Raw genomic sequence first — 143453 nt, 5'->3', positions numbered from 1 at the left:
TTTCTCATTTTTCTGCGTTCAATATTAAATCAAAAAACGACTGAACGTACTCAGTTACTATCGTAACCTCGGTTCCCTGAGAGTTAGGGAACGAGTATTGCGTAGCTATACGCAGTGGGGAAACTCCTTTTCCTCACATGCTGAAGCCTAAAATGTAAAACGCATTTGCAACTGCACATCCAATGGCGAGGGTGCCTCAGAGCCCGCCAAGGGGGCGTGGCCTTAGCCTATATTAGACCCCGAATCTGCCATTATAGCAGGTTACATCGACTGAAGCGACATACTGCTATGTTACTATAGTGCGGCCGGCTACACAATACTCGTTCCCTAACTCTCAGGGAACCGAGGTTACGATAGTAACCGAATGCGTTCCCTTTCGAGAACGGTCACTTCGTATTGCGTAGCTATACGCTGTGGGGACGCCATGTAAAACGCAGCACTAAGTAACTGGTTGCTACTGCGGCTCGAGACCTCTGAGCCCACAGAAACAAGCCAGAACCCAATATATATTGAAAATATAATGTGTGTATATGCCCATACATCCATATTCAACCTAATATACCAATAAGACCGGACACCGTCGGGTCTTTTATGTATAAGGGATATCATAACCGGCCAGAGGCGGGTTTTATAATGAAATGAATGTGTGCTTATGACATTGACATAACATCTAGATAAGACCAGACACCTGTCGGGTCTATCTCGTACAGAAAGGACCTTTGCCAGCAGGGAAGGTACCTCCATATTATAGAATTTCATTAATGTAGAAGGCGAGGACCAACCGGCCGCCGCACAAATATCCTGAATAGGAAACCCAGAAGACCAAGCCCAAGACGAAGCCATGCCTCTAGTCGAATGGGCTCTAGTACCAATATGGCAAACCTGACCCACTGAGGTAAATGCCAGAGAAATGTCATCCACTATCCGATCACGATAATCTTTGCTTCGTGACAGGGGATCCTTTGGCTCGACCACCAAAGCAGACAAAGAGCTGTTCTGAATGTCTAAAAGATGCAGAACGCTCAAGATATATTCTCAGTGCTCTGACAGGACAGAGTAGATTAGCCTCCCCATCCTCCGTGGAAGGGGGAAGAGGTTATAATGTGATAACCTGTGCTCTAAACGGTGTCGAGAGCACCTTAGGCATGTAACCATGAGGATAACCTTCGAGTCACAAACCCCAAACTCCAAACAGGAGGGGCTCACAGAGAGCACCTGCAGATCTCCCACTCGCTTAATAGATGCCAGTGCCAGCAGGAGAGCAGTCTTCGGCGAGAGTAGTTTGAGATCAACCGACTGGAGCGGTTCAAATGGTGGTCCCTTCAGGGCCCGAAGGACCGTGGAGAGGTCCCATGACAGCACAGACGGAGGTCTGGAGGGGTTAATCCTCCTGGTTCCTTTCAGAAACCGTACCACCAAGTCATTTCTTCCTAACGATTGGCCAGCCACCGGAGCATGATAAGCTGCAATGGCTGCCACATATACTTTGAGCGTGGACGGGGTCCTGCCCGCGTCCAGCAGCTCCTGTAGGAAGGAGAGTACCACTTGTACCTTGCATTACGTGGATCCAAAGTGTTTGTCCAAGCACCAGCTGGAAAACACTGACCACTTCAAAGCATACAGGCGCCTAGTAGAAGGGGCACTGGCCTCAGTAATCGTGTTTAGGACCTTTTCAGGAAGGTCCCCGGGTACCCGTTGAGGGGCCACACATGGAGGGCCCATAAGTCGGGTCGCGGATGCCATATTGTCCCGTTCGCCTGCGTGAGGAGATCTTTCCTCAGCGGGACAGGCCAGGGGACAGGCCAGGAATCATTGAAATGGGGGGAAATGCATAAAGGGGGAGGCTGGGCCAGTGATGGGCTGGCATATCCCTGCCCTTCGAGAAAAACACTGCACAGTGAGTGTTGTCCTTCGAGGCGAAAAGGTCAACTTCGGCCTCGCCAAATATGCTCCATATTCGGCGCACCGTCTGACGGTTCAGGGACCACTCGCCTAGGGGAGTGTTGCCCCGTGACAGCATGTCCGCACCCGTGTTCCGAATGCCAGGGATATGTGCTGCTCTCAGAGAGCTCAGATTGACTTGCGCCCAAATAAGGAGGTCTCTCGCTAGGGCGTACAGGCTACCCGACCTGACACCGCCCTGACGATTTATGTATGACACCACAGATTTGTTGTCCATACGGACTAACACCTGGTGCCCCCTGACGTTTGGCAGAAACGCTTTGAGGGCCAAACACACCGCTTTCATTTCCAGGCAGTTGATATGTAAGCTCTGCTCCGTGCTCGACCAGAGGCCGGAGACAGGCATGCTCTCGTGCAATGCTCCCCAACCTCGGTTAGAGGCGTCTGTGAAAACCACTTTCCATGTGGATATCACCCCCATGGTCACGCCCTCAAGGTACCAGTCTTGAGCCTGCCAGGGAATCAGGGTCCGCAGACAACCGTGATTCACCATGACTTGCAGGCTGCCTGACCGCCATGCATGGGCTGGCACACGGTGCTTGAGCCAGTGCTGCAGTGAGCGAATACGAAGTAATCCCATACGGAGTACTGACGATGCGGCTGCCATGAGACCGAGAAGTTTCTGAAACTTTTTCAGGCGTGAGCACTCGCTTGCCCTGATGGAGGCTGCCAGCTGTTGAATAGAGAGTTGTATAGGCAAGGCAAGGCAAGGCAAGTTTATTTATATAACACATTTCATACACAATGGCAATTCAAAGTGCTTTACATAGAAGAAATTAAAATAAGAAAAAGAAATAAGAATAATTAAAACAGTTTAGAAAAATTAAATAAAATACAGAACTTTTAAAAATAAAAAAGAATATTATTATAGATCTTTCCTTCAAAGGATTCCCTTAAGACTTAAATCTTTCCTTCTTTTAACCTTCAATCTTCTTACGACTTCCATCTATCAACTTTCCTTTAACTTTCTTTTCTCCCTCATTTACTCACATGTTCTTTTCACTTTCTTTAGCACTGCGTTCACATTCTTTCTCAGACGAAAACTTTAATATCGTCATTTAAATACTGTTCTACTTTCAAACCCACATTAATACACGTCACTTTCACATTATCACTTTCTTTTACCTTCTGAGTGGGCATTTACAGTTACGGGCTAAATGCCCTGCTGACATAGGAGAAATTAAAATAATTAAAAGAAATAAGAATAATTAAAACAGTTTAGAAAAATAAAATAAAATACAGTACAGTACAAACAGTCGGACGAACAGCGGCACAGTGCTCATTCAGTAAATGCATAGCTAAACAGAAGTGTTTTGAGTCTGGATTTGAATGTGACTACTGTAGGAGCACATCTGATCTCTTCTGGAAGCTGGTTCCAGCTGCGGCTGGCATAATAGCTAAAAGCAGACTCACCATGCTTAGAGTGAACCCTTGGTATTTCTAGCTGATATGATCCTAATGATCTGAGTGATCTGTTGGGTTTATATTCAGTGAGCATATCTGCAATGTATTGAGGTCCTAGGCCATTGAATGATTTATATACCAGTAATAATACTTTAAAATCAATCCTAAATCTAACTGGGAGCCAGTGTAAAGACCTGAGGACTGGTGTGATATGTTCATATTTTCTGGTTCTGCTCAGAATCCTGGCGGCAGCGTTCTGTATGAGCTGCAACTGTCTTATGGTCTTTTTGGGAAGGCCAGTGAGGAGTCCATTACAATAATCCACCCTGCTGGTGATGAAAGCATGCACAAGTTTCTCTAAGTCTTGTCTGGAAACAAAGCATCTAATTCTTGCAATATTTTTGAGATGATAGTATGCTGATTTAGTTATTGCTTTGACATGACTACTGAAACTAAGGTCTGACTCTAGTGTCACACCAAGATTCCTGACTTGATGTTTAGTTGTTTGACCCCTAGAGTGAAGGTATAGAGAGTTGTATATACCTTTCACAGTTGTAGAGTCGATAACTGTGCCCAGAAAGATCACACTCTGGGTGGGACTCAGTTTGCTCTTGGATACATTGATTTGGAGACCCAGACATTGCAGATGGCTGAGAATCAAAGCTCTGTGTTGTAATAGTTTGGTTCTCAATTGGGCTAGAATCAACCAATCGTCGAGATAGTTCAGCACGCGCACTCCCTGATGCCTCAGGGGAGAAAGCGCCGTGTCCATGCACTTCGTAAACGTACGGGGTGCTAGAGACAGACCGAACGGTAGAACTGTGTACTGATAAGCCTGCCCCTCGAAGGTGAATCTCAAGAATGGCCTTTGACGAGGGGCTATATGAATGTGAAAGCAAGCGTCTTTCAGATCCACAGTAAAAAAACAATCCCCCGGGCGAACTTGCACGAGGATATATTTGGTAGTCATCATTTTGAATGGCCGTCTCATGAGAGCCCTGTTCAAATGTCTCAGATCTAAGATGGGTCTGATACCGGCGTCTTTTTTCAGAACTAGAAAATAGCGTCTGTAAAACCCCATGTTCTGTAGCGGGGGGGGGGGGGGGGGGTTATATCTGTTATATAACAGATTCTGTATTTTGGAACGAAGCACGTGACAACCGCTACTTCTCACCGAAGTCTCTACAACTGCCTGAAACTTTGGGGGTCTGCGAGCGAATTGGAGCGAGTAGCCTCGCTTTATTGTGTTTATAACCCAACTCGACAAAACGGGAATGGCTTGCCAGGCCAGGGCTCGTGTGGCTAGGGTTTGACACATATTCTGGGGACGTAGCGTTTAGCCGGTCGTGACCATGCTCCGCCCGATAGCTTGCGCTGTAGCCTTGGTAGCACGCAAAGATAAGTCCGTGGCACTTCGCAGGTCGCAGAAGGACTCGGGTTCCGGGCCAGCCTCGTCCATGGATTGGAGGAGTTTGGCCTGGTAGACCTGCAAAACTGTCATTGTGTGCAGCTTGACCGGAGGCGGCGAAGGCACGTCCAGCGAGAGCTGAGGTGTTACGGCACGGCTTAACCGGGTGCGCCGCTCTAGTTCTCCAACTAGCAGCGGTGTTCGGGCAGAGGTGAGCAGCCACAGCCTCTTCGAGGGGCGGCAAAGACTCATAGCCCTTTTCTAACCCTAACTCCGCGCCGTCCATGGAGGAGAGCATTGCGGAAACTGAAGAGCTTGGCATGCGGTGTAGGGAGTGCGCCATGTTTTAGACAGTTCTTCATATACCTCGGGGAAGAACGGTGCGGGCCTGTGACGAGGTGGGCGCTGGTCTCCCTCAAACAGGACCGGAGATGGTGTCTGGGTAGGAGAAAGCGATGCACGCGGGGATGTGGCCGGCGTGGGTTCGCTAACATCCATTCCCTCGGGCTGCCGTTGGCTGCGGCGCTTCTTTTTCCTTGGCATAAGTAGAGCGGGAAAAGGAAGGGCGGGAGAAGCGGCGTCGCCATCTTGCGAGAGAGCTAGCCGCGTCCGCATCGCAGAGACAGGCATGCTTTCGCAGACCGAGCAGCCCCCGGCAGAAAGTGCAGCTTGAGCATGTGCGGGTCCCAGGCATGAGATGCACTTAGCATGCCCGTCGGCCTCGTGCAGAAGGGATCCACAAGTGGCACAGGAAGAGCGAGGCATTTGAAGCAACACTCGCGCTCCTAAAGCGAATAAAAGCAAGGCAAAAGGATATGCGTTGGTTGCCGGATAGCGACAGCAGAGCGACGACAGTGGAAAGACGACTTCTGGTGTCGAAGGCGTAGTGCGCTGTAGAGCTGCACACTCTAACTGTAAAAGGCTGGTTTCTACGGCAATGGCTTGCAGAGGACTCAGAGACGTGAAGTATATCGCTGAAGGAGATGAATCTGCTATAATGGCGGATTCGGGGTCTATTATAGGCTAAGGCCACGCCCCTTGGCGGGCTCTCACACGTCAGAGCCCGCCAAGGGGGCGTGGCCTTAGCCTATATTAGACCTCAAATCCGCCATTATAGCAGAATGGCGCCCGTGCCATTGGATGTGCAGTTGCCGCAGCACAGCCAATGAGTGAGCCAGACTCTCACTGTGCTAGCTGTGCAGCTGCAAATGCATTTTTCATTTTAGGCATCAGAATTTTCGAGGAAAAGGAGTTTCCCCATTGCGTATAGCTACGCAATACGAAGTGACCATTCTTGAAAGGGAACGAATGATACACGGATTGAGGTGGAGGACCCTGTGTAATCTCGCTGTAGAGAAACAAACTGCTGATCTACAGTGGAGGATTATTCACAGAGCCATAGCTACGGGCCGACATGTGGCACACCTGGACCCGTCAGTAGTTGGGGAATGTCGATTTTGTGGGAAGCAGAAGATTTAGAACATTTGTTTTTAAGGCTAACAGAATACGAGACCTTTGTAATTTGCTTAAGTTTGTTTAGAAGATTTGATGAGGAATTTTCTGATAAAGTTTCCCACACATGACCACAAACGACCCTACAAATTACGGCCCATCTTCAGTGCACTGAATGAGTGCACACACATCTCCCTGAAACTGACCTAGGACAGGGGCCAAGTGTGTGGTCTAGCCCATAGAGGTCTAGCCGAATAAGTGGAAGTTCCTCCAGGGTGTAACTTTGTACATGACAACCTTTTCACCTCACTAAGCCTCCTTTATGAAATGACAAAACGAGGTTATGGATGTCTTGGAATGTGTTGTGTAAATAGGTCTAATTGAAGAATTTGTATGTATTCTGACTATGGTGTCTCCCACCGGTCACTATTGTGACCGAGTATAAAAAATTGCACGAAAAAATTTGGGATTAAACGAGTTAAGTATCTTTTATAAGTATCTTTCATGCCTTAGAAAAAAACATTACTTGTGTGCATCATTAGACAAAACAATGGCACTGACATATTTTTAAGATATATCAGTACTAGTTGCTTTTAGTTAAAACAGCTCAAACATGCATTTTAGTCTGGAACTAGCTTAAGCCTTTTCTTTAAAACTAGAGGTAGACCTTTCTAATGATTTATAGGAAAATTAAGCTATATTTTCAACCGCTCAACCAAAACGGATGGATGTTGTTAGCCTGGACAAGCTGAATCTACTTAAAAAATGTGAGCAAACTGGTTGCCCTAAAAAAATTAAGTAATGGTAACTTGAAAAATTTGAGTTAATTTAACTTAAAATGTTTTGTAATATAAATGACTATATTATTATTACACATAGTATATAAGTTCAATCTACTAAGTAAGTTAAAGTTATGTCAATTGATTTATTTTTTATTTGTTAAAGGGATACTTCACCTCTGGAAAGTTGAATGTGTATTTAAAATAGGTCATTTATGTAGAAGAAATGTGAAATTATTTTTGAATTTGCAGCTTTCTAGACTCAGAAAAGCCAGAAAATGTATTTTTGGCTTATGTGGGATGAAAGACAACAACTCCCAGAATGCACTTGCTTCACCGCCCTAGAGGGCCCACTCCCAAGCCACGCCTACCGGTTAGAGAGCGCAGTTGAAAACAAGGCTAGGCTACTAGTGAGTCTCCGTGACGAGTTTGCCCGGGATTTCACCCAAAATGTCCAGGATTCGGCTTTTGCGTTCTACAGTCGCCATTCATTATGTTTACTGTGGCGAGCAGGACGAGGCTGAGGGGCACGGGAGAACGGCGAGCAGGACGAGGCTGAGGGGCGCGGGAGAACGGCGAGCAGGACGAGGCTGAGGGGCGCGGGAGAACGGCGAGCAGGACGAGGCTGACGGCCGCGGGAGAACAGCGAGCAGGACGAGGCTGAGGGGCGCGGGAGAACGGCGAGCAGGACGAGGCTGAGGGGCGCGGGAGAACGGCGAGCAGGACGAGGCTGAGGGGCGCGGGAGAACAGCGAGCAGGACGAGGCTGAGGGGCGCGGGAGAACGGCGAGCAGGACGAGGCTGACGGCCGCGGGAGAACGGCGAGCAGGACGAGGCTGAGGGGCGCGGGAGAACGGCGAGCAGGACGATGCTGAGGGGCGCGGGAGAACAGCGAGCAGGACGAGGCTGACGGCCGCGGGAGAACGGCGAGCAGAACGAGGCTGAGGGGCGCGGGAGAACGGCGAGCAGGACGAGGCTGAGGGGCGCGGGAGAACGGCGAGCAGGACGAGGCTGAGGGGCGCGGGAGAACGGCGAGCAGGACGAGGCTGAGGGGCGCGGGAGAACGGCGAGCAGGACGAGGCTGAGGGGCGCGGGAGAACGGCGAGCAGGACGAGGCTGAGGGGCGCGGGAGAACGGCGCGAGGCCGGTGGCGTGATTACTGATGAGCCGGTCTCGTATCTCTCACGGAGGAGCCGGAATTTTCTTAGCAATGTTAAAACGCACATCAACCGATCACTTGTTTAGCGTTCATGTAAACACTACATTCAGATTCACCAATCGGAATGAATTCAGTTAGACTGAAACAAAAGGTGTGCATGTAAACAATGAATGGCGACTGCAGAAAGCAAAAGCCGAATCCCGGACCTTTTGGACGATCTCGACGGCCGGACATGTCCGGGAAAAAGAGGATGGTAACCCCTACTACTCAGCTTTCTCCTACTACTCAGTTTTCTCCACAGAACAAGAGCCTGCTAGCTTAGCTTCCAAAGAAAGATGGCTGAAACTATGTGTACATTCTGTGAGTGAGATCCCACCCTCTATGGGCGGGTTGAACACATGCGGGACAGCTCCTCCTACTGGCTGTAGTCTTTAGCCTCTGGCCCAAAAATCCTCCGATGACGCAAAATGACGATTTTTGCGTCATCTGAGGATTTTTTCCAGACAAAAAATACATAAATCTCTCATCTCAGGGGGATATGAGGGTGGAAAGCACGGTAATTCGAAAATACTACAGGTTTTCTACTAATACAAAGCTTAATGCTAAATCCTGAAGTATCCCTTTAAACTAGAAAATTAAGAAAAAAAGCAAATAAATGTACAAAATGGCGTTACAGTACCTGACCTGACTCACAGCATCAAACCACTGTGTGGCAGGCGTGGTCAGGAGAAAAACTTCATAATATTGTCTGTTTGATTTATTTATTTATTTATTTTAATTAAATAAAGCCCATTAAACTCTCTGCATTTTGAGTCCTCACTCGCCCTCTGCATCCGCACCGGACACATCTGCTACTTCCTGTTATGAAATGTAATTTCCTGTAATGAAACTAGACTTTTTGACAGTAGGCTGAGACAGTAAGGGCAGATCATCGGCGAGCGTTTAACGAGATACATGAGATATTTTGATTGATTGATCAACATTTACAGTGAAGCTTATACACAACATTTACAGCTAAAAAATCTCCAGAAAAATTCAAAAATGAACGATAGGGGTGAGTAATTTATTGACAATATTTTTTATTATTTTATGTAACATGAATATGCAATAATAATAATTAAAAACTTTAAACAACATGCTTTTTTGTGTTTTGATCTTTTCCACAGAGGCATTACTGTCAAATGACAATTCCAGATATTACTCAGATTATGCATCCAGTGAGTACTTTAACTTTTCCCCCACATTTTGTTTCTGATAGTGATATTAGCTTCTAACATGTTTCAATTTTGTCAGACTTTCATTAGACAATATTATGTACAACAAGGTATAGATTTCTTTAAGGTGGTATTCTATTCTAAAGTCTGGTTATCAGTCAAAAGTTCAATGACAGTTCAATACTGTATATGCAGAAGAGTTAATATTCTTCTGAAATTTATTTTTATGATTTTTTTTATGATTTTGATAGTATTTGATTAATTATTGGTTTTGATTATTCTTTTTCATTCTGCAGGATTATTACAAAATTACTTTTCTTGTTTGCAAGAAAGCGTCTCAGGTTACGACTGTAACCTATGTTCCCTGAGAAACAGGGAACGAGACACTGTGTCGAATGACACTTTGGGGAACGCCTCTGGCGTGACAGGTGTCTGAAATCACTATCAAATCACGGCAATCACATTGACTGGCAACAGCCCGTGAATCATTAACATGAATGATTAACGTGCGACCTGCAAGTATAAAGGGCGCCTTGCAAACATGACAATCATCTTATCGTCTGAAGGGACTGTTTGGTAGGCAGGCCCCGAGGCATGGCAAGGAGACGCAGTGTCTCATTCCCTGTTTCTCAGGGAACATAGGTTACAGTCGTAACCTGAGATGTTCCCTTTCGAAAGGGAACTCACACTGTGTCGAATGACACTTTGAGGAACGATATAGTCAAGTCAAGTCATCTTCATTTATATAGCGCTTTTAACAATGTAGATTGTTTCAAAGCAGCTTTACAGAGATAAAGGTATAATTTATGGTAACAGAGATTGTTTTGGCTTTATAGCGGTTCTTTAATAAAGTTATTTTCCAGCTAAAGTAATTTTTTTGATTCGCTTCCGTTGCAACGATCATTTGTTATTAAATTAGGGGCCGCTAAGACGACACCATTCTCGCTACACAGACTTTAAACGCAAAAATGTGAGAAACGCTGTTGGCGTTCACATGAGCATTAAGAATTGGTTCTATAGTTATGTGCATTTGAATATATGTGCGCAGGTTTGTAATTCCCTACAAACCAAGCCTAAACAAAGTACTGGTACCTTATAAAATTTTTATACAGAATTTTATTTTATTTTATTTTGTTACTTGGGGGTAGGTACGCGAAACGAATTTCCCGAAAACACTTTATCTGTAGATTGGTAAAGGGATCCTCCATAGGGAGAGACTAGTTGGCACTTCAGCACTGCGTTGTCATCGGGTCCAGGCGAAGGTCCCTCGTCAGATCTGGATACGGCCTGGATCCGGCAGGCTGTGGGAAAACCTCGGGATAAACAAAGACACTAAAATTAGCGTAGACGCCATTCTTCTTATGATGTAACGAGTACATCAGGATTTATGAGAAGTGTTCCCGGTTCTGGCTGATCTAATCTATGCAGCCTAACATTGAATTAAAGAAGTCTATAATGTATTATGTGTATGCAAGGTCAAAGAGATGTGTCTTTAATCTAGCTTTGAGCTGACAGAGTGTGTCTGCTTCCCGGACAATGGTAGGAAGACTGTTCCAGAGTTTTGGTGCTAAATAGGAGAAGGATCTACCGCCAGCAGTCGATTTTTATATTCTGGGAATTATTAACTGGCCAGAATTTTAAGATCGCAATAGACGTGAAGGACTATAATGCGTTAAGAGCTCGCTCAAGTACTGCGGGGGTAAACCATTTAGTGCTATGTAAGTAATCAGCAATATTAAAACATTTATGCAATGTTTAATAGGGAGCCAATGCAGTGTTGACAGAACCGGGCTAATATAGTCATACTTCCTGGTTCTGGTAAGAACTCGAGCTGCTGCGTTTTGAACCAGCTGTAGTTTGTTTATTAAGCGTGCAGGGCAACCACCCAGTAGAGCATTACAATAATCTAGCCTTGATGTCATGAACGCATGGACTAATTGTTCCGCATTTGTCAATGAGAGCATATGGCGTAATTTAGATATATTTTTAAGATGGAAAAATGCGGTTTTACAGATACTAGACACGTGACTTTCAAATGAAAGATTGGTATCAAAGAGCACACCCAGGTTCCTAACTGACAACGAAGACTTATCAGAGCAGCCATCAAGTGTTAGACAGTATTCTAGGTTATTATGTGAGGAAATTTTTTGTCCAATAATTAGAATCTCTGTTTTTTCAGAGTTAAGTAGTAGGAAATTAGTAGTCATCCAATTTTTTATATCAGCTTTCTGTTAATTTAGTGAATTGGTAAGTTTCATCTGGGCGTGAAGAAATATAGAGCTGAGTATCGTCAGCATAACAATGAAAACTAATGCCATATCCAGCTTCCTAATGATATCTCCTAAGAGTAGCATGTACAGAGTGAACAGCAACGGTCCTAGTACTGAGCCTTGTAGTACGCCATACTGAACTTGTGATCGATAAGACATCTCTTCATTTACTGCTACAAACTGATAACGGTCAGATAAGTATGATTTAAACCATGCTAGTGCAATTCCACTAATGCCAACATCATTTTCGAGTCTATTTAAAAGAATGTTATGGTCGATAGTGTCAAATGCAGCACTAAGATCAAGTAACACTAATAGCGAGATACAACCACGATCGGATGATAAGAGCAAATCATTTGTAACTCTAACGAGTTGTCTCGGTACTATGGTACGGTCTAAATCCTGACTGGAAATCCTCACAGATATCATTTCTTTCTAAAAAGGAACATAGTTGTGAGGATACTGCCTTTTCTAGTATCTTTGACAGAAAAGGTAGATTCGAGATCGGCCTATAATTGACTAATTCTGAAGGATCAAGTTGCGTTTTTTTAACAAGCGGTTTAATCATAGCCAGCTTAAAAGTTTTTGGTACGTATCCTAGTGACAAAGATGAATTAATGATAGTAAGAAGAGGATCTATGACCTCTGGAAGCATCTCTTTCAATAGCTTAGTCGGTATAGGGTCTAACATACATGTTGTCGATTTAGACGATTTAACAAGTTTAGTAAATTCTTCCTCTCCTATAGCAACGAATGAATCAAATTTTTCTTCAAGGACACTACAATGCACTGCCTGATGCGATACTGTAGTAGACGGTTGCATAGTTATAATTTTCTCCCTGATATTATCAATCTTGTTAGTAAAGAAGTTCATAAAGTCATTACTGCTGTGTTGCTTGGAAACTTCTGGGGTTGAAGATTTATTTTTTGTTAGTTAAGCCACCGTTTCAAATAAATACATAGGGTTTTGTTTATTTTCTTCTAATAGGTTTGAAAAATAAGCAGATCTAGCAGCTTTTAAGGGCTTTCTGAATGCAATCGAACTCTTTCCATGAAATGCGAAATTTTTCTGGCTGCTCTCTTAACTGAGTGTACCACGGCGTTGGACTATTTTCTTTAATCTTAAGCGCAAAGGAGCAACTGTGTCTAAAGTGCTGGAAAAGAGAGAGTTAAAAGTTTCTGTCGCAATATCGAGTTCTTCTAAGCTATCTGGGATGCTGAGATGATGAAACTGATCAGGAAGATTATTAATAAAGCAATCTTTAGTGGCAGAAGTGATAGGTCTAACATATTTGTAACACGGAGTCGGCTTTGCAGCCTTGACTAAATTAAGTTTACACGAGCAGTGGCGGAACTAGAGTTTTATACATGGGGTGGCCAGGGGGTGGCCACTGCTACTTTCGGGGGTACACAGTACACACACACACACACAGTGGAAAAGCTTGTGGAAGGAATTGGGTCACTCTGTTTGTGTCTATAAGTGTTGAACATCCAAAATATTTGCAGAAAACAAAGCAGAAGCACCAAGGAGATAAGATACCGCATGTGTCTGTTATGAACTGCTGCGTTTATTTACAAAAAAACTTTTTTAGCAGACATGTCCTTGAAAATTTTAAACAATTTTATTGCCCATCAATATAAAATCTTATCCTAGGAAGATTTAATACAACATAATTCTTTCTTTATAATAATTTATAATAATTCTTTCTAAATATAATTATTTAATTTATAATTATTTTTTTGTTTTCATTTTTGGGTGAACTATCCTTTTAATCTGGCAAAATCATCTCAACTTAAATTCCTGAATTGGGTATGTGATTGACTGCCTGTGTCTGGTAGATGCTCTGACCTGTTGCTGGTCCTGAAGTCTGACCACACTGACTCTGACTAGCCAGGGGTGATGTAAGGGCTGGGGTCTGTTTGCACCTGATCTGCCTGTTAGTCCAGTCATTTTAAGCCAAAATGGGGGTCAACCTTGAACAAATTGCAACAGAAGCAAAGTCAACTGATTTTGTATCCTCAATATGTCCTGAGTAAGAAAAAAAAAAAAAGTCCCGAAGAATCCCATTAGGGGAAAGTTTCGAAAAAGACTCACATATAGTCTATTCATACGCCTATTAATTCTTTCTCTAACGTGAATGGGGTAAAAAATGTAACCTTTAGATATCACCATGAAAATTACTGAGTTGATTACTTACATCAAGACAAACAAAAAATGTATTCCAAGTTTTTTTTAATTGTTTGTTAAGATGGACAAATGGTGCATAATCTAATTATGTATGTGCTAATTTGCATAAATACCACAACAGATCTAAACATTGGGTACAGCCAGGTGAACATGTCTTGTTGAAGCTTGTTGACACATAACAGTAAAATACTTAATGTTAAGGTCTGAATGGAACCCATTTAGGCTACCCATGAGCATTAATACATAGAGGCAGGAAGAAGTATTTTAGAAACCAGTCTTTATTAATGTTTAAGAGATGGGGTCTGGGTCCGTGGGACTGTTTCTGGGGGACGAGTCTGAGGGAAGAACAGGAGACAATGGTAAGGAGAATGCAGAAGACTAAAGGCAGGTAAAATAAAAAGTGAATCCCCAGAAACCGTTTTCGAAACTTTCCCCTAATGGGATTCCCCTAATTCTGGACTTTTTTTTCCTTACTCAGGACATAATGAGGATACAAAATTATTTGAGTTTGCTTCTGTTGCAATTTGTTCAACCTTTTTTCATAAAATGACTGGACTATGTTTGTGCTTATTTAAAAAGAACTCTGATATCTCTCCCTTTCTTTTCATGTTTAATTGACCCTGTTCAAAAATATGACAAATTTAAAATATGATTCCAATATTCATATTCTAATCATCCAATTTCAACATTTTTATCTTAACTCTTTCTCGCCAGTCAAAAAAAAAAAAAAGAGGTGTTTTTGGTAATTGTCACAATTTCATGGCACCCCAGAATATTTTGTTGTATGAATATCTGAACATACCAAAAGAAAGAACAGACCCTGTGCTTTTAAACCCAAAAAATAAAATAACGTTTTATTCTAGCTTCGTGCGTCTTTTTTTATCAACACTTGAATGTTGGCAAGTTTCATAAAAAGCAACATGAGCAAAAAGCTGAGAAAATCACATTTTTATCAAAGACTACATCTAGATCAGATTCATAATGATGATCAAAACACAGTAGATCGAGTCCATCAACACCCTACACCCATAAAGCTTCATAGTCCTATAGTGATCGCATTATGATATCGCTTGTTTCTGCTCTTCTTTGCCTGCGTTTTGATCTCCTATCCTCACATTAGCTAGAACATTTGTAGGCTATACTGTAACGTACACACGGCAACTCGGCAAGGTACTGTATATATGCGTGTATTAGGCCTAATGTAGGCTATTCGGAGCAAACCACCCTGATGCTAAACCTTAAAAATTTACTTCAAATATGATATTTTCTTATTCGGTGAAGGTCGGTATCTTGCAACCATCTCTCGTCCTCTGCTCGTCCGTTTGAAAACTTTTTTTTTTTAAATCAGCATCAGCAACTGCCAGTAGCAAATAAAATTTTGGGGTGGCACCCGGGGTGGCCAATCGCATGTCAGGGGTGTCCAGTGCCACCCCGGACCCCCCTCTGGCTCCGCCACTGCAAACCAGCATCAGCGGCTGAAAGAAAAAAGGGGGCTATGTCTCGCCGCAGCCAGACCGCTCGAGTGCTTCTCACAGCTCCATCTTCAGTTCAGGCAGTATTAACTGCAGAACACGGGCCCGTCTCTCTTCACACACCCCGCAATCAAACGCTGTTTTAACAGCGACCCACATAAAGCACAAAATGCAGAAATTTCTCCAAAACACCTGGGAGGTCGGGTCCCCGAGTATTGGCGGCCCGCCCCCAGACTTCATTCAACCCCTAGCCACTCAGGCCGAGGCCTGGCAAGCTCTCCCTGGATTGTCAGCTGGGGTAATGAATACTACAAAGCAAGGCTACTCGCTTCAGTTCGCTCGCAGACCCCCGCGCTTTCACGCAATAGTCAACACATCGGAAAGGAGCAGCGTGGCTCACATCGTCTGATCCGAGGTGACAAGTCTGCTGACAAAGGGAGCTGTCGAAAAGGTTCCTCAGTCACAAAGCGAGCCGGGCTTCTACAGCCGTTATTTTCTCGTTCCGAAGAAAGACGGCGGCCTCAGGCCTTTAGATCTCAGACACCTGAACAAGGCCATTATGATGAGGCCATTCAGGATGCTAACAACCAAACACATCCTTGAACAGATTCGCCTAAGGGACTGATTCTTCTCAGTAGATCTGAAAGATGATTACTTCCAAATAACCCCCCACCACAGGCTATTCTTGAGATTCGCCTTCGGGGGGCAGACACACAGTTCGGACTGTCCCTAGCAACTCGTACATTTACGAAATGCATGGATTCTCTCCCCCCTGAGACAGCGGGGAATGCGCATTCTGAACTACCTTGACGACTGGTTCATATTGGCCCAGTCGGAGGTAGAGTCACTAACTTACAGGATCTGGCTCCTCGGCCATCTAGAACGCCTTGGGCTCAGAGTGAACTTTTACAAGAGTATTCTGTCCCCCAGCCAATGTATAACGTTCCTGGGAACAGTTCTCAACTCTGTTCAGATGAGAGCTAGGCCCACGCCGGCCGAGCTCTTTCGATTCAGCAACTGGCTGCTCTCTCACGCCCGTCAGAACGTTTCAAAGGGCTTTGGGCCTCATGACCTCCGCATCATTAGTACACCAACTAGGCTTACTGCGTATGCGTCCCCTTCAGCTATGGCTAAAACCTCAGGTTCCGGCTCATGCGTGGCGCTCTGGCCACCTACGTATCAGGGTAAACCAGGGCTGTATCAGAGCCCTGGCCCCTTGGAAAGACACCAACTGGTACCAGTATAATTTGACATGACATGATATTTTGGGGCATGATTTTCATTATTATTATCGGATACCTTGGAGTGGAAACGTGGTGGCTTTTTTAAACTCTTTTCCCAAAGACAGAATTTTCACTGTTATACAGTAGGGGCCGCTATTACATATCTTCTGAAAGAGTACAGAATCTCCTGATCTAAACGCATGCAAAAAAGGAGAACAGGCGATAAAAACCTTGCTTATGCATGTTGTAGTCTTTGAAAAAAAATGTTTTTTGTTCAAAATGTAGTTTTTTATGAAACTTGCCCACATTGAAGTGTCGATAAAAAATAAAACATGAAGCTATAATTACATTTTTCATAAAATAAAATGTGCTCTGTTCTTTGTTTTTATATGTTGCATGTTCAGTAATGCATGTTCATGTAATGTTCAGATATTCATACAACAAAATATTCTGGGGGCCTTGAAAGTTTTGTGAAAATTATCCAAAATGCTGATGGTGGCTTGTGGCTTAAAAATGTAGTAGCCAAATTGGCTGGTGAGTGAAAAAAGTTAATTTCAAACCCTGATAATCATACTTTGCCTTATATTACCCTGGCTGGCACTAAGGGACAAAAAAGTCACACTGCTACGATAGAGGCAGTGTTTCCCACTGAAATATAAAGCCAGTGAAAAACCTTTTAAGAAAAATTGTAATGTAAAGTTCCACTGAAGGCGAGTCCGAGATGAACCCTAATGCAGTTTTATATTACAAAAACATAAACAGAATACAAAATAAACAGAACTAAACCATAACATCACCATGAACACTATTTGGGACAAATTTCAAAATAAGAGTCCAAAAACAAAAACAAGACAGACGTATGACCTATAACACAATATTTTGATAATCTTGTCTTATCTTTTAGTATTAGTCTTGTGTTAAATGTCATTATTAGTTTTTATCATATCTAGTTATTTGTATTGTATAATCATACCCTAGTGAAAAAAGATATACTTTATTGTATTTGAAATATATTCCCTTTTTCAAAAGTACATTGCAAATATACTAACAAAAATGTTATTAGTATAAAAGTATATTGCATCATGCTTTTACCTATTTTCACAATACAACTTTTAAAACACTTTAAAATAATTGTACTTTTAGTATATTTTCTAAAAGTATATTTTAGAAAAATAAACTTGAAGTCAAAATTCAGTTTTTTTTTTTAAAGTGTATTTATTTGCACTTTATAAAAAATATATTTTAGGTACAGTATATTTTAACTGTGTGCTGGAAATTATCATTGTAACAATGCATTAAAATTATACTTTCAAATTACATTATAGTACACAATAGTATTTTGTACAAAGTATAGGTAAGTTTTATTTGTCTAATAATGTACATTTGTTATTGAAGACAAAGTATGCAATTTGTTGTATTTGGAATAAGCCAAAGGTATTAATGAGCCTATAATGTTTACTCAAATATGTCACACGACAGCCTTGTGGGCAAGTGCACCGACATGCGCTTCAGGAGACCCGAGTTCGAGTCCCGGCTCGTGGACATTTCCTGATTCTGTCCCCTCGCTCTCTATCCCCATCACTTATGATCTATGACACATCTATGTCCTATCCTAATAAAAGGTGAAAACGGCAAAAATATTTTTATTTTTATTTATTTTTTATAAAAATAAAAAATCTATTTAAATTCACTTTATATTGCTTGTATGTTTCAAAGACACTCATAATAATTATGTAATGTACTTGTAACACGAATAAAGTACACTTTAATATCCCTAATCAAGCATGTAATTAGTCCCTACACAGGCATATACCTAAAGTATACTAAGTATACTTGAAGTTGGTCCAATTTAGTACACAAAAGTACACTTAATACACTTAAAATTATGCTTTACTACAATTTAATTACAACTAAAATATACTTTGTACAAAATTAGTTGTTTCAAAATAGCTCACTTCAAGTTAACTAATCATTTACACACTTGAAGTATACTGATAATTAGTCTGGCTGCAAGTATGCTTAGCATTTTTTTTTTTTCACCAGGATATGAATTTGAAAAAAAGCTGAAAATTGTTGGAAAATCCCAACATCCCTGTTTTAAGAACTGTTATGACCTAGTCATTAAAAGAGTAATTTGAATGCATAAAAACCTTGACACAAACAATTATATGAATAAAATTTTATTTTATTTGAGTTTTCTTTTTTTAAAGCACTTTGAGACAATAATAAAAATGTTTATTTTTTGGCCATTCAAAAGAATATTGAGCAAACAACAACAGGATGAGGTTTGGATAATTGATCGCTGGGGTGTTGAAGCTGAGGGCTGGAGCACGAGGTGATATCTTGGACCTATAGTAATGTGAAGAATGAAACTCCAGCAGTGTGTGTTGAATGCAGTGTGTGTGCTCTCTAGCTCCCCCTGTAGGTGCTGTATGAGTATCTGCTCACCAGCAGCGGCACATGAACGCTCTGATCAGCAGCGCTTACAGTGAACACAATCTAAATGAAGAAGAAGAAAGACATTAGCATTCAGACTGTGTAAATACAATCAGTTCACCATTAGTCTTTCCTACAGACCTCAACATATGGGTAAAAGCTGGACTGGCCCAAACTCTCCCAGTACTGGCCCGTCTCGAAGCGGATCTTGTACATTCCTGGAGTGAAGGCGTCGCTGGTTATCAGTCCTGGACAGCGTCCGTCCTCATTCGTGTTTCTGGAATAATCAGTGACACCGTATTTAACATAATGACATATTTATTTTCCAGGGTTTGGATTTTAAACCTCTCAGAGTTTGACCCAAACAACTTTGGACAGTTTCGATGGCAACAGTTTTCAGAACACTGTTACAATAATTTACACATTTCTTTAGACAAAGCGAAGACTTGACACAAGTGATGTCAACAGAGCTGAGTGTTAGCATTATTCAAGTGTAATTTTTAGTAAAACCTAGTTGGCATGCAAGCCTGTACACGACTCTAATAAACATGAAAATTTACTAAATATTGGGTACAATAGTCCATTTTAATGAGACTGAATAATAAATACTGATACTTTTTAATACTTGATAGATTTCAAGTATATTTATTGCCATTTTGGATGATTTTTTTCACTGAGCTTGTTGCTACACATTCTGAAATTGCTTTCTGTGTAGGATACAGGCAATGCTTTATTATTATTATTAATATTATTAATGGTTTATTCTTATAATTTGGCCCAAAGTATTAGACATTTGCAGCAGTTTTGAAATCGGGAGCCACAACAAAGTTGTATTAATTGTATGAATGCTCAATGGCTGTTTTAAAGGTGAAGTATAATTTCATCAAAAAACAGAATTGCTAAAAATAATGACTATTTTCAAACAGGTTTCCCAACCACCCCCTTCTGCCATTGGTTGACCAAACAGATAGCCCCGCCCCAAACTCACATGATTGGTTGAGCCAGTGTTACTGCGTCAGGCCGCTCGAACTAGGGGGGCACTGTTTCATAAAACACTGAAGCTTCCCCGGGCGCTGCCATTGATTAGCGGACCATCACCTGCTGTTAGCATTCCATTGACTCCCATTCATTTTGGCGTCACTTTGACAGCGAATAACTTTACATCTGAGGCGTTTAAAGACTCCATTTGTCCATTATTTATTTCTAAAGAAACACGAAAATGTATAAAAGGCTCCATTACCTTGTATCTTACGTTATGGCCCCATAGAAGCAGTTTTTGTAAAAATAGGCTAACGATTGTGTCATAACCACACGACTCTCTGTCGCACAGTAGAGAGATTACCGTATGGACAGGAGGAGAAGCTCGCAGGCAATCGGGGAGACGTGGAGGCAAAATGACAAAGTAATTAATCAGAATACTTAGCAAAATTTGCTCCTGCTCCTAGCTCATGGACACCTCCTACTCACACTCTCCGTCTCTGCAAGGTTTGGAAGGGAATGATTCAGATTTCTCTTGGCACAGCTACTAGAAGACAGACGGGTTGCTCACGTCACATCTACGTCGTCAAGCTCAGTTTGAGCCTGCGCAGTCGCTCAGCCATCAGGAAGTGAGAGCTTCTAATTGACTTCACTTGTCTCCATTGAATCCAATGGGGTCGCTGTGTCCAGTTTATATACTGTCTATGGCTCGAACACTCACAGACAGCCAGAGACGACATGCGTGGACTCACCCGATGGTCACGAGGCTCCAGACGGTCATGTGGGGGTCCAGGCGGTGTAGACTGAGGGCCATCCGCGCCGCTGGGACCCCGTCCCCGGTGTTCAGCACATGTGTAGTGAGGGGACCTTTCACCGAACCCATCGCTCTCAACCCTACAACACAGGAGATCACCCCGTCACATGCATTTATTATAAGACCGTTTAAAACTGAGACCATGTACAGGCAACTTCCACATATTTACCTGGAGATGTTAAACATGAAGCACATTTAAAATGACTGGACTCACTGCTTTCTACATCAGCCCTCTCTAACAGAATTACTGAAGATATTAAGATCTTACCTGTTATGAAGTCAGTGTCATCTGGCTGTGTGTCTCCGTTTATATGAGGATGATCTGGACAATGTTTGATTAGTTTCAATGAGTTAATCAACAAAACAAACCAGCGCAAGCACACATGCAGGGTTAATATTTAAGCAAACCGGTCTTAAAAAGTTCCAGTATCACAAACCTTTAGAATATAAAGTACTTCAAAACAAAGACAAGATATCTGAATCTACAGTCCTACCCTGAAGTCATTTACATACACAAGAAAGATGGAAGAAGCGAGCTGAAATCCTGTTAGAGGGCAGATGGACTTTGACCTCCAGTAACTTGTTTGATTTGGTTCTTTAGATGAGTGGAAAAACATGAAGGTTAACGCTAGTCACAGTGACAAAACAGCTGGAATTTAGATCAGTGGTTTCAGTCTTCAGAGAGCCAGAGCTACATTTTATCCCATTAATAGAATAGAATAGAATAGAATTCAACTTTATTGTCATTGCACATCACAAGTACAAGCAACGAAATGCAGTTTGCATCCATCCAGAAGTGCTTTAGCAAGAATATAGATATATTACAAAATATAGATATATTTTAGATATGTTACAATGTACACGGTATGAAGGAATGTTATGAGTGCTATAACTATAAGTATATACAGGCTATAACTGTAGTAAGTGTACAAGCTATGTACAGGCTATGAACAGGTTATACGTATGGATATAAATAAAAGACTATAACAGACTATAAATATACAATATGCAAGTATTAATAACAGCTGTAGAACTATAATTATTGTATTGTATTGTACAGCATGGTTGTCTATACAGTATTTACAGTAAGATATATATGAATAATTTATACAGTAGTAATATTAAAGTGCATGTGGCTGTAAGTGGTGGTCCAGCCACTGTGTATGAGTGTGTATGAGGATACTGGGGTTTTTTGTCCATTGTGTGTATGTTCAGTTATGGGTTGTTGTCAGTGGTTGTGAGAGTGCGTGTATGTTCAGTCTATGAGTTTTAATGTGGGTGAGATGTCAGGAGGCAGAATTCCGGAGTCTGACAGCTGTAGGATAGAAGCTGTTCCGGTACCTGGTGGTCTTAGTCCGGAGGCTCCTGTAACGCCTCCCAGAGGGCAGGAGGGTGAAGAGTCTGTGTGCTGGGTGACTGGGGTCTTTGATGATTTTCCCGGCCCTTCTCAGACACCGCTTCCTGTAGATGTCCTCTATGGAAGGAAGTGGTGCTCCAGCGATGCGCTGGGCGGCTTTCACCACCCTCTGCAACGCCTTCCGGTCCGAGGCAGAGCAGCTCCCGTACCAGACTGTTATACAGTTGGTCAGGATGCTCTCGATGGTGCAGCGGTGGAAGTTCACCAGGATGTCTGAGGACAGGTTGTTCTTCCTCAGAGTCCTCAAGAAGAAGAGGCGCTGGTGAGCCTTCTTGACCAGCTTGGAGCAGCTGGTCGTCCAGGTGAGATCCTCTGAGATGTGGACTCCCAGGAACTTGAAGCTGTTCACACGCTCCACAGCCGTCCCCTTGATGTGGATGGGTGGATGTGGGTCAGCATTCCTCCTGAAGTCCACGATGAGCTCTTTGGTCTTCTCGGTGTTGAGCAGCAGGTTGTTGGTGTCGCACCACTCAGCCAGACGATCCACCTCCTCCCTGTAGGCGGCCTCATTGCTGTCTTTAATGAGGCCGATCACCGTGGTGTCATCTGCAAACTTAATGATGGTGTTGGAACCATCGACAGGTCTGCAGTCATGGGTGAGGAGGGAGTAGAGGAAGGGACTCATCACACAGCCTTGTGGTACACCGGTGTTCATTGTGATGATGGATGAACAGTGGTTATCCAGCCGGACATGTTGGGGCCGGCAGGTCAGGAAGTCCAGTAACCAGTTGCACATGAGGGAACTGATGCCTAGGTCTGTGAGTTTCCTGATGAGTTGTGAGGGGATGATTGTGTTGAACGCTGAACTGAAGTCTATAAACAGCATTCTGGCGTAGGTGTTTTTATTGTCCAGGTGTGAGAGGACAGTGTGCAGCGCTATGGAGACTGCATCCTCTGTGCTCCTGTTCTGACGGAATGCAAATTGGTGGGGGTCCAGGGTGGGGGGGAGACAGGATTTGAGGTGTGCTAGGACCAGCCGCTCTAAGCACTTTGTGATGATTGGGGTGAGGGCTACCGGGCGGTAGTCGTTGAGGCTTGATGGGTTGGAGTTTTTGGGTATCGGAACGATGGAGGTGGATTTGAAGCAGGCCGGTACCACAGCATGGGCCAAGGACAGATTGAATATGTCCGTCTGCACTCCTGCCAGCTCCACTGAACACGCTCTGAGAACACGGCCAGGGATGCCATCAGGACCTGCACCCTTGTGGACATTAATCCTGCTCAGCACCGCTCCTACATCAGTGGGGGAGAGAGTCAGTGGTTGGTGGTCTGGAGTCACCTCTGCCTTAGTTGCAGTTGTTGTGTTCCCCCGCTCAAAACGAGCATAGAAGTTGTTGAGCTCGTTGAGGAAGGGGACATCAGAGGATGCGGGGGAGGGTTTGATGGTCCTGTAGTCTGTGATGATCTGGAGACCTTGCCACATACGTCGGGGGTTGGAGTTGGAGAAGTGTTCTTCTACCTTCCCTTTGTAGTGGTGTTTAGCATTTTTGATGCCCCTCTTCAGTTTGGCCCTGGCTGCACTGTAAGCCTGTGCATCCCCTGACCTGAAGGCGGTATTGCGGGCCTTCAGGAGGAGACGAACATCTCGGTTCATCCAAGGCTTCTGGTTGGGGTACATGGTGATCTGTTTCTGGGTGGTGACACTATGTGTAGTCAAGGAGATGTGGTCCAGTACAGATGTGGCGTACTGGTCCAAGTCTGTGTGGATGAACATGTTCCAGTCTGTGTTTTTGAACCGGTCCTGGAGCACAGCATCTGTCCCCTCTGGCCACACTTTTACTGTCCTCACAGTGGGTTTCACACGTTGGATGAGTGGTGAGTACCGAGGTGTGAGGAACAGGGAGAGATGGTCTGATTGTCCAATGTGGGGGAGGGGTGTTGCTTTGTAGGCTCCAGACATGTTGGAATAAACATGGTCCAAAGTTTTGTCTCCTCTGGTGTGACAGGAGACATGTTGGTGGAATCTGGGAAGGACTGTCTTTAAATTGGAGTGGTTGAAGTCACCAGCAACAATAAAAGCAGCCTCAGGGTGTTTAGTTTGGTGTTTGCTAATGGCTGTGTAAAGTTCTTTCATAGCCAACTTAGCATTAGCATCCGGGGGGTATACACTGCAGTGAGTATGATGGAAGTGAGCTCTCTGGGGAGATAATAAGGTCTGCATTTGACCATTAAAAACTCCACATTGGGTGAGCAGTGACTCTCGGTAGTGGCAGAGTTTATGCACCAAGCATTGTTGATATAAATGCACAAACCTCCACCTCTGGTCTTGCCGGAGTCGTCTGCTATCCTGTCGGCTCGGTGTGTGTGGCGTCCTGTTAACTCAATAGCATTGTCCGGGCAGCTGTTGTTTAGCCATGTTTCGGTGAAAATCATGACATTTGAGTCCATAATCCGTCTGTTGTTAGTGATGGAGAGCCGTATTTCGTCCATTTTGTTTGCCAGAGAACGGACATTGGCGAGGAAAATGCTGGGTAAAGGGAGCCGGTGTGGTGTTAGCTTTAGCTTAGCTCGTAGCCCTCCGCGCCTACCCCGCCTTTGTTTACGTTCTCGGCGCCGTCTGCGTGCACTTCCGCCCGGCCGGGAAGAGTGAGCAGCCTCCGATGTTCTGGAGATCTCTGGGATGAGGCGGAGATCGGCGATAAAACTATTGGAGTTTTGAGTCCAAATGTTCATAAGCTCCTGTCTGTTGTAGATCAGCAACGAACAGCAATTCGGGATGAATAATCCAGTCAAAAGTAGATAAAAAAACGCTAAAAAGCTAATTCTAGAGAGACGCTGAGCCTCGCGTTGTTCACGCGCCGCCATCTTGGATCTAATTAACTAACATTAACTAACATTATTACACTATATTGTGCTCAACAGATCATTAGTTATAAAGTTAACAAGTAGTTAAAATGTCATGAAGATTGAACTTCTATTCTCTCCTAGACTGCCTTCGGGTTCAAAACCATGATTGTACAGATAATGGCTTTTGAAACGTATTAAAACTCTGTCATCATATTCAGGCAGCATACAGTAATGTACATGAATGTATTTTTATTTCTGTTGGTGAATACATTCAGAATTGTGTGATACAAACAAATAGCATTTGCATTATATTTTACATAATCACAGATATATATTCCGAAAGATACACAAGCATGCAGCGGGAAACCGCTTTACCATGTTATGCCTTATTTCAATGAACAGTTTTGATAAGTGCTACATTTTTACATGAAAAAAAATGACATATGCTGATCATAAATCTAGTCATAAAACTAAATTGGCCAGACTGATTGATGAGCAGATAGTAAATGACATTCGGGTTCAAATAAGTGTTTTAAATACATCTCATTTTAAATCTTAAGTCTCACGTACGTTTAATAAATAAGTAATTGAATTAATTTTTATATATCAGGGTCATGTATGGGGTTATCAGCTGATAAAGATTTATTTAGATATCGTTATTGGCATCAGCCGTTTAATAACCCATATCAGTAACCCATAACTATTGCGTACATATCGTAAAATTATGTATGTAGGATATTTGCAATAACATGGTGTGTCTGTGTTTCCATCTCCTTCAATATTATCGTATCTGTACTTTACTGATCGAAATCATGGAAAAACACCATTTGGTTAAAATAAGTCTGACAACAAAATACAGTAGTTGAGTTTGTTTCAGTCTGTTTAGACAGCTGTTCCTGAACTGGATTCAAACCAGATTCAAACACTTCAAGCTGAAATCAGTGATCCTGAATGAGTGTTTCAGCATCAGTCCATCACTGAACCACTGAACTCATGAAGATACGAGCTGATGTCACTCAGCTCTGCGCTCATGATTAGTTTACAAGATGACAGCTTCAGCGGATCAGTGGGAATTATCCAAACATCTTTCCTCGGTTTTAATGGTCCTTTTCTTTACACCATCACTGATTAATCCTGTGGCTTTTCCCAAGGAACTTGGCGTGTCTGTGAGAAAGAGCAACAGCGCACTTAGAAAAAAAGTTTCATATTTTATTTAAAACAAATAGTTACAGGTTTTAACTTACCTGAAGTCTTTACATGTAGAACAAATCTGGTTCATAGTCATTAACCTAGCAAACACACGCATGGATACATGTTACACAAAAACTCTTAAATTGCTATAGTATTATATCATTTTTGTATATCCTGAAATATTGTAGGAAGATGTTTTAGTCCAAAAAATAAGTTTGCTCAATCACAATAACAGAAATTTACCAAGGTAACCATAGTTTACATTAAAACGCCATTATTACTACAGATATTGTTACTAGGCGAGTCTCAGGAAACCTGGGCACGTTCTTGACAGGTTTTGACTCAACTACTGTAAAATCATAATAAATTAATACAAAATCTCCTTCAGTAATTATAAGAAGCTTCACAATCTTACAAATTTAACTACTTTAACAGCAGCCACAATATCTGTAATGAAATATTGACTGTACATTTATAAAACATCTTGGGTTACAAATGTAACCTAGGGTCCCTGAGAAGGGGACAGGACTCCTCAGCGTGACCGGTGTCTGAAGCACGTGTTCAAACACGACAATTGTATTGGCCGGCAATAGCCTATGTCGTCACTACATGTGCGACCGCGAGTATAAGAGAGCGCCTGAGGAACACATCATCCTCTTGTTGTCTAAAGGAGATGTGGCAGGCACCCCGAAAGCATTAGTATTTATTACTTTATTAGTATTAGTGACATGTTCATACATGTTCAAATCCAGCTAAACATTTCATTCTATTTCAGATAATTTACTTTCTGAAGGAAACTCTCAAAAGGCTACATTAATAAGTTACAGTAATAACTTTGACTGTATCATTAAACATACTTTATACTATGGTATACCGTTGTATCAAGTTCAAAGTAACTTTCAGCCTACTAGCTAATTTTAGCCAAACTCAGTAAATTTCAGTTGACAATGTGGGCATTATTTCTTTCATTCATTCATGTCAAACAAGTAAAACTCAAGCATGTTAATCTAATAATACAAAATGTACTTACCCAACAGTAGATTTTTAATAATATCGATACAACTCCCTCCTCAATTCCTCCTCTCCTCGTGGTTGTTCAGTGTTCCAGAGTCTATGGGGAGAACGGGTTAACATCTCGCGAGATAATCTATCCTATCGCGGGAATTTGTAATATCGCGAGATCTTTTGTTACTACATCTTGGCAGCACAGTTTTGGCAATTACATCCAACTCAGACATAAAGGGTGACCGGATATATTTCTGTTTTACATATGCATACATTCCATAAAAAAATAACAACGAATACATCAGGTACAACAGGTTGAAATAATGACTAAAATGCAGTGGCTTTGCAATCACTTAACCACACTGGGCACTTTGTGATTATAATTTATTTAAACAAGATAAAGTAAATATATTTACTTTGTATACAAATCGTGTATTTCATAAAGATAATTCCTGGGGGGGGGGGTTCTGTCTTGCTTGACTAGACGTGTAAAAGACGTCAGTGGACGTCTATTCACAGCCTCGACTAGACGTGTAAAGGACGACCTCTTAAAAACTACTTGGGCAATTAAATTAATTATTGCAGTATTAACCATGCAAGGATTAAGCACAGCTTTTGCATATTTCACAAGGATTTCATAGAGGGTCATGATGGACTATAAATGAACATGTAAAAGACGTCGCCAGGTGACGTCCTCTCACCTGATACACTATATATTGAACTACACGTAACTAAAAGTCAAAATAACAATTATACATGCAACCCCAGAGAACTGTAGACATGTACAAATGTATCTGAATGCATTTTTAGGAAATGTTCTGTGTTACATATTTTTACCGATTTATGCCGTCCTACCGCGACTATTTTTGGCCAGGGACACGACGTTGCCGTCGGACCAATGTTTGCTGGGAAGTGTTACTCGAGTGGCTAGGATTGTTTTACATGTGAAAGGTCATCCAAGGTCACCGCTCTGACACGGGCTCTTCTGTGCACAGGTCGAGAGTTTAGAGGTGGTGAACAAACCCGCGGTCGACGCCTCTGAAGCTGTGAGTTATGATGTTCCCAGTACAGTTGTGTGTTAGTGTTTGCCTGCAGCGCTACGTGTGGTTCAACATCGGCAGTGTGGACACGTTCGAGAGGAACCTGGAAGCTGCGCACTATGAGCTGGGTCTGGAGCCGTCACAAAGAGCAGCGGTTATATACACATCTGAGAGCGACGGGTCAGTATGTGTGTGTGTGTGTGTCAGTCTGGAGCCATCACACAGAGCAGCGGTTATATACACATCTGAGAGCGACGGGTCAGTGTGTGTGTGTGTGTGTGTGTCAGTCTGGAGCCGTCACACAGAGCAGCGGTTATATACACATCTGAGAGCGATGGGTCAGTGTGTGTGTGTGTGTGTGTGTGTCAGTCTGGAGCCATCACACAGAGCAGCGGTTACATCTGAGAACGACAGGTCAGTGTGTGTGTGTTTGTAATGTATAATGCATTTGTAGCTGCACAGCTAGCACAGTGAGTGTCTGGCTCTCTCATTAGCTGTGCTGCGGCAACTGCACATCCAATGGCGTGGGCATTTCTGACGCAATGGGCTAGCAGCACGTCATCACGCATCACAGAGCCTATATCAGGGCCCGAAACTGCCATTATAGCATATTATATCGACAGAAGCAACATACTACCATGTTACTATAGTGCGGCCGGCTACACAATACTCGTTCCCTAACTCTCAGGGAACTGTGGTTACGATAGTAATAGAGTAGTCAAGTCAAGTCAAGTCATCTTAATTTATATAGCGCTTTTAACAATGTAGATTGTTTCAAAGCAGCTTTACAGAGATAAACGTATAATTTAAGGTAACAGAGATTGTTTTGGCTTTATAGCGGTTCTTTAATAAAGTTATTTTCCAGCTAAAGTTAGTTTTGATTGATTCACTTCCGTCGCAACGATCATTTGTTATTAAATTAGGGGCCGCCAAGACGACATCGTTCTCTCTACACAGACTTTAAACGCGAACCTGTGATAAATGCTGATGCCGTTCACATGAGCATTAAGAATTGGTTCTATAGTTATGTGCGTTTGAATATATGTGTGCAGGTTTGTTCCCTTTCGAGAACGTCACTCGAGAACGGACGCTATATAACAGGCCGCACTAGTAACTGGTTGCCTACTGCAGCTCAAGACTTGAGACCTGCATCCAAAAGCTCCTGGAGGAATAAGAGTACCACTGATACCTCACATGACTCTGGTATGAAGTGCTTGTCTGAGCACCAGCTCGAAAACACTGATCACTTCAGGGCATAGAGGTAGACGGGGCGATAGACTCAGTTATTTGGTTTCAGGACCTTCTCAGGGTGGTCCCTGGGGTACCCGTTGAGGGGCCACACATGGAGGGCCCATAAATCAGGTCGGTGGTGCCATATCGTCCCGTTCGCCTGCCTGAGGAGATCTTTCCTCAACAGAATAGGCCAGGGGACCTGGTCCGTCATCTGAACCAGCTCTGGGAACCAGGGTCTGGACTTCCAGAGGGGGTCTACCAGAAGGACCGGGCACTCGCTCTCCCTGACCCGTTCGTTGACTTGAGGGATCATTGAGATGGGGGGAAACGCATAAAGGGGGCGGCTGGGCCAGGGATTCTTCGAAAAGAACACTGTGCAATGAGTTGTCTTTGGAGGCGAAAAGGTCGACCTCGGCCTCACCAAACACACTCCAAATCAGACCCACCGTCTGAGGGTTCAGGGACCACTCGCCTGGGGAAGTGTTGCCCCGTGATAGCATTGGGTTAGGTTTCCGTCAAACAGGACGGGTGATGGCGCTTGAGCAGGAGAAAGCGAGGCACGCGGGGACATGGCCGGCGTGGGCCGCTAATCTCCATGCTCTCAGGCTGCTGTTGGCTGCGACGCTTGTTTTTCCTTTGCGTGAGTAGAGCGGGGAAAGGAAGCTCGGGTGGAGCAGGGTCGCCATCTTGAGTGAGAGCTAGCCGCGACTGCAACACGGACACAGGCATGCTCTCGCAGACCGAGCAGCCGCCAGAGGAAAATGCAGCTTGTGCATGGGAAGGCCCTAGGCACGCAATGCACCTCATGTGTCTGTCCGCCTCGTGCAGACGGGATCCACACGTGGCACAGGAAAAATGAGGCATTAAACATCGCTCGTGCTTCAAACAACAATTGCAATGAAATGGATATGCGTGGTTTTCCGGATAGCAAACAGCTGAACGGCGACAGAGGAAGACGACTTCTGATACAAAGGCGAATCCGCTGTAAACTGCTCGATCTAGCTTTGAAGGCTTTTTTTTTACATTAAAAGTGTCCTTACTGTCATTTTTAATTAGTTGAATGCTTCCTTGCTGAATAAAAGTATTGATTTCTTCAAACAACAACAAACAACTCTGACCCAAAACTTTTGAATAGCAGTATATAGTATACATTTATAAATGTATAAAATAAAAATTTGCCTTTTCTTTATTTTCTTAGTTATAATAATAAAACAAAAACTAACCAACACATTCTCACCTGTAATATATACCATTTCTTCTGCAGTCTTACCTTTTACATCTGTTGGCTACACAGTTGTGGCGTTTTGGAAATGTCATTCGCTACTGTGAATAATGAGCCGTTGACCATTCCAAGATGGTTCAGCAGAAATAATCAACATTAAACTTAGCTAATATAATTATATTAATGGTAATATTAATATTCCTCTTCCTGCAGGTCTTTTCTGATGAGCTTCATTCCCACGCTGCTGCTGATTGGCGTCCTGCTGTTCACTCTGCGGCGTGGGCCAATGGGAGGAGGGATGGGCGGGGAAGGGGCGGGCCCTTCAGCATGAGCTAGTCCACCGCCAAGATGATGAAGGACAGCATAGACATCCAGTTCAAGGACGTGGCCGGGTGTGAAGAGGCCAAGCTGGAGATCATGGAGTTCGTCAACTTCCTCAAGAACCCTCAGCAGTATCAGGACCTGGGGGCCAAGATCCCCAAGGTATGATGCTCCTCTGATCAATGATCCTCCTCTGATCAATGATCCTCCTCTGATCAATGATGAACCTCTGATCAATGATCCTCCTCTGATCAATGATCCTGCTCTGATTATTGATCCTCCTCTTATCAATGATCTTGCTCTGATTATTGATCCTCCTGTGTGATTATTGATCCTCCTGTGTGTTTGTTCAGGGTGCTGTGCTGTCCGGTCCTCCAGGAACAGGTAAAACGCTGCTGGCTAAAGCCACCGCCGGAGAAGCTAACGTTCCCTTCATTCCGGTCAACGGCTCAGAGTTTCTCGAGATGTTCGTCGGCGTCGGTCCAGCCAGGGTAAGTCTGAACTATCGGTTTCAAATAGAGATGCACCGATGTATCGGCTGATTAAAGCTATTATTTGCCTATTATTCAGCTATTATTTTACTATTATTCACTCTTTTGTGTTGAATTTAGTTAATACAACAATAACGCATTAACACTAACAGTTAAACAATAGAGACATTAATGAAGGCTTTATTTGACCCTCTGAATCACTCATAGTTCAAGCCAGGGTTGCCAGTTCCACGGTGCCTCTCATCCAATAATTCTGAACATTTGCTCAAGAAATTCAAACAATAAATGGTGCTTTGAAGCTCTTAACTGTGACGTGACCAATCGCTGTAGCGCCTCAGTTCAAGAGTCTTTTCTTCCACTTTAAATACAAATTATATCTAGAAACACATGCATGAATATCAGAAGGTATATTGAAATTTGTATCATGTAATCACTTAATCTGTGTCTCAACCGCGGAAAGACGTGAATTTCATTCTTAACCAACGTACAGTTGCCAAATTGAATAAAACTCGAGCGTTTGAGCAACCGAACACACATATAAAACCCATATTGCTGCGTGACGTGTCAGTCAACGCTCGATTTGGCCAGGTGGTGTTTATAGCAGAGGGGGTGGAGCTTCAGATTCTAGAGAGCATTTGATTGGACAGAAAATGTGATGAGAAGCTGAAGTCCGCGGTGATGTCATAAAAATCCATGATCCATTTTAGCGGAAGTGAGAGACTGTAAGTTTTGAATGCTTATATCTCCTAAATGTGAATTTTGTCATTGTTTTGGACACACCAGCTTATTTATAACCTTAAGGCTAACATATTCATTGTAAGAGCTAAAAAACTTACATTTTGATTTCAGGGGGACTTTAACAGGTCTGTCTAATAAATCATAAGAGCTGTTAAACAAAGACAGTAAACAGTACATGAAAAAGTATTATAGAGTTAGCTATAACCATCAGCGTTTATGCCGTCTGCATTCAGCAAACGCATTTATGTAATTTAAACAAGTCTTTCAATATCTAATAGATGAAACTCTCAGACTTTAGTGAATCAAGCTGTTGGATCCTCTGAAATGTGCATTTGGAGCATGCATAAAAACACATGTACTCTGTCATTAAACTCGCATGAACAACTAAGTAAAAAATCCTGCATTTCAGACTATATTTAGACATTGTCATGTTCATGTCATATTTACTGTGTGCTTTAATAGTGTTACCTGGACTTACCTGAGAAAATGTTATTTCTATTGCGCACAGACTTATCAGATAGTGTTGTAAAAAAGTTTATAATAGTATTACAGAATCAAGAGTTGCTATTTGTAATAAATGAAATATTGTCAAATAAATCTAAAATTAATTGCAGCATGTTATTTACTTTTTTCTTTAGGGAAATTCAATCTGAAATCTGCTCTCTAAGCTTGTGGCATACTTTTTTTTTATTGGTCGACCATTTAAAACTCTTGTGCAGTGGGCCTAGAACTAGTGTGAAAATTGTCCAATACCGATAATTCTTTATATTTGAAAGCCAATCATTTTTAAGTGCCTGATTACAAAAGCAAAAGTTTCAACATTTAAAAGCCATGACCCAAGCACACAATTATAAGGTTCTCATTATAATTTTATGTAGCTTATATGACAGACATATAATTATATATATTATATATAAATATTTATTCAGTTGCACATTTATCAGCTTTAATATATCAGCCAAATTTTCTTATCGGACCGATAACGATAACATTAAAAATTTACATATATCGACCGATACTGGTATGTTGGCATCCCTGCTTGGAACGAATATGTCCGACTGAAGAGCGTCTGAGGTTTGTGTTCTGTCGATCCTTCAGGGCCTCCTGATATTAAGGGTCGGGCATCCATATTCAGAGTTCACCTGCGGCCGCTCAAACTGGACCCCAGTCTGGACCGGGACGCCATCGCGAGGAAGATGGCCGCCGCCACGCCTGGCTTCACCGGTGAGCGAGCGACGACTTGCATGCTAATTTTCCTTTTGAAAAGAGTGAATGTGCAAGACAAAGCAGGAAAATTATATGTTGTATGATAATTACATATTAGAAATTCATGTTTGGGAGTAGGCTGATGTAGTTGATATGATAATTAAGTAATCGTAAGTGTTGCCAAAATATTACTCTGTTATTGCTATATAAAGACAGAATATTTTCTCTCCTCCAGGTGCTGATATTGCAAATGTCTGTAATGAAGCAGCTCTCATTGCTGCCAGACATCTGAATGAATTCATCGGTGTTAAGCATTTTGAGCAGGCCATCGACAGAGTCATCGGAGGTGAGCTCAGAAATGCAGAATATCTTACAAAGATCCTACTAACACAAAGACTGATGCTTGTGATCTACATGTTCAGATCTGTAACCAAAATAACAGCACTGGATGTAACAAAAAATCAGGAGTAATTGAGTTTATTGGTGAGGCCTGCCTTGTCTCTCTCTCTCTCTAGTTGTATAATGTCTTAGAAATATTAGTGACGTCAGCAGTGACCTGTGGTGTACCTCATGGTTCAGTCCTGGGTCCCATGCGTTTTCTAATCTACATGCTAGATAAAATGAAAACTGCGTCTGCAGCTGCCATGCTATCTTTTGGCTGGTTGTTGTAGCTGTTAGGTTGACTCGTAGCACTTCAACACGTGTGTTTCTTTTTTTTCGCTTGGCAAGCCGAGCTGACGTGACATGGGGGCGTGGCAGCATCGACGATTCCATTTTTTGATTCGATAATTGAGATTGAGCATTCATTTCGATCGATTTCAATTTAAAATTGAAATCGTGACACCCTTACTGAAAACAGTTACAACCTTGATGAGTTCCGAACAGCAGCCTACTGTGTCTATGGTCATGCCCCTACAACACACCATCCTGACATCTTTGAAACACAGTGACACAGATTCAACAATTGTAAAGGATGTTAAATCTGCTATAGAGAGGTATTCAGACCCAAGACTTCAACAGTTCCTGAATGAGAGCGCTGCCTTGGATCCTAGGTTTAAAACTTTACCCCACCTGGATGACATATCTCGGAATGCGATCTTCAATTGTCTGGAGGAGAAAATCTTGCAAGAGCACTCCACACAGGTATGTGATGCTAATAGGCTAATGTGATGAAATAATCATGTTATTCTGTAAAGTTAAAGTAGTTTTTTTTGTATTTACATAATTTCACATTCATAATATTTCATGAATAGGACTAATCACAAATCCTTTCTGTTTGTTGTTGTCACACTTAAATATAATTTCTGCCTGTTTATTACCTTAAACAACAGTGTTTTGTGTGTGACTATTTCAGTCTCATGCCTCGGCTCAGGAGAAGAGTCCAGCCAAAACCCTGCAGAGGATACAGACACTGTAGCAACCAGCGGAGGCAGCCCCCCAACAAAGAGAACAGCACTCAGTGAACTGTTTGGTGATTTTTTTTCAGCACAGCCTCCACTGCATCATCATCAGAAACCAAACCATGGCCTGATGTTGTGAAAGACGAGATTCAGCTATACAAAATGGTTAAAGTAATTTCTGTGGATTCAAATCCACTGAAATGGTGGAAAGATAATGAGCACCAGTACCCAAATTTGTCCAAGACAGCCAAACGTTATCTTGCTGTACAAGCAACAAGTGTGGCAAGTGAAAGAGTGTTCTCAAGAGCGGGGGGCATTGTGACATCTCAAAGAGCAGCCCTCTCCACAGAGAATGTGGACATTCTCATTTTCTTAAAGAAGAACATGAAACTATAAAAAAAATATCTGCCCATAGAAATGTAAATAGTTCATATTTTTGACAGTATTTTTGCAATATTTTTTAGCAGTTCTCTTTTCATATTCCTCTTTAACAAGAACTTGAAACTGCTAAATTATTATTTATTTTTTTGGTGAACTTGAATGTCATCATCTGTGAAGAAGACTGCAGTTACAAAAGAGAAATTATTGTTATTGTTACATTATGTTGTTAATAAACGGTTTAAATTTGACAACGTAGTGTGTGGTACATTGCGAACAAAGGTCAGATATTATTATATTGCATAAAAGTCTAAAAATGGCATAGCTTGTGCTTTCAAATTAATTAATTTTTTAAATCAATAATCGAATCGAACCGTGACTTTAGAATCGAAAATGTAATCGAATCGAGGATTTGGAGAATCATGACACCCTTAGTTTTCAGGGGCTTCAGTACCTGACATACATCTTCCAGAACAGTCACATCTTGATCAGAGAGGGTGATAAGGTCTTTAGCATTTGTTTTACGTCTTTTTCTGCAAGTGCAGAATAGATAGCAGCTTGTTGCTCTAAATAGCGTGTGATCATGTCATAGCTGGAGTTCCACCTTGTAATGACATCTTGAACCAGCTTGTGAGGAGGAAGCTGAAGCATGTCTTGTTTTGACTTTAAGACGGCTGCTGCAGTGGTGCTTCTGTGGAAAAAAGTGACCACTCTCCTGACTCTGCCCAAAAGACGGGAAATCTGGTTTACTCCCAACCCCTTCTGGGAGGCCAGATTCACAGTGTGGGCAAAACATCCAATGTGTGGAGACAATCCAGCTGCATGTGAGGCATTAACAATGTTCTTTGCATTATCAGTTGTCACAGGAATTGTTGCATTTTGTCTGTTCAACTTCCATTCCAGTACCACTTCTCTCAGCACTTCTGCTAAATGTTCACTTGTGTGAGCTTCATATATGGGGCGAGTTTGAAGGACTGGATTTTGAATTTCCCAGTCATCATTAATGTAATGCGCTGTGACAGTCATGAAGCTCTGTGTTGCTCTGGAGGTCCAGCAATCTGTAGTCAAGGCCACTAAATGTGCACTGCTCAGACCTTCAATAACTTTCTCCTTTACATTATTGTACATGGAGGGTATCACCGTAGCTGTGAGATGTGTTCTACTTGGGATTTCGTAGCGCGGTTCTAGCACGCTAATTAAATGCCTAAAACCGGAGTTTTCCACCACTGAATAAGGTCGCATATCCGCGACTATAAATACTCCTAGCGCATTTGTAATTGCCTTTGCACGTGTTGAGTTACTTGGAAGTTTTATTCCAAATAAAGACGGGAGAGTAGTTTGTGTTACAGTTGTCAGTTTAACAGATAAATCTATGTTTTCGTGGTGCCTGCGGAGATGCCCTATGTATATGTACATAGCAGAGCTTGCAAACTGGGTTTTTTTGTCGACAACACGAACGTTGTCAACATAACTCACTGGAAATCCAAAATACTTCCACACCGGCGACTTCAGTGAAAGAGGAGGGGGTTCAAGTTCGTGACACCCTTAGTTCTCTTACGAGAGGTTCTCTCGTATTGCGTAAGTTGCTTACGCTACGGGTAAAGTTGTCTTTTCTCGAGATCTGAAGCCAAAAATTATCCTTAATTTGTATTTATTGTCAACGCAGTTCGGCAGACAGCAGACCATGGCAGGCTGTTAGAGCGTGCTCATTGGCTGTCCTGCGGCAACTGCAGCAGCCTACCAGTGAGCCCTGCGTGACGTCACGCCCAATGAGCCTGGCCCGCCAGAATGGGTGTGGCTAGCGTGTATATAAGGGGGGCTCACAGGCTGGAATTCTGATTTTCATGTCTTCAGCGAAGCTCTTCGCATCGCTGGATCTTGAGAGCCGCCGCCGTTGAATCAAGCGACCAGCAAGCCTAGGAAGCGTCTGAGGAAGCCGGCCGTCTTCGCCGCCTTCAGCCCTCCGTGCCTGCTACGCCATCCGGCAACATATCCTTTTTCTCTGCTGTGTGTGTTCGCCCCGCGACACACACTTTCTCTCCTAAAAGAGCGCGAGGCGTTTTTATCAAAATGCCTCGCATTTCCTGCGGTTCGTGCAAAGCCACGCTCAGTCATGGAGACCGCCACGTCATCTGCGCTCTCTGCCTGGGCCGCGAGCACGCCGCCACCGCACTCTCTTCGGGCGGCTGCCCTGAGTGCGAGGAGCTTTCAATGTCGACCCTGCGGGCTCGACTTGAAGCTTTTAACGACGAAGCTGTCACTCCGCCTGTCCCTGCGGGGCCGCGCAGAAAGAAGCGCCGCTCCCAGAGACCACCGGAGTCGCCCGCGGCAATGAGAAGCTCGCCGGATCCGTTCCCTCGAGCTTCTCTTTCTCCCTCTCCGCCCCCCCTCTCGGCCGCGCAGCCGCCGGCACTCGCCCGCGCCGCCGCCGCTTCAGGGGATGAGGCGGATGAACTGGACGAGGACGCCGCCGCTGACAGCTGTTCTATCCTGGCCTCTGACAGCGAGGAATGGTCCACCGCCTCCTCGTCAGTCCAGGAATCCGGCCGTACTCGAGCCGGCGAGGATGCGGAGCTTCTGCGCCTTCTCACCAGGGCCGTTGACCAGCTTGGCCTCAAGTGGTCGCCGCCTGAGGAACCAGCGCCGAACAGGCTCGACGGCTGCTTTCTCCACCGCCGCCGCCGAGCACCCGCTTCAAGGACTGCACCTTTCCTTCCAGAGCTTCACACGGAACTCTCTAAATCGTGGAACGCTCCATTCTCCGCGAGAGTTTCCTCCCATTCCTCCGCGGCGCTCTCACAGGTTGACGGCGCCGCCGAGAAGGGGTACAATGCCATTCCACCCGTGGAAGAGGCGGTCGCAGCGCACCTTTGCCCGCCCTCTGGATGGCGTTCAAAGGCTGCCCTCCCGTCTAAAGCCTGCAGGACCACTTCTGCCCTTGTCGGCCGCGCTTTCACTGCCGCCGGACAAGCCGCATCAGCCCTGCATTCCATGGCGATATTACAGATCCTCCAAGCCGATCTCCTCCGTGTTTTGGACGAGAAAGGCTCGGACCCTGTCTCCATAACGGATCTACGCAGCGCGACGGACCTTTCCCTTCGCGCCACGAAATCCGCTGCCCAGGCTCTTGGAAGGTGCATGTCTTCGCTGACCGTCACAGAGAGGCACCTCTGGTTGACGCTCGCCGACATGAGGGATGCTGAGCGCAACGTGTTTCTCAACGCCCCGCTCTCCCCCACCGGCCTCTTCGGCCCAGCGGTTAACGGGATCGTTGACCGCTTCTCGGAGGTACAAAAGACCACGCAGGCTATGAACCTCTTCCTGCCTCGACGCTCGAGCTCAGCCGCACGCCGTCCACGTGACCAGCCTGCACAAAGCTCCACACAGCGTCCAGCTCGACCTCCGTCTTCGCAGCGACGACAGGGCGGCCGCCCTGGATCGCGCTCGACCAGCCGCAACAGGCCGCCTCCCTCTCGGGGACCTCGGCCTAAGATCGCGCTGAAACCCGAGCCAGCGAAGTCCTCCTAGCAGCACTAGGGAGGAAGAGACGGTTAAGTCCCGCTGCGGCCGGACCACCGTCAAAGCTTCACGCGCTGTCAGTCCCCGTCGTCATGGCTACTGCAGACGCTTATCTAGCAGCCAACGAGCCGGTAAATCTACCTTTTCTCCTGCACTCAACCGCCGTTTTCACGGCGACCCAGAGAAATCTCAAAAAGAGCTCAATGTCTGGTTATTCGGCTCACGCCGCATGTGTTTCAAGTGTAGGAAATGTGCCCGCGTTTCTGTGTTCACCCCTGCACACAAGCACTATAAACCCCGTGTCTCTATCAGAGCCCACTCTCATAAAGCGGACAAGAGCCGCTCGAGTGTTGAATGTAGGTCACGTGTCCACAACCCCGTGCCCACACCTACCCACTGCCCGCTCTGTTACACGGCCCCTCACTACCGGTCACCCGCGGTGTGTAAGTCCTGTGCCCGCCCCCGAGCGCTCACACATACTAACGAACACTGCACTCCCAGCGCCGCTATCGCGCGCTGTCCTTCACACAGTATGTTCCCCGTCCAAAGCCACCGGGTTAATGTGTGTGAAACGGCCAGCCATCTCTGTATGCGAGCCGCCGTATTCAAGCACCGAGAGCGCGCGCACCGCGCCCGCGCCTCCGAATCAGGTTCTCGAGCCCGTACATCACGGCTATCGGAACCCGGAGGCCATTCTGCCCTTAGCTATACATGTGAAAGCATGGGAAGCTATTCCAGGCATGTCAGAATGGGTGCTGAGCACAGTGAGAGAAGGCTATTCACTGCAGTTCACTCGCCGTCCCCCGCGCTTTCGAGCGCGAACCGAGACGAGAGTGAATGGGGAAGTAGCACACCTACTTCGTGCAGAGATAGTGAAGCTACTCTGCAAAGGGGCCATAGAACCGGTACACCCTTCTATGACCGAGGCAGGCTTTTACAGCCGTTATTTCCTCGTGCCCAAGAAGGATGGAGCTCTCAGACCAATCCTAGATCTGAGATACTTGAACAAAGCTCTTATGAAAAGACCGTTCAAGATGCTCACAACCAGACAGATCCTCGCGCAAATTCACCCGAGAGACTGGTTTATCTCCCTCGATCTGAAAGACGCTTACTTTCAGATCCAGATAATACCCCGTCACAGGCCATTCTTGAGATTCGCCTTCGACGGTCAGGTATATCAGTACACCGTCCTGCCGTTCGGCCTGTCTTTAGCACCCCGTACGTTCACGAAGTGCATGGACACGGCTTTCGCTCCCCTGAGAGGTCAGGGCATGCGGATTTTGAACTATCTGGACGATTGGCTGATTCTAGCACAGTCAGAGAGAGAACTCATCTCTCACAGAACAGTGCTTCTCAGCCACCTGGAAGGCTTGGGTCTCGCGGTCAACTGGACCAAGAGCTCATTACTGCCTAGTCAGTCAACCTCTTTTCTGGGCTTGGAACTGGACTCTGTGGCAATGACGGCTCGGCTGTCGATACAGCGCGCGCGCCGTATCCAGCACCTGGCCGCGTCTTTCCAGCTGGGCAGCACCGCACCCCTGAAAACGTTTCAGAGGATGCTGGGTTATATGGCTTCAGCTGCAGCAGTGCTTCAGCTGGGTCTATTACATATGCGCCCCCTACAACGCTGGTTGAACGCCCGTGTGCCTCGCCGAGCCTGGGCTTCCGGCGGCATTCGGATCAGAGTGACTCAGAGCTGCGTTTCAGCGCTGAGACCCTGGTTAGCGGCCGACTGGTAGCAGCGGGGAGTGATAATGGGAGCCGTCTCACACCGCAAAGTTATCTCGACGGATGCATCCAACTCAGGTTGGGGCGCTCTGTTCGAGGGCAAACCGGTCTTTGGCCTGTGGTCAGACCAGGAAAAATGCCTCCACATAAACTGTTTGGAGATGATAGCGGTCGAGAACGCGCTCAGGCACTTCCTCCCATATATACGGGGTCACCACGTGCTAGTCCGTTCGGACAACATGTCTGTGGTGTCCTACGTGAACCGACAGGGCGGTGTCAGATCCAGAAATCTCTGCAATCTGGCGAAACGCCTTCTAGTGTGGGCTCACCACGCGCTGCGCTCGCTGAGAGCCGCACACGTGCCTGGCCTCATGAATGTCGGTCCAGACAGACTGTCCAGGAACAACATTCCCCCGGGAGAATGGTCCCTGCACCCTCAGACAGTCCAGCTACTGTGGCACCTGTTCGGCAGGGCGGAAGTCGACCTATTTGCGTCAAAAGACAACGCTCATTGCCCGAGGTTTTTCTCAAAGAGCGAGGACGCGCTGGCCCAAACCTGGCCCAGCCGCCCGTTGTATGCTTTCCCTCCGATCTCTCTGTTACCACAGGTAATAAAGAGGATCAGGGAAACACGCCACTCAGTGCTCCTCATAGCCCCACGATGGGAGAACCAAGTTTGGTACCCAGAACTAGTGAGGCTGTCGCACTCACCCCCCTGGCCGATCCCGGTCAAGAGAGATCTCCTCTCTCAAGCCCGCGGATCGATATGGCATCACCACCCAGAGCGCTGGTCTCTGCACGCGTGGGTAATCAACGGATACCCGTTGAACTGTCAGAAGGGGTCATAAACACGATCACGCAGTCTAGAGCCCCTTCCACGAGGAGACTCTACGCGTCTAAATGGTCAGTGTTCACTAAATGGTGCGCCACTAGGAGCCTGGATCCACGCACATGTGGGGTTTCGCGGGGGCTCTCCTTCCTGCAAGAGCTGTTGGACAAGGGCAGGTCCCCCTCCACGCTCAAAGTATATGTTGCGGCTATCGCAGCGTTCGCTGAGACGACGCGCAGCCATGCAATAGGAAGAAATGAGCTCATTATCCGCTTCCTTAGGGGAGCCAGGAGAATGAACCCCCCGCGGCCCCCCTCGGTTCCTATCTGGGATCTTTCTTTGGTCTTGGAGGCCCTGAAAGCTTTTCCCTTTGAACCAATAAATTCCATGGATTTGAAATACCTTTCGCTTAAAAACGTTTTTCTGATAGCCCTGGCATCAGTAAAACGAGTGGGGGATTTACACGCGCTGTCTGTCAGCCCTGCGTGTCTCGAGTTCGGACCTAACGACTCTAAAGTCATCCTCAAACCGAGACATGGTTACGTCCCAAAAGCGATTGACACTCCCTTTAGGGCGCAGATCATCTCCCTGTCGGCTCTGCCTGCATCCGATAATGATGATAGTGATAACCTCCTATGCCCCGTCAGGGCGCTGAGAGTGTACATCACACGCTCTGCCGCCTTCAGGCGTTCCGAGCAGCTTTTCGTTTCGTTTGGTGGGCGCACCAAGGGTCTCGCCGCCTCGAAACAGAGTCTGTCCAGATGGATAGTGGACTCAATCGCAGCTGCATATGCGTCCAAACACCTGCAGTGCCCTATGGGCATCAGAGCCCATTCCACCAGAGGCATGGCCTCTTCGTGGGCTTGGTCTAGCGGGATTTCTATTCACGACATATGTATGGCGGCAGGCTGAGCCTCCCCCTCCACATTCGTGAGATTTTATAATCTGGAAGTCCCCGCCTTGCAGGCTAAACTGTTATCAGTCTAAGCGGGATGTATGCTCTGCCCATCTATTATGCGCAGACTACTCCTATGTATTACTAGCTTTTCTGGTAAGCTGCACTAGGGAGAAAAGTATCTTTATACAGACCGGTGGTCCCGCTCTGTATTTTTCCCCATCATGCGCTGATGTATTAGTGCGGGCCCGCGTCGCTGGCCGCCTAGTCTTCACTTGTGGCGCTAGGGCTTACACTTTTCACACATGGACCGGCGAGGCCGCTCTATATATTTTCCCTGTGATGTGCTTGTGTACTGTGCTGGCCCGCGTTGCTGGCCGCACTCACCTCGGGTTTATACACAGACCGGCAGTGCCGCTCTGTACCTTTATGAAGTGCTTATGACATGTGCTGGCCCGCGTTGCTGGCCGCCTGTTCTCGCATGTTATTTTCCCCGGGTTCTGGGAATCATGCATTGATGCTCGGCGCGCACGGCGTTGACAAGGGGTTCCCGTAGCGTAAGCAACTTACGCAATACGAGAGAACCTCTCGTAAGAGAACGTACTCGGTTACCTAATGTAACCTCTGTTCTCTCTAGAAGAGGGAACGAGTATTGCGTAACCTGCCGTGTCGCGCCACGAGCTTATTCGCTTCAGTCTATGAAAACCAGAATTCCAGCCTGTGAGCCCCCCTTATATACACGCTAGCCACACCCATTCTGGCGGGCCAGGCGCGTGGAGGGCGCGAAGCGCCCTCATTGGGCGTGACGTCACGCAGGGCTCACTGGTAGGCTGCTGCAGTTGCCGCAGGACAGCCAATGAGCACGCTCTAACAGCCTGCCATGGTCTGCTGTCTGCCGAACTGCGTTGACAATAAATACAAATTAAGGATAATTTTTGGCTTCAGATCTCGAGAAAAGACAACTTTACCCGTAGCGTAAGCAACTTACGCAATACTCATTCCCTCTTCTAGAGAGAACCGAGGTTACATTAGGTAACCGAGTACGTTTTCAGGGGCTTCAGTACCTGACATACATCTTCCAGAACAGTCACATCTTGATCAGAGAGGGTGATAAGGTCTTTAGCATTTTTTTTATGTCTTTTTCTGCAAGTGCTGCGTTTTCCTGCGTCTGCAGTTGCCATGCTATCTTTTGGCTGGTTGTTGTAGCTGTTAGGTTGACTCGCAGCACTTCAACACGTGTGTTTTTTTTTTTTTTTGCTTGGCAAGCCGAGCTGACATGACATGGAGGCGTGGCAGCATCGACGATTCCATTTTTTTATTCGATAATCGAGATTGAGCATTCATCGAAATCGTGACACCCTAGTCGGCACAGTCTGGAGATGATACGATTCGATTTTGGTGAAGATCGGACAAACGGTTTAGGAGGAGTTCGAAAAAGTAGATTTTAAAATAAAATAAAGATGGCGGACAGGAAGTCGGCCCAATAGGGTAAACTTGGTATCCATGTTCTCGGCGTGACCCAAGGAATCTATTAATTCTATCTAAGGAATTCTACCAGTGTCATTACAAAAGACAAATTTATTCAAAAGTTATTAGCATTTTTGCAAATTTTGTTATAACTTTTGACCAAAAGGTGGCGCTGTCTCGAAACTTCTCAGGCTCCTTTAGGGCATTATGTTGATGACCCATAACGAGTTTCGTGATAAAATACAGCATTTTAGCACATAATTCAAAATGTCCGACAGTCGAAATGGCCGGTCTGAGAAAATGTGATATCATTCGACTCGGCATGATGCCCTGAATCGATCAACACCACTTGTATGATTTTTGGACAAACCGTTCAGAAGTTATAAGCAAAAATAGCCATTTTGTATATCTCCGGACCAGTAGGTGGCACTGCGCCGACACTCAGCATGTAGCCTCAGGTCATGCTTGTGATGACATGTACCAAATTTGGTCTGAATCCGATAAAGCGTTGCGGAGATACAGCCTTACGTCTGTTTTCGCAAGCACTTTGTAAAATTAGTTTGCGCGGTATTCGGGAACGGTTTTTCTGGTCTGGAAATGATCTGGTTCAATTTTCGTGAAATTCAGAGCAACGGCCTAGGAGGAGTTTGAAAAAGTATGTTTTTCGGAAAATTCAAAATGGCGGAAAAATTTCCATGACGGAAAATGACGTCTTTTGTTGATAGGTCTTACTTATTAGGATTAACATGAGTGTAACTTTGGACAGCTGGTGGCGCTAGAGGGAATGAGTTGGAGACTCCAAATTTGTTACGGTGACAGTTCAGACTGTCCTCTATCAGTGTGTGTATCATAACTTTCCCGCAAACAGTTCCATGGGCTGCCATAGACACCCAGTCGGAAGAAACGGAAACGGAAGAATAATAATAAGAACGGGAACAGATACAATAGGTGCCTCCGCACCTTCGGTGCTTGGCCCCTAATTACTTGAGTGAAAGTGTAGACACTACTGGTCAAATATTTCTCTATTGCAAGTGAAAGTTGTGAAGACAGATTTTTACTGAAGTAAAAGTTCTTGCTTTTAAAAGTAGGCCACTGACATTTAAAACACACATTGTTCTATGAATGCATGCTGTGCCATCATGGTGGCTGAAGCCATTTGGTGATGCTGGCATACGACTACCCTGAACTTATTTAAATACTATCTATTATAATACAATATACCTTTATATATTTATATTTAAGCCATTCATGGACTCGCTGATTAGTATTTACACAGAATTAGACAGATCTAATTCTAATGTTATTTTACTTTATTTATATTTTATTTATTATGCAACTAATATTTATTATATTATACTTATTTTTAATTCCTTATAAATAAATAAAAACACTTTGGCATTCATTTGAATTGTGGTTTCTGCGGCATAAGTGCCACCCGTTTATATACTGTTTATGGTGCCACCTAGCGGAGTTGGGTCATTCTTAGCAATCCGTGCCATTTGAGTCCCCATGACATGATGTGGTATATTTTGAGTAAAAATGGGCTAATACTTGTTTCTAAAGGATCATCTTAAATAGTTAATCCCCCTGTCAGGATTAGTACAGAGGACCCAAAAGCAGAGGTGAATGCAATAATAGAGTTTATTCTCCGTAACTTGTAACAAAGGAGACTGCCGTCAGCAGACGAAGCTTGTTCAACACAAAATAACAGCAGGAGCGAAGAATCCAGTACAAGTGAAGTAGCGAGCAGCAACAACCTTTATTAATTGAGATGAGAATGTCCTGTAACAGGGTGGACATTTGGCCTTTGCATGTGTGAGAAATTTGGTCAAAATTTTTGAGTCCTATCCTGAGCTGGACCAACTTGTAGTGTAACAAGCCATTCTTCAGATAAAATTATTAAATCATGGAAATTGTAAATGTTTTTAATAGAAATGTACCAAGCTGAAATGGCACTGAATGGTAGGAATGACCCAGTTACAAAAAATGTGACTCAACTCGACAAGTTTTACAAGAGCTTGTGAATGCATCAACTACTTTCATGAAATGGTCAAATATAGGAAACGTTTAGCTGTGTTGCCATGTGCCACGAGATGACATTCATTAGAAAAGTAGTAGTTAAAACATTTTGTCATTGAGGATTTCTATCAAATATTGTGCAAATATCTCGTCTAGTTCTCCTGAAACTTTAAGATGAGATAACGAGCCTCGTCACACCCCCAGTTATTAAATACCAAAATAACACATTAAGAATACTTTAACATTTTCAAAATACAAGGACCGATAGGCTCTGTCACAAAAGTAAACTTGTAGTGGTTGGTCATACACTCAAAACTTCTGAACTGCCTAGTTGAGATAAAGGTATTATCTCAGGGGGCGCATGTTAATGTCCATCACACTCCTGCCTTTCCTTATCACTTGCTGCTCATAAAACAGTTAAACTCAGTCCTCCTCCACTCCATCACCTGCCTTATCATGAATGTACATAAGATTACAACCTTGGAGCACTTTTCCTAAAGTCAATTCAATCTTGTTTTAGAGATATTTACCCAGCCAGCAGAGAACGTTCTCAGAACTTTGGCTAACATTCCCTACAAGTTTGGTTAATGTTTTAGAGAAAACATTTGAATGTAATGTTCAAAGAATGTTTTAAGGATGTTTTCTCATTTCAAAAGGTTAAATGTAAGCTAAAATATAATGTTTTAACTGTAACATTTTGAGGATGTTGTTTAGGTCAAAGTTTGTAGAATGATCTTTTATAAAACATTGGCACAATGTTCCATAATAACAGAGGAGGAACATTATCAAATCAATGTTCGTAAAATGTTTTGAGGATGTCACTGAGACCTGAGATGATGGAGGGTTTTTTATAAAACGTTCTTGTAATGTGACGTGTTAACAAAACTAGCTTTAACATTTAAAATAACATTTAGAAAGCAAACTACACAATTATTGTTAAATTGAGCTTGCTGGTCAACAGGGATTCACGGTGGAACATATGGTGTGTTTAAGTCCTCCTGGGAAGTTTGTATTCATGAGGTTTTACAAAAACATTTTTTTTTTATGTTTTAAATTAATTTATGAAGCCACTGTAAACTTTATCATCACATATTATATTGTTATATTATAATGCTGTCATATTTTGTGCAGGCATCAGCTTACTTCATTGTAAAAAAGCCTGACATGTCACTGCTGAATACCTAAGTATAGTGGTATTCCTCAATGTTTCTCACTGACACACTCCTAACTCTTTAAGATTAAAGAAAATCCTGAGCTTCCTACTCATATTCTCATCATTGTGTTGGCGTTCATGTGCGTTCAACTTGTAAATACGATCTTTATGACATGACTTGAATGCACCAATAGCTCTAGCTTAATTAGGGACAATCCATACAAACACTCTTTGCTAAAATACATTACAGACTGTCACAGTGAGAAGTTATTCGTCCTGTATCAACGCTAAAGGCCTAACCACTGCAGCCAACACCTGTAATCCATGCTGTTAAATAAAAGTCTGTAGACAAGGGTTAGGGTTAGAGTTAGGGTTAACCTTAACCCTTAATTTCTAACCCAGACCCGGTTTCACAGAGTTTAGATTAAGCCAGGATTAGGCCTTAGTGCATTTAATTAGCTTTTAAAAATGTGCCTTAGAAAAAAGAAAAAAGAAACATTACTGGTGTGCATCTTCAGACAAAACAATGGCACTGACATATTTTAAGATTTGTTAGAGTGCAAAAGGATCATTATGGGTCACATATGCAATGTTTGCTCTGTTTAATATATAATATGTTTGCTCTTTTAAATCGCTGTTTCATAGAGCAGTGGTAAATATATGTGGTTATATAAGTTATTGTAAGTTAAATTTTTAATCATGCACTGCAATGAAAACACCATTTAACCAATTGATTAAATATAACAGCCAGCTTACAAATACAGCTAAATAAATAGCACGTGTAAATTTTTTCATATTCTTTCTTTTAAAACATGTAATCTTTTCCTGTGATTGCAATGTTAGTAAAATACACGTGACATAGAGGCAGAACATGTAAACTCTGCTCAAAGGCACACTGGTCCAAACCCTCCAGACAATATTTTACCTGTCTTCTTGCTATGAGTTTACGGGCCTAGCTGACCCAAACATAAATGTCCTTTCAAAATGAAATTATTTTCAAACCTGTATGACTTACTTCTGTGAAATACAAGAATGCTGGGAATAAAACAACACTGGAACCCATAACACTGGAACCCATTGTATGGAAAAAAACAAAACAGTGAAGATATTTCTCAAGATATCTTAAGGTTATACAAAATAAATTCACACAGTTTTGGAACAACATGAGGGTGAGTAAACAATGAGGGAACTGATGTTTTTATGGTGGCTTGATTACAATAATTTATTACCATTTGGTTAGTGTAGCAAAACCATGGTTAATGTTAGTAAGGGTTCTCCAGATTTACAGTATATAACACTTAAGGAACCCATTCAATGGGTGCTATGTCACCCAGATCAATAGTCACATTAGCATTAACACACTTTTTTACTTTTTTTTAATTTATTTTTAAGATCAAGCATTGGAACAATGTTTACGGAGCAGAACAGGCACCAACAGAGAAGTCCAAGTCCATCACTAGTAAGTATCCACTGCAGTATATGCTTGCTATATAAAACCGTAGTCAATTTTAAAGGCACAATGCACTCCAAAATAAAAATGATCTCTTTTCTCCCTCGTGCCATCCCAGAACTATATCTGACTTTCTTTCCACAGAGATTTTTAGAAAAAAATCCATTATTGTAAGCCAATATAATGCAAGTGCATGCTCCAGAAACTATATACAGCCTACAAACAGCCTGATGTGTTGTTAATAAAGGCCTTCTGAAGTGAAGTGAAGCGATGCATTTGTGTAAGAAATATAAACATATTTAAAACTTTAGCGACTAAAATAACTTGCTTCCGACAGACGGCCGTACGCATTGATTTACAGCGAAAGAGTAAGTGAGAAACTGACCTGACGCACAACGTATTGAAGAACGCAGAGGATGGAGAAAAACTAAACACCAGGCATGAATTAGAAGTCTAAAACGAGAATTTTTTAAGAGAAATGTGGGAGGAGCTTGAATATATTGCCTAGCCCTGTTTGTTTGAACCGCGAGAGCCGTCAAAGCTTACGCTACTCCTACGCCGTACATCGTCAAGAGTTACTCTTTGGGCGTAATTCGACTTGCATATGGCTGTCTGACGGAAGCTAGTTATTTTAGTCGATAAAGTTATAAATATGGATATGTTTCTTACACGAACGCATCACTTCGCTTCACCTTTCGCCTTTATAAACCCCCCAGAGCCGTGTGGAGTACTTTTATCATGGATGGATGCATTTTTATGGACTTATCAAAAAAATCCCACAGGGAGCTACAGAATAAGAAATCTTTGAAGTCCACTTTTTTACTGTCTGTTTCCATCAGTAAAATGACAACGTGATGCAGAAACACACAATTGCAAGAACATATCAGAATTGTGAGCTGACTTTTTTACTCCCCTCAGAATTCAACCTTCGAGGGAGTTTGATTGACAGGTATTTCTTTTTTACATTTCTTTAAAAAAATTACACAATTTAAATGTTGAGACTTTGTTTCATATCAAAAGTAACCTGCTCTGTCTTGTCTCTGCGCGTTGACCGTTTTTTCTTTGATCCGCAATGTATTTTTCATTGCGTGACAACATGATGTGTGGCGTGAGAGCGCCATGGCTTGTTGGACATAGCAACAGTAACTAAAGGGGGCGGGTCTTTGCAGATGGTCAATTGAACTTGCAATTGTAACTTTATATCTCACAATTCTGAGTAAAAAAAAAAAAAAAAAGCCAGAATTAATTTTTTTCTCAGATTTTCAGATTTATCCTGTGATTCTGACTTTCAAACAGCCAATTGCGAGTTTATATCTCGCATTTCGGAGAAAAAAAGTTTGAATTGTGAGTCGCAATTACCTTTTTTTAAAATTGTATTCCATGCCGGAAACAAGCTTTCATACGCACAGACAGTAGCTCACATTTAACATGCAGATTGTGCGCACACAGAAACCTACTGGAGCACAGAAGGTTAGTGTCAACACTGTCCTGTGATTTCTCAATAAGAAACTGCGTAGAAACAGAAGTTATAGCATATATTTCTTTCTGCTTTTGAAGTAACTAAAACGTACAGCTTAGCTAATAGCAAAGAGACGCTACACAGCTACACTAGAAATTGTTCTATCGACAGTGCATTCAAATGCAGTGCTACTTCATTTAAAACGAGCAGAAATCTGTAAGAAATGTAACAATCCATAGACAATATAACTGATGAAAATGAGCTGTTACATCAGAGCAAAAGCATCGTGGGCAGTGCTGTGACATGCTGCCGCTGTGCTCAAGGAGACCTGAGTTCAAGGTTCACACTTCTCAAGCCAAGTTTGTAGTTTGTTCACATAATTTAGCCTCTAGTTGTGTTATTAACATGTATATAATGGATTAATTATATGTTTTAAATTACAGAAACAAAATAGATACTCATAAGGTATCATATTTATACTTTCAATAAATTAATCTTTACATAATTTCTGATTAATAATTAGGCTGGCTAATTTTGAAAGTTTTCAAAATCAATATTGCTTGTGATCTTAATATGTAATATGTATTTATTCTTTCTGTTTACACTGTTGCATGATCTTCTTTTATAGGCTATGAGGAAAAACTCTACCATGCACACAGAGAATGGAGCTCAATTCTGCTAACTGGGAGAGCAGCTGGAAAACTAGAAGAGAAGAACAGTAGAACACCTATTAATGCAGATGACTCTATTATTTTTCTGCAAGAACCAAGACAAGCAAAGACTGATGATGAGCGCTCTGAGCAAACAGCAGTCGAGACGTGTGATTGCACATTGGACTTTACTGAGTTCTTCATGTAATGTTTGGGCATCTACTGTACGCAGAACTTCTAATAATTTATGTGGATGCCATTAATAAACCTGTTAGATTTTGATGTTTTATTTTTGAGATTAATAAAATTGTATGTTTTAACAATGTTATAGCTAAGCATTTTTTATGTTTAAGAGAACATTTTGGGAACAAAAATAAAACTTCCCACTAAAAACTTTTAGATTGTAAAAGAAGTATTGTTAAGTAGTATTTTTAAGAGAATTTTTAGAGAATGTTATCCTAACTTTAAGAAGAACATTCTAAGAATAAAAATAAAACTTCCTGCTAAAAACTGAATGTTAAGGGATAATGTTCTAAAAAGGTTATGATTAAACCTTTATAGAAAGTCGTCACAAAACATTTTTAGAGTGTTCTTAGAGAATGTTATCCTAACTTTTAGAAGAACATTCTGGGAACTTAAATAAAACTTCCCAATGAAAACTTTATAAGAATGTTAAGTAGTATTTTTAAGAGTATTTTTAGAGAATGTTACACTGTAAAAAAAACCTAGTTTTACGGAATTTTACTGTTGTTTTTTTACAGATTTTTCATGTATTTTTTAAATATGGTAAAAACCCGTAAAATTACAGAAATAGACTGTAAATGTACATTCCATGTGTAAAATTACATGAAAAACACGTAAATGTGCATAACAAAAAAATACTGTAAATGTAAATGTATAAATACTTCACAAATATCTAAACATATATATATATATATATATATATATATATATTTTTTTTTATAATATTACATATTAATTAATAGATTAGCATTTATATACTTTTACCGGAATGAAAAGAGAAAAATAAACATGGTTTATGAAATTGGTCTGTTAATTAAGTAAAGTTTATTCACTTTTTTATATTTATTAGGTTATTTGATTAATAACGTGTAAGTCATTGTGTAAAAGAGCCTGGTGAATCAGTTTTTGTACCGGTTCGTTTTAACGACCTTTCCAAAAGAATCAGTTCGAGGAAGGGAACCAGACTCATCACTTCTGCGACTGACCGCATATTGTTCCGCTTGTCAAAGTAGTTCTGCTGCGTTCAGTGTTTTATTACGCATTTTGTCTCATAATAGCTTAATAAAATATCATATAATAATATTTTATTTCCTTAAGTATGCTGATATTTAAATGGCAGCTATGAAGATTTTAAATATTCGAACTGAAAGAATTCCCGCCTTTGCGCAAGGATACAATCACTTCTAAGCAAGCACACAGTGGGACAGCTACGAGCGCGACACACAGGATTCACTCGACCTTGGACCGTCAGTCTTTGATGTGAAGCGAAAATAAGCAGGTAAAAATGCATGTTTTCTAATTTCATCATTAATATATGTGAGTTTTACATTTGGACATTATTTTTACCGTTTCGAATCGTCGTCTTGACTGTGTTTTTAATTTGGGCGCAGGCCGGTAATCTTGATAATGTTTAAAATGCAGGTCTCGGTTGATGGTAACGTTAGCTAAGTTACCGTGTTAATACGTTTTTTTTCTTTTTTTTTTTCTTCTTTTTATTTAGCCAAATCCTTCTTCATAGTTTTGTAATTTTTAGGTTTTCTGTTGCATTTTATTACCAACTAACGTTATTTTTCCACCTGAGGGAAAACTTATTTGGCAAACATCCATTGATGAATAACGTTAGCGCTGTTTTTTCGACGATATAACGTCGCCTATATATTCCACTTGCCCAGTAATATGTAATGTAAGGAATAATTGACAACAGGCCGTTGAATTATTAGAAAAATAATGCACACCCGAGGTGGTAATGCGGTCACGACGCGAAGCGGAGTGGCCGTTACACCTCGGGTGTGCATTATTTTTCTAATAATTCAACGGCCTGAAGTCAATTATTCCGCTTATACTACAGTTACCACACCTCGAAACATTGTTCAGATTATGTATTTCAAGACGTTTGTAAAGTTTTTGTCATTAAAATGCTCTTGTATGAAGGACTATTTTCTTACGCATCTAATCCCATGCCTCCGTTGCTAATTCCAAAACGTCATTTTAGAGTTAGTAACGGAGGTTTGAGCCGCTGATAGCAGACTAACGTTAATGCTGGGGACACACGACTAGCTGACACCAGAGCCATAGAGAGAGAGAGTTGCGACACTCTTTGATGTCACCGCTATGGCTGTCACGTGGTTCATGTAAGCCCCAATAGTTCCAAAACGTACGCTGGCTGTCATGTTCTTCTATGGGACAGACAGCAGCGATTGCATTATTGAACGGTAAATATAAAATAAAACACACACCCAAGTACTTTTTCAGCTGTTATTGCATTTTGTTAATGTCAGTTTTGCATTTGGAGATAAGTTTTAAGCTATATTTTTGGAGGGAAAAGCTTAGTGTTCATGTTCGCATGGGTAGTAGCACTGGCTTTAGCGGCTCTAACTTAACTTTTCCATATCATTCATCTGATGATGGACGTCTCATGATATTTATTTTAGCACAACTGGGCTGTATTAGGCTATTGATTCCCGTGATTTTGCTTATAAATTTTGATTCAGCCATTAGCCTACCTTCGTGATCACGCAAAGAGGTCTGCCGTGGCGGTCCGTTCAGAATTCGCTTAGAAGCTAGCTCACTTCTTCTGATGAAAGTGGCCACCCCCAGGACCACAACGTGAAACATGATCATGTTAAGACTAAGAATATAATTTTAAGATTAAGCCATACACATTATCAAAACTATAACAGATTAAAAACGAATTTAAGCATGGCTGATACAAATGAAGGTTTTCAAATAAAATATTTTTTATTAAACAATGACAGACAACAAAAATGTGTGCTTGTGTGTGTGAACAAGAAAAACAAAAACCAGGGGCAGGTGATCCATGAAACAGACAGGACTGGTGATGGCCATAACAATCTTAAGCACAGCTTTTGCATATTTCACAAGGATTTCATAGAGGGTCATGATGGACTATAAATGAACGTGTAAAAGACGTCGCCAGGTGACGTCCTCTCACCCGATACACTATATACTGAACTACACGTAACTAAAAGTCAAAATAACAATTATACATGCAACCCCAGAGAACTGTAGACATGTACAAATGTATCTGAATGCATTTTTAGGAAATGTTCTGTGTTACATATTTTTACCGATTTATGCCGTCCTACCGCGACTATTTTTGGCCAGGGACACGACGTTGCCGTCGGAGCAATGTTTGCTGAGAAGTGTTACTCGAGTGGCTAGGATTGTTTTACATGTGAAAGGTCATCCAAGGTCACCGCTCTGACACGGGCTCTTCTGTGCACAGGTCGAGCGTTTAGAGGTGGTGAACAAGCAGTTTGTGCGGGTGACCCTGGTCCCCGGGGTCGACGCCTCTGAAGCTGTGAGTTAGTGTGTGTGTGTGTGTCAGTCTGGAGCCGTCACACAGAGCAGCGGTTATATACACATTTGAGAGCGATGGGTCAGTGTGTGTGTGTGTGTGTCAGTCTGGAGCCAACACACAGAGCAGCGGTTATATACACATCTGAGAGCGATGGGTCAGTGTGTGTGTGTGTGTGTGTCAGTCTGGAGCCATCACACAGAGCAGCGGTTATATACACATCTGAGAACGACAGGTCAGTGTGTGTGTTTGTAATGTATAATGCATTTGTAGCTGCACAGCTAGCACAGTGAGTGTCTGGCTCTCTCATTAGCTGTGCTGCGGCAACTGCACATCCCATGGCGTGGGCATTTCTGACGCAATGGGCTAGCAGCATGTCATCATGCATCACAGAGCCTATATCAGGGCCCGAAACTGCCATTATAGCATGTTATATCGACAGAAGCGACATACTACCATGTTACTATAGTGCGGCCGGATACGCAATACTCGTTCCCTAACTCTCAGGGAACTGTAGTTACGATAGTAATAGAGTAGTCAAGTCAAGTCAAGTCATCTGCATTTATATAGCACTTTTAACAATGTAGATTGTTTCAAAGCAGCTTTAACAAACGTATAATTTAAGGTAACAGAGATTGTTTTGGCTTTATAGCAGTTCTTTAATAAAGTTATTTTCCAGCTAAAGTTAGTTTTGATTGATTCACTTCCGTCGCTACGATCATTTGTTATTAAATTAGGGGCCGCCAAGACGACATCGTTCTCTCTACATGATGTTTTATTAACAAAGTTCGGGAGGAGCAGGTTCAGATAATTAACCAAATTATGCACAGCTGGAGATTAATCAGTAATCAACTCAATGACAGAGTATAAATTCACAGCAGACCTATCTCTGTTCATTGAAAGTTTGTCAGCATCCCTCCTCCACCCCATCTCCTCACTTCCAGTTCCATCTACACTTACCAACTGGGGGGAGTACTCTGGGTTCGGGCCTAACTCCGAGCTCGGAGCCCTCCCCCCGGACAGCACGCCAAATACGCATAAACTTATTGTACTAATTATATGTAGATGTGAACTCGTGAAACAGACTTTAAACGCGAACCTGTGATAAATGCTGATGCCGTTCACATGAACATTAAGAATTGGTTCTGTAGTTATGTGCATTTGAATATATGTGTGCAGGTTTGTTCCCTTTCGAGAACGTCACTCGAGAACGGACGCTATATAACAGGCCGCACTAGTAACTGGTTGCCTACTGCAGCTCAAGACTTGAGCCTACAGAGGGAGATAGCATCTACTATCCATCTGGACAGTCTTTGCTTCGTGACTGGGATTCCATTAGATCGGCCACCAAAGCAGACAAAGAGCTGTTCCGATTGTCTGAAAGACGCAGAGCGCTCCAAATAAATTGTTATTGCTCTAACAGGGCAGAGCAAACTACCCTCCCCGTCCTCTGCGGAGGGGGATAGGGCTAACAAAGTAATAACCTGTGCTCTAAACGGTGTTGAGAGAACTTTAGGCACATAGCCATGTCTTGGTTTGAGGGTGACTTTGGAGTCACCAACTCCAAACTCCAAACAGGAGGGGCTCACAGAGAGATCTCCAACTCGCTTGATAGATGCCAGTGCCAACAGGAGAGCAGTCTTTAGCGAGAGAGGTTTGAGATCAACCGATTGAAGCGGTTCAAGAGAAGGACCCTTCAGGGCCTTAACCTGTTAAGCTGCACCAGTGCGTCGGCGCACTGAAGCATTTTTTTTATTTATTTAGTTCAAAGTTACTATCAGATTAAATGTTTTACCTTGACAAACTATACATCATTAAAAAGATATAAGATTCAAGTTTCAGTATTTGACAACTATTGTATTCCGAGAAACTTATAGTGACAGTTATGTCTTAATATGTGTCAGGAGTTATGAAATGAAAAAATGCGTTGATCTCTTTAATATGAATTATGACCGTCAGCTGGTCCATTCAGAAAAAAAAACTCCGTGCTGTTGTCATGACAGTGCTTCACAAAACAACGTCCCTCAGGGCTTTTAGCTCAAAAATGTGCAGACTTGGAGAAATATTGATATATTCTCATAGATTTACATCATATTTCTATAGACAGGAATAATATTTCTTGAATTTATACCCAAATGCGTCGATGTAATCATTATGAGCGCTTCTTACTGAGATGTGCTGTGTTTTCAATTCATACCAATAGCCTGAGGGCGCTATATGCACAAAAATACTCCATATATGGAACATGAAGAAGAGACATAATCATGTGACCTTCAAGGACGTCACTGATAGCAGCTACACACAAAGCTAACAACACAGAGATCGCTGTAATATGCAGATATAGACGTTTTGAAGACAATAAACATGATTGCAAATGATATTTGAGTGTTCTTCAAGCAATGCCAGGTATTTTTATAATAATAGATTATATTTATAATGTAATGCTAATCGATATAGACTTTATCATCGTGCATACTATAAACAGTGTTGGGGAAGTTACTTTTAAAAAGTAGTGTTTGCTCGTTACTCGTTACTTTTTTAAAAAGTAATCCGTTACTTTACTTAGTTACCCCGTTTGGAAAGTAACTTTTTACGTTACTCGTTACTTTTACGTTACTTTTATGTTGCTTGACTTTGGGCAGAACCCAATATCTGTTCCTAAATATGTAGACATAAAGTTATACAATGGAGGACATAACAGGTAATTATTTTGTGCTCTTTATTATAAAAAATAGTATCAATTTCAAAAGAAAAAAAGTCCTTCTCATTGCAGCCGGCTCTGCATCATGGGGTAGAGTGCGACACTCCGCGATGAGCCGCGTGCTCGCGCCACTTCTCTCCGCTCCGCTTCCCCTATCCACCGAACTTTAAATTTCGGCAACAGCCAATAAAGCTTCCCTGCTCTCTAACACCGGTGCGAATCGCGTCTTGATAACATAGGACAAAATGATATAGAAGACATAAGCTTAGTTTTCAGACATACGACTCACTCTATCAAGGGAGTAGGAGAAAAAAAAGAGATTTTGAGAGAAAAAAAATAAATTTTGTTTAAAAGTACACATATTCAAGCTTTCTATATATTTCTCAGGTCTGTGAGACAAGTAGCTTATGAGTTTCGGTTCATTTACAGTATGGAGAGGAGCTCCAGTTCACGCGCTGGTGCCGTCATGATTATTTTGCATGCCATATTTACTTATTTATTAAATTCAGGCAATTAATTGGTTGGTAAAACATTGATTAAAATTAAGATACAATTAATACAAAACGAAATTCGTTTTAAAGAAAGTCTTTCTACAAAAACAAACTTAATAAAGTGGTCTAAATCATGTCTGCCCACTCCATTTATCTCCCGATATATTGCACAAAATTATGATCTTACTCACGCTTTTCACTTTTCATATAATCAACATAGATTAAATAATTATTTATTTATTTTATTTAAACATAAATATAAAACTAAATAGTTTTCTTTAAATTACTTCTTATTAAATTCAGCCAATTGGTTGATAAAACATTGATTAAAATTAAGATACAATTAATACAAAACGAAATTCACTTTAAATACAGGTTTTCTACAAAACAAACTTAATAAAGTGGTCAAAATCATGTCTCCACACTCCATTTGTCTCCCGATATATTGCGCAATTTTTTTATTTAATTTAATTTAAACATAAATATGAAACTAAATCGTTTTCTTCAGTTCTCAACAGTTCTCTTCTCTCAAGCGCGCAGCTGAGGCAGTGTCGCTGTCAAATATATCCATGGGAAAAGTAACGTTGCGCCGAATTGAAAAAGGAACTACGTTTCGTTACCAAATTTTTAGAAGTAACGCGTTACACTACTTTTTACCCCAAAAAGTAGTTACGTTACTGTAACGCGTTACTTTGTAACGCGTTACACACAACACTGACTATAAATAATATATTTTCTTTCTGATTTTTTTTTATCTGAAGCCAAATTAGATCACAGAAGATTATTTAAAACACTCGACTTGAGTTATGAAATAAGTTTGAAGCAGAAACATAGTTTTAATCTCATAAATGGTCGTGTATTGATGGTGTGCTAAGCTAACATGCTAGCTAGCTCAGGTGCACCTGTCACCTAGAAGTTATTCTTTTATGGGTTTTTTTCTAAATAGTAATGCTTTTCTGAAATGTTTTAGTGCATTTGATATAGTTTCAAATGTAAGTGAGAACTTTGATAAAATAAATTAGGGACTGAAACCCTATGAATAGCCTGTGAATAGCCAGTCGTTAGTAACTATAATGCAGACAAAAGATATGCATATTTAGATCCATAACCAGGCTGGAGAGGTGTGTGAATGTGTACTGGGGAGACTGAGACTGAATGGGGCTCGTTTGCACCACAAAACAATAGAGACAAAAGACTGAATAGATGACTTAGATGATGACTAAACATCAGTAGCATTTTTAGAGTCTAATCAAAATAAAATCATTTGACATGATCTTGAAAAACATTTAACTAAATACTAGGGGTGACCCCGAATAGTCGAAGATTCGATGCTTCGATAGGAGGAGCCTGATTCGACTACCGATCTCACGGTCGAATCTTCGCAGAGGTGTTATGAAACGAGGATCATGCCACTTTGGCTATATGAGGGCGCTCAATGTCTGATTTCACATAGAACTAGCTTTTATGTCAATACGTTAATATTCAGCCTATTATGATAATGCTGTAGGCCTATATAAAAATGTGCAAAGAAAGAAGCTTTTTTAACGTGCGTGAATAAATCCAAACACCACGTGACAGATTTAAGTTTCACTTTCAATCCGTGACCGACAGAGGAGCATCTTCGCGGCAAGAATTTAAATCTTTAACAATGTCTGGGATAAGAAAATCTAAAGTGTGGATGTACACCATCAGAAAGGATATTCTCCAAGGCTGGATTTAGCATCAGGAAAACCATGATCGCACTTCTGCCGGCCAACGTTAACATGTTTCACGCATAGACTGGGTTTCACGTTAGAATGTATTTTATCCGCGCGCACAATTTGAAACGACTCCAACGGACACAGACAGAGTGAAAGACTGGATTTGTTCTCTCGATCAGGTACAAGTGATTTCAAAACTTTTCAGCCGGTTCTAATTTTATTTTTGGATGCTGTGAACATTTTTAGCTAAAAAGACTGCGACTCCACTTTAGCATTTATTGTTGTTTCTGCAGTTAAAAAGACAAAGTTGAAAATTCTGGCTACTATCGTTATTTTAATAATTTCTTTATTTTTATTTTATTTATTAATATGTCAGGGTTATCTAATCTAACTATTTGTGGCTTGTGTTTTGAATATATGTTCCCCTGCACTTTAGGCATTTTGCACACATTTGCTCCTCATCCTGTGACTTGATTCTGATTTATTTCGTTTTGTAGAAAGGCATATTCTGTTCTAATTTAATTTAGTAAATTAATTGTTTATTTTTTCGGTGCATCGATGTTGTGCTGTAGGCTGGCCTGCTCGCACAGGTAATTTAGCCAATTGAAATGCAAATCTGCAGTGTGGCCTTTCTGGAGTTATTTATGTTATTTCTTAGTTCTCTTACGAGAGGTCTCTCGTACTGCGTAAGATATCTTACGCTAGGGGAAAATCCTTTTTCCGCGAGATATTGAAGCCAAAAATTATCCTTAATTTTGTTATAATGCAAAACGCGTTGCAGCAGCAATGCAGACATAGGCGAGACAGCTCGCGCGCCTATTGGCTGCTCTGCGGCAACTGCAGCAGCCTATCGAGCGAGGCCTGGCGTGACGTCAGACCCAATCAGGGCACTTCGCGCCCGCTACGTCACGTCCCGCCGAAATGGGCGTGGTCTAGGCCTATAAATATCGCTCGCAGGCAGCTATTATCTGATTTTTCATCCTTCAAGCGAAGCACACGCATCGCTGGAGCTGGATTAGAAGCCGCGCCGTCGAGAGAGAGCACCTTCAGCGGGACGAGTCACTGAAGTCGCTGGCCGCGCCGCCTTCCTTGCCTTCCTGCTGCGCTTTCCGGCATTATATCCTTTCTCGGCTACTGTGTTTATGTATGTGTGTGTGCTCGCCGCCGCGACACACACTCCCATTGCACTAAAAGAGCTGGGCGTCTTTTTCAAGACGCCCCTTTTCCTGATCACGCAGCTCTCGCACTCGCTGACGGCGACTGCCCTCACTGCGAGTTAGGTACTGCCTATGGTGACTCTGAGGACTCACCTGGCATCCTTCTCCGAGACTGCTCCTCCGCCCCCCCCCCAACCCGCAAAGCTTGCCGGTTCGCCCGCTTGCCTTGCCTGCTTGGGGGACGATACCTGTTCTCCCTCTGTTCGAGCCGCGCACACCGCGCCGCTCACAGAGGATGTCAGGAGCGGGCGGTCACGGGGCTAGCTTTCTCTCTCCCTCTGTTCAAGCCGCGCAAACTGCGCCGCTCACAAGGGAGGCTGGAAGCGGACGGTCGGGGTTAGTTTTTCTTTACGTTATAAGAAAGCTACCCTGCCTTCTGCGCCCCATTCATGCGTCACTCACCGGCGAAAGGAGAAAGATGTGTTTTTTAGTCCCTCCGAGGATGGACTAACCTTCAATTTCTCATACATATTCCCAGTTCCCTGATCATGCGACTGGAAATATCAATATTGCAGCAGGCGAGCCTGTTTTAATACAAGCGCGCCTGCAAGCATACGCCGAAGAAAGCATGTGACGCTCTTATATGCTCGTGCATCCAAAAACCTATGCGTTCCCCCCCTGTGGCTCAGTGGCGGAATCATTGGTTTTTCCCACGAGAGACCGGAGTTCGAATCCCGGTCTAGCGGCAGTTAAAATTATGCCGCCAATGCTTCGCTCTGTCAGTTCCCTGAAAAGCGACTGCAGACGTGCATTTTGCAGCCAACGAGCGCGTTGCACAACCCGCTCGCCTGCACCCAAACACCGTTTCTATGGTTTCCGTGCGTCACTGGCGAAAGGAGAAAAGAGCGTTTTCTGGTCCCCCCGCGGATGGACCGACCTCGTCTTTCTCGTACATTTCTCATTCCCCTCTGAAGTTCGGGCGACTGGAAATGTCTGTATTGCAGTGAGCAAGCCTGTTGTAATACACGCATGCCTGCAAACAAACGCCAGCACGTTGACGGTCTCTTATAATACTCGCGCTAACTGAGTTACAATGTGTCTCCCCCTGTGGCCCAGTGGCAGACTCTCAGGTTTTTGCACGCGAGAGACCCGCGTTCGATCCCCGGGTCTACCGGCAGATAAAATTATGCCGTCAATGCTCGCTCTGTCAGTTCCCTGAAAAGGCGACTGCAGATGTGTATTTTGCAGCCAACGAGCGCGTTGTACAACCCGCTCGCCTGCACCCAAACACCGTTTCTATGGTGTTCCGTGCGTCACTGGCGTAAGGAAAAAAGGGAGTTTTTCTGGTCCCGCTGCGGACGGACCAACCTCCTTTTTCCTATACATTTCCCATTCCCCTCTGGAATTCAGGCGACTGGAAATGTCAATATTGCAGTGAACAAGCCTGTTGTAATGCACGCAGGCCTGCAATAAACGCCAGCATGTTGACGCTCTCTGTTTCTATGGCAACTTCTCGCTCGTTCAGTTCCAGTAAATGTGACTGTTCCAGTGTATCCTGCAGTAAACAAGTCGGTTCTGTCACCCGCTTGCCTGCACACAAACGCCGTTTTTACGGCTACCCAGATAAATCCCATAAGTGTGAATTTTTTCTGGTGTCCCGGCCACGGCCGATGGTGCTTTATGTGTAAGAAGAATGCCCACTGCCCAGTGCCCATCTCTACACACAAGCACAGCCCGTCACACAGGGCTCGCGCACATGAATCGGCTCAGACCGATTGCGCTTCAAACATGGTGAATGTGCCCACTAACACCACGTTATGCATGTCTCACGGTTTCTGTAAAAACGAAACCAACGTGCACTCGCTTCACGCAAGCGAACGATGCTTTCGGTGTGATAAATGTGCCCGCTGTCCCGCGCCCACATCCACACATAGACATGACAGTTCCCACGGGAACCGCCCAGCCCTCCCCCTCGCGGTTAACCACCGCAGAGGAGTCGAGCGCGGGCAATCTGCCCGCTGTCATCAGCGCGCCCCATGCCTCAAATGTCACGAGCGACACGCTTGTGTTACAGCACACCGAAGCTTCTCCATCGCTGAGCGAGCGGAGCGTGCTTCGTATTCGACCCCTAGCTATCCATGCAGACGCATGGGCAAAGCTACCCGGGGTTTCGAAGTGGGTGCTGAACATTATAGAAAGAGGCTATTCGCTGCAGTTTCGCCGACGCCCTCGCCGCTATGTGGCGCGCGTCGAGACCACGGTAAAAGCAGAAGTAGCACATCTACTTCGAGCCGAGGTGACGAAACTATTGAGCAAAGGGGCCATAGAACCTCTCTCTCAAGATCAGAGCGAGGGAGGGCTATACAGCAGATACTTCCTGGTACCGAAAAAAGACGGGGGTCTCAGACCCATACTAGATCTAAGGCAACTGAACAAAGTGCTTGTGAAGCGACAGTTCAGGATGCTCACGACCAGGCAAATCCTTGTGCAGATTCGCCAAGGAGATTGGTTTGTGTCAATAGATCTGAAAGACGCGTGTTTTCAAATACAGATAGCGTCACGTCACAGGCGATATTTGAGATTCGCCTTCGAGGGCCAGGCATATCAGTACACAGTCCTGCCGTTCGGTTTGTCCCTAGCACCCCGTACATTTACGAAGTGCATGGATGCGGCGCTCGCACCCCTCAGAATGAGAGGCATGCGAGTGCTGAACTATTTGGACGATTGGCTGATTCTAGCGCAATCTCGCGCAGTGCTCATAGAACACACGACCATTTTACTCGATCACCTCGAGGATTTGGGTCTGAGTGTCAATTGGGCGAAGAGCTCCCTGTCTCCCAGTCAGAAAATATCTTTCCTGGGCACAGAACTGGACTCACTATCCATGATAGCGCGACTATCACAACAGCGCGCGGTAGACATTCGACGCACAGCGAACTCTTTTCGCTGCGGCGCGTCTGTCCCGCTCAAGAGATTTTCAGAAGATGCTAGGTCTCATGGCCTCAGCATCGTCAGTGCTCCAGCTGGGTCTGCTCCGCATGCGCCCGCTGCAGTTTTGGCTGAAAGCGCGAGTCCCACGCGAAGCGTGGGCACCCGGTTTGCTTCGCCTCAGGGTCAATCAGAAATGCGTTACAGCTCTGAAACCCTGGAAAGCGAACGACTGGTACCAATCAGGTGTAAGCCTGGGGACTTCCTCGAGGGTGAAAGTGGTGTCCACGGACGCGTCCACCTCGGGATGGGGAGCGCTGCTCGAGGGCAGACCGTTCTTCGGCCAGTGGTCAGAACGGGAGAAGCTCCTGCACATAAACTGCCTCGAAATGCTGGCAGTAGACAACGCGCTGACGCGTTTTTGTCCCCAAATAAAAGGTCACCACGTCTTGGTCCGTTCGGACAACATGTCTGTGGTGTCCTACATAAATCGCCAGGGCGGCATCGGATCCGAGAAACTGTACAGGCTGGCAGAACGCCTCCTGGTATGGGCTCAGTGCAACCTGCGCTCGCTCAGAGCAGCGCACGTGCCAGGGATCATGAATATAGGACCAGACAGACTGTCCAGGAACAACGTTCCGGCAGGCGAATGGTCCCTACACCCACAGACAGTCCAACTGCTGTGGAAGAAATTCGGCAGAGCGGAAGTGGACCTGTTTGCGTCTCAAGAAAACGCTCACTGTCAAGAATTTTTCTCCAAGAGCAGGAGCGCGCTGGCCCATGTGTGGCCCCGCCGCCCGCTCTATGCTTTTCCCCCCGTCTCTCTCCTGCCTCAGGTGATAGAACGGATCAGGGAAGAAGGATGCTCAGTACTGCTGGTAGCACCGCTCTGGAAAAACCAACCTTGGTTCCCAGCCGTGATGCAGTTAGCAAGTACTGCCCCGTGGCCAGTACCAGTGAGGAGAGATCTCCTCTCACAGGCCCGCGGCTCGATCTGGCATCCTCACCCGGATCTATGGTCCCTTCATGTCTGGGCCATCAACGGGTACATGTTGGACTCCCTAAAGGAGTATTAAACACGATCACGCAGGCTAGAGCTCCGTCTACAAGACGACTCTATTCTTCGAAATGGTCAGTGTTTTCGGGCTGGTGCACAGCCCGTGGTGTGTCACCCACAAATTGTGATGTGACGGAGGTGCTTTCCTTCCTACAAGAGCTGTTGGATGGGGGCAGGGCCCCCTCCACGCTCAAAGTTTATGTGGCGGCTATAGCAGCGTTCTCAGAAACAACGCTTGGTCAGTCAATAGGAAGGAACGATTTAGTCATCCGCTTCCTTAAAGGAGCTAGGAGACTGAATCCTCCCAGACCTCCCTCAGTCCCCGTATGGGACCTTTCTACGGTTCTGGAAGCCATGAAAGGTGCGCCATTTGAGCCTTTACAGTCAATCGATTTGAAACACCTGTCTTTCAAAACGGTGTTTTTGCTGGCTCTCGCTTCGGTGAAGCGCATAGGGGATCTGCACGCGCTCTCTGTGAGCGCGGCGTGCATGGAGTTTGGGCCCAATGACTCAAAAGTTATACTCAAACCTAAGCACGGTTATGTTCCAAAATCCCTCAACACACCGTTTAGGGCGCAGATTATCTCTCTGTCAGCCCTACCGGTCCCTGATGAGGAAAGAGACGCGAGCCTCCTTTGCCCAGTCAGGGCATTACGAGCTTATGTGTCTCGCTCGTCTGTTTTCAGACAGACGGAACAGCTCTTTGTTTCGTTTAGCGGACGTTCTAAGGGACTAGCCGCGTCGAAACAGAGCCTATCCAGATGGATAGTTGATGCTATAGCGCTGGCATACGCCTCCAAGGGCATGCAGTGCCCTTTGGGTGTCAGAGCGCATTCCACAAGAGGCATGGCCTCTTCGTGGGCTTGGTCGAGTGGGATTGCCTTGCAAGATATTTGTATGGCGGCAGGCTGGGCCTCCCCGTCTACATTTATAAGGTTCTATAACCTAGAGGTTCCCGCCCTGCAGGCCAGGCTGCTGTCGGTCTAGACTACCAGTATTATCTGACCTGATGCGTTCAGCTCAGAATGCTGCGTTTACTGAGCACAGCTCAATTTTCGACAGTTTAAAGCTGGGCAAACTGTGTAAGACCCACATTTTTTCCATCAGTTCAGGCCGTACCCCGCCCTGTCTGTATGATGAAATTTGCGTCCCTTCGACGCTACTCTATGTGGAAAGTGAGGCTGCACCCCTCCTTCTCCCGGACTCTCTGTGAGTTCACTGAGTGATTGTGCACTATATGTACCCCGGGCTTTCGCCCTTGGGTCTTTGGTGTCAGATCTCAGCACGCACGGCGTTTTACACTGGGTCCCCTAGCGTAAGATATCTTACGCAGTACGAGAGACCTCTCGTAAGAGAACGTACTCGGTTACTAACGTAACCTCGGTTCTCTCTAGAAGAGGGACCGAGTACTGCGTATCTTGCCGTGCATGCACACGCTCTGGTTGCTTCGATGATGAAAAACCAGATAATAGCTGCCTGCGAGCGATATTTATAGGCCTAGACCACGCCCATTTCGGCGGGACGTGACGTAGCGGGCGCGAAGTGCCCTGATTGGGTCTGACGTCACGCCAGGCCTCGCTCGATAGGCTGCTGCAGTTGCCGCAGAGCAGCCAATAGGCGCGCGAGCTGTCTCGCCTATGTCTGCATTGCTGCTGCAACGCGTTTTGCATTATAACAAAATTAAGGATAATTTTTGGCTTCAATATCTCGCGGAAAAAGGATTTTCCCCTAGCGTAAGATATCTTACGCAGTACTCGGTCCCTCTTCTAGAGAGAACCGAGGTTACGTTAGTAACCGAGTACGTTTTTATTGATCAAAAATGTTTTTATACATTTTCTTCTATATCTTTGTGTGATTTTCTGTACATCGCGGCTTTGAAACGTTAAAGCCCCGCCCCCAGCCCCACCCCCATACACATGATTCGACTATTAGTCGACTATAGGCAAGACATGACGATTCTGATTCGACTATGAAAATCCATAGTCGGGGACAGCCCTACTAAATACAGAGTTTTAGACTTATCATTTTCAGATTTTAAATATAACATGGTCACACATATGGCTTTAGCTGCAGTGCATTTCTAGATTGCTCCAGGGCCCACTTCAATTTTATTTTCATGAATATGTTTCATAAAAATAAATTTCTAATAACTTTACAAAACTTTGAAGCTATTTAAAAAAATTATTTTCATTATGACAATAATTAATTCTACATTTACAATAAACTACCAGGTGTCAGCTTTCAAATGAGATCATACTTGTGCTTTTAGTGCAAAGGGTTCATGAACTGTATGCGTTTCAGTTTGGGTATGTCATTTCTGGGGATTTTTCAAAAGTGGCGTTGCAGCTTAACAGGTTAAGGACCGTGGAGAGGTCCCATGACGGAACAGATGGTGGCCTGGAGGGGTTCATCCTCCTGGCTCCTTTCAGAAACTGCAACACCAGGTAATTTCTTCCTAGCGATTGGCCAGCCACTGGAGCGTGATAAGCCGTGATGGCTGCTACATATACTTTTAGTGTGGACGTGGAACGACCCGCATCCAAAAGCTCCTGGAGGAATGAGAGTACCACTGATACCTCACATGACTCTGGTATGAAGTGCTTGTCTGAGCACCAGCTCGAAAACACTGATCACTTCAGGGCATAGAGGCGCCTGGTAGACGGGGCGATAGCCTCAGTGATTGTGTTCAGGACCTTCTCAGGGAGGTCCCTGGGGTACCCATTGAGGGGCCACACATGGAGGGCCCATAAATCAGGTCGGTGGTCACCTGTAATATATCCCATTTCTTCTGCAGTCTTACCTTTTACATCTGTTGGCTACACAGTTGTGGCGTTTTGGAAATGTAATTCGCTACTGTGAATAATGAGCCGTTGACCATTCCAAGATGGTTCAGCAGAAATAATCAACATTAAACTTAGCTAATATAATTATATTAATGGTAATATTAATATTCCTCTTCCTGCAGGTCTTTCCTGATGAGCTTCATTCCCACGCCAATGGGAGGAGGGATGGGCGGGCCCTTCAGCATGAGCTAGTCCACCGCCAAGATGATGAAGGACAGCATAGACATCCAGTTCAAGGACATGGCCGGGTGTGAAGAGGCCAAGCTGGAGATCATGGAGTTCGTCAACTTACATTTACATTTATGCATTTGGCAGACGCTTTTATCCAAAGCGACTTACATAGCATTATCCTATACATTTATACATAGGTATGTGCAATCCCCTGGGATCGAACCCACAACCTTGCGTTGTTAACGCAATGCTCTTACCAACCAACACCTCCAGCCTGGTCAAGAAGGCTCACCAGCGCCTTTTCTTCCTGAGGACACTGAGGAAGAATCAGCTTTCCTCCACTATCCTGGTGAACTTCTATCGCTGTGCAATAGAAAGCATCCTGACCAACTGTGCTACAGTGTGGTATGGGAGCTGTTCTGTTGCAGAGCGCAAGGCACTGCAGCGGGTGGTGAAAACCGCCCAGCGCATCACTGGGACTCCACTACCTGCCATCGAGCACATCCAGAGGAAACGCTGTCTGCATCGAGCTCGCAGCATCCTTAAGGACTCCTCTCACCCAGCCCACAGACTGTTTTCTCTCCTGCCCTCCGGCAGGCGTTTCAGGTGCCTCCGGACCAGGACCAGCAGACTAAAGAACAGTTTTTTCCCCAGAGCTGTCTCTTTATTAAACTCTAACCCTCATTGATCCCACTCCCCTCATATACTGATTGACTCTCCTCTCCCTCCTCACACCTGCCTCCATTTTGTTATTTGCAATACTATAATGTTCATTTGCACTGCTGACTGTTATTATAGAAACAACTGTTTACATTTGCATCTTGCACTACTACCTTGACTGGAATATGCTCAATTTGCACTGCCGACTGTTTATTTACAGTACCGACTGTTTACATATACATTTGCAATACCGTACTTTAACTGTAATATGCAATTACTTTCCACTGCACTTTCACTCGGATAGCTTCTGTCCAAACTTTATTTGCACTACTTTAAATCCATTGTTATACTGCTCATTTTAGCCTAACTTATACATATATCTATTTGTAAAATTCTGTTTATAGTAATAGCCATCTGTATATTATGCTCACATTCTGTTTATAGTAACACCCATCTGTATATATATTCATAGTACATATCTATTTGTAAAATTCTGTTTATAGTAATAGCCATCTGTATATTATGCTCACATTCTGTTTATAGTAACAGCCATCTGTATATATATTCATAGTACATATCTATCTGTAAAATTCTGTTTATAGTAACAGTCTGTATATTATATTCAGTACATATCTATCTGTAAAAATTCTGTTTATAGTAATAGCCATCTGTATATTATATTCAGTACATATCTAGCTGTAAATTCTGTTCACAGTAATAGTTATCTGTATATTATATTCATAGGACAAATCTATCTGTAAATTTTTGTTTATAATAGTATTCAACTCTATATTTATTCAGTACATATCCATGTTCTGCACTTATGGAACCACTGTATATCCTGCACTTGCTGCTATTGCACTTCTGGTTAGACCTAAACTGCATTTCGTTGCCTTGTACCTGTACTTGTGTAATGACAATAAAGTTGAATCTAATCTAATCTAATCTAATCTTACCACTGAGCTACAGGAAAACTTCCTCAAGAACCCTCAGCAGTATCAGGACCTGGGGGCCAAGATCCCCAAGGTATGATGCTCCTCTGATCAATGATCCTGCTCTGATCAATGATGCTCCTCTGATCAATGATCCTGCTCTGATCAATGATGCTCCTCTGATCAATGATCCTGCTCTGATCAATGATGATCCTCTGATCAATGATGATCCTCTGATCAATGATCCTCCTCTGATCAATGATCCTGCTCTGATCAATGATGATCCTCTGATCAATGATCCTCCTCTGATCAATGATGCTCCTCTGATCAATGATCCTGCTCTGATTATTGATCCTCCTGTGTGATTATTGATCCTCCTGTGTGTTTGTTCAGGGTGCTGTGCTGTCCGGTCCTCCAGGAACAGGTAAAACGCTGCTGGCTAAAGCCACCGCCGGAGAAGCTAACGTTCCCTTCATTATGGTCAACGGCTCAGAGTTTCTCGAGATGTTCGTCGGCGTCGGTCCAGCCAGGGTAAGTCTGAATTATTGGTTTCAAATAGAGATGCACCAACGTATCGGCTGATTAAAGCTATTATTTGCCTATTATTCAGCTATTATTTTGCTATTATTCACTCTTTTGTGTTGAATTTAGTTAATACAACAATAACGCATTAACAGTTAAACAATAGAGACATTAATGAAGTGACCCTCTGAATCACTCGTAGTTCAAGCCAGGGTTGCCAGTTCCACGGTTTTTCCCTTCATCAAACATTTATAGTGCCTTTCATCCAATAATTCTGAACATTTGATCAAGAAATTCAAACAATAAATGGTGCTTTGAAGCTCTTAACTGTGACGTGACCGATTGCTGTAGCGCCTCAGTTCAAGAGTCTTTTCTTCCACTTTAAATACAAATTATATCTAGAAACACATGCATGAATATCAGAAGGTATATTGAAAATTGTATCATGTAATCACTTAATCTGTGTCTCAACCGCGGAAAGACGTGAATTTCATTCTTAACCAACGTACAGTTGCCAAATTGAATAAAACTCGAGCGTTTGAGCAACCGAACACACATATAAAACCCATATTGCTGCGTGACGTGTCAGTCAACGCTCGCTTTGGCCAGGTGGTGTTTATAGCAGAGGGGGTGGAGCTTCAGATTCTAGAGAGCATTTGATTGGACAGAAAATGTGATGAGAAGCTGAAGTCCGCGGTGATGTCATAAAAATCCATGATCCATTTTAGTGGAAGTGAGAGACTGTAAGTTTTGAATGCTTATATCTCCTAAATGTGAATTTTGTCATTGTTTTGGACACACCAGCTTATTTATAACCTTAAGGCTAACATATTCATTGTAAGAGCTAAAAAACTTACATCATACCTGTCAACACTCCCGTTTTCCCCGGGTTTCTCTCGTTTTTTAGCCCTATCTCCCGGACCCCTTCCGGTTTGTTATTTCTCCCGGGAAACTCCCTTAATTTGCATGGCCCAAACTCCATTATGAGTAATCGGACCAATATGTTTGTCTAATGTTGACCAGTTGACAGATCTTGTATTAAATGCATTATATTCACACAATCCATACACCATATTAGCCTGGGTTTCCCCATGCTGCCTTGAGCGCAGCGCGATTTTATTCACGCTGCTAGTCAGCATGGATTCCATGGACCAGATTTTCGCCTCAGCTAGGGAACCAATCACAGAACGGGGAGGGAGCAGCAAGACGATGACGACATCTATGCGACACACCGAAGCAGTTTGTTTATATCTATGGATCCAACATGACAGACATAAAAATATATGCATATTTTTAGGAACACATCTACAAAAATATGCCTGTATTTCAAGTTGATAAAATACTTTAAAATCCACATCAGTTTATTTGTGCCGACGCACCACGCCCTCCCAGGATCTATAACGTTACCTAGGCTACTTTCACTTTTAAAAATTCATCATAACCGCGCGCGCGATCTGCTTGCAGTCGTCGAGATGGATGCTGAGGAGTTGAAGAAAATAATAGCTGGTGGAGATTGTAAAGTTGTCGACATTACGTCATCAAAAATCAAGTCCAGTGTGTGGGAGAAATTTGGAGTTATCTGAAGAAAATATTGTGAAAAGGCTTTGCTGGAAACATTTTCGTGTTGGATAGCTGCAAATGTGGAACTTCATCTCTGAGGAAGCACGCAGAAACTATGGTAACAAAGCAGTTCTATCGAACGGTATTTTTCATATTTAACACTGTTAAGTATGTGTGGTGTGCAGGGCGTGTTTGAACCCAAAATGGTCAGATGTAGGCTAGACGAAATTGCGTGGCATAGTCTATAGTGTTGTAGCCGCGACTGTTCGATTGGTAAAATGTTATAAGGCTACTCAGTTTTGTGGTAACGTTAGCCATGTTCTTCATGCGTCGGCCTTTTGACAGCTTCGGCTGAAGTTGTCCTTGTGTTAATTGTCATGTAATAACTTCTGGATGACCTGGCAATAAACATTTTTGTAAGTGTGTCTATAATGTGATAGTCTAAACTGATTTTATTTCGGGTGCGGGTCGGTTCTATTTTAAGCGGGTCGGGTTCAGATTAGTGCTGCTGTCGGAAAACGGGTCGGGTGCGGTTTTAAGCACTGCGGGTGCGGGCGGGTGCGGATTTACAAAATCGGACCCGTGCAGGACTCTGGTGTACACATAAATCTCTGACCCATCGTCGTCTTCTTCGTTGAATATCTGTCGCTCTACATACGTCATCTGGTATAATTGAGCTACGTACAGGCGCATTTGATAGACATTTGTAGCGCCCAATAAACGACTCTGGGCATTCGTAAACCACGCCTCAAATACGAGAAAATGAACATGTGGTTCCCAGACCACGTCTCAAAGAGAAAGAGGTCTGACGTTAGCCAGGCTAACACCATATATAATTTCAACCCGGATTTTGAAAACCAAATGTTGACAGGTATGACTTACATTTTGATTTCAGGGGGACTTTAACAGTTCTGTCTAATAAATCATAAGAGCTGTTAAACAAAGACAGTAAACAGTACATGAAAAAGTATTATAGAGTTAGCTATAACCATCAGCGTTTATGCCGTCTGCATTCAGCAAACGCATTTATGTAATTTAAACAAGTCTTTCAATATCTAATAGATGAAACTCTCAGACTTTAGTGAATCAAGCTGTTGGATCCTCTGAAATGTGCATTTGGAGCATGCATAAAAACACATGTACTCTGTCATTAAACTCGCATGAACAACTAAGTAAAAAATCCTGCATTTCAGACTATATTTAGACATTGTCATGTTCATGTCATATTTACTGTGTGCTTTATTAGTGTTATCTGGACTTACCTGAGAAAATTTTATTCCTATTGCGCACAGACTTATCAGATAGTGTTGTAAAAAAGTTTATAATAGTATTACAGAATCAAGAGGTGCTATTTGTAATAAATGAAATATTGTCAAATAAATCTCAAATTAATTGCAGCATGTTATTTACATTTTTCTTTAGCGAAATTCAATCTGAAATCTGCTCTCTAAGCTTGTGGCATACATTTTTTTATTGGTCGACCATTTAAAACTCTTGTGCAGTGGGCCTAGAACTTGTGTGAAAATTGTCCAATACCGATAATTCTTTATATTTGAAAGCCAATCATTTTTAAGTGCCTGATTACAAAAGCAAAAGTTTCAACATTTAAAAGCCATGACCCAAGCACACAACTATAATAATTATAATTTTATGTAGCTTATATGACAGACATATAATTATATATATTATATATAAATATATATTCAGCTGCACATGTTGCACTGAACAGTATTTTCCTTTTTATCCATCTCAAACCCATCATGTTGAACAGTGTGGATCTGAAGTGTCTCAGCTGAAGGAAATAATCCATCCTTTATCAGCTTTAATATATCAGCCAAATTTTCTTATCGGACCGATAACGATAACATAAAAAATTAACATATATCGACCGATACCGGTATGTTGGCATCCGTGCTTGGAACGAATATGTCCGACTGATGAGCGTCTAAGGTTTGAGTTCTGTCGATCCTTCAGGGCCTCCTGATATTAAGGGTCGGGCATCCATATTCAGAGTTCACCTGCGGCCGCTCAAACTGGACCCCAGTCTGGACCGGGACGCCATCGCGAGGAAGATGGCCGCCGCCAGCCTGGCTTCACCGGTGAGCGAACGACGACTTGCATGCTAATTTTCCTTTTGAAAAGAGTGAATGTGCAAGACAAAGTAGGAAAATGATATGTTGTATGATAATTACATATTACAAATTCATGTTTGGGAGTAGGCTGATGTAGTTGATATGATAATTAAGAAATCGTAAGTGTTGCCATAATATTGCTGTATTATTGCTATATAAAGGCAGAATATTTTCTCTCCTCCAGGTGCTGATATTGCAAATGTCTGTAATGAAGCAGCTCTCATCGCTGCCAGACATCTGAATGAATTCATCGGTGTTAAGCATTTTGAGCAGGCCATCGACAGAGTCATCAGAGGTGAGCTCAGAAATGCAGAATATCTTACAAAGAACCTATGCTGTAAAAAAAAATTACATCCCCAAGTCAAAAATTTCTAGTGACTGGTCACATCTAAATTTTTCAATTAGTCTGATGTATTATTTCTCATTGAGCCAATGTTAACAGACTATTGCAACAAGAATTGCACTTGGGACAATTAAAACATTTAGATGTGACCAGTCACTAGAAAATTTTGACTTGGAGAGGTTAGAATTTTTTTACAGTGTACTAACACAAAGACTGATGCTTGTGATCTACATGTTCAGATCTGTAGTCAAAATAACAGCACTGGATGTAACAAAAAATCAGGAGTAATTGAGTTTATTGGTGAGGCCTGCCTTGTCTCTCTCTCTACAGTCGTATAATGTCTTAGAGATATTAGTGACGTCAGCAGTGACCTGTGGTGTACCTCATGGTTCAGTCCTGGGTCCCATGCGTTTTCTAATCTACATGCTAGATAAAATGAAAACTGCGTCTGCAGCTGCCATGCTATCTTTTGGCTGGTTGTTGTAGCTGTTAGGTTGACTCACAGCACTTCAACACGTGTGGTTTTTTTTTCTGCTTGGCAAGCCGAGCTGACGTGACATGGGGGCGTGGCAGCATCGACGATTCCATTTTTGGATTCGATAATCGAGATTGAGCATTAATTTCGATCGATTTCGATTTAAAATTGAAATCGTGACACCCTTACTGAAAACAGTTACAACCTTGATGAGTTCCGAACAGCAGCCTACTGTGTCTATGGTCATGCCCCTACAACACATCATCCTGACATCTTTGAAACACAGTGACACAGATTCAACAATTGTAAAGGATGTTAAATCTGCTATAGAGAGGTATTCAGACCCAAGACTTCAACAGTTCCTGAATGAGAGCGCTGCCTTGGATCCTAGGTTTAAAACTTTACCCCACCTGGATGACATATCTCGGAATGAGATCTTCAATTGTCTGGAGGAGAAAATCTTGCAAGAGCACTCCACACAGGTATGTGATGCTAATAGGCTAATGTGATGAAATAACCATGTTATTCTGTCAAGTTAAAGTAGTTTTTTTTTTTGTATTTACATAATTTCACATTCATAATATTTCATGAATAGGACTAATCACACTATCCTTTCTATTTGTTGTTGTCACACTTAAATATCATTTCTGCCTGTTTATTACCTTAAACAACAGTGTTTTGTGTGTGACTATTTCAGTCTCATGCCTCAGGAGAAGGGTCCAGCCAAAACCCTGCAGAGGATACAGACACTGTAGCAACCAGCGGAGGCAGCCCCCCAACAAAGAGAACAGCACTCAGTGAACTGTTTGGTGATTTTTTCAGCACAGCCTCCACTGCATCATCATCAGAAACCAAACCATGGCCTGATGTTGTGAAAGACGAGATTCAGCTATACAAAATGGTTAAAGTAATTTCTGTGGATTCAAATCCACTGAAATGGTGGAAAGATAATGAGCACCAGTACCTAAATTTGTCCAAGCTTGCCAAATGTTATCTTGCTGTACAAGCAACAAGTGTGGCAAGTGAAAGAGTTCTCAACAGCTGGGGACATTGTGACATCTCAAAGAGCAGCCCTCTCCACAGAGAATGTGGACAGTCTCATTTTCTTAAAGAAGAACATGAAACTATAAAAAAAAATCTGCCCATAGAAATTTAAATAGTTCATATTTTTGACAGTATTTTTGCAATATTTTTTAGCAGTTCTCTTTTCATATTCCTCTTTAACAAGAACTTGAAACTGCAAAATTTTTGTTTGTTGTTTTTGTGAACTTGAATGTCATCATCTGTGAAGAAGACTGTAGTTACAAAAGAGAAATTAGATGGCAGGTTATTTTGTTTAAGTTTCCAATTGACTGAAGATATAAATTATTGTTACATTATGTTGTTAATACACGTTTTAAATTTGACAACGTAGTGTGTGGTACATTGCGAACAAAGGTCAGATATTATTATATTGCATACAAGTCTAAAAATGGCATAGCTTGTGCTTTCAAATTTATTTATTTTTTAAATCAAGAATCGAATCGTACTGTGACTTTAGAATCGAAAATGTAATCGAATCGAGGATTTGGAGAATCATGACACCCTTAGTTTTCAGGGGCTTCAGTACCTGACATACATCTTCCAGAACAGTCACATCTTGATCAGAGAGGGTGATAAGGTCTTTAGCATTTTTTTTCGTCTTTTTCTGCAAGTGCAGAATAGATAGCAGCTTGTTGCTCTAAATAGCGTGTGATCATGTCATAGCTGGAGTTCCACCTTGTAATGAAATCTTGAACCAGCTTGTGAGGAGGAAGCTGAAGCATGTCTTGTTTTGACTTTAAGACGGCTGCTGCAGTGGTGCTTCTGTGGAAAAAAGTGACCCTCCTGACTCTGCCCAAAAGACGGGAAATCTGGTTTACTCCCAACCCCTTCTGCGAGGCCAGATTCACAGTGTGGGCAAAACATCCAATGTGTGGAGACAATCTAGGCAAGGCAAGGCAAGGCAAGGCAAGTTTATTTATATAGCACATTTCATACACAATGGCAATTCAAAGTGCTTTACATAGAAGAAATTAAAATAATAAAAAGAAATAAGAATAATTAAAACAGTTTAGAAAAATAAAATGAAATACAGTACAGTACAGTCGGACGAACAGCGGCACAGTGCTCATTCAGTAAATGCATAGCTAAACAGAAGTGTTTTGAGTCTGGATTTGAATGTGACCACTGTAGGAGCACATCTGATCTCTTCTGGAAGCTGGTTCCAGCTGCGGCTGGCATAATAGCTAAAAGCAGACTCACCATGCTTAGAGTGAACCCTTGGTATTTCTAGCTGATATGATCCTAATGATCTGAGTGATCTGTTGGGTTTATATTCAGTGAGCATATCTGCAATGTATTGAGGTCCTAGGCCATTGAATGATTTATATACCAGTAATAATACTTTGAAATCAATCCTAAATCTAACTGGGAGCCAGTGTAAAGACCTGAGGACTGGTGTGATATGTTCATATTTTCTGGTTCTGCTCAGAATCCTGGCGGCAGCGTTCTGTATGAGCTGCAACTGTCTTATGGTCTTTTTGGGAAGGCCAGTGAGGAGTCCATTACAATAATCCACCCTGCTGGTGATGAAAGCATGCACAAGTTTCTCTAAGTCTTGTCTGGAAACAAAGCATCTAATTCTTGCAATATTTTTCAGATGATAGTATGCTGATTTAGTTATTGCTTTGACATGACTACTGAAACTAAGGTCTGACTCTAGTGTCACACCAAGATTCCTGACTTGATTTTTAGTTGTTTGACCCCTAGAGTGAAGGTATGCGTTCACCTTGAGAACTTCATCTTTGTTTCCAAACGCAATAACTTCAGTTTTGTCTTTGTTTAATTGAAGAAAGTTTTGACACATCCAACTGTTGATTTCATCAATGCATTGGCACAGGGAGTCAATGGAGCTATAATCGTTGGGTGATAGGGCTAAGTACAGCTGTGTGTCGTCTGCATAGCTGTGGTAAGCAATTTGGTTGTTTCTCATTATTTGGCTCATTGGGAGCATATACAGGTTGAACAGGAGTGGCGCAAGAATTGAGCCTTGAGGGACTCCGCATGTCATGGATGTCCACTCAGACTTATGGTCTCCTATACTCACATAATAACCTCTCCCATCTAAGTATGACCTGAACCATTTTAGGACTATCCCAGAAAGCCCCACCCAGTTTTCCAGCCTGTCAAGAAGTATGTTATGATCGACAGTGTCAAATGCAGCACTGAGGTCGAGTAGTACCAGCACTGATAATTTGCCTGAATCAGTATTTAAGCGAATATCATTTATTATCTTTATGAGCGCTGTCTCTGTGCTGTGATGCGGTCGGAAACCAGATTGAAAATTATCAAAGTATCCATTCGAGCTTAAGAATTTGTTCAGCTGATTGAAGATAACTTTTTCAATGATCTTGCCTATGAAAGGAAGATTCGAGATCGGTCTATAGTTGCTTAATATGGTCTTATCCAGATTGTTCTTTTTCAGGAGGGGCTTGACAACTGCAGTTTTCAGGGAGTTTGGAAAACTCCCAGAGAGAAGTGAGGCATTTACCACTTCTATAAGATCTGCTTCTAAACTGTTTAACACACTTTTGAAAAAAGATGTGGGAAGTGTGTCAAGAGCGCATGTTGATGTTTTAAGGTGCTGTACGGTTTCTACCAAAATTTTGCCATCAATTTTTTTGAAATCAGACAAAGTTACTACTTTTTCAGGTGGTCTGATCTGTCTGACCCCAGCACAACTCAAGGATGTGCTGATCACCTTTCTGATATTATTGATTTTGTCAGAGAAGAAAGAAGCAAACTCACTGCACTTGCTGTTTGAGAGCATTTCACTGGGAATCTGGCTTGGGGGGTTTGTCAGTCTCTCTACAGTAGCAAAAAGAGTGCGTGTGTTGTTTAAATTGCAGTTTATAATATTTGAGAAGAAAGTCTGTCTAGCTTTGCCTAGTTCCATATTGAAAGCATGAAGGCTGTCTTTGTAGATGTTATAATGGACTACAAGCTTTGTCTTCCGCCACATGCGCTCTGCTTTTCTGCATTGTCTTTTCATATTTTGCACTGCTGTTGAGTTTCTCCAAGGTGCTTTTTGTCTGCCACTCTTCTTCCTGACTTTCACAGGAGCAATATCATCAATTGCACTTTTAACTTTTGAGTTAAAAGAATCAAGGAGAAAATCAACAGAGTCAGCAGATATGCTTGGTGTTAAGGATATAGCCTTCATAAATAGTACACTAGTGTTCTCATTTAAGCATCTCTTCTTGACAGACTCAGATCTAGCTTCAGTGGCAGGAGAGATCAATATATCAAAGAAAATACAGAAATGATCAGACAGTGCTACATCCTTAATAACAATCGATGAGATGTTTAGACCCTTACTGATAAGTAAATCTAGAGTGTGTCCATGATTGTGTGTGGGTCCATGTACATGCTGAGTCAGATCAAAAGTTTTTAAAACAGTTTTGATTTCTTTTGCCATATTGTTTTCTGCATTATCTATGTGAATGTTAAAATCTCCAGCAATGGCAAAACAGTCAAACTCTGAGGTAATTGTTGATAACAGTTCTGTAAATTCCTCAGCAAAGGCTGGAGAGTATTTTGGAGGCCTGTAAATAATGATGAGTAAAATGTGTGGAGCACCTTTTAATACAATACCCAGATATTCGAAAGACGTGTAGTTCCCAAATGATATTTGCTTACATTGATAGATATCTTTAAAAAGAGCAGCTAGACCCCCACCTCTTTTAACAGCTCTGCAGACACTCATAAAAGTAAAGTTAGGAGGGGATGTTTCATTGAGGATTGTTGCACTGCAGCTGTCTTCTAGCCAGGTTTCATTTAGAAGCATAAAATCCAGGTTGTTTGTGGTTATTAAGTCATTGACTAGAAGTGATTTATTTTTAAGTGAGCGGATGTTTAAAATTGCTAACTTAACAGTCTTACTTTTTTTCCCTACACCAATCTTAGTTAGACGTGCAATTGGCACCAGATTAGTTGAGTTTGCTGTACGGCTATTGAAGGCCTTAGACTTTCTATCTTGTAATAGAACAGCAATAGAGAAAGATACAGGCACACTGGGTTCCCGCTTGTTCTGTAAACATTTGAGAAAGTTACTGTTATCAAAGCGGGGACCCGACACACATCACTGAGAGCTGGTATCAGTTGTTTTTGGTTCACCTCGAGCAGATGGAGGAGGGTGTGCTAGCTGCATCTAGCTGCATGTGATTTCGTAGCGCGGCTCTAGCACGCTAATTAAATGCCTAAAACCAGAGTTCCCTTTCAGTCGCTCACGTTCGACGTAACGTCGACGTGACAACGTAATTGGGATCACTTCAGGGAGCCCTATCAACTTCGAGTGTCTACAGAACGAGCCAATGAACATTGGCGTGCGTGAATCGCGTCACGCACCCCCGCCCCGCAGCGCGGGTATAAACAGGAAGCGGGCGCACGCACACATTGTCTTTCACTTCGGAGCCGAGCTTTTGCTTTCACTTCCGAACTCTACAGGAAAAGACTGCCTTTGAGAACAAGAAGAGGACTCTCCTTGTGTTGGTGTGACGGCGCGATCAGCGGTGACCGCGAGCATTGCAGCTCACAACTGCTGTTTTCACAGCACTGTTGTTCTGTGTGTGTGTGTGTCGGTTCGGTGGGCGTTTCCCTGTGTGTTCATTCACACCGCGGCTACCCCAGGGTGCCTCAGCACTGAGAGAGTTATTTTTCTATTTTTCTATTTTTCTATTTTTTTGTTTTCACTAAAAGAGCAACACAAGCGTGACCCTGCGTCTTTTTCAAGATGTCATTCCGCTTGTGCGTTTCTGGATGCCGTCGTGCCCTGGCACCAGCAGATGGCCACAGTAGTTGCCTCTCGTGTTTGGGCATTCAACACGCTGAGGCAGCTTTTGTGGATAGTTCATGTTCCCATTGCGGGAATATGACTATCGCAGCGCTTAGATCGAGACTCGCTTACCTCAAGGGAGGTGCAGTCCCCTCGCCTATGCCTCGATCTAGTGTTTATTCTGCCCCGCAGAATAGACCTACTTCGGTGCATGACCAGGGTGATCTGAGGATTATCGTGAGGGCTTCCCCGTCGAGTCAACCTCCGCGGGCCCCTCACGCCTCACAAGCACTGCTGCCATTGGAGTCCCTTAGCGAACGTCTTGGTCCTTCTCCGGAACGACCAACCGTTTCCTTTGGGGCTCCTCCTGACGACCAGATGTCGATCGCAGCATCGGAGGGGGAGCTTCAGTCCTCTGGAGATGACGACTCGGCTGCGTTGCCCCCCTCGGGACGTGTAGCGTTGTCCGAGACCGATCCAGAATGGGCGGCTATGCTTTCCCGGGCCGCCGAGAAGGTTGGGCTTGCGTGGAACCCTCCACCATGTCCCGAACCTTCTCGGTTGGACGATTGGTTTCTCGGGGCGGGCCGTGCTGGTTCTCAGTGTGCTGCCCCGGTACCTTTCTTTCCGGAGGTGCATGAGGAGCTTTCTAGGACGTGGAAGGCACTGTATAGTGCCCGAAGCCGTCTTAGTGGCTCCTCCCCCCTCGCCACCCTCGACGGTGGGGCAACTAAGGGGTATGTGGATATCCCCCCAGTGGAGCGGGCCGTCGCGATGCAACTGTGTCTGGCGTCCGCCTCCTCTTGGCGGGGTAATCCACGCCTCCCGTCCAAGGCCTGTACGTTTTCGTCCGGTCTAACGGCGAAGGCTTACAAGGCCTGTGGACAGGCTGCTTCCGCCCTCCATGCCATGGCGCTCTTACAGGTCCACCAGGCCCAGGCACTCATGGACATGAACGAGGGTGGTTCTGACCCAGAGCTCCTCCGGGAGCTCTGTGTGGCAACCGACCCCTCCTTCCGGGCGAGGAAGGAAACCGCACGTTCAGTTGGTCAGGCGATGTCCACCTTGGTGGTCCAGGAGCGCCACCTTTGGCTCAACCTGGCGGATATGAGGGACACCGATAAATATCGGTTCCTGGATGCCCCTCTTTCCCAGGTTGGGTTGTTCGACGACGCGGTCGAGAGCTTTGCCCAGCAGTTCTCGGCCGCACAGAAGCAGACGGAGGCCATCCGGCACATCCTGCCCCAGCGGACCGCTGCTGCTCCCACCGATCACTTCCGAACTCTACAGGAAAAGAGACTCGTCGCCGAGGTCGGCCTTCTGCGGCGTTCTACGCTCCCGCTAAGCCCCAGCAGCAGCAACCATCCAGGCCTCAGCGTGGAGCAAGCCGTAGGAAGCCGACCCCACCCGTCCAGGCCGCTGCCAGACCAGGAGGCAAGCGACGGTGTAAACGACCCTGAGACGGGCGGCCCAGAGGTGGATCAAGTTGCTCTTCAGGAGATGGCGACGGCGCCACTCCTTCCCCCGGTGGAGGGCCGGGCGGAGAATCTTTTGTTTCTTTTCTTTTTGTTCCACATTTTCAAAAAAAGAGCAATTTCTGAAACCTCTGGGCCCCAAGAGGGCGTGCTTGGCAGTCGACGACGCCGCCATGCCTTGTCACTCCCGAGCCCCTCTTTCATGGCCAGCAGGCAGCAGTGGCTTTGTCCCGGACGCTCTGACGCCTCCGCACACTCACTCTGCCCTTCGACGGAAGCAGGTATGTGCTGCACCACACACTCAGACCCCACTTCGGGCCGCTGTGCCGTCCGAGTCGGGTCCCTGCATTCCGCCGCGCTGCCCCACCCCGGGTACGTCTGTGGTGCCGTTGGTCCTGCTTGCTCGGTCTCTGGGAGCCTGGTTAACGCTTCCCAGCCTGTCTCGCTGGCTCACCCGTACCATCAGACTCGGCTATGCGATTCAGTTCGCCCGGCGTCCCCCTGCTTTCAAGGGCATTCTGTTCACCCGTGTTCTGGCGGACAATGCCCCTGTGCTCAGGGCAGAGATCGCAGTCCTACTGGCGAAGGACGCGATCGAGCCGATCCCTCCAGTCGATATGAAGACCGGCTTCTACAGCCCGTACTTCATTGTACCCAAGAAAGGTGGTGGGTTACGACCAATCTTGGACCTGCGCGTCCTGAACCGGTCCCTTCACAGGCTACCGTTCAAGATGCTTACGCAGAAACGCATTTTCAAATGCATCCGTCCCCAAGATTGGTTTGCAGCGATCGACCTGAAGGACGCGTACTTTCATGTCTCGATTCTACCTCGACACAGACCGTTTCTTCGCTTTGCGTTCGAGGGGCGGGCATATCAGTACAAGGTCTTACCCTTCGGGCTGGCCCTGTCGCCCCACGTCTTCACGAAAGTCACGGAGGCGGCCATTGCTCCCATGTGCGAGCGTGGTGTTCGCATCCTCAACTACCTCGACGACTGGCTTATTCTGGCCCAGTCGAGAGAGCAGTTGTGCGAACACAGGGACATGGTGCTCAGTCACCTCAGCCACCTAGGGCTTTGGGTCAACTGGGAAAAGAGCAAACTCACCCTTGGGCAGAGGATCTCTTTTCTCGGTATGGAGTTGGACTCGATCAACATGACAGAGTGCCTCACCGAGGCCCGTGTCCAGTCAGTGTTGAACTGCGCGAGCACGCTCAGACGCAGGACAGCGGCACCACTGAAACTTTTTCAGAGGCTCCTGGGGCATATGGTATCTGCAGCCGCTCGGATTGCTTCATATGAGGCCGCTCCAACACTGACTCCACGATCGAGTCCCGAGATGGGCGTGGCAGAGCGGCTCGTGCCGGGTCCAAGTGACTCCGCACTGTCGCCAAACTCTCAGCTTGTGGTCGGACCCTTCGTTCTTGCGGGCAGGTGTTCCCCTGGAACAAGTGTCCAGGCACTCTGTGGTCTCCACGGATGCCTCTGCCACCGGCTGGGGGGCCACGTACAACGGGCATGCAGCTTCAGGTCTGTGGACGGGGCCTCAACTGCATTGGCACATCAACTGCCTCGAGTTGTTAGCAGTACGTCTTGCGCTGAGCCGCTTCAAATCGCTGCTACTAGGCAAGCATGTACTGGTCCGTACGGACAGCACTGCGACCGTTGCGTACATCAACCGCCAAGGTGGTCTACGCTCCCGCCGCATGTCACAACTCACCCGCCATCTCCTCCTCAGGAGTCAGAAGCATCTGAGGTCGCTTCGTGCTGTTTACATTCCGGGCCTGCTCAACCGTGCAGCCGACGGGCTTTCACGGCAGCAGGTGCTACCGGGAGAATGGCGACTCCATCCCCAGGTGGTCCAGCTGATTTTCAGGCGCTTCGGGACCGCACAGGTAGATCTGTTTGCCGCCCCGGACACGTCTCACTGCCAGTTGTTCTATTCCCTGACCCTGGCACGGATGCTCTGGCTCACAGCTGGCCCCGGGGCCTACGCAAGTATGCGTTTCCCCCAATGAGCCTTCTTGCACAGACCTTGTGCAAAGTCAGGGAGGACGAGGAGCAGGTCTTGCTAGTTGCGCCATATTGCGCCGTAACTTTCCCGCAAACGGTTCCATGGGCTGCCAATAGACGCCAAGTCGGAAGAAACGGAAACAGAAGAATAACAATAAGAATGGGAACAGATACAATAGGTGCCTCCGCACCTTCGGTGCTTGGCCCCTAATTACTTGAGTGAAAGTGTAGACTCTACTGGTCAAATATTTCTCTATTGCAAGTGAAAGTTGTGAAGAAAGATTTTTACTGAAGTAAAAGTTCTTGCTTTTACAGTTTTTCTGAATTGCTAAAACACATTTCTTGAAACTATCACTCGCATTCTCAAAACCTTAAACACAAAACCAAATTTTCACACCACATTCAGAGAACCTCTGACTCTTCTGGCAAAATCAAACAATTGCCTCAAAACCATTTTATCTGTGCTCAAAATCAAACAATGCTTTCAGATCATACACACAACGAGTCAATATTATAAACACTACAGATCATTCATTAGACACTACATCAAAAAATGTAGAACACAGAATCCAAAGCATGCAGTTACAGAAAAAAAGTATATTGTAACAAAGTAAACAAAATTTGCAATTACGTAAAAAAGTATAGTAATGACTACTAACATTAGTAAGGTGAATAAATTACTGAATGCACTGCAAGTATAGTATTGTACTGAATATTGTATAGTATTGAATGTCTGGATATTCAGCACTTGCATACTGTAAAAATACAGTGACCCAACTGCAAAAGCCAAAAAGGTTACAGTAAAAAACTCTAAATGAAAAGCATGTTACAGTCACTCAAAAGAGTTGTGCAACTGCAAAATCAAGGTCAGTGAGAGAGATTTTACATGTATTCTGCTTCAGCATCGCGTCTTCATGTTCGGGTGGAGGAGTTTGTCCACATCACAGACACTGTCATCTCTGGAGGCAAAGAGAAAAACCCTAAAGTCAGATCCAGCCTTGACAGTGTTCTCCACACATGCTCTTCATCATCCTCATCCTCTTCCTCCTTGTTCACCACCTCTTACACGCACTCTTCCTCCTCTCTCTCTTATATCTTTTCAATCCATATAGGTATCAACATTCAGTGCAACATTTTGAGTCAATTTTGGCACTCTAAACGGACTTGTATTATGTACAGTTGGTTTGGTCACATCATTAGAAATAAGTGTGAACAATTTTGAGTCGTTGTGTGTAAATGATGACAAGAGTGTTGTAGTTGTGTTTAACTTTTGCCTGTCTGTGTTTAGAGTTTTGAAACACACGTGCATCACAGTGTGAAATGTGTTTTAGTGAGCGAGAATGTGTTTACAGTTTTGCAAAAAGGGTGCATGAGATTTGCAAACAGTGTTTTAACTGCCTAAACTTGTTTAATGTTTTACAGAAAGAGTGATTTAATTGATAACTTGGTTTAGGCTATTGAGAATTTGGTTCAGAGAATGGGATTTAGTGTTTTAGCAATTCAGAAAAACTGTAAAAGTAGGCCACTTACATTTAAAACACACATCGTTCAATGAATGCATGCTGTGCCATCATGGTGGCTGAAGCCATTTGGTGATGCTGGCATACGATTACCCTGAACTTATTTAAATACTATCTATTATAATACAATATACCTTTATATATTTATATTTAAGCCATTCATGGACTCGCTGATTAGTATTTACACAGAATTAGACAGATTCTAATTCTAATGTTATTTTACTTTATTTATATTTTATTTATTATGCAACTAATATTTATTATATTGTACTTATTTTTAATTCTTTATAAATAAATAAACACACTTTGGCATTCATTTGAATTGTGGTTTCTGCGGCATAAGTGCCACCTAGCGGAGTTGGGTCATTCTTAGCATTCCGTGCCATTTGAGTCCCCATGACATGATGTGCTAAAAATGGGCTAATACTTGTTTCTAAAGGATCATCTTAAATAGTTAATCCCCCTTTCAATAATATGTACCTAGGATTATTAATTAATAAAAAAATAATTGCTCTGATTCTAGTGCAAGTAGGCTAAACTGCCATGTCCCCAAGTAAGCTTGCATAACTTCAGCCACAAATATAAGTGATAAAAATCAAATAAACTCCACATTTTTCAATATTGTATTCATTTTTAATGCTTAAAATCTTTAAAATATGTTGTGTCCCTGAATTTAATGTACCTTTTGGTGCAAATTCTCTTCAAGAAGCAGAGTAAGTTTCAGTCCTTAATTCCCCCTTTTTTTCAGTGTTTTAGAATGATTTACTGATGTGGTAAAGCATAACATGTCCATCCTTATGCCCATTTATAGTGGAAACTGATAATTGTTTGTAATTTTGAAAATATGGTTATAGTTTTTTTCGATTACTAAACGACAGTGAGCACAACTGGAGCTACATGTGCCAAACTCTAACTACAGTCTGCACTACCAACAGTCACCTGAGCTAAACAGTTCACATCACCTGCAAAACTCACTCAGAGCAACACAACTCTTAACACATGGCTCAAAACAGGCTCAGTGCAGCCAAACACTACACACAACCCTCACTGAGATAACACACACTGTCACTCAGAACACACTGAGAGGAAACACACTACACACAACCCTCACTGAGATAACACACACTGTCACTCAGAACACACTGAGAGGAAACACACTACACACAACCCTCACTGAGATAACACACACTGTCACTCAGAACACACAGAGAGGAAACACACTACACACAACCCTCACTGAGATAACACACACTGTCACTCAGAACACACTGAGAGGAAACACACTACACACAACCCTCACTGAGATAACACACACTGTCACTCAGAACACACAGAGAGGAAACACACTAGACACAACCCTCACTGAGATAACACACACTGTCACTCAGAACACACTGAGAGGAAACACACTACACACAACCCTCACTGAGATAACACACACTGTCACTCAGAACACACTGAGAGGAAACACACTACACACAACCCTCACTGAGATAACACACACTGTCACTCAGAACACACTGAGAGGAAAAACACTCGCATCAAACACCAATACAGAAAATACTAACTTTTCATCTTTACAGTTTGAACAATTTTAGTGACTTCATACAAAGTAATATTTTCTTCAAAGAAAAGAGTGACATTCTTTCACATGATTTATTTACATTTTTAGAACATAATTCTTTAAGGTAAATGAAAATTAGCAGTTTGCTTAAATAGTCTGTAGTAATTTACGGAATTACAGTAATGAGAGAAAAAAGATAGAAACTAAAAGTACATACTGTAATTCGAACAAATAATTGAGGGGCTAATCCTGCCTCTCTCTAGCATCAGGCCACAAGACAATTAGTCTTTCTGAGCTCTACCTATATATATATATATATATATATAGATATATATATATACATACATGCAGTATATCTATCTATCTATCTATCTATATATATATATATATATGTGTGTGTGTGTGTGTTCACTAACAAGTCTAAAACGAGACCCCTGCTTAGCCTTTCAGCTGAAACTGCAGTCAGCAGTGTTTGAAAGGCACAAGGCTGAAATCTATTCTGTTTTGAATGTGTGGTTCACAGTTTTGACAGCAGTGTGTTAGCATTTGAACAAAGTGCTGTAAATCCACAGTGTTGTGCAGGTTGTGGTTCAAGTCATGGGATAAGTATGTAGAGTTTTGAAAACGTAATCGGTTACTAACGTAACCTCGGTTCTCTCTAGAAGAGGGAACGAGTATTGCGTAAGTTAGCTTACGCTACGGGTAAAGTCATCTTTTCTCGAGATATGAAGCCAAAAAATTATCCTTAATTTTTATTCATTGTCAACGCAGTGCAGCAGCTAGCAGACCTAGAGCAGGCTATCTAGCGCGCTCATTGGCTGCTCCGCGGCAACTGCAGCAGCCTACCAGTGAGCCTGGCGTGACGTCACGCGCCCTCACGCGTCACAGCCCGCCAGAATGGGAGTGGCTTAGCGTATAAAAGGAAGGCTCGGAGGCTGATACCCTGGTTTTCGTCGATTGAAGCGACAAGAGCTCGTGGCGCGAGCACGGCGGGTTACGCAATACTCGTTCCCTCTTCTAGAGAGAACCGAGGTTACGTTAGTAACCGATTACGTTCTCTTACGAGAGGTTCTCTCGTATTGCGTAAGTTAGCTTACGCTACGGGAACCCCTTGTCAACGCCGTGCGCGCCCAGCATCCACTACATGAGTCCCAGGGGAAGCCCGGGGAACACTGATAAGTGGGAAACAGGTGGCCGACAGAGTGGGCCAGCACATGTTCATAAGCACACATTAGAGGGTGTAGAGCGGTACGACCGGTCTATACTGACATAACCCTTTCTAGTGCAGCTCAACCAGGAGAGCTAAACCGAGTCAGTAGCCCGCGCACAAAAGTGTGGGCAGGACATACACACGACTCAGACTGATAGAAGTTTAGCCTGCAGGGCGGGGACTTCCAGGTTATAAAACCTAACAAATGTAGAGGGGGAGGCCCAGCCTGCCGCTGTACAAATGTCATGAATGGAAATCCCGCTGGACCAAGCCCACGATGAGGCCATGCCTCTGGTGGAATGAGCCCGGATGCCCAAAGGGCACTGCAGGTTTTTGGACGCATAAGCTGCTGCAATAGCGTCCACTATTCATCTGGACAGACTGTGTTTTGAGGCGGCGAGACCCTTGGTGCGCCCTTCAAACGAAACGAAAAGCTGCTCCGAGCGCCTGAAAGCGGCGGAGCGCGTGACGTAATTCCTCAGAGCCCTGACAGGGCAGAGGAGGTTACTATCAACCTCGCTGCCGGATGCCGGTAGGGCTGAGAGGGAAATGACCTGCGCTCTGAAAGGAGTGCCCATCACCTTGGGGACGTAACCATGTCTCGGTTTGAGAATGACTATTGAGTCATTAGGTCCGAACTCGAGACACGCCGCGTTAACTGATAACGCGTGTAAGTCACCCACGCGTTTAACTGAAGACAGAGCTATCAGAAAAACGGTTTTGAAAGTGAGGTATTTCAGATCCACAGTGTCCAAAGGTTCGAAGGGATGAGCTTTCAGGGCCTCTAGGACCAAAGACAAATCCCAGATCGGAACCGAGGGGGGCCGCGGGGGATTCATCGTCCTGGCTCCTTTAAGGAAGCGGATGATGAATTCATTCCTTCCTAATGTGCGGCCACGCGCCGAGTCGGCGAACGCTGCAATAGCCGCAACATAGACTTTGAGCGTGGAGGGGGACCTGCCCACGTCCAGCAGCTCCTGAAGGAAGCACAAAACCCACGAAACCTGACACGCTTGTGGGTTTAAACTTTTCCCCGTGCACCACTTGTTAAACACAGACCATTTAGATGCGTAGAGCCGTCTCGTAGAGGGGGCTCTAGACTGCGTGATCGTGTTCACGACCCCTTTTGGCAAATCAACGAGTATCCGTTGATTCTCCACGCATGCAGAGACCAGCGCTCTGGATGGGGATGCCAGATCGAACCGCGGGCTTGAGAGAGAAGGTCTCTCCTCACCGGGATCGGCCATGGGGCTGAGTCTGCCAGCCGCATTAATTCCGGGAACCATGTCTGGTTCTCCCAGTGCGGGGCTATGAGGAGCACTGAGTGGCGCGTTTCTCTGATCCTCCCGATCACCTGGGGTAACAGCGAGATCGGGGGAAAAGCGTACAGCGGGAGGCTGGGCCAGGCTTGGGCCAGCGCGTCCTCGCTCTTCGAGAAGAATGTCGGGCAGTGGGCGTTGTCGTCTGACGCAAAGAGGTCGACTTTCGCTCTGCCGAACAGGCGCCATAGAAGCTGGACTGTTTGGTGGTGCAGAGACCATTCCCCGGGGGGAACGTTGTCTCTGGACAGTCTGTCTGGGCCGACGTTCAGGTGACCGGGCACATGCGCGGCTCTCAGCGAGCGCAGTGAGCCCTGAGCCCAAACGAGGAGGCGTTCCGCCAGTGCGCAGAGGATTTTGGATCTGATCCCGCCCTGACGGTTCACGTAGGACACCACTGACATGTTGTCTGTGCGAACTAGTACATGGTGTCCTCGCAGGTATGGGAGAAAATGTTTCAGTGCATTCTCGACCGCTAGCATCTCCAGACAGTTTATGTGAAGGCATTTCTCCCGGTCTGACCAGAGGCCATAGACAGGTCTGCCCTCGAGAAGCGCTCCCCAACCTAGGTTGGAGGCGTCTGTCGAGATCGTTTTCCGGTGCGAGATAACTCCCATTGTAACTCCCCGTTGGTACCATTCGGCCGCCAGCCAGGGCTGCAGGGCTGAGACGCAGCCCTGATTCACTCTGACTCGCGGGCCGCCGGCAATCCACGCTCTGCGGGGCGCTCTCGCTTTCAGCCAGCGCTGAAGCGGGCGCATGCGCAGTAGGCCCAGCTGGAGCACCGCTGCAGCTGAAGCCATGTGGCCCAACTTCCTCTGAAATGCTTTCAGGGGGAAACACCTGCCTTTCTGAAAAGACGCGGCGAGATGTCGAATACGGCGCGCGCGCTGTGTCGAAAATCTGGCCGTCATAGCCACCGAGTCCAGTTCTATTCCCAAAAAAGAGATCGACTGACTGGGTATTAATGAGCTCTTGGTCCAGTTGACCGAGAGACCCAAGCTTTTCAGATGGCTGAGAAGCGCTAGTCTGTGGGATATGAGTTCTTCCTCTGACTGCGCTAGAATCAACCAGTCGTCCAAATAGTTCAGAATTCGCATGCCCTGTGTTCTCAGGGGAGCGAGGGCCGAGTCCATGCACTTCGTGAACGTACGGGGTGCTAAGGACAGGCCGAACGGGAGGACGGTGTATTGATATACCTGACCGTCGAAGGCGAATCTCAAGAATGGCCTGTGACGGGGTATAATCTGAATCTGAAAGTATGCGTCTTTCAGATCGAGAGAAATAAACCAGTCCCTCGGGCGGATTTGCGCGAGGATTTGTCTGGTTGTGAGCATTTTGAACGGCCGTCTCATGAGAGCTCTGTTCAAATATCTCAGATCTAATATGGGTCTGAGCGCTCCGTCCTTCTTGGGAACGAGGAAATAGCGGCTGTAAAAGCCCGTCTCGGTCAGAGAAGGATGCACTCGTTCTATCGCCCCCTTGCACAATAGTTTCGCTATCTCTGTATGAAGCAGGCTGCTTCTGTATTCACTCTCGTCTCGGTACGTGCTCGAAAGCGCGGGGGACGGCGAGCGAACTGCAGCGAATAGCCCCGTTTCACAATGTTCAGCACCCATTCTGACACGCCCGGGATAGCTTCCCACGCTTCCGCATGCATAGCTAGGGGTCGAATGGCCTCTGGGTCCCGGCCGCTGCACTGCGCGGGATAGGGGACACGTAACAGAGGAATTTGCGCGGTGCGCGCGCTGTCGATTCTGGGGAACGGGAGCTCGCTGATAGCGATAACTGGCTGGACAGCACTCAATGACTCGGTCACTGTGTTTATCAGTAAGCGTGAGCGCTCGTAGGCGGGCACAGGGCTTACATTCGCAACACGGCCAGTGGTGGGGAGCTTTATGTGATCTAACCCCCGAGACAGTTGTGAGACAGAGCGGGCAAAGTGTAGGTGTGGGCACTGGATCGTGGGCACATTTCCTACGTTTAACACTCGAGCGGCGCGTGCCCGCTTTATGAGAGTGTGCTCTGTGGGGTACACAGGGGAGATCGTGCTTGTGTGTAGGGGTGAACACTGGGATGTGGGCACATATGCTACACTCATAACACCGTCGGCGTGAGCCGGAAAACCAGACATTATGCTCTTTTTGAGATTTCTCTGGGTCGCCGTGAAAACGGCGTTTGTGTGCAGGCGAGCGAGTTGCGTAACTGACTCGTTGGCTGCGGTGAACACTACTGCAGTAGCCTTTTCTAAGGGGACTGGCAGAGGTAACGTTGTGAGTTTTGACGGCGGTCCGGCCGCAGCGGGACTCAACCGTCTTTTCCTCCCTGCGCATGCTAGGAGGACTTCGCAGGCTCGGGCTTCAGCGCGATCTTAGGCCGGGGTCCCCGAGAGGGAGGCGGTCTGTGCTGGCTGGATGAGCGCGACCTAGGGTGGCCGCCCTGTCGTTGCTGCGAAGGCGGAGGTCGAGACGAGCGCTGTGTAGAGCTGCGTGCAGGAGGCTGTGCTTGAGAGCGGCCTGCAGCGGAGCTCGAGCGGCGAGGCAGGAAGAGATTCATGGCCTGCGACGCTTTCTGTACCTCCGAAAAACGATCCACGATGCCGCTTACAGCAGGGCCGAAGAGGCCGGTGGGGGAGAGCGGGGCGTTGAGGAAGACGGACCGCTCAGACTCACCCATGTCGGCGAGCGTTAGCCACAGATGGCGCTCGGTAACTGTAAGCGATGCCATGGATCTCCCGATGGCTTGGGCCGCGGTCTTGGTAGCGCGAAGGGAGAGGTCCGTTGCGCTGCGCAAGTCCGTGAAGGCGGTGTGACTGGGGCCCTTCTCGTCCATTTGGCGGAGGAGATCGGCCTGGAGGATCTGGAGAACCGCCATTGTGTGCAGGGCGGAAGCAGCCTGTCCAGCGGCAGAGAAGGCGCGGCTGACGAGTGCTGACGTAGTCCTGCAGGCTTTAGACGGGAGGGCAGACTTTGAGCGCCATCTCGCGGATGGGGGGCAAAGGTGCGCTGCGACCGCCTGTTCCACCGGGGGAATCTGAGTATATCCCTTCTCCGCGGCTCCGTCCACGTGAGAGAGAGTCGAGGAGACTGAAGAGCGAAGCCTCGCGGAGAAAGGAGCGTTCCAGGATTTGGAAAGCTCAGCGTGGAGCTCGGGCAGGAAGGGTGCTGGCCTAGAGGCAGGCGCTTGGCGGCGGCTAGGCAGAAAACACCCGTCGAGCCTGTTAGGCGCGGGCGCCTTCGGTGGTGACCAGTCGAGGCCTAAGTGCTCGACAGCCTTAGTGAGGAGGCGGAGAAGCTCGTCGTCCACACTGGCGCGAGCCCGGCCAGATTCCTGGGTCGAAGAGGAGGTGGAGCAGTGAGATCCGGACCATTCCTCGCTGTCCGAAGCCAGGATAGAGCAGCTGTCAATGATGGCGTCCTCATCCGCTTCATCTCCTGAGGCGACGGCAGTGCGGGCGGGAGCCGGCATCTGCGCGTCGGGAAGCGGGGGCGGAGAGGGAGAGAGCGAGGCTCGCGGGAGAGGCTCCGGCGAAAACCTGGCTGGCGCATCAGGCTCCGGTGGTCTCTGTGAGCGGCGTTTTTTCTTACGCGGCCCAGGGACAGGCGGAGTGGCAGCATCAGCGTCGAACAAGGCGAGTCGAGCCCGCAGGGTCGACATCGGCAGTTCTTCGCAAAGCTCGCAGCCGCCCGAAGACAAGGCGGTGGCTGCATGGTCACGTCCCAGGCAGAGAGCGCAGATGAGGTGGCGGTCCCTGTCGCTGAGAGGGGCTCGGCACGAGCCGCATGAAATGCGAGGCATTTTGAAACAAACGCCTCGGCTCTTTTGTGAGAAGTGTGTCGCAGCGGCGAACACACAGCAGAAGCGTATAAAAGGATACTTGTCGCCGGATAGCGAAGCAGGCACGGAAGGCTGAAGGCGGCGAAGACGGCCGGCTTCCTCAGGCGCTTTCCTCGGCTTGCAGGCGCTGGTTTCGACGGCGGCGGCTTCTCTCAGAGTGCAGCGATGCGGAGAGCTTCGCTGAAGAGACGAAAATCAGGGTATCAGCCTCCGAGCCTTCCTTTTATACGCTAAGCCACTCCCATTCTGGCGGGCTGTGACGCGTGAGGGCGCTATTTTTTGGCTTCATATCTCGAGAAAAGATGACTTTACCCGTAGCGTAAGCTAACTTACGCAATACGAGAGAACCTCTCGTAAGAGAACTGTGTTCAAGCAATGAAAAACGAACTAGAGTTTGGTCCACATGAACTGCTGCTGTGCAGACTGTAGTTAGAGTTTTGCACATGTGACTCCAGTTGTGCCCACTGTCGTTTAGCAATCGAAAAAAACTGTAATAAGCGTGTTAAAAATCTTCCTCAGTGATCACTGCGCACTAGCTTGTTTTTCATCACATGAGTAGCAATGGCTAACTTTAGCATTAAATGTCCCTCCTCTTACCGTCCACCCTGTTTTGCACAGTAACAGGGTGGACATAACTTAACAGAGTGGGCGTAAATGCTAAATAAATAAGTGTTTACAGCTTGAATTGCTACTTATAATTTATGTATTTTACATTTATTTGTTATATACCTTCAATAAAGAGTAGCTTAAATAGTATACATGTATTTGTCAGGAAATGACACTGTTATCTGCTGCAGAAAAGCAGCGACGCTACAGGGCACGTCGTGATGCAGACCCTGAAAAAAGGCAGATATACCTCAATACCTCACAGAGAAAAACATGGTGAGAAAAGAAAAAATAGCAGAGGGATTGTACCAGATCCAGTCAGTGACCACTCCTCCCCCAGAGCCAAGAGATGTCCCACAGCCAGGGCCCTCAAGGTTAAAGTTTACCATTGAATGCTTTTGTTGATTAGGTAGAAACTGGAATTAAATTATCTGTGATGATTTTTTCACTACAATGTGTGTGTGTGTGTTTGTCTGAGCGGTGTGTGTGCGGTGTGTGTCTGAGCGGTGTGTGTGTGTGTTTGACTGAGCGGTGTGTGTGTGTGTGTGTGTATGTGTGTTTGTCTGAGCGGTGTGTGAGTCTCTGTGTGTGTGTGGTGTGTGTGTATTTGTCTGTGCAGTGTGTGTGTGTGTGTGTGTGTGTGTGTGTGTGTGTGTGTGTGTGTGTGTGTGTGTGTGTGTGTGTGTGTGTGTGTCTGAGCGGTGTGTGTGTGTATTTGTCTGAGCGGTGTGTGTGTGTGTGTGTGTGTGTGTGTGTGTGTGTGTGTGTGTGTGTGTGCACGTGTACTGTATGTGTGTTGGAGGGGTGCATGTTAGTGAAATGTTCTCTTTTAAGTTCTCTGAAAATGAAGTTTGAATGTTGATGTGGACATGAGTCTCTTCTTCAGGGGTAAATGACTTGATGGCATTTATTGTTGTTCAGTGGTGTGATGTCCACCCTGTTACCCCTGTGTTTTTTTAAGTTAATAAAATAAGTTAAACCTATGTTATGCATATCTTTGTGGTCAATTTTGAGGAATGAAATGGCAAATAATAAAAAAATGGGGCAAAATTCCATAGAATTTTTTTTTTTATTCTAAAAGAAATGTGTTGTAATTACACTGTGCCTTAAAATACAACAACTTTTTTTTAAGATAATGCTTGTTAATGAACACTTTGTTGAAATACAACTGCGGGACATAGTGAGGGACATTTAAGCTCTTAGAAAATGTAAATATTATAATAACTGAATTCAAAACCATGAGAATGTCCTGTAACAGGGTGGACATTTGGCCTTTGCATGTGTGAGAAATTTGGTCAAAATTTTTGAGTCATATCCTGAGCTGGACCAATAGATTGGTAGTGTAACAAGCCATTCTTCAGATAAAATGATTAAATCATGGAAATTGTAAATGTTTTTAATAGAAATGTACCAAGCTGAAATGGCACTGAATGGTAGGAATGACCCAGTTACAAAAACTGTGACTCAACTCGACAAGTTTTACAAGAGCTTGTGAATGCATCAACTACTTTCATGAAATGGTCAAATATAGGAACCGTTTAGCTGTGTTGCCATGTGCCACGAGATGACATTCATTAGAAAAGTAGTAGTTAAAACATTTTGTCATTGAGGATTTCTATCAAATATTGTGCAAATATCTCGTCTAGTTCTCCTGAAACTTTAAGATGAGATAACGAGCCTCGTCACACCCCCAGTTATTAAATACCAAAATAACACATTAAGAATACTTTAACATTTTCAAAATACAAGGACCGATAGGCTCTGTCACAAAAGTAAACTTGTAGTGGTTGGTCATACACTCAAAACTTCTGAACTGCCTAGTTGAGATAAAGGTATTATCTCAGGGGGCGCATGTTAATGTCCATCACACTCCTGCCTTTCCTTATCACTTGCTGCTCATAAAACAGTTAAACTCAGTCCTCCTCCACTCCATCACCTGCCTTATCATGAATGTACATAAGATTACAACCTTGGAGCACTTTTCCTAAAGTCAATTCAATCTTGTTTTAGAGATATTTACCCAGCCAGCAGAGAACGTTCTCAGAACTTTGGCTAACATTCCCTACAAGTTTGGTTAATGTTTTAGAGAAAACATTTGAATGTAATGTTCAAAGAATGTTTTAAGGATGTTTTCTCATTTCAAAAGGTTAAATGTAAGCTAAAATATAATGTTTTAACTGTAACATTTTGAGGATGTTGTTTAGGTCAAAGTTTGTAGAATGATCTTTTATAAAACATTGGCACAATGTTCCATAATAACAGAGGAGGAACATTATCAAATCAACGTTCGTAAAATGTTTTGAGGATGTCACTGAGACCTGAGATGATGGAGGGTTTTTTATAAAACGTTCTTGTAATGTGACGTGTTAACAAAACTAGCTTTAACATTTAAAATGTAACATTTAGAAAGCAAACTATACAATTATTGTTAAATTGAGCTTGCTGGTCAACAGGGATTCACGGTGGAACATATGGTGTGTTTAAGTCCTCCTGGGAAGTTTGTATTCATGAGGTTTTACAAAAAAAAATATTTTTTTTATGTTTTAAATTAATTTATGAAGCCACTGTAAACTTTATCATCAAATATTATATTGTTATATTATAATGCTGTCATATTTTGTGCAGGCATCAGCTTACTTCATTGTAAAAAAGCCTGACATGTCACTGCTGAATAAAGTATAGTGGTATCCCTCAATGTTTCTCACTGACACACTCCTAACTCTTCAAGATCAGGGCTTAAAGAAAATCCCGAGCTTCCTACTCATATTCTCATCATTGTGGTGGCGTTCATGTGCGTTCAACGTAAATACGATCTTTATGACATGACTTGAATGCACCAATAGCTCTAGCTTAATTAGGGACAATCCATACAAACACTCTTTGCTAAAATACATTACAGACTGTCACAGTGAGAAGTTATTCGTCCTGTATCAACGCTAAAGGCCTAACCACTGCAGCCAACACCTGTAATCCATGCTGTTAAATAAAAGTCTGTAGACAAGGGTTAGGGTTAGAGCTAGGGTTACCTTCATTTCTAACCCAGACCCGGTTTCACAGAGTTTAGATTAAGCCGGGATTAGGCCTTAGTGCATTTAATTAGCTTTTAAAAATGTGCCTTAAAAAAGAAAAAATGAACATTACTGGTGTGCATCTTGAGACAAAACAATGGCACTGACATATTTTAAGATTTGTTAGAGTGCAAAAGGATCATTATGGGTCACATATGCAATGTTTGCTCTGTTTAATATATAATATGTTTGCTCTTTTAAATTGCTGTTTGATAGAGCAGTGGTAAATATATGTGGTTATATAAGTTATTGTAAGTTTAATTTTTAATCATGCACTGCAATGAAAACACCATTTAACTAATTGATTAAATATAACAGCCAGCTTACAAATACAGCTAAATAAATAGCACGTGTAAATTTTTTCATATTCTTTCTTTTAAAACATGTAATCTTTTCCTGTGATTGCAATGTTAGTAAAATACACGTGACATAGAGGCAGAACATGTAAACTCTGCTCAAAGGCACACTGGTCCAAACCCTTCAGACAATATTTTACCTGTCTTCTTGATATGAGTTTACGGGCCTAGCTGACCCAAACATAAATGTCCTTTCAAAATGAAATTATTTTCAAACCTGTATGACTTACTTCTGTGAAATACAAGAATGTTGGGAATAAAACAACACTGGAACCCATAACATTGGAACCCATTGTATGGAAAAAAACAAAACAGTGAAGGCATTTCTCAAGCTATCTTAAGGTTATACAAAATAAATTCACACAGTTTTGGAACAACATGAGGGTGAATAAATAATGAGGGAACTCTATTTTTTGTATGAGCTGTTCTTTTTAGGACATGTTCCCAGGGTCCTTTGCTAAATTAACCATGGTTTTTATTATAGTAAAAGTGTAGAAACCATGTTTTTATGGTGGATTGATTACAATAATTTATTACCATTTGGTTAGTGTAGCAAAACCATGGTTAATGTTAGTAAGGGTTCTCCAGATTTATATAACACTTAAGGAACCCATTAAATGGGTCCTATGTCACCCAGATCAATAGTCACATTAGCATTAACACATTTTTTAACTTTTTTACATTTATTTTTAAGATCAAGCATTGGAACAATGTTTACGGAGCAGAACAGGCACCAACAGAGAAGTCCAAGTCCATCACTAGTAAGTATCCACTGCAGTATATGCTTGCTATATAAAACCGTAGTCAATTTTAAAGGCACAATGCACTCCAAAATAAAAATGATCTCTTTTCTCCCTCGTGCCATCCCAGAACTATATCTGACTTTCTTTCCACAGAGATTTTTAGAAAAAAATCCATTATTGTAAGCCAATATAATGCAAGTGCATGCTCCAGAAACTATATACAGCCTACAAACAGCCTGCTGTGTTGTTAATAAAGGCCTTCTGAAGTGAAGCGATGCATTTGTGTAAGAAATATAAACATATTTAAAACTTTAGCGACTAAAATAACTTGCTTCCGACAGACGGCCGTACGCATTGATTTACAGCGAAAGAGTAAGTGAGAAACTGACCTGACACACAACGTATTGAAGAACGCAGAGGATGGAGAAAAACTAAACACCAGGCATGAATTAGAAGTCTAAAATGAGAATTTTTAAAGAGAAATGTGGGAGGAGCTTGAATTTATTGCCTAGCCCTGTTTGTTTGAACCGCGAGAGCCGTCAAAGCTTACGCTACTCCTACGCCGTACATCGTCAAGAGTTACTCTTTGGGCGTAATTCGACTTGCATATGGCTGTCTGACGGAAGCTAGTTATTTTAGTCGATAAAGTTATAAATATGGATATGTTTCTTACACGAACGCATCACTTCGCTTCACCTTTCGCCTTTATAAACCCCCCAGAGCCGTGTGGAGTACTTTTATCATGGATGGATGCATTTTTATGGACTTATCAAAAAAATCCCACAGGGAGCTACAGAATAAGAAATCTTTGAAGTCCACTTTTTTACTGTCTGTTTCCATCAGTAAAATGACAAAGGTTTTTTTTTCCTTTTTTTCTTCTTCAGAATTGTGATGCAGAAACACACAATTGCAAGAACATATCAGAATTGTGAGCTGACTTTTTTACTCCCCTCAGAATTCACCCTTCGAGGGAGTTTGATTGACAGGTATTTATTTTTTACATTTCTTTAAAACAATTACACAATTTAAATGTTGAGACTTTGTTTCATATCAAAAGTAACCTGCTCTGTCTTGTCTCTGCGCGTTGACCGTTTTTTCTTTGATCCGCAATGTATTTTTCATTGCGTGACAACATGATGTGTGGCGTGAGAGCGCCATGGCTTGTTGGACATAGCAACAGTAACTAAAGGGGGCGGGTCTTTGCAAATGGTCAATTGGACTTGATAACTTGCAATTGTAACTTTATATCTCACAATTCTGAGCAAAGACAGAAAAAAAAAAAAGCCAGAATTGCTTTTTGTTCTCAGATTTTTTGATTTATCCTGTGATTCTGACTTTCAAACAGCCAATTGCAAGTTTATATCTCGCACTTCGGAGAAAAAAAAGTTTGAATTGTGAGTCGCAATTACCTTTTTTAAAAATTGTTTTCCATGGCGGAAACAAGCTTTCATACGCACAGACAGTAGCTCACATTTAACGTGCAGATTGTGCGCACACAGAAACCTACTGGAGCACAGAAGGTTAGTGTCAACACTGTCCTGTGATTTCTCAATAAAAAACTGTGTAGAAACAGAAGTTATAGCATATATTTCTTTCTGCTTTTGAAGTAACTAAAACGTACAGCTTAGCTAATAGCAAAGAGACGCTACATAGCTACACTAGAAATTGTTCTATCGCCAATGCATTCAAATGCGGTGCTACTTTATCTGTATCTGATTTAAAACGAGCAGAAATCTGTAAGAAATGTAACAATCCATAGACAATATAACTGATGAAAATGAGCTGTTACGTCAGAGCAAAAGCATCGTGGGCAGTGCTGTGACATGCTGCCGCTGTGCTCAAGGAGACCTGAGTTCAAGGTTCACACTTCTCAAGCCAAGTTTGTAGTTTGTTCACATAATTTAGCCTCTAGTTGTGTTATTAACATGTATATAATGGATTAATTATATGTTTTAAATTACAGAAACAAAATAGATACTCATAAGGTATCATATTTATACTTTCAATAAATTAATCTTTACATAATTTCTGATTAATAATTAGGCTGGCTAATTTTGAAAGTTTTCAAAGTCAATATTGCTTGTGATCTTAATATGTAATATGTATTTGTATTCTTTCTGTTTACACTGTTGCATGATCTTCTTTTATAGGCTATGAGGAAAAACTCTACCATGCACACAGAGAATGGAGCTCAATTCTGCTAACTGGGAGAGCAGCTGGAAAACTAGAAGAGAAGAACAGTAGAACACCTATTAATGCAGATGACTCTATTATATTTCTGCAAGAACCAAGACAAGCAAAGACTGATGATGAGCGCTCTGAGCAAACAGCAGTCGAGACGTGTGATTGCACATTGGACTTTACTGAGTTCTTCATGTAATGTTGGGCATCTACTGTACGCAGAACTTCTAATAATTTATGTGGATGCCATTAATAAACCTTAGATTTTTATGTTTTATTTTTGAGAAGCATTTTTTATATTTAAGAGAACATTTTGGGAACAAAAATAAAACTTCCCACTAAAAACTTTATAAGATTCCATTTCCATTTCCATTTCCAGCTAAAGTCATTTTTACTCTTCCCAAAATGCATGAGCTGACAGATTTTTAACTTGTTTTTAAAGCTACAATATGTAAGAATTTTGTAATAAAAAAATATCCCCAAATCACTTGAACAGTGTAACAAATAACAAATTGGTTATTCCAGTATAAATGGTTTTTGATGTATTGCTAAAAATGGCAAAAGTACGTTCTAAACATCAGTATGGGAGACCAGGGACAGTTTTTTTAGCAATACATCAAAAACCATTTATACTGGAATAACCAATTTGTTATTTGTATGTATTTGTAGGTAAGTAGGCATATCCGAACGCACTATTAGTGTACGTCTGAATCTCGCGATAATTAGTACGTCGCCCAGGTAATTCTCGCCTACTCTTTTATGAATACTAAGGATTCGTTTTTCGCTCGCCTACTCTTTCCCCTACTGTATATAGTAGGGAAGTATGCGGTTTGGAACGCAGCCAGGGTGTCTATGCTCAAACTGCAGTGTCAATCAACAGTCGTGGGCGAGACACTGCTTATGATTTATGGGGATTTAAAAAAATAAATAAAAAAACACTGGGTGGATTTTTATCATTATAGGGTGGTTGTGTACACACACTGCCAACACACATTTATGTTCAAACACCATGTAAAAGTGAATTTTGCATAAATAGGTGCCCTGGCATATCGCCACCCGTTTAGATTTATTTGAAGCTGAGGAGCAACACAGAAAAAGCGAATAGACATGCGATTTGTATCCCGCATGACCAAATGACTCTCTTGTAAGAAGGCTATATTTATTCTTTGTTTTCTGCAAAAAGTCAAAAATAGCAACTGGTTTCACTGGATTATTCAGGCCGCTTGCATTGAGACTGAGAATTTTCAATTTAACATCATCAGCCATAAAAAAATTAAAAAGTATGTTATAGGTAAAGCATGTTGGAACATTGTACAGAGGAGGGCCATTTTTTAAACTCCAGTAAACTAATTTTGAGTCATGTAGCAACTCATAATGTAATAACTGCAATAAGTATTATTTATTGTTATTGTATTATTGAGTTCTGAAAACAAAATGTAGGCGTCTTGAAAGACTTCACAAAAAATCTTCCCTTCTTGTCCATGCCATGGCCTTTTCTGATGCAGTAGTGGAATATAAAGAAGCACTTGACATTGCACGCTCTAACTATCTTTCTACTGTTATCAACAAAGCTAAGTGCAAACCTAAAGCTGAGATAAACAAACTGGTCAAACCATCCACTGTAGCTATTACTGGCTCTGCTGATCTCTGTGAAAGTTTTCAGTCTTTTTTCCTACATTTATCAATCGTTTTCTTCTACTACTTCCCCTTCAACTCCATATTTGATAGGTTTTCCGCTAGACACTTTTTTACTCACAAATACATCTGTGGTTGAAAAATCTCCCCCTCGTATTGCACTTAATTTTGATAATGATTGCACATTTCCCATTAACTCATACTGTGGTAAATAACTTCTATATTGCACAATGCATGATAGATAGATAGATAGATAGATAGATAGATAGATAGATAGATAGATAGATAGATAGATAGATAGATAGATAGATAGATAGATAGATAGATGAAGTGCAGAGTTGTTTAATCAGCGTTGTGTCAGAGAGATGTCCCTACATGGCAAACCTGTGCATCTGCAGCTCCACCTGTCAGAAGGTGTAGCCAATCAGCTTCCTTTAAAAAGGACTGCTTCTGTCCTGTCTGGCTCAGAGATCAGGGGCTTCCTCCGAGACTCAACAACCTGCAGACTGTAGTCAGAGACCGCCATCACATCCAGCAACCATCCAGCCAGTGTCCAGATCACCGAGCCTCTCGCCAGGTCTGCACTCTCTGCTTTCTGTCAAAATACATTTTACATTGTGTAAAATGTCATTTATGATTTTACAGATTTTTCCTGTAGTTTTAAAAACGCAAAAAATATATATTTCTTTTGCAAAAATAGACTTTTCTGTAAAAGAACAGGAAACATCTGACATTATGAATATCTGTAAAACCACATTTAAAAAAAAAGAGAAAATGTATGGATGTTGCTCTTCAACATTTCTGAAGAGCAATTTTTGAAGGGGACACAAATAATACAGCCACAATTATACTTGTAGAGGACATGTGTACACAGAGGAAAGCTTTAATACTATCATTAGTGTAGCATGGAGACTGTACCATTATCCTTCTTCTCAGTGTTTTTCTTGATTCAATGAAAAAGCTGACTAAATTGACCAAAATATTCTTCTTTAAAACCATTTATTTATTTTTAAGTTGTTTACAGTCAAGCCACAAAAATACCTTAAAACATAATGGGTCCTATTTTAACGGTCTGAAACGCAAGTATCAAGCTTGAAACGCAAGTAACTTTGTGGGCGGGTCTTGGGCGCTGTTGCTATTATTACGGCGGGATAAATGACTCTTGCGCCCGACGCAAATCTAAAACGTGTTGGTCTGAAGTAGCTTCATTACTCATAGGTGTGGTTTGGTTGTAACGTGAAATAAACCAATTAGAGCGACATCTCACATTCCCTTTAAGAGCAGGCGTGCTTGTTCCATGGCGGATTGCTATTATAACGGCGGATTTGCCAGGCGCACGCCAGGAGCGGTTTACAGCTGAGGAGACCGATGTTCTCGTCAGGGCCGTAAAACACAGAGAAGTGACATTGGGGATGGAGAAACCCACCCAAATTAGCTTTGGTTAAACAGGTGTATAATAATTTGGGTAAATGTATAAGCTAGATTTATGCCTATTTTTTCACATCTTCATGGACAATGATTTCCCTCGTGTGTTAATATTTTTCCTTAATGTATGTTTTTCTAAAAATGAGAACTGCTGCGTCTGTGTGTAGATGAGAGAATCAAAGTGTATGTGCGTTGTGCACACGCTACATTGATTATGGCCAAGCATGCGCCCTTAAAATAGCATATGAATAACATGCGCAATGCGCCAATGACTTTAGACTAGGTTTTTCCTGGTCAGTGGCGTAATTGTTTTCTAAACCTGCAAAATAGCACCAGGGAACGTTTGGGCCGGAACACGCCTCCTCTTTGTGCTGAACCGCCCCCGGGAGCGCAAATACATTTGCTAGTTTACCGACGTGCGTCTGTGGAGGGAAAAGTCCGCTGTGAGCGGGTGCAAAATAGGAATGATACATGCGTCAGTGTACAAAGTCAATTGCGCTGGGTGCAAGATAGGGCCCAATGACTTATTTTGAAAAAAAGTGTCCCCATATAAAAGAAATAGGCAAGGCAAGGCAAGGCAAGTTTATTTATATAGCACATTTCATACACAATGGCAATTCAAAGTGCTTTACATAGAAGAAATAAAAATAATAAAAAGAAATAAGAATAATTAAAACAGTTTAGAAAAATAAAATGAAATACAGTACAGTACAGTCGGACGAACAGCGGCACAGTGCTCATTCAGTAAATGCATAGCTAAACAAAAGTGTTTTGAGTCTGGATTTGAATGTGACCACTGTAGGAGCACATCTGATCTCTTCTGGAAGCTGGTTCCAGCTGTGGCTGGCATAATAGCTAAAAGCAGACTCACCATGTTTAGAGTGAACCCTTGGTATTTCTAGCTGATATGATCCTAATGATCTGAGTGATCTGTTGGGTTTATATTCAGTGAGCATATCTGCAATGTATTGAGGTCCTAGGCCATTGAATGATTTATATACCAGTAATAATACTTTAAAATCAATCCTAAATCTAACTGGGAGCCAGTGTAAAGACCTGAGGACTGGTGTGATATGTTCATATTTTCTGGTTCTGCTCAGAATCCTAGCGGCAGCGTTCTGTATGAGCTGCAACTGTCTTATGGTCTTTTTGGGAAGGCCAGTGAGGAGTCCATTACAATAATCCACCCTGCTGGTGATGAAAGCTTGCACAAGTTTCTCTAGGTCTTGTCTGGAAACAAAGCATCTAATTCTTGCAATATTTTTCAGATGATAGTATGCTGATTTAGTTATTGCTTTGACATGACTACTGAAACTAAGGTCTGACTCTAGTGTCACACCAAGATTCCTGACTTGATTTTTAGTTGTTTGACCCCTGGAGTGAAGGTATGCGTTCACCTTGAGAACTTCATCTTTGTTTCCAAATGCAATGACTTCAGTTTTGTCTTTGTTTAATTGAAGAAAGTTTTGACACATCCAACTGTTGACTTCATCAATGCATTGGCATAAGGAGTCAATTGGGCTGTAATCATTAGGCGATAGGGCTAAGTATAGCTGTGTGTCGTCTGCATAGCTGTGGTAAGCAATTTGATTATTTCTCATTATTTGGCTCATTGGGAGCATATACAGGTTGAACAGGAGTGGCGCAAGAATTGAGCCTTGAGGGACTCCGCATGTCATGGATGTCCACTCAGACTTATGGTATCCTATACTAACATAATAACCTCTCTCATCTAAGTATGACCTGAACCATTTTAGGACTATCCCAGAAAGCCCCACCCAGTTTTCCAGCCTGTCAAGAAGTATGTTATGATCGACAGTGTCAAATGCAGCACTGAGGTCGAGTAGTACCAGCACTGATAATTTTCCTGAATCAGTATTTAAGCGAATATCGTTTATTATCTTTATGAGCGCTGTCTCTGTGCTGTGGTGCAGTCGGAAACCAGATTGAAAATTGTCAAAGTATCCATTCGAGCTTAAGAATTTGTTCAGCTGATTGAAGACAACTTTTTCTATGATCTTGCCTATGAAAGGAAGATTTGAGATCGGTCTATAGTTGCTTAATATGGTCTTATCCAGATTGTTCTTTTTCAGGAGGGGCTTGACAACTGCAGTTTTCAGGGAGTTTGGAAAACTCCCAGAGAGAAGTGAGGCATTTACCACTTCTAGAAGATCTGCTTCTAAACTGTTTAGCACACTTTTTAAAAAAGATGTGGGAAGTGTGTCAAGAGCGCATGTTGATGTTTTAAGGTGCTGTACGGTTTCTACCAAAATTTTGCCATCAATTTTATTGAAATCAGACAAAGTTACTACTTTTTCAGGTGGTCTGATCTGTCTGACCCCAGCGCAACTCAATGATGTGCTGATCACCTTTCTGATATTATTGATTTTGTCAGAGAAGAAGGAAGCAAACTCACTGCACTTGCTGTTTGAGAGCATTTCACTGGGAATCTGGCTTGGGGGGTTTGTCAGTCTCTCTACAGTAGCAAAAAGAGTGCGTGTGTTGTTTAAATTGCAGTTTATAATATTTGAGAAGAAAGTCTGTCTAGCTTTGCCTAGTTCCATATTGAAAGCATGAAGGCTGTCTTTGTAGATGTTATAATGGACTACAAGTTTTGTCTTCCGCCACATGCGCTCTGCTTTTCTGCATTGTCTTTTCATATTTTGCACCGCTGTTGAGTTTCTCCAAGGTGCTTTTTGTCTGCCACTCTTCTTCCTGACTTTCACAGGAGCAATATCATCAATTGCACTTTTAACTTTTGAGTTAAAAGAATCAAGGAGAAAATCAACAGAGTCAGCAGATATGTTTGGTGTTAAGGAAATAGCCTTCATAAATAGTACACTAGTGTTCTCATTTAAGCATCTCTTCTTGACAGACACAGATCTAGCTTCAGTGGCAGGAGAGATCAATATATCAAAGAAAATACAGAAATGATCAGACAGTGCTACATCCTTAATAACAATCGATGAAATGTTTAGACCCTTACTGATAAGTAAATCTAGAGTGTGTCCATGATTGTGTGTGGGTCCATGTACATGCTGAGTCAGATCAAAAGTTTTTTAAACAGTTTTGATTTCTTTTGCCATATTGTTTTCTGCATTATCTATGTGAATGTTAAAATCTCCAGCAATGGCAAAACAGTCAAACTCTGAGGTAATTGTTGATAACAGTTCTGTAAATTCCTCAGCAAAGGCTGTAGAATATTTTGGAGGCCTGTAAATAATGATGAGTAAAATGCGTGGAGCACCTTTTAACACAGTACCCAGATATTCGAAAGACGAGTAGTTCCCAAATGATATTTGCTTACATTGATAGATATCTTTAAAAAGAGCAGCTAGACCCCCACCTCTCTTAACAGCTCTGCAGACACTCATAAAAGTAAAGTTAGGAGGGGCTGTTTCATTGAGGATTGTTGCACTGCAGCTGGCTTCTAGCCATGTTTCATTTAGAAGCATAAAATCCAGGTTGTTTTTGGTTATTAAGTCATTGACTAGAAGTGATTTATTTTTAAGTGAGCGGATGTTTAAAATTGCTAACTTAACAGTCTTACTTTTTTTCCCTACACCAATCTTAGTTAGACGTGCAATAGGCACCAGATTAGTTGAGTTTGCTGTACGGCTATTGAAGGCCTTAGACTTTCTATCTTGTAATAGAACAGCAATAGAGAAAGATACAGGCACACTGGGTTCCCGCTTGTTCTGTAAACATTTGAGGAAGTTACTGTTATCAAAACGGGGACCCGACATACATCACTGAGAGCTGGTATCAGTTGTTTTTGGTTCACCTCGAGCAGATGGAGGAGGGTGTGGGCCCTGGCGTTGTGGCAGAGGCCGAAGAGCTCTCACAGAGGCAGGGGGAGGGTGAGCTGGGCCTGCAGGCTTTGGTGGGAGCGGTGCCCTACGTTTTTTGGTTGATATCTGGGGGCTTGCAGCAAAAGAGTGTGATAGTCTGGTTCCAGCATGCACTAGTTCTTCCATTTTCTGTGAGAAGCACAGTAGTGGAGTTGCTGGCGAGAGGGTGAAAGTGTCTGGTGAAAGGGGCTGTTGCTCTGGTGTTATAGGAGGCTGTGATATGCTGTCCTGGCTTCCCTGGCTGTTTTCCAGGAAGTCGTCCTTGGGTGCTGAATCTTGGAGCAGTTCTGATATGTCTGTCTGTGGTGAGCTCTGTGGGCAGGGCTCAGCTGAGATTGTGTCCGTGAGCAGAGGTTGTTGTGGCTCAGTGGTGTTATCATTGTCCTTGTGTGATATGTCAACATCATGTCCATTCTGAAGTGAAGTCCTGTGGTCATTCATACTGTGTCCAGGTGTGTGTGTGCCATTCTGATTGAGTGGATTGGCACACACTGCAGAAGGATGATTGAGGGAGAAGTAGATATTGTCCTTTAACACTCTTGAACCAAGTTTGTTTGGGTGATGGCCATCCCGATGAAATAGTTGTCTCTGACTCCAGAAGAGATTGAAGTTGTCAATGAAGTTTACTCCTTTTATATTGCAGGTTTTTTGCAGCCATGTATTAATCCCAAGCAACCGTGAAAACCTGTTTGTTCCTCTTGCTGGGAGTGGTCCACTGATGAATGTCTGAACTTTCAGTTTTTTTAAGTGTTTCAAAAAGTTCATTGAAATCCTTCTTAAGGAGTTCTGACTGCTCTTTATGAATGTCATTCTTCCCCACATGAATGATGAGTCGATTTGCAGTCTTATGTTTCATTAGAATGTTCTGAAGTTCCCTGTTTATATCAGAAGTTGTTGCTTGTGGAAGGCAGCATGTAGTTGTATCCCTGCTGCTAATGTTTCTGATTATGGAGTCCCCCACTATCAGAGTCCTGGGCTCGGCTGTACTCTGAGCTGAGTGCCGCTGTCTGCTCGACCTTGAGCGCCAGTTAGCATCAGTGTTAGCTACTGGCTGATACAGTCTGTGTTCGATCACATTCATCACGTTTGGGGGTTCCTCATTTACATTCATTAGTACTTCAAATCTGTTCTCAAGATGTATAGGTGTTGGTAGGAGACCAATCTTTGCAATCTTTGTCAGAGCTGTATCTGGGGTAGAGGATGCTACTGCGGTAATATGTGAGGCTCGTGACAATCTGATGTCTCGAGTGCCTTTGGGTCTCGCTCCCTGTTTGTGCCATCGATTTGTAAGTCGATCGGCTTGTTTCTCTACCTGTCGAGGAGCACTAGTTTCATGTGACTCACCGGCTATATGCTGAGGGTGTCCATGACGAAGCTCTGTTGTGTGTTCCGTCTGGTTTGGTGGTCCCGTAAATAACTTTGTTTCAAGAACTGCAATCCTTTGTAAAAGTCTGTGGCAGTTAGTGCAGCAAGTAGATTCCAGAAGAGGCATTTTCTCTCTTATCCTTGTAGGCAGTTGTGTTTTCCTTTCCCCGGAATGTAAGCTGGTCGGGTAGAAGAATTCTGCGTTTTTGTAGTAATCCAAACTTTGTCGTTTGAGCACTGTGCTGATTTGAAGTTAAAGTTAGGTGATAAAAGGAGCTAAAATTATAAAAGTATAGAAGATAAAATATAAAAGCGATAGAGCAAAGCGCGGAGCTGTAAGCAAGAGCGTCCGAACAGTAGCTGAGCAGGAAGTCTTCATGCTTTTGTACACTTGTTAAATTAGCTGATCATATTGTAAATTAGTGAGCCACTGGTAAAGCTCATCTGCTAACCCTGACAGCCACACACCTCCAAAAATATGAACTGAGCTCAACACCCTTACCTGAGACTCTCCACCTGACTGTCCCTGGTCTCCCTGAGACTCTCCACCGGACTGTCCCTGGTCTCCCTCTTCCTCAGTTCTTTCTGTCTCCTTTGCCTGTTACATAGTGACGTTAGTATGGCGTTTGGTGTACTGAAAAGGGATCTTATGTCTGCTTTTCTTTTCTCTGTAATTTTCTCTGGGCAACAACACCATACATCTTTAACGTCAGATGTCTGAGGTCACCCAGGTATGTACTGGCCATCGGGACTACCGGGAATCTCCCGGTGGGCCGACGTGCTTTATTTATTTATTTATTTATTTTTTGTTTGTTTTTTTTGTTTACTTAATGGTCCATAAAACTCGTACATCGGCAGCCCATTCGTTTTGTTTTGCTTAATTGGCGGCGCTGGGTAAGTGCCGGTGTAATGCATTAGTCAAAAAAAGGCAGAGTTAGTTTTTTTTCCGGACACACCGGCCCATGGAACACATAGGCCCATTGGTTCTTTTCTTGATTGACACTGGGCTGGGCCGATCACATCTTTAAACACCTCCCACTTTGGGTCTGTGTCAGTGTGTATCTGTCAAAATAGTCTGAGAGATGGAGAAAAAACGCAAGGAATGTGCAGAGAAATAGTGTAAAAAATAGATACAGGACGCTGTAAAATATGTCAAAATATATGTTTTCTGCAGCAACAGGACCTTAATCAGCTCCAGTGGCTGATGATGATTGTGAGGAGGAGGATCAGGAGAGAGAGAGAAAGTGTAGAGCCTGCGGTAAGCAGAACTACTTTCAAAACACTTGGATATGTCATGAGTGTAGGAACCCATTACCCAGTTACGCATTATTTCCACATCTGCATAGTTGATGATTACCAATACCGCAATTTACTAGAAATTTAATGAGACTCGTTTGTAAATCATGTTTTCTGCCAAAATAACTGTGCAGTTTCCGTCAAAATAAAAGAGCATGTGCTTATCTCTTCCAACTATAGAAATTAGTACAAAACTAATTATGAAAGCTTCCTTTATTTTTCAGTGCATATGTTTTACAATATATGGCTATTATATCATTGGATTAATATTAATAGAAAGAAAGAAAGAAAGAAAGAAAGAAAGAAAGAAAGAAAGATTAGTTAGAAAGAAAGAAATATAAATAGATTAGTTAGAAAGAAAGAAAGTTTAGTTAGAAAGAAAGATTAGTTAGAAAGAAAGATAGATAGATAAGATAGATAGATAGATAGATTAGTTAGAAATATTAGTTAGAAATAAAGATAGAAAGATTAGTTAGAAAGAAAGAAAGATAGATGGATAGATAGATAGATTAGTTAGAAAGAAAGAAAGATTAGTTAGAAATAAATAAAGATTAGTTAGAAAGAAAGAAAGATATATTAGTTAGAAAGAAAGAAAGAAATATTAGTTAGAAAGAAAGATAGATTAGTTAGAAAGAAAGAAAGTTAGATTAGTTAGAAAGATAGATTAGGAAGAAAGGAAGAAAGAAAGATAGATTAGTTAGAAAGAAAGATTAGTTAGAAAGAAAGAAAGATTAGTTAGAAAGGAAGAAAGAAAGACAGATTAGTTAGAAAGAAAGAAAAACAGAAAGAAAGTTTAGCAGGAAAGAAAGAAAGATGGACAGATTAGTTAGAAAGAAAGAAAGATGGACAGATTAGTTAGAAAGAAAGAAAGAAAGAAATATTAGTTAGAAAGAAAGAAAGATAGATTAGTTAGAAAGAAAGAAAGTTAGATTAGTTAGAAAGATAGATTAGTAAGAAAGGAAGAAAGAAAGATAGATTAGTTAGATAGAAAGAAAGAACGATTAGTTAGAAAGGAAGAAAGAAAGATAGATTAGTTAGAAAGAAAGAAAGAAAGAAAGATAGAAAGAAAGAAAGAAAGATGAGTTAGAAAGATGAGTTAGAAAGAACGAAAGATAGATTAGTCAGAAAGAAAGATTATTTAGAAAGAAAGAAAGATTGGTTAGAAAGAAAGAAAGATTAGTTAGAAAGAAAGAAAGAAAGAAAGAAAGAAAGAAAGAAAGAAAGAAAGAAAGATTAGTTAGAAAGAAAGAAAGATAGATTAGTTAGAAAGAAAGAAAGATTAGCTTGAAAGAAAGATTAGCTTGAAAGAAAGATTAGTTAGAAAGAAAGAAAAAAGAGATTAGAAAGAAAGATTAGTTTGAAATAAATAAATAAATATAGATTAGTTAGAAAGGAAGAAAGAAAGATAGATTAGTTAGAAAGATTAGTTAGAAAGAAAGAAAGAAATATTAGTTAGAAAGAAAGAAAGATGGATAGATTAGTTAGAAAGAAAGAAAGTTAGATTAGTTAGAAGGTAAGAAAGATAGATTAGTTAGAAAGAAAGAAAGAAAGAAAGAAAGAAAGATAGATTAGTTAGAAAGAAAGAAAGATTAGTTTGAAAGAAAGAAATAAAGAAAGATTAGTTAGAAAGGAAGAAAGAAAGATAGATTAGTTAGAAAGAAAGATTAGTTAGATAGAAAGAAAGAAACAAACAAACAAACAAACAAAGAAAGAAATGGATAAGACACATGCCTTTGGTGTGAGAGACCCGGGTTCGAATCCACTGTGAGACACCAATGTGTCCCTGAGCAAGACACTTAACCCCTAGTTGCTCCAGAGGCATGCGACCTCTGACATATATAGCAATTGTAAGTCGCTTTGGATAAAAAGCGTCAGCTAAATGAATAAATGTAAATGTAAATGGTTAGAAAGAAAGAAAGATAAGTTAGAAAGAAAGAAATATTAGTTAGAAAGAAAGAAAGATAGATCAGTTAGAAAGAAAGAAAGATTAGTTTGAAAGAAAGATTAGTTTGAAAGAAAGAAAGATTAGTTAGAAAGATAGATTAGAAAGAAAGAAAGATTAGTTTGAAATATATAAATAAATAAAGATTAGTTAGAAAGAAAGAAAGAAATATTAGTTAGAAAGAAAGAAAGAAAGAAAGATGGATAGATTAGTTAGAAAGAAAGAAAGAAAGAAAGAAAGAAAGAAAGAAAGAAAGAAAGAAAAAGAAAGAAAGAAAAAGAAAGAAAGTTAGATTAGTTAGAAGGTAAGAAAGATAGATTAGTTAGAAAGAAAGAAAGATAGATTAGTTAGAAAGAAAGAAAGATAGATTAGTTAGAAAGAAAGAAAGATTAGTTTGAAATAAATAAAGATTAGTTAGGAAGAAAGAAAGATAGACTAGTTAGAAAGAAAGATTAGTTAGAAATGAAGAAAGAAAGATAGATTAGTTAGAAAGAAAGAAAGAAATATTAGTTAGAATGAAAGAAAGAAATATTAGTTAGAAAGAAAGAAATAGATAGGTTAGAAAGAAAGAAGAAAGAAAAGTTAGAAAGACAGAAAAGTTAGAAAGAAAGAAAAGTTAGAAAGAAAGAAAAGTTAATAAGATAGATAGATAGATAGATAGATAGATAGATAGATAGATAGATAGATAGATAGATAGAAAGATAGAAAGAAAGAAAGAAAGAAAGAATAGTTTGAAAGAAAAGTTAGATAGATAGATAGATAGATAGATAGATAGATAGATAGATAGATAGATTTGTGCACCAAGAGTAATCAAAAGTAAATCACTGTAATTTGTACTTATTCCACATATTTACTGAATGTCGGCATCCACACAACAGAGGTTTTCAAGATTTTTAAAGAAATGCCAGTTTTCGGTAGTAGCCCCACAGTGACTAACGCTGTATAAGTCAAGTCAAGTCAAGTCATCTTCATTTATATAGCGCTTTTAACAACGTAGATTGTTTCAAAGCAGCTTCACAGAGATAAGCGTATAATTTAAGGCAACAGAGATTGTTTTGGCTTTATAGCAGAGTTAAGTTATTTTCCATCTAAAGTTAGTTTTGATTGATTTGCTTCCGTCGCAACGATCATTTGTTATTAAATTAGGGGCCGCTAAGACTACACCATTCCCTCTACACAGACTTTAAACGCGAACCTGTGAGAAACGCTGATGGCGTTCACATGCGCATTTAGAATGGGTTCTATAGTTATGTGCATTTGAAATTACGCAGGTTTGGATTTTCCCTACAAGCCAAGCCTAAAAGCCAAAGTAAAAGTACTTGTCTTTCCTTATAAATTTTGATAAAGAATTTTATTTTATTTTGTCGCTTAGGGGTAGGAACGCGAAACGAATTTTCCCGACAACGCCTTATCTGTAGTGTGGTAGAGGGATCCTCCATAGGGACAGACTAGTTGGCACTTCAGCACTGCGTTGTCATCGGGTCCAGGCGAAGGTCCTTCGTCAGATCTGGATACGGCCCGGATCCGGCAGGCTGCAGGAAAACCTCGGGATAAACACAGACACTAAAATTAGCGTAGATGCCATTCTTCTCATGATGTAACGAGTACATCAGGATTTATGGGAAGTGTTCCCGGTTCCGGCTGACCTAATCTATGCAGCCTAACATTAAATTATAGAAGTCTATAATGTATTATGTGAATGCTAGGTCAAAGAGATGTGTCTTTAATCTGGCTTTGAACTGACAGAGTGTGTCTGCTTCCCTGACAATGGTAGGAAGACTGTTCCAGAGTTTTGGTGCTAAATAGGAAAAGGATCTACCGCCAGCAGTCGATTTTGATATTCTAGGTATTATCAACTGGCCGGAATTTTGAGATCGCAATAGACGTGAAGGACTATAATGCGTTAAGAGCTCGCTCAAGTACTGCGGAGCTAAACCATTTAGTGCTTTGTAAGTAATCAGCAATATTTTAAAATTTATGCGATGTTTAATAGGGAGCCAATGCAGTTTTGACAGAACTGGGCTAATATGGTCATACTTCCTGGTTCTGGTAAGAACTCGAGCTGCTGCGTTTTGAACCAGCTGTAGTTTGTTTATTAAACGTGCAGGGCAACCACCCAGTAGAGCATTACAATAATCTAGCCTTGAGGTCATGAACGCATGAACTAATTGTTCCGCATTTGTCAATGAGAGCATATGGCGTAATTTAGATATATTTTTAAGATGGAAAAATGCAGTTTTACAGATACTAGACACGTGACTTTCAAATGAAAGATTGGTATCAAAGAGCACACCCAGGTTCCTAACCGACGACGAAGACTTAACAGAGCAGCCATCGAGTGTTAGACAGTATTCTAGGTTATTACGTGAGGAAGTTTTTCGTCCAATAATTAGAAACTCTGTTTTTTCAGAATTTAGAAGTAGGAAATTACGAGTCATCCAATTTTTTATATCTGCTATGCATTCCGTTAATTTTGTGAATTGATAAGTTTCGTTAGGTTTTGAAGAAATATACAGCTGAGTATCATCAGCATAACAGTGAAAACTAATTCCATGTTTCCTAATGATATCTCCTAATGGTAGCATGTACAGAGTGAACAGCAGCGGTCCTAGTACTGAGCCTTGTGGTACGCCATACTGAACTTGTGATCGATGAGACATCTCATCATTTACTGCTACAAACTGATAACGGTCAGATAAGTATGATTTAAACCATGCTAGTGCATTTCCCGTAATGCCAAGATAATGTTCTAATCTATTTAAAAGAACGTTGTGGTCAATGGTGTCAAATGCAGCACTAAGATCGAGTAACACTAATAGCGAGATACAACCACGATCGGATGATAAGAGCAAATCATTTGTGACTCTAACGAGAGCAGTCTCGGTACTATGGTAAGGTCTAAATCCTGACTGGAAATCCTCGCAGATATCATTTCTTTCAAGAAAGGAACACAGTTGTGAGGATACTGCCTTTTCTAATATCTTTGACAGAAAAGGTAGATTCGAGATCGGCCTGTAATTGACTAATTCTGTAGGATCAAGTTGCGTTTTTTTAACAAGCGGTTTAATCATAGCCAGCTTAAAGTTTTTTGGTACGTATCCTAGAGACAAAGATGAATTAATGATATTAAGAAGAGGATCTATGACCTCTGGAAGCATCTCTTTCAGTAGCTTAGTCGGAATAGGGTCTAACATACATGTTGTCGATTTAGATGATTTAATGAGTTTAGTAAATTCTTCCTCTCCTATAGCAACGAACGAATCAAATTTTTCCTCAGGGAGGCTACAATGCACTGCCTGATGCGATACTGTAGTAGACGGTTGCATAGTTATAATTTTGTCCCTGATATTATCAATCTTATAAGTGAAGAAGTTCATAAAGTCATTACTGCTGTGTTGCTTGGAAACTTCTGGGCTTGAAGATTTATTTTTCGTTAGTTTAGCCACCGTTTCAAATAAATACCTAGGATTATGTTTATTTTCTTCTAATAGGGTTGAAAAATAAGCAGATCTAGCAGCTTTTAAAGCCTCTCTGTAAGTAATCGAGCTCTCTTTCCATGAAATGCGAAATACCTCTAGTAGAAATACCTCTATAAGAACACAAAAGTCAACGTGGTGGTCGGGGGGAACCAGAGAGTGTGTCACAGGGGTATCGAATCAAATGCAGTTTGTTATCCGTCTGTTTCAGTTTGCCATTGATGGTGTATACTGTATATGACCCTCACACATACACACACACACACACACATATACAGTATCTTAAAACCAATCAGAGTAGCAAAATGGGCGAGGTTGAATTTTCAAATCTGGAGCGTTGACGCTCCTCTGTGATTGAACTGCCAAGGTTGTCTTCATCTTATAATCTGTCTGAATGTGAGGAGAGCCAGTCGTATCTGCCAGAGAAAATAAAACACCAGCTCGGCAGATTTGTTTGGTTCACAGACTAAATAAAAACACCTTAATATTTTTTCCATGTTGTGTTGTCTGTGTTGCAGTCATGGCGTTCCCTCAGCTGTCTGCCTCCATGCTGTTAGCTTCATTGATCCTTCTTCTCTACTGGACGACATCCTCAGCTCGGTCACATGATCCCACGTCCTCCGTCGTCTCCCCATCCTACAGGGTGAAGAGAGACCAGCCTTTTGAAAACAGAGAGAAAGTGGATAAATCTTTGGCCGTGGCAAACAGCTTCCTCACTGTGGTCAAAGAAGGGATTGAAAAGATTGATACCAATAAGTTAGTAGGTGTGATGAAAAGTCTTGCCAAAATCGCCAGCTTGGCGCCCGGCATCGGAGGTCTGGTTGCATCTTTTGTCAACATGGTCTTGATCTTCATCCCTCAGGAAGACCCGGTGCTGAACGAGGTGACGAAAGGGTTTGCTGAAGTGAACAGAAAGCTGGACTTGCTCTCCATCCAGATCTCCAACCTGGCAACAGACGTAGAATGGTTTAACTACGCCAGCGTCTACTCTCAAGACGAAGTCCGCATCCTCAATTCCTGGAAGAAGTTCAATGAGGTTCTTCAGAAGAGTCAGTGGGTACAAAGTGAAGAGGACAAACTCCGACTGGCAGAGATATTCGTCAACTACTATGAGAACACAGGAACTGAGGCCAGTGTGGCCAACCTCTACCATTACCTGACGGTCAAAGACACGTCTCTCAGTGGAAACCTCAACGAACTGCTGAGGAAGAAGTTTAAATGTGACTTTCAAGATATCGGCAAATATAACATCTATTTCAGTCGTTTGCTGTGGCAGGGGATGGTGCTGAACCAGTTCTACTGGAAACTGATCGGGTTCAATTCATCAGGAATAGAAGCCGAACACACCCAGATGTTTAACAATGTCTACGCAGCTCAGAAATCAGCTCTAATAGCTGAATGCCTGGACAACTATGAGCACTACCTGAAGGAAGACGTGGAGAGGATCAGCAAAGGACTCAGTGCTGACAACACAAGAGCCATTGCTGTTCAGGTGAAAGAGTTTCTGGATAAGAAGTACTTCTGGTACAACTGGGTGGTGATGGTGTACACAGATGAACATAGGAATCATGAGTTATATAATATGATATCGATCCCTGTGGGTACGATCACTGTCAATGTGGGCTACACTGTGAAAGCAGAGAAGAAAAATATGAAAGAAATAACAGACAAGCTGATTAAATGCCACAAGGATAATAATTTCATTAGATTTTCTAATTGTGGTAGTCGATTATACTATTTAGAAACGTGCAATCATAACAGTGAGCCTTTTACAAACTATGTTAAGGTGATGCATGCTAGTATTAAAGAGCAGTTTGTTCAAGTCCCAAAAGCCCTGGAGGTTTCTGATGATCTTGATTGTAAGTTGTATGCATATAGTTATATTTATAGTTATCACAAGCTCTATGTCTATTACTCCCGAAACATCTCTCCCTGCCACGAAGTCACATGTGAGAACGGAGGAAAGTGCAAGAGGCTGCTGAACTCCACTGAATATTTATGTGAGTGTCCTACTAGTTACCATGGAGACAGATGTGAAAAGAAGATAGTGAAAGAAACCGCCCCAGATATTATCAAAGGTCACACTGTGCCTGACATCTCCAGCATCAACACCAAACTGAAGAAGATTCTAAACCTCATCCGTCCTCATCCGAACTCATCCGTCCCCTAACAACTACATATCAGATCAATCTTTGTCACACACAGAGCATTCAGAGCTTTTCTATTTGCAGCTTCATGCTAAAATCAATACATGTCTCCCTTAATAATCTACATATAATACCCCATAATGATAAAGAAAACAGAATTTTATAATTTTTTTGTGATAAATTAAAAATAAGAAATGTACATAACACATTGACATGAGTATTCAGCCCCTTGTGCTGTGATTGGAGTCCACCTGTGGTAAATTAAACTGATTGGACATAACTTGGAAAGGCACACATCTGTCTATAGACTCCCAGCTGACAGAAACCACACCATGAGGCTGAAGGACCTTCCTGCAGAGATCAGAGGCAGGATCGTGTCAGAGCAAAGTGGCCTCCATGACTCTTAAAGGGTAGAAGTCTGGAACAACCAGGACTCTCCAACAGCTCCTAATTTCAAAGCCCCAATAGTCCGAAAATTGTCCCATTGGACAGAAAGTATGTTAGTCCGACAGCTAGGTATCACATAAACAAACTTGCATTGCTCCAAAGGCCTGTTTCTCCAAAAATATGCTACACATTCTCCTAAACATGAGCACATGGCTAATTATTAAGCAGAATGACAACATCAGACCATCCTACTATGGCGAGTCAGTTTTTCTATGGTCTCGGACTTGTTTCAGACTCGCTGGTATTTGGGCTTGTCTCGTTCTCTGCCACTGGTCTTGCTCCAGGTGTCTTTATTATGTTTATAATAATATTGGAGGGAAAGTGAAAAACACTGGCCACCTGATGACCAATCACACACTAGATTATCTTCGCACGCCCTGCATCTGTGTGCCCTGCTAACCTTACTGCCATTAATTTTCATTGATTCTCACAGACTGACAAACAAAGATGTCCGCCAATTCTGCCATAATCATAACTCGACAAAGGTGGTCTTGACCAGAGATGAGGTGTTTCTTTAGAAAGCTGGAGGATGATGTGTTGATCTGTTGTTATGTCCTCATTTCCCTGAATCTCTCCAGCTGATGTTAGCACGACCCAAACAGTCACTATACTATATGCTATACTATTCACTATACAGGAAATACACCAGGTTTAAATACAATAATCTGAATATTAAAGCCCCATTTTATTTTGACTACAAAGTTTATTTCAGTTTTAAATGATCAACTAAGTTGTTTATTTTGATTCATTAAAAGCTTGAAGGTCCTGAAAATAATTAAATATGCATAATTAAAGTTATTAAAGTACCATTATAACTGTTAAGTTGCTGCAGTCTTTGTCAGCTCAGTGTAACTCTGTTGTTCTTGATCCGACCACCAGATGGAGATAATGTGACAAACTAATAAAAGAATTACTAACTAAAGACATGCTCCTTGTTTTTTTTGCCAACAGATGTGTGAATCATAACGATGCCTTACTGCAGTATATTCCAATATTCTTTTATATCTGGATTGTAATCTATGTTTCCCTTTACATAAAGATAATTCCAGCATACATTGATTCAGAAAAAGGTAGAAAAAGGTGCATAAAAATTCACCAGAATGCAGGAAATTAAGTGTTTAATTTCAGGGGTGGCCCCCCAGACCCCCACATCATAAGTCACCATGCACACAAATCTGGAAACAAAACCTTGGCCTTAGGTTTGCCAGACCAGTTATGATTAGGCCAGATTATGGTGCCCCTAGTCTCGCGTAGCCAGACCTTCAGACTGACGGCAGAATTCAAGCAGTAAGTCATTGATCTGTTCGTGCACGTATAACAACAATGGCGTCTGGTCTGAATTACCACATCTGATCAAATCATTGTCACTCAGGTAAACACAACAGTTTTTCTTCCGCAATCACACGTCTGCACTTTGTTTCCCGGCGGACCGAAAATAAACGCGACACTCGCGCCCCCCGGAAATCCGATAAAATTCAACCAATCAGATGACGACTTCGACATTCCTGAAGTGTTTCCAGTTAAGTGTACCATATGCATCAGACGTTTAGCCAACGTTCCGTGGGCGTGACGTCTGAGGCTGAGACTATGGTGCCCCTAACTTGCTGATTGCACATATTAAGCATGTTTTGTTGACTTGTGGATAGGCCCACTGATGTTCAATGATTTTTAAAAGTAGCCTCAATTAGGCCTGCATGAAGTTGGAAATGATTTGCTGTTGCAAAGAATTGTTTATGAATGCACTTTTTAAAAAAAGTTGTGGAAATAAAATGTCTTCAAATACTATATATATATATATATATATATATATATTTTTTTTTTACATATTAACAGTTGTTATTGAAACGCATCATTTCCTGGATAACACAAAAGATGCCGTTTACTGCAGAGGCGTGTGTGGGTTAGGGCAAGTGGATGGGGGGGGTATGGGTACTCTAAGGTGAGGCTCACATTCACCCAATTTGAAAACCCCTGGTCTACGTGATAGTATACCCAATAAGAAAGCTCCAGGATTTTCATATACCCGCTTAAAAATGTGAAATTGACACACAACAACATACTTTCTATTACATTTTTGATATTTTTTGAATTGTCATTTGTGTTTTTCATCTTCACATAGGCTAAATAAAGGTATTTCCACAGTAAATTGGTGCATTTAGAGTGTCTCCGAATACAGGAAATGAAGTCATTTATGTCCAAAACTTTACTGGGGGAGGGCAGCCAGACCCCCTATGATATTCGAAGCTTCGTTTAATTCCAACCAGTCGCGTTATGCGGCGGTGACTTTAAAATTTGGCATCAAAAATTACAATTAGCATTGAAAACAAAATTCTCTCTGCCATTTACGTTTATTCACGTGCAACCTGGCCGGTTTGGTTAACTTTGAACGGCCATTATGCTGTTTTTTTCGACGTCGACTGGAACATGTAAGTCACTAACATTAGCCGTGTTGGCTAACTTAACCTGTAATTAATGCAGGGTCAAAAATAAACACCTGCCAAGCACCATATGCACCGAACAAGGCTAAACGTCCGGTTTGGCAAAAAAATAAATTAACGTTAGGTGTCTGTCGGTAAATATTTGTTGCCGCTAAGTATGAATACATCACAACAGCGGCTAACAGTAACATAGCCTGTAACGTTAACATTGACTTGATAAACAGACGTCATTAAGACGTTGTTTTTTGGGCTAAATCACGTCGGCCTGTCATAGCCTTCATTTAGCCCAAAAATAGACGTTGAAATTTGGGCTTTGTTTGGTCCGTCTGGTTTGCATCTGGATCAGATCTTGGGCTCAGAGTGAACTTTTCCAAGAGTATGCTGTCCCCCAGCCAACGTATAAAGTTAATATCCCTAATCAAGCATGCAATTAGTCCCTGCACATGCATTTACTTAAAGAACCCCAAATATACTTGAAGTTGGTCCAATTTAGTACACAAAGGTACACTTAATACACTTAAAATTATGCTTTATTACAATTTAATTACAACTAAAATACTAATCATTTACACACTTTAAGTATACTGATAAGTATACTGGCTGCAAGTATACTTAGCACATTTTTTTTTCACCAGGGTATGAATTAAAAAAAGCAGGAAATTGTTGGAAAATACAAAACTCTGTAAAAACAGAAAAATTACATCCCTGTTTTAAGAACCGTTATGACCTAGTTAAGAGTAATTTGAATGCATTAAAATCTTGACACAAACAATTATATGAATATAATTTTTCTATAATTTTTTATAATAAAGTTTTCTTTTTTTAAGCACTTTGAGACAATAATAAAAATGTTTCTTTTTTGGTCATTCAAAAGAATATTGAGCAAACAACAACAGGATGAGGTTTGGATAACTGATCGCTGGGGTGTTGAAAGTAGAGACTGGAGCACGAGGTGAGATCTTGGAGCCATTGAAATGTGAAGAATGAAACTCGAGCTCAGTGTTGAATGCAGTGTGTGTGCTCTCTAGCTCCCCCTGTAGGTGCTGTAGGTGTAGGTGCTATCTGCTCACCAGCAGCGGCACATGAACGCTCTGATCAGCAGCGCTTACAGTGAACACAATCTAAATGAATGTAACGGAGGTATTTTTCTCTATGGGGACTTTTATTTTGACGGGTTTTTCTTTCTCCGGCGTGCTCGCGGGAGATGCAAAGACGTCTGGGAAGAAGAGTGAGTGAAGCAGTGTTACGAGGCAGACACGCCATGATCGCAGCACGAGAAGTCGACATTTTTTCGCTGAGACTATAATGTAAGACAGTGGTGCACGGTCAGATTAGTTTCGTGTACAGTAACATTGTTGTGTGAGACCGGAGACGTAGTTAAAACAGAAGTTCGGCTGATTGCGTCATCGGACAGAGAACAGTGTTGGAGACTGGCTGAGAGCACAAGAGAGAGTTGCTGGAGCCGTGAGTTTCGTGCGGAACACTGTTGTTTTTGACGTTATTCTGACTGTAAGAATTTTTGAGCGTCCTACTGTTTTTCTGAGTGATCCATAAACTGTGTTGGAGCGAGAGACATTGATTTTTTTTTCTGAGAATCATTTGAGTGCACTTTTCAGTGCGCAAGAATGCTTATGTGAGCTGATCGATCGATCTTGAAGGAGTGATTCGTTTTTGGGAGACTGACAATCGTCAATGGTGAAGATTTGTTTTTGAAGGACGTTTTTTTTGTGTGATCCAGATCATTTGATCTATGCGTGCCGCGTGCGAGCTGGGCTGAGCTGAGCTGCGCCATTATGTTCCAGAAATTACCTGGGCACTGGGTAGAGGGCACATTTACCACGTTTGAAGCGCAACCGATCTGAGTCGATTTCATGTGCGCGAGCCCTGTGTGACAGGCTGTGCTTGTGTGTAGAGATGGGCACTGGGCATTCTTACTACACATGTGAAACCATCGGCCATGGCTGGGACACCAGAAAATACACTCTCTTGGGGATTTATCTGGGTAGCCGTGAAAACGGCATTTGTGTGCAGGCAAGCGGGCGACAGAACCGGCTTGTTGGCTGCAGAAAACACTGGACCAGTCACATTCGCTGGAACTGGACGAGCGAATAACTTTGGTGGAAGTCCGGCCGCAGCGGGACTCGAACACCATCGTTTTCCTAGGCGTGCTAGGACGACTTCGGGGCCTCGGGCTTTACCACAATCCTAGGCCGCGGGCCACACATGGCGGGGCGGCGGCTGGATGAGCGGGAGCGCGGGCCAGCGGGAGAAAGCGGGGCGTCGAGGAACGCGGTGCGCTCGGACTTGGCCATTTCTGAGAGCTTCAGCCACAGGTGTCTCTCGGTCACAGTGAGAGAGGCCATACTCCGTCCAATGGCCTGTGCTGCGGACTTAGTGGCACGGAGAGCGAGGTCCGTGGCGCTTCTTAGGTCCGGCACGCAGATCGCGTCAGGTCCTTTCTCATCCAGCTTTCGGAGGAGATCGGCCTGGAAGATCTGCAACATGGCCATGGTGTGCAGCGCTGACGCAGCTTGCCCGGCGGCGGAGAAAGCGCGGCAGAGCAGGCTTGACGTCGTGCGGCAAGCTTTAGAGGGTAGGGCCAGCTTAGCGCGCCATCCAGCGGAGGGCGGACATAAGTGGGCCGCTATCGCCTCTTCGACCGGCGGCAGCGAAAGGTATCCCCTGTTCTTGGCATCGTCGACTGCAGAGAATGCCAAAGAAACGGCTGGACGCACTCTAGCTGAATAGGACTTAGCGACTTCTTCGTGTAACTCAGGAAGAAAGGGCGCTGGTTTGGACGCAGGCGAAGCGCGCTCCCCAGGCAGAAAAAAGCCATCCAGCCGGTTGTGAGCGGGCTGCTCGAGCGAAGACCACTTGAGGCCGAGGCTCGCCGCATGAGCTCCGTCTCGATGGACGCTCTCTTGCCTGACGATGTGCGGGCAGGGGGCGCGAGATCCTCAGAGCTCGCCCAATCCTCACTGCCTGACGCCAGGATAGAGCAGGAATCATCTTCTCCCAGCAGGGCTTCCTCGTCAGCAATGTCGACGGAAGCGGCGGCAGACAGCGGCCGCTGTCTGTAAGGAAGAGAAGCTGACGAAGCCCGCGGGCGAACCGGCGAGCTTTGGCGGCTGGGAGAAGGTTCCGGGACCCGCTGGGCACGAAGCTTTTTACAGCGTGACACCGCGGCGGGCGGGTGAGCAGTCTCGGTGAAGAAAGCCAGGCGAGTCCTCAGAGTCGCCATGGGCAATAACTCGCAGTGAGGGCAGCCGCAGTCAGCGAGCGCGAGAGCTGCATGATCCTCACCCAGGCAGGAAACGCAGATAACATGGCGGTCCCCGTCGCTGAGTGTGGCTCTGCACGAGCCGCAGGAAGGCATCTTGAAAAAGACGCTGCTCTTTTAGAATGTATGTTGCGGCGGCGACACACACAAACAGTACAGAGAATAAAAGGAAATAAGCGCCGGAAAGCGCAGCAGGAAGGCAAGGAAGGCGGCGCGGCCAGCGACTTCAATGACTCGTCCCGCTGAAGGTGCTCTCTCTCAGACGGCGCGGCTTCTTCTCCAGCTCCAGCGATGCGTGTGCTTCGCTTGAAGGATGAAAAATCAGATAATAGCTGCCTACGAGCGGTATTTATAGGCCTAGACCACGCCCGTTTCGGACAGCCAATAGGCGTGCGAGCTGTCTCATATTTGTTCTGACTTTTATTTTTTTGAAATTATATTCCCCTCTTAAGTTATACCCACCCTGCCTATCCATACATTTTTTTTGCATATTTCCTGGAAGTAAATTATTTCTTGCTTTGTACAATATTTGTGCAGTTTTGAATTTAACCAAATCAATGAACTTTAATATATGTGATTTAAAAAAACAATAGATTGGTATGTTCAAGGTGTCCTGTATTATTAATGATTCTTATAGCTTTTTTTGTAATGTGCATAATGGCTGTAGGTTGGTTTTGTAGGTATTACCCCATATCTCCACACAGTAACTTAAATACGGTAAAATGAGAGTATTGTAAAGTATATGTAAAGATCTATGATCTAAAATATGCCTTGATTTCACAAGTATTGATATGGATTTAGCTAATTTTGCTTTGACATAATTTATCTGAGGTTTCCAACTGATTTTGTGGTCAATAATCACACCAAGAAATTTATTTTCATAAACTCTTTCAATACAAACGTTGTCTATTTCCAATTTTATATGAGGATTTTTTTTGTGTTTCCCAAATAACATTATCTTTGTTTTACTTAAATTTAATGACAATTTATTCACATCAAACCACTGTTTTAATTTTTTTATTTCTGATGTGATTATCTCCAAAAGCTGTTGTAAATTGTCACCAGAACAGAAAATTTGGTATCATCTGCAAATAAAATAAAATTCAGCATATTAGAAACTCTGCATACAACATTTATATATAAAATAAAAAGCTTTGGACCAAGAACTGACCCCTGTGGCACTCCACAAGTTATGTTCATACAAGTTGATTTATGTTCACCAATTTCCACAAATTGTTGCCTGTTTTGTAAATAGCTACTCACCCAGTTTAATCCTACTCCTCTGATGCCATACTTTCCCAGTTTATTGATCATAATATCATGATTGATCGTATCAAATGCTTTCTTTAAATCTATAAAAATTCCTACTGCATATTTTTTGTTATCTATATTTGTAATTTCCTCAATTAATTCCATTAACGCTAAAGATGTTGATCTATTTGTTCTGAATCCATATTGACTGTCAGCTAAGAGTTTATATTTTTCAATAAAATTATCCATTCTTTCTGCAAAAAGCTTTTCAAGAATTTTAGAAAACTGGGAGAGTAATGAAACCGGCCTGTAATTTGTATATTAATGTCTGTCTCCACTCTTTACTTTTAAATTTTTTTACAATCTGTAGAACCTCTTTTTCTTTAACTGCTTTAAGGAAAATAGAATTAAGGTTTGTCCAAAAGATCTGCAACAACTTAATTTTTTACTTCACAGTCCAGAATTTTGTCTGCTAAATCTGGTCCTACATTTATGAAGAATTTATTGAAACCACGAACCACATCTTCCATATTGTTTACTATCTTATCCTTCTCAATGTAATACTCTGGATAACCAGTGTTTTTATTTCCGGCTTAATTTCTTATAATACTGTTTAACACCTTCCACAAACCTTTCATATTGCTTTTATTCTTATCTAAAATTTTATTATAATACTCTTTCTTACATATCCTCATAATACTGGTTAATTTATTCTTATATTTTTTATATTTATTTTCTGCTTCAACATTTCGACATTTTATAAATTTCCTATATAATGTGTTTTTCTTTTTGCAGGCCCTTAGTGATCCAAGGACTATTTGTTTGTTTATGTCTATAACTGTATTGTTTTACCGGACAATTTTTTATCATACAATGATGTAAAAACATTTAGAAATACATCATACACTTTATTGATGTCTTTATCTTCTTTAAACACATCTTTCCAATTTTGTTATAACAAGTCATTCTTAAATGCATTGATGTTTTCTTCAGTTCTTTCCCTCTTGTATTTATATTGATTTTGAAACTTAGGTTTCCAGTAAGTACAGTGATAGACAATAAAGACAGGTAAATGGTCACTGATGTCATTAAACAATAGCCTACTTTCCAAATTATCTCCCATAATGTTTGTGAAAACATTATCTATTAAAGTTGTGCAATATGAGGTAATTCTGCTAGGTCTAGTAATTTTTGGATATAGACCCATACTGTACATGGTATTAATGAAATCTTCTGTCATCTGATGCTTTTTGGGATTTAATAAATCAATGTTATAATCCCCACATATAAACAGACTCTTTTGCAATGATTTGGAAAACATATTTTCTATCCAATCTTTGAATAACTCAATAATGTTTCAGTTATGACCTAGTCATTAAAAGAGTCATTTGAATGCATAAAAACCTTGACACAAACAATTATATGAATAGAATTTTATTTGAGTTTTCTTTCTTTTTTTAAGCACTTTGAGACAATAATAAAAATGTTTATTTTTTTGGCCATTCAAAAGAATATTGAGCAAACAACAACAGGATGAGGTTTGGATAATTGATCACTGGGGTGTTGAAGCTGAGGGCTGCAGCACGAGGTGATATCTTGGACCTATAGTAATGTGACGAATGAAACACAGTGTGTTGAATGCAGTGTGTGTGCTCTCTAGCTCCCCCTGTAGGTGCTGTATGAGTATCTGCTCACCAGCAGCGGCACATGAACGCTCTGATCAGCAGCGCTTACAGTGAACACAATCTAAAGGAAGAAGAAGAAAGACATTAGCATTCAGACTGTGTAAATACAATCAGTTCACTATTAGTATTTCCTACAGACCTCAACATATGGGTAAAAGCTGGACTGCCCCAAACTCTCCCAGTACTGGCCCGTCTCGAAGCGGATCTTGTACATTCCTGGAGTGAAGGCGTCGCTGGTTATCAGTCCTGGACAGCGTCCGTCCTCATTCGTGTTTCTGGAATAATCAGTGACACCGTATTTAACATGATGACATATTTATTTTCCAGGGTTTGGGAAAATTTTACATTTTTTAAACCTTTTAAACCTCTTAAAGTTTGACCCAAACAACTTTGGACAGTTTCGATGGCAACAGTTTTCAGAACACTGTTACAATAATTTACACATTTCTTTAGACAGAGCGAAGACTTGACACAAGTGACGTCAACAGAGCTGAGTTTCTGTTTGTGTCTGATCCTGGTTTCGGGTGTCCTGTTCTGACTGAACTATATCCCTCTCCCTGGAAATATCCCTGTTTTACAGCAAGTTCAAAATACCCAGCAAATAAGTTTGAAAATTTCATAAAATTTTAAATGACTGTATACAGTATATTTAAAGTAATTAAAATGTTAAATACAATTAGAATATTTGTTAAAAAATTTTTTTTTTATTATTATTATATTTTCTCATTTATTTAGGTTTATTTTTGCAGAATGTTTTTGAATGTAGTGAACTTATTGTTTTAGAGTATACTGGTCTGGTCTGCTATTTGCAGTGGTTATTATTTACTATTTTTCATAGTGTAATTTTTAGTAAAACCTAGTCGGCATGCAAGCCTGTACACGACTCTAAATAAACATGAAAATGTACTAAATATTGGGTGCAACAGTCCATTTTAATGAGACTGAATGATAAATACTGATACTTTTTAATATTTGATAGATTTCAAGTATATTATTGCCATTTTGGATGATTTTTTTCACTGAGCTTGTAGCTACACATTCTGAAATGGCTTTCTCCATGTAGCATACAGACAATGCTTTATTATTATTAATATTATTAAGGTTTTATTCTTATAATTCTAATACATTTGCAGCAGTTTTGGAATCGGGAGCCACAACAAAGTTGTATTAATTGTATGAATGCTTGATGGCTGTTTAAAGGTGAAGTGTAATTTCTGAATTGCCAAAAATAATGACTATTTTCAAACAGGTTTTCTGCCATTGGTTGACCAATCAGATAGCCCCGCCCCAAACTCACATGATTGGTTGAGCCAGTGTTACTGCGTCAGGCTGGTGGAGATGTTCAGACACTCAAAAAGAGGCAGAGATGACATTCGTGGACTCACCCGATGGTCACGAGGCTCCAGACGGTCATGTGGGGGTCCAGCCGGTGTAGACTGAGGGCCATCCGCGCCGCTGGGACCCCGTCCCCGGTGTTCAGCACATGTGTAGTGAGGGGACCTTTCACCGAACCCATCGCTCTCAACCCTACAACACAGGAGATCATCCCATCACATGCATTTATTATAAGACCATTTAAAACTGAGACCATGCACAGGCAACTTCCACATCTTTACCTGGAGATGTTAAACATGAAGCACATTTAAAATGACTGGACTCACTGCTTTCTTCATCAGCCCTCTCTAACAGAATTACTGAAGATATTAAGATCTTACCTGCTATGAAGTCAGTGTCATCTGGCTGTGTGTCGCCGTTCATATGGGGATGATCTGGACACTGTTTGATTAGTTCCAATGAGTTAATCAACAAAACAAACCAGCGGAAGCACATATGCAGGGTTAATATTTAAGCAAACCGGTCTTAAAAAGTTACAGTATCACAAACCTTTAGAATATAAAGTACTACACAACAAAGACAAGATATCTGAATCTACAATCCTACCCTGAAGTCGTTTACATACACAAGAAAGGTGGAAGAAGCGAGCTGAAATCCTGTTAGAGGGCAGCTGGACTTTGACCTCCAGTAACTTGTTTGATTTGGTTCTTTAGATGAGTGGAAAAACATGAAGGTTAACGCTAGTCACAGTGACAAAACAGCTGGAATTTAGATCAATGGTTTCAGAGAGCCAGAGCCACATTACGCACATTAACTAACATTATTACACTATATTGTACTCAACAGATCATTAGTTATAAAGTTAACAAGTAGTTAACTTTATCCTCTCTATCCTCTCCTAGACTGCCTTCGGGTTCAAAACCATGATGATTGTACAGATAATGGCTTTTGAAACGTATTAAAACTCTGTCATCAGAATTATATTCAGGCAGCATACAGTACTGTACATGAATGTATTTTTATTTCTGTTGGTGAATACATTCAGAATTGTGTGATACAAACAAATAGCATTCCCATAATATTTTACATAATCACAGATATATATTACGAAAGATACACAAGCAATGCAGCGGGAAACTGCTTTACCATGTTATGCCTTATTTCAAAGAACGGTTTTGATAAGCGCTACATTTTTACATGGAAAAAAATGACATATGCTGATCATAAATCTAGTCATAAAACTAAACTGGCCAGACTGATTGATGAGCAGATAGTAAATGACATTTGGGTTCAAATAAGTGAAAATACATCTCACATACGTTTAATAAATATAAGTAATTGAATTAATTTTGGGGTTATCAGTTGATATAGATTTATTTAGATATCGTTATTGGCATCAGCCGTTTAATAACTTATATCAGTAACCCATAACTATTGCGTACATATAGTAAAATGATGTATGTAGGATATTTGCAATAACATGGTGTGTCTGTGTTTCCATCTCCTTCAGTAATATCGTCATGGAATCATGGAAAAACACCATTTGGTTAAAATAAGTCATAAAATCATCAGCAGCGTCTGACAACAAAATACAGTAGTTGAGTTTGTTTCGGTCTGTTTAGACAGCTGTTCCTGAACTGGATTCAAACCAGATTCAAACACTTCAAGCTGAAATCAGTGATCCTGAATGAGTGTTTCAACATCAGTCCATCACTGAACCACTGAACTCATGAAGATACGAGCTGATGTCATTCAGCTCTGCGCTCATATTTAGTTTACAAGATGACAGCTTCAGCGGATCAGTGGAAATTATCCAAACATCTCTCCTCGGTTTTAATGGTCCTTTTCTTTACACCATCACTGATTAATCCTGTGGCTTTTCCCAAGGAACTTGGCGTGTCTGTGAGAAAGAGCAACAGCGCACTTAGAAAAAAAACATCAGTTTCATAGTTTATTTAAAACAAATAGTTACAGGTTTTAACTTACTTGAAGTCTTTACATGTAGAACAAATCTGGTTCATAGTCATTAATCTAGCAAACACACGCATGGATACATGTTACACAAAAACTCTTAATTTGGTATAGTATTATATCATTTTTGTATATCCTGAAATATTGTAGGAAGATGTTTTAGTCCAAAAAATAAGTTTGCTCGATCACAATAACCGAAATTTACCAAGGTAACCATAGTTTACATTAAAACGCCATTATTACTACAGATATTGTTACTAGGCGAGTCTCAGGAAACCTGGGCACGTTCTTGACAGGTTTTGACTTAACTACTGTAAAATCATAATAAATTAATACAAAATCTCCTTCAGTAATTATAAGAAGCTTCACAATCTTACAAATTTAACTACTTTAACAGCAGCCACAATATCTGTAATTAAATATTGACAGTAAATTTATAAAACATCTTGGGTTACAAATGTAACCTAGGGTCCCTGAGAAGGGGACAGGACTCCTCAGCGTGACCGGTGTCTGAAGCACGTGTTCAAACACGACAATTGTATTGGCCGGCAATAGCCTATGTCGTCACTACCAGTGTGACCGCGAGTATAAGAAAGCGCCTGAGGAACACATCATCCTCTTCTTGTCTAAAGGAGTGGGGCAGGCACCCCGAAAGCATTAGTATTTATTACTTTATTAGTATTAGTGACATGTTCATACATGTTCAAATCCAGCTAAACATTTCATTCTATTTCAGATAATTTACTTTCTGAAGTAAACTCTCAAAAGCCTACATTAATAAGTTACAGTAATAACTTTGACTGTATCATTAAACATACTTTATACTATGGTATACCGTTGTATCAAGTTCAAAGTAACTTTCAGCCTACTAGCTAATTTTAGCCAAACTCAGTAAATTTCAGTTGACAATGTGGGCATTATTTCTTTCGGTTCATTCATGTCAAACAAGTAAAACTCAAGCATGTTAATCTATTCACGAGTTCACATCTACATATAATTAGTACAATAAGTTTATGCGTATTTGGCGTGCTGTCCGGGGGGAGGGCTCCGAGCTCGGAGTTAGGCCCGAACCCAGAGTACTCCCCCCAGTTGGTAAGTGTAGATGGAACTGGAAGTGAGGAGATGGGGTGGAGGAGGGATGCTGACAAACTTTCAATGAACAGAGATAGGTCTGCTGTGAATTTATACTCTGTCATTGAGTTGATTACTGATTAATCTCCAGCTGTGCATAATTTGGTTAATTATCTGAACCTGCTCCTCCCGAACTTTGTTAATAAAACATCATATAATACAAAATGTACTTACCCAACAGTAGATTTTTAATAATATCGATACAACTCCCTCCTCAATTCCTCCTCTCCTCGTGGTTGTTCAGTCTATGGGGAGAACGCGTTAACATCTCGCGAGATAATCTATCCTATCGCTGGAATTTGTAATATCGCGAGATCTTTTGTTTGTAATTCCTGGGTTTTTTTTCTGTCTTGCTTGACTAGACGTGTAAAAGACGTCAGTGGACGTCTATTCACAGCCTTGACTAGACGTGTAAAGGACGTCAGTGGACGTCTTCACAACCTCTTAAAAACTACTTGGGCAATTAAATTAATTATTGCAGTATTAACCATGCAAGGATTAAGCACAGCTTTTGCATATTTCACAAGGATTTCATAGAGGGTCATGATGGACTATAAATGAACGTGTAAAAGACGTCACCAGGTGACGTCCTCTCACCCAATACACTATACTGAACTACACGTAACTAAAAGTCAAAATAACAATTATACATGCAACCCCAGAAAACTGTAGACATGTACAAATGTATCTGAATGCATTTTTAGGAAATGTTCTGTGTTATTTATGCTGTCCTACCGCGACTATTTTTGGCCAGGGACACGACGTTGCCATCGGACCAAGTGTTACTCGAGTGGCTAGGATTGTTTTACATGTGAAAGGTCATCAAAGGTCACCGCTCTGACACAGGCTCTTCTGTGCACAGGTCGAGCGTTTAGAGGTGGTGAACAAGCAGTTTGTGCGGGTGATCCTGGTCCCCGGGGTCGACGCCTCTGAAGCTGTGAGTTATGATGTTCCCTGTACAGTAGTGTGTGTGTGTGTGTGTGTGTGTGTGTGTGTGTCGCTGATCTGGAGTGTTTGCCTGCAGAGCTACGTGTGGTTCAACATCGGCAGTGTGGACACGTTCGAGAGGAACCTGGAAGCTGCGCACTATGAGCTGGGTCTGGAGCCGTCACAAAGAGCAGCGGTTATATACACATCTGAGAGCGACGGGTCAGTGTGTGTGTGTGTGTGTGTCAGTCTGGAGCCGTCACACAGAGCAGCGGTTATATACACATCTGAGAACGACAGGTCAGTGTGTGTGTGTGTCAGTCTGGAGCCGTCACACAGAGCAGCGGTTATATACACATCTGAGAGCGATGGGTCAGTGTGTGTGTGTGTGTGTGTCAGTCTGGAGCCGTCACACAGAGCAGTGGTTATATACACATCTGAGAGCGATGGGTCAGTGTGTGTGTGTGTGTGTCAGTCTGGAGCCGTCACAAAGAGCAGCGGTTATATACACATCTGAGAGCGACGGGTCAGTGTGTGTGTGTGTCTGTGTGTGTCAGTCTGGAGTCGTCACACAGAGCAGCGGTTATATACACATCTGAGAACGACAGGTCAGTGTGTGTGTGTGTGTCAGTCTGGAGCCGTCACACAGAGCAGCGGTTATATACACATCTGAGAACGAACCGGTTACCTAACGTAACCTCTGTTCTCTCTAGAAGAGGGAACGAGTATTGCGTAAGTAGCTTACGCTGCGGGAAAGTCATCTTTTCTCGAGATCTGAAGCCAAAAAATTTTCCTTAATTTTTATAATTTTGTCAACGCAGTGCAGCAGCATGCAGACCCAGGGCAGGCTCACTAGCGTGCCCATCGGCTGCCCTGCGGCAACTGCAGCAGCCTATCGCTGAGCCTTAGACGTGACGTCACGTCCAATGAGCGCGCTTGGCGCGCCTCATGCGTCACAGTCTGCGAAAGAGGGGGTGTGGCTTAGCGTATATAAGCGAGGCTCAGAGGCTGCTTCACTGGTTTCTGTCGCTGAAGCGAATGAGCTCGTGGCGCGAGCACGGCGGGTTACGCAATACTCGTTCCCTCTTCTAGAGAGAACAGAGGTTACGTTAGTTAACCGATACGTTCTCTTACGGGAGGTTCTCTCGTATTGCGTAAGTAGCTTACGCTGCGGGAACTCCCTTGTCAACGCCGTGCGCACCCAGCATCCACTAAATGAGTCCCAGGGGAAGTCCGGGGAACACGATGAGTGGGAACCGGGCGGCCAATAGAATGGCTAGCGCAGTACATAAGCACACACTAGGGCGCTCAGAGCGGCACGGCCGGTCTGAGCTGATAAACCCCTGTATAATGCAGCTCAACCAGGAGAGCTAAATCAACCGCAGTAGCCCGCGCACAGACAGTGGGCCAGCCTACGCGTGACTTAGACTGATAAAACTTTTGCCTGCAAGGCAGGAACTTCCAGGTTGTAAAACCTAACAAATGTCGAGGGGGAGGCCCAGCCCGCCGCCGTACAAATGTCATGAATGGAAATTCCACTGGACCAAGCCCACGAAGAGGCCATGCCTCTGGTGGAGTGAGCCCTGATGCCCAGAGGGCACTGCAGGTTTTTAGACGCATAAGCAGCTGCGATAGCGTCCACTATCCATCTGGACAGGCTGTGTTTCGAGGCGGCGAGACCTTTGGTGCGCCCACCAAACGAAATGAAAAGCTGCTCCGAGCGCCTGATAGCGGCGGAGCGTGTGACGTAATTTCTCAGCGCTCTGACCGGGCAGAGGAGAGATTACCATTGACCTCGCTGCCGGAAGGCGGCAGGGCTGAGAGAGAAATGACCAGTGCTCTGAAGGGAGTGCCCAATATTTTGGGGACGTAACCATGCCTCGGTTTAAGAATGACTTTCGAGTCATTAGGTCCGAACTCGAGGCACACGGCGTTAATGGATAACACGTGAAGGTCTCCCACACGTTTGACTGAAGACAGAGCTATCAGAAAAACGGTTTTGAGCGTGAGGTATTTCATATCCACAGTTTCCATGGGTTCAAGGGATGCGCTTTCAGGGCCTCTAGGACCAGCGAAAGATCCCACATAGGAACCGAGGGGGGTCGCGGGGGGTTCATCCTCCTGGCTCCCCTAAGGAAGCGGGTGATGAACTCGTTCCTTCCTAATGCGCGGCCCAGCGCCGAACCGGCAAAAGCTTAGATGGCTGCAACATAGACTTTGAGCATGGAAGGGGACCTGCCCGTGTCCAGCGGCTCTTGAAGGAAAACCAATACCTGCGATACCCCACATGCTTGTGGATCCAGCCCCTTGACAGTGCACCACTTTTTAAACACAGACCATTTAGACGTGTAGAGCCGCCTCGTAGAGGGGTGATCATGTTCACAACCCCTTCTGGCAGGTCAACGGGTATCCGTTGAGTCTCCATGCGTGCAGAGACCAGCGGATCCAGAGCGGATGGGGATGCCAGATCGAGCCGCGGGCTTGAGAGAGAAGGTCTCTTCTCGCCAGAATCGGCGAGTCAGGGGACTGTGTCTGCCAGCTGTATTAGCTCCGGGAACCAAGTCTGGTTCTCCCAGTACGGGGCTATGAGGAGCACCGTGTGGCGCGCTTCCCTGATTCTCCTGATGACTTGTGGCAACAGAGAGACCGGCGGGAAGGCATATAGTGGGCCGCTGGGCCAGGTCTGGGCCAGCGCGTCCCCATTCTTCGTAAAGAACTTTGGGCAGTGAGTGTTGTCTTTTGACACAAAGAGGTCGACTTTCGCTTTGCCGAAACGGCGCCACAGTGACTGGACTGTTTGGGGATGCAAGGACCACTCCCCAGGGGGAACATTGTCCCTGGACAGTCTGTCGGGACCCTCGTTCAGGTGCCCAGGCACATGCGCGGCTCTCAGCGAGCGCAGTGAGTGCTGAGCCCACACGAGGAGGCGTTCCGCCAGGGTGCAGAGCATTTTGGATCTGACGCCGCCCTGGCGGTTCACGTAGGCCACTACTGATGTATTGTCCGTGCGGACTAGAACATGGTGACCTTGGAGGACTGGGAGGAAGTGCCTGAGCGCTTTCTCGACAGTTTATGTGAAGGAGATTCTCCTGGTCTGACCAGCGGCCATAGACCGGTCTGCCTTCGAAGAGCGCTCCCCAACCTTGGTTGGAAGCATCTGTCGAGACAACCTTCTGGTGCGAGATCGCTCCCATCGTCACCCCCGTGCGATACCATTCGGCTGCCAACCAGGGCTGTAGGGCTGAAATGCAGCCTTGATTCACCCTGACTCGCGAGCCGCCGGCCGGTTGAAGCGGGCGCATGTGCAGTAAGCCCAGCTGAAGCACTGCTGCAGCTGAGGCCATATGCCCCAGGATTCGCTGGAATGTCCTCAGCGGAGCCTGGCTGCCCACCTAGAAGGATGCGGCGAGATGACGGATGCGGCGCGCGCGCTGCTCCTATAATCTGGCCGTCATAGCCACCGAGTCCAGTTCTATCCCAAGAAGGAGATTGATTGGCGGGGCGATAATGAGCTCTTGGTCCAGTAAACCGAGAGACCCAGGTTTTCCAAGTGGCTGAGAAGCTGTTCTGTGAGACACAAGCTCTGTCTCTGACTGCGCCAGAATAAGCCAGTCGTCCAGATAGTTCAGTATACGCATTCCCCGTCTTCTGAGGGGAGCGAGAGCCGTGTCCATGCACTTCGTAAATGTACGGGGTGCCAAAGACAGGCCGAACGGCAGGACTGTGTATTGATATACCCGACCGTCGAAGGCGAATCTCAAGAAGCTTTCTTGTAACGTAAAGGAAGCTATAGCCCGAGACCGTCCGTTACTGACATCCCTTGTGAGCGGCGCCGTTTGCATGGCTTGACAGAGGGGGGTACAGCTGTCTATGATAGCAGCGTTGTCTGCTTCATCCCCTGAGGTGACGGCAGTGCGGGCGAAAGCCGGCCGCTGTGCGTCGGGAGGTGGGGAGAGAAGGAGATAGAGAGGCTCGCGGGAGGGGCTCCGGCGAGCGCTCAGCTACTGCATCCGGCTCCGGAGGCCTCTGAGCGCGGCGTTTCTTCTTGCGCGGTGGAGGCAGACGGAGCGAGGCCCAGGCAGAGAGCGCAGATCACATGGCAGTCGCTGAGCGGGGCTCTGCACGAGCCACAGGAGGAGCGAGGCATTTGCAACAACGCCTCACGCTCTTTTAGATGCAGTGTGTCGCGGGGCGAACACACAAACACACACAACGAGAGCAAAAAAGGATATAATCCGCCGGATAGCGGAGCAGGCAGGGAAGGCTGAAGGCGGCGAAGATGGCCGGCTTCCTCAGGCTGATAGCCTCGGCTTGCTGGTCGCTTGTTTCAACGGCGGCGGCTTCCTCAGAGTCCAGCGATGCGGAGAGCGTCGCTGAAGAGACAGAAATCAGTGAAGCAGCCTCTGAGCCTCGCTTATATACGCTAAGCCACACCCCCTCTTTCGCGGGCTGTGACGCATGAGGCGCGCCAAGCGCTCATTGGACGTGACGTCACGTCTAAGGCTCAGCGATAGGCTGCTGCAGTTGCTGCAGGGCAGCCGATGGGCACGCTAGTGAGCCTGCCCTGGGTCTGCGTGCTGCTGCACTGCGTTGACAAAATTATAAAAATTAAGGATAATTTTTTGGCTTCAGATCTCGAGAAAAGATGACTTTCCCGCAGCGTAAGCTACTTACGCAATACGAGAGAACCTCTCGTAAGAGAATGACAGGTCAGTGTGTGTGTGTGTAATAGAGACAGAGCGCAACGCGTCATAATCTGAAGACCACGCCCACCAAGGGGGAAAACAAACCAACCGTCTCCATTGACTTTGCATTGCGAGAGGCTGCCTCCTTGTCATTTCTTGCTTCTAAGAAAAGACAGAATAATGCCTAAAAGCTGCTATGTGACGAGGTGTATAGCAAACAAGCTAAGAAACCCAGAATTAAGTTTTCATAAGCTGTCGACCCCAAAAAAACAGCGTTTGAGGACATAAAAGTGGATACAGGCTGGAACGAATAGGTAATTTGTGGGATCTTGACACTCAGTATGCACTAAAAATACACTACGTGTACAGTAAGTTAAACATTTGGTCACTGGTGAGTCAAATATCCAAATGTCAGTTTTATATATTATATTTCTGTAAGATAAACTATCCTGTGTTGCCGATTACGGTCTCCTCCAGCGGACGTACGTTAGTTCTCAGAGTAATGAGACACGTGATGCTCTGTCTCAACTGCCTGTATCCACTTTTATGTCCTAAACACTAGTTTTTTGGGGTCGAGAGCTAATAAAAACTTATTTCTGGTTTTTTTTTTAGCTTCTTTGCTTTCCACCTTGTCACACAGCAGCTTTTAGGCATTTTTCTGTCTTTTGTTAGAAGCAAGAAATGACAAGGAGGCAGCCTCTCGCAATGCAAAGTCAATGGGGACGGTTGGTTTGTACCCCCCCCCCCCCCCCCGGTGTGGGCGTGGCCTAAATGCGCTCTGTCTCTATGTATAATGCATTTGAAGCTGCACAGCTAGCACAGTGAGTGTCTGGCTCTCTCATTAGCTGTGCTGCGGCAACTGCACATCCAATGGCGTGGGCATTTCTGACGCAATGGGCTAGCAGCACGTCATCACGCATCACAGAGCCTATATCAGGGCCCGAAACCGCCATTATAGCATGTTATATCGACAGAAGCAACATACTACCATGTTACTATAGTGCGGCCGGCTACGCAATACTCGTTCCCTAACTCTCAGGGAACTGTGGTTACGATAGTAATAGAGTAGTCAAGTCAAGTCATCTTCATTTATATAGCGCTTTTAACAATGTAGATTGTTTCAAAGCAGCTTTACAGAGATAAACGTATAATTTAAGGTAACAGAGATTGTTTTGGCTTTATAGCGGTTCTTTAATAAAGTTATTTTCCAGATAAAGTCAGTTTTGATTGATTCGCTTCCGTCGCAAAGACCATTTGTTATTAAATTAGGGGCCGCCAAGACGACATCGTTCTCTCTACACAGACATTAAAAGCGAACCTGTGATAAATGCTGATGCCGTTCACATGAGCATTAAGAATTGGTTCTATAGTTATGTGCATTTGAATATATGTGTGCAGGTTTGTTCCCTTTTGAGAACGTCACTCGAGAACGGACGCTATATAACAGGCCGCACTAGTAACTGGTTGCCTACTGCAGCTCAAGACTTGAGCCTACAGAGGGAGATAGCATCTACTATCCATCTGGACAGTCTTTGCTTCATGACTGGGATTCCCTTAGATCGGCCACCAAAGCAGACAAAGAGCTGTTCCGATTGTCTGAAAGACGCAGAACGCTCCAAATAAATTGTTATTGCTCTAACAGGGCAGAGCAAACTACCCTCCCCGTCCTCTGCGGAGGGGGGTAGGGCTAACAAAGTAATAACCTGTGCTCTAAATGGTGTTGAGAGAACTTTAGGCACATAGCCATGTCTTGGTTTGAGGGTGACTTTGGAGTCACCAACTCCAAACTCCAAACAGGAGGGGCTCACAGAGAGATCTCCAACTCGCTTGATAGATGCCAGTGCCAACAGGAGAGCAGTCTTTAGCGAGAGAGGTTTGAGATCAACCGATTTGAAGCGGTTCAAGAGAAGAACCCTTCAGGGCCTTAAGGACCGTGGAGAGGTCCCATGACGGAACAGATGGTGGCCTGGAGGGGTTCATCCTCCTGGCTCCTTTCAGAAACTGCAACACCAGGTCATTTCTTCCTAGCGATTGGCCAGCCACTGGAGCGTGATAAACCGCGATGGCTGCTACATACACTTTTAGTGTGGAAGGGGAACGACCCGCATCCAAAAGCTCCTGGAGGAATGAGAGTACCACTGATACCTCACATAACTCTGGTATGAAGTGCTTGTCTGAGCACCAGCTCGAAAACACTGATCACTTCAGGGCATAGAGGCGCCTGGTAGACGGGGCGATAGCCCCAGTGATTGTGTTCAGGACCTTCTCAGGGAGGTCCCTGGGGTACCCGTTGAGGGGCCACACATGGAGGGCCCATAAATCAGGTCGGTGGTGCCATATCGTCCCGTTCGCCTGCGTGAGGAGATCTTTCCTTAACAGAACAGGCCAGGGGACCTGGTCCGTCATTTGAACCAGCTCTGGGAACAAGGGTCTGGACTTCCAGAGGGGGTCTACCAGAAGGACCGGGTACTCGCTCTCCCTGACCCGTTCGATGACTTGAGGGATCATTGAGATGGGGGGAAACGCATAAAGGGGGCGGCTGGGCCAGGGATGGGCCAGCGCGTCCCTGTTCTTCGAAAAGAAGGACCACTCGCCTGGGGAAGTGTTGCCCCGTGATAGCATAGGCGTAGGTTTCCGTCAAACAGGACGGGTGACGGCGCTTGAGCAGGAGAAAGCGAGGTACGCGGGGACGTGGCCGGCATGGGCCGCTAATCACCATGCTCTCAGGCTGCTGTTGGCTGTGGCGCTTCTTTTTCCAAGGCGTGAGTAGAGCGGGGAAAAGAAGCTCGGGTGGAGCAGGGTCGCCATCTTGAGTGAGAGCTAGCCGCGACTGCAACACGGACACAGGCATGCTCTCGCAGACCGAGCAGCCGCCGGAGGAAAATGCAGCTTGTGCATGGGAAGGCACGCAATGCACCTCATGTGTCCGTCCGCCTCGTGCAGACGGGATCCGCACGTGGCACAGGAAGAATGAGGCATTAAACATCACTCGTGCTTCAAACAACAATGGCAATGAAATGGATATGCGTGGTTTTCCGGATAGCAAACAGCTGAACGGCGACAGAGGAAGACGACTTCTGATACGAAGGCTAGCTGTGAAGGCTTTTTTTTTTTTACATTAAAATTGTCCTTACTGTCATTTTTAATTAGTTGAATGCTTCCTTGCTGAATAAAATATTGATTTCTTCAAACAACAACAAACAACTCTGACCCAAAACTTTTGAATAGCAGTATATAGTATACATTTATAAATGTATAAAATAAAAAATTGCCTTTTCTTTATTTTCTTAGTTATAATAATAAAACAAAAACTAACCAACACATTCTCACCTGTAATATATCCCATTTCTTCTGCAGTCTTACCTTTTACATCTGTTGGCTACACAGTTGTGGCGTTTTGGAAATGTCATTCGGTACTGTGAATAATGAGCCGTTGACCATTCCAAGATGGTTCAGCAGAAATAATCAACATTAAACTTAGCTAATATAATTATATTAATGGTAATATTAATATTCCTCTTCCTGCAGGTCTTTCCTGATGAGCTTCATTCCCACGCTGCTGCTGATTGGCTTCCTGCTGTTCACTCTGTGGCGTGGGCCAATGGGAGGAGGGATGGGCGTGGAAGGGGCGGGCCCTTCAGCATGAGCTAGTCCACCGCCAAGATGATGAAGGACAGCATAGACATCCAGTTCAAGGACGTGGCCGGGTGTGAAGAGGCCAAGCTGGAGATCATGGAGTTCGTCAACTTCCTCAAGAACCCTCAGCAGTATCAGGACCTGGGGGCCAAGATCCCCAAGGTATGAGCCTCCTCTGATCAATGATCCTGCTCTGATCAATGATGCTCCTCTGATCAATGATCCTGCTCTGATCAATGATGATCCTCTGATCAATGATCCTCCTCTGATCAATGATCCTCCTCTGATCAATGATGCTCCTCTGATCAATGATCCTCCTCTCATCAATTATCCTGCTCTAATTATTAATCCTCCTCTTATCAATGATCCTGCTCTGATTATTGATCCTCCTGAGTGATTACTGATCCTCCTGTGTGATTATTGATCCTCCTGTGTGTTTGTTCAGGGTGCTGTGCTGTCCGGTCCTCCAGGAACGGGTGAAACGCTGCTGGCTAAAGCCACCGCCGGAGAAGCTAACGTTCCCTTCATTCCGGTCAACGGCTCAGAGTTTCTCGAGATGTTCGTCGGCGTCGGTCCAGCCAGGGTAAGTCTGAATTATCGGTTTCAAATAGAGATGCACCAACGTATCGGCTGATTAAAGCTATTATTTGCCTATTATTCAGCTATTATTTTACTATTATTCACTCTTTTGTGTTGAATTTAGTTAATACAACAATAACGCATTAACAGTTAAACAATAGAGACATTAATGAAGGCTTTATTTGACCCTCTGAATCACTCATAACTCAAGCCAGGGTTGCAAGTTCCACGGTGCCTCTCATCCAATAATTCTGAACATTTGATCAAGAAATTCAAACAATAAATGGTGCTTTGAAGCTCTTAACTGTGACGTGACCGATCGCTGTAGCGCCTCAGTTCAAGAGTCTTTTCTTTCCCTTAAATACAAATTATATCTAGAAACACATGCATGAATATCAGAAGGTATATTGAAAATTGTATCATGTAATCACTTAATCTGTGTCTGAACCGCGGAAAGACGTGAATTTCATTCTTAACCAACGTACAGTTGCCAAATTTAATAAAACTCGAGCGTTTGAGCAACCGAACACACATATAAAACCCATATTGCTGCGTGACGTGTCAGTCAACGCTCGCTTTGGCCAGGTGGTGTTTATAGCAGAGGGGGTGGAGCTTCAGATTCTAGAGAGCATTTGATTGGACAGAAAATGTGACAAGAAGCTGAAGTCCGCGGTGATGTCATAAAAATCCATGATCGATTTTAGCGGAAGTGAGAGACTGTAAGTTTTGAATGCTTATATCTCCTAAATGTGAATTTTGTCATTGTTTTGGACACACCAGCTTATTTATAACCTTATTCATATTCATGACATAACATATTCACAAGCTAACATATTCATTGTAAGAGCTAAAAAACTTACATTTTGATTTCAGGGGGACTTTAACAGTTCTGTCTAATAAATCATAAGAGCTGTTAAACAAAGACAGTAAACAGTACATGAAAAAGTATTATAGAGTTAGCTATAACCATCAGCGTTTATGCCGTCTGCATTCAGCAAACGCATTTATGTAATTTAAACAAGTCTTTCAATATCTAATAGATGAAACTCTCAGACTTTAGTGAATCAAGCTGTTGGATCCTCTGAAATGTGCATTTGGAGCGTGCATAAAAACACATGCACTCTGTCATTGGACTCGCATGAACAACTAAGTAAAAAATCCTGCATTTCAGACTATATTTAGACATTGTCATGTTCATGTCATATTTACTGTGTGCTTTATTAGTGTTTACCTGGACTTACCTGAGAAAATGTTATTCCTATTGCGCACAGACTTATCAGATAGTGTTGTAAAAAAGTTTATAATAGTATTACAGAATCAAGAGTTGCTATTTGTAATAAATGAAATATTGTCAAATAAATCTAAAATTAATTGCAGCATGTTATTTACTTTTTTCTTTAGGGAAATTCAATCTGAAATCTGCTCTCTAAGCTTGTGGCATACTTTTTTTTTATTGGTCGACCATTTAAAACTCTTGTGCAGTGGGCCTAGAACTAGTGTGAAAATTGTCCAATACCGATAATTCTTTATATTTGAAAGCCAATCATTTTTAAGTGCCTGATTACAAAAGCAAAAGTTTCAACATTTAAAAGCCATGACCCAAGCACACAATTATAAGGTTCTCATTATAATTTTATGTAGCCTATATGACAGACATATAATTATATATATTATATATAAATATATAATTCAGTTGCACATTTATTTAATATAAGCTTTAATATATCAGCCAAATTTTCTTATCGGACCGATAACGATAACATTAAAAATGAACATATATCGACCGATACCGGTATGTTGGCATCCCTGCTTGGAACGAATATGTCCGACTGAAGAGCGTCTGAGGTTTGTGTTCTGTCGATCCTTCAGGGCCTCCTGATATTAAGGGTCGGGCATCCATATTCAGAGTTCACCTGCGGCCGCTCAAACTGGACCCCAGTCTGGACCGGGACGCCATCGCGAGGAAGATGGCCGCCGCCAGCCTGGCTTCACCGGTGAGCAAACGACGACTTGCATGCTAATTTTCCTTTTGAAAAGAGTGAATGTGCAAGACAAAGCAGGAAAATTATATGTTGTATGATAATTACATATTACAAATTCATGTTTGGGAGTAGGCTGATGTAGTTGATATGATAATTAAGAAATCGTAAGGGTTGCCATAATATTGCTGTATTATTGCTATAAAAAGACAGAATATTTTCTCTCCTCCAGGTGCTGATATTGCAAATGTCTGTAATGAAGCAGCTCTCATTGCTGCCAGACATCTGAATGAATTCATCGGTGTTAAGCATTTTGAGCAGGCCATCGACAGAGTCATCAGAGGTGAGCTCAGAAATGCAGAATATCTTACAAAGATCCTACTAACACAAAGACTGATGCTTGTGATCTACATGTTCAGATCTGTAGCCAAAATAACAGCACTGGATGTAACAAAAAATCAGGAGTAATTGAGTTTATTGGTGAGGCCTGCCTTGTCTCTCTCTCTCTCTAGTCGTATAATGTCTTAGAAATATTAGTGACGTCAGCAGTGACCTGTGGTGTACCTCATGGTTCAGTCCTGGGTCCCATGCGTTTTCTAATCTACATGCTAGATAAAATGAAAACTGCGTCTGCAGCTGCCATGCTATCTTTTGGCTGGTTGTTGTAGCTGTTAGGTTGACTCGTAGCACTTCAACACGTGTGTTTCTTTTTTTTCGCTTGGCAAGCCGAGCTGACGTGACATGGGGGCGTGGCAGCATCGACGATTACATTTTTTGATTCGATAATCGAGATTGAGCATTAATTTCGATCTATTTCGAATTAAAATTGAAATCGTGACACCCTTACTGAAAACAGTTACAACCTTGATGAGTTCCGAACAGCAGCCTACTGTGTCTATGGTCATGCCCCTACAACACATCATCCTGACATCTTTGAAACACAGTGACACAGATTCAACAATTGTACATTTTAAATATGCTATAGAGAGGTATTCAGACCCAAGACTTCAACAGTTCCTGAATGAGAGCGCTGCCTTGGATCCTAGGTTTAAAACTTTACCCCACCTGGATGACATATCTCGGAATGCGATCTTCAATTGTCTGGAGGAGAAAATCTTGCAAGAGCACTCCACACAGGTATGTGATGCTAATAGGCTAATGTGATGAAATAATCATGTTATTCTGTAAAGTTAAAGTAGTTTTTTTTGTATTTACATAATTTCACATTCATAACATTTCATGAATAGGACTAATCACAAATCCTTTCTGTTTGTTGTTGTCACACTTAAATATAATTTCTGCCTGTTTATTACCTTAAACAACAGTGTTTTGTGTGTGACTATTTCAGTCTCATGCCTCAGGAGAAGAGTCCAACCAAAACCCTGCAGAGGATACAGACACTGTAGCAACCAGTGGAGGCAGCCCCCCAACAAAGAGAAAAGCACTCAGTGAACTGTTTGGTGATTTTATTTTCAGCACAGCCTCCACTGCATCATCATCAGAAACCAAACCATGGCCTGATGTTGTGAAAGACGAGATTCAGCTATACAAAATGGTTAAAGTAATTTCTGTGGATTCAAATCCACTGAAATGGTGGAAAGATAATGAGCACCAGTACCCAAATTTGTCCGAGACAGC

At 43.1% G+C, this 143453-nt stretch overlaps 6 protein-coding genes and 2 long non-coding RNA genes across 12 annotated transcripts; 5 read left to right on the top strand and 3 right to left on the bottom strand.

Annotated features, from left to right (window-relative positions):
- Positions 1-18677: 18677 nt before the first annotated feature.
- On the bottom strand, positions 18678-21314 carry LOC309490385 (5-hydroxyisourate hydrolase-like). Of its 2 annotated transcripts, none has more exons than XM_082159517.1 (4): positions 20928-21020; positions 20697-20838; positions 19108-19243; positions 18678-19029 (listed from the first exon to the last, which is right to left on the bottom strand). In XM_082159517.1, exons 2-4 carry the CDS (start codon positions 20825-20827, stop codon positions 18940-18942), a joined length of 357 nt encoding a protein of 118 aa, XP_082015643.1. In that variant the 5' UTR covers positions 20828-20838; positions 20928-21020; the 3' UTR covers positions 18678-18939. The 2 variants fall into 2 exon arrangements, with proteins under 2 accessions (XP_082015643.1, XP_082015642.1); XM_082159516.1 differs by lacking the exon at positions 20928-21020 and adding an exon at positions 21027-21314 and having other exon boundaries at positions 18683-19029.
- A 3689-nt stretch (positions 21315-25003) lies between these two features.
- On the bottom strand, positions 25004-27263 carry LOC309491182. The gene is made up of 3 exons (XR_014202960.1): positions 27184-27263; positions 26207-26251; positions 25004-26126 (listed from the first exon to the last, which is right to left on the bottom strand). It is a non-coding gene; the product is annotated as an uncharacterized lncRNA (long non-coding RNA).
- A 3680-nt stretch (positions 27264-30943) lies between these two features.
- On the top strand, positions 30944-33927 carry LOC309489971 (mitochondrial inner membrane m-AAA protease component AFG3L2-like). Its single transcript, XM_082158926.1, has 4 exons — positions 30944-31136; positions 31328-31505; positions 33278-33427; positions 33645-33927. Exons 1-4 carry the CDS (start codon positions 31002-31004, stop codon positions 33878-33880), a joined length of 699 nt encoding a protein of 232 aa, XP_082015052.1. The 5' UTR covers positions 30944-31001; the 3' UTR covers positions 33881-33927.
- A 24467-nt stretch (positions 33928-58394) lies between these two features.
- LOC309491007 lies at positions 58395-59267 on the top strand. The gene is made up of 2 exons (XR_014202909.1): positions 58395-58959; positions 58997-59267. It is a non-coding gene; the product is annotated as an uncharacterized lncRNA (long non-coding RNA).
- A 7712-nt stretch (positions 59268-66979) lies between these two features.
- On the top strand, positions 66980-99588 carry LOC309490548 (mitochondrial inner membrane m-AAA protease component AFG3L2-like). 2 transcript variants are annotated; one of them, XR_014202698.1, is made up of 8 exons: positions 66980-67077; positions 68596-68652; positions 68952-69089; positions 72615-72739; positions 72957-73067; positions 97105-97171; positions 98038-98139; positions 99304-99588. XR_014202698.1 is itself a non-coding variant. In XM_082159780.1 (5 exons), the coding sequence occupies exons 1-5, from the start codon at positions 67000-67002 to the stop codon at positions 72961-72963; spliced, it is 405 nt and encodes a 134-aa protein (XP_082015906.1). In that variant the 5' UTR covers positions 66980-66999; the 3' UTR covers positions 72964-73537. The 2 variants fall into 2 exon arrangements, 1 of the variants encoding a protein (XP_082015906.1); XM_082159780.1 differs by lacking the exons at positions 97105-97171; positions 98038-98139; positions 99304-99588 and having other exon boundaries at positions 72957-73537.
- Positions 99589-101343: 1755 nt separating this feature from the next.
- On the top strand, positions 101344-117848 carry LOC309490478 (SE-cephalotoxin-like). Its single transcript, XM_082159673.1, has 2 exons — positions 101344-101546; positions 114843-117848. Exon 2 carries the CDS (start codon positions 114845-114847, stop codon positions 116492-116494), a length of 1650 nt encoding a protein of 549 aa, XP_082015799.1. The 5' UTR covers positions 101344-101546; positions 114843-114844; the 3' UTR covers positions 116495-117848.
- Positions 117849-125336: 7488 nt separating this feature from the next.
- On the bottom strand, positions 125337-127345 carry LOC309490539 (5-hydroxyisourate hydrolase-like). The gene is made up of 4 exons (XM_082159766.1): positions 127288-127345; positions 126958-127099; positions 125712-125847; positions 125337-125633 (listed from the first exon to the last, which is right to left on the bottom strand). Exons 1-4 carry the CDS (start codon positions 127328-127330, stop codon positions 125544-125546), a joined length of 411 nt encoding a protein of 136 aa, XP_082015892.1. The 5' UTR covers positions 127331-127345; the 3' UTR covers positions 125337-125543.
- A 3478-nt stretch (positions 127346-130823) lies between these two features.
- LOC309491338 (mitochondrial inner membrane m-AAA protease component AFG3L2-like) lies at positions 130824-142330 on the top strand. Of its 3 annotated transcripts, XM_082160809.1 has the most exons (6): positions 130824-130946; positions 131034-131158; positions 139150-139419; positions 139703-139840; positions 141706-141830; positions 142048-142330. In XM_082160809.1, the coding sequence occupies exons 3-6, from the start codon at positions 139285-139287 to the stop codon at positions 142052-142054; spliced, it is 405 nt and encodes a 134-aa protein (XP_082016935.1). In that variant the 5' UTR covers positions 130824-130946; positions 131034-131158; positions 139150-139284; the 3' UTR covers positions 142055-142330. The 3 variants fall into 3 exon arrangements, 1 of the variants encoding a protein (XP_082016935.1); XR_014203042.1 differs by lacking the exons at positions 139703-139840; positions 141706-141830; positions 142048-142330 and adding an exon at positions 131237-131462 and having other exon boundaries at positions 131034-131176; positions 139150-139280; XR_014203043.1 differs by lacking the exons at positions 139150-139419; positions 139703-139840; positions 141706-141830; positions 142048-142330 and adding exons at positions 131237-131468; positions 131545-131559 and having other exon boundaries at positions 131034-131176.
- Positions 142331-143453: the final 1123 nt, after the last annotated feature.

This window comes from Leuciscus leuciscus, assembly GCF_965113295.1.
Source record: "Leuciscus leuciscus genome assembly, chromosome: 25".
Classification (NCBI taxonomy): Eukaryota; Metazoa; Chordata; class Actinopteri; order Cypriniformes; family Leuciscidae; genus Leuciscus; species Leuciscus leuciscus.
Note: the sequence above shows the minus strand (reverse complement) of the source record. Positions and strands in the feature narration are given on the sequence as shown.

Coding starts and splice junctions, on each gene's coding strand:
- LOC309490385 (XM_082159516.1), bottom strand. CDS start 20,827: ATGGGTTCGGTGAAAGGTCCCCTCACTACACATGTGCTGAACACCGGG. Junction 19,244..20,696: donor TGGAGCCTCGTGACCATCGG/GTGAGTCCACGC, acceptor TGATTATTCCAG/AAACACGAATGAGGACGGAC. Junction 19,030..19,107: donor GCTTTTACCCATATGTTGAG/GTCTGTAGGAAA, acceptor TTCTTCATTTAG/ATTGTGTTCACTGTAAGCGC.
- LOC309489971 (XM_082158926.1), top strand. CDS start 31,002: ATGATGAAGGACAGCATAGACATCCAGTTCAAGGACGTGGCCGGGTGT. Junction 31,137..31,327: donor TGGGGGCCAAGATCCCCAAG/GTATGATGCTCC, acceptor GTGTTTGTTCAG/GGTGCTGTGCTGTCCGGTCC. Junction 33,428..33,644: donor CGCCACGCCTGGCTTCACCG/GTGAGCGAGCGA, acceptor TCTCTCCTCCAG/GTGCTGATATTGCAAATGTC.
- LOC309490548 (XM_082159780.1), top strand. CDS start 67,000: ATGATGAAGGACAGCATAGACATCCAGTTCAAGGACATGGCCGGGTGT. Junction 68,653..68,951: donor TGGGGGCCAAGATCCCCAAG/GTATGATGCTCC, acceptor GTGTTTGTTCAG/GGTGCTGTGCTGTCCGGTCC. Junction 69,090..72,614: donor TCGGCGTCGGTCCAGCCAGG/GTAAGTCTGAAT, acceptor TCGATCCTTCAG/GGCCTCCTGATATTAAGGGT.
- LOC309490478 (XM_082159673.1), top strand. CDS start 114,845: ATGGCGTTCCCTCAGCTGTCTGCCTCCATGCTGTTAGCTTCATTGATC.
- LOC309490539 (XM_082159766.1), bottom strand. CDS start 127,330: ATGAACGGCGACACACAGCCAGATGACACTGACTTCATAGCAG. Junction 125,848..126,957: donor TGGAGCCTCGTGACCATCGG/GTGAGTCCACGA, acceptor TGATTATTCCAG/AAACACGAATGAGGACGGAC. Junction 125,634..125,711: donor GCTTTTACCCATATGTTGAG/GTCTGTAGGAAA, acceptor TTCTTCCTTTAG/ATTGTGTTCACTGTAAGCGC.
- LOC309491338 (XM_082160809.1), top strand. CDS start 139,285: ATGATGAAGGACAGCATAGACATCCAGTTCAAGGACGTGGCCGGGTGT. Junction 139,420..139,702: donor TGGGGGCCAAGATCCCCAAG/GTATGAGCCTCC, acceptor GTGTTTGTTCAG/GGTGCTGTGCTGTCCGGTCC. Junction 139,841..141,705: donor TCGGCGTCGGTCCAGCCAGG/GTAAGTCTGAAT, acceptor TCGATCCTTCAG/GGCCTCCTGATATTAAGGGT.